The sequence below is a fragment of the Spea bombifrons genome, chromosome 6, assembly GCF_027358695.1.
Source record: "Spea bombifrons isolate aSpeBom1 chromosome 6, aSpeBom1.2.pri, whole genome shotgun sequence".
Lineage (NCBI taxonomy): Eukaryota > Metazoa > Chordata > Amphibia > Anura > Pelobatidae > Spea > Spea bombifrons.
In genome coordinates, this window is record NC_071092.1 from 37,004,747 (window position 1) to 37,148,925 (window position 144,179).

The window sequence follows — 144,179 nt, forward strand, 5'->3', positions numbered from 1 at the left end:
GAGATGTGGACATTGAATGTGGGCATCTTTCTCATGAACCATCTAAGCAGTACCAGCTACATCTGCTGATACGGACCATGGAGTTAGAATTATACACCTGTTTTCTGTTCATATTTATCTTGTATGTATGTATATATATATACAATGTAATTTTATTTTATCAACGTGATTTTCTTAGCACTTACTATTTTTTGCAGTATAATAAAAGGGGACACGATTGCAATCATTAAGTAAAGTATACAGCTATTTAGATTATGGTGCAATAGGTATGAACACATTAGGAACAAAGGTCCATGCCCTGTGGAGTTTACATTCTAAGTTATAGTATAGTAAGTTCTAATAGTGCATGTAAAATCAAGTTGTGTGAGCTACTGTAGTGTTACAGTTAGAATTTGTTCTTTTAGTGTGATCTTTGGAATGGAGCACTGTTAGCTTTTATAGGGGTTAGTGTGTGTGTATGATACTGTTTATAAGAATGTTAGAATTTTACTTGGAGAGTCTGTGTGACTTACTGTGTATATAAGTTAGTGTTAGTATGTAGGTATGTGTGTTACTGTGTGCTTGTAGGGGGGGGTCCAGTTACGCCACTGGTTGTCAGAGGTGAAATATAGGAATGGAGGTGGGCATTGAAGAAGCCTTATAGGTAAGGAGTAGGTGGTTTTTATCAACTTTATAGTCTCTATAATCTTATAGATTAAAATACCTGGATACATATTGCTGGCTTTTAACCTGGCTCCTTTGTTGGGGGGATGGTCTCTCAATGGTTGCAATCAAAGGTCTTTATTATCTTGCCTTGGAATATGATCATGTCTGCTCTTTAGCGTATTTGCGTATTTGGGGACGCCAAACCTAGGCAGCTGTGAGCTATGGCTCAAAATTGTGTCATCTGGAACATCTTGTTTTAGAAAAGCTACCCTCAATAGAAAAGTGATTCTACCAGCAGTACAAATGCAATTGTAATTTCATGTGTATGTATAACATGTCTCATAGAAGGCTATGAATACTTAATGATAGCTAATCAGTTGTGCACTCTAATTCCAAAAGGGAAATAATTCAAATTTAAAATAAAATACTCTGAGGTATAGCCCATTTTAGTGAGCCTGGGCCTCACTCCACTACATTAATAAATATTACATGGCTGCCTGCCTTATATACAAAATAAGTTATCTTATCCTTATATGCACTACTGTCCCTTAATTTAATCATTCACTATTGATGTGTCTGAACTCCCTAAAGAAAAGGAACATTCTGTATGCTAGATACACTGTGCTACTTTTGTGAGGACTGTAGAGCTGGTGGGTGACGTCAGAATATCCACGGCCTGCAATGACTGATTTGCAGATGTGCGGCTGGATCTGAGGTCTCACGGGAGTACAATATTGTCATTTCCAGTAGGCCAACTGCAGTGCCAGATCCAAACGGTAAATTGTTCTCACAGCAGAAGCTGAACTGTGCCAGACAACCCCTGAGAGATGATCCATTAACATGAGTGCACACTAAACGATGCTCCTTCAAATGCTAGGCTAAATCCAGCAGTATCTTATCAGTCTTTTCATCCCGAGCAGACATGTGCCACCCCCTAGCAGGGTGACCAAAAAAAGCAGGCAAGCTTCAAATGACTTAGGACAGGTACTGCTTAATAGGTCAACCAACACTATATTACTGTAAGATAAGTGATCACCAGAAATGTACACTAGTGAACTTACCTGTCACAAGTATGCAGTTACGTTCTATGCAGAACTTCAAGGTTGGTGCTCTTAGGGGGCAGGAGGGTGCATTCAAAACAATAAAGGGGTAGGCCTGGCCCAAAATCACCTTGAAAATGATGAAGAATATGTTGAACCTGAGCATACAGTAGGTATGGCCAAATGCTTCTCCCCAAAGTGTAAACACCCTAACCCAGACACCCAGTAATCATTTACTTTGATCTGCGCCAGGGGAAATCTAGAGCGTTCACGGGTAAGCTAGTAACTAGTTAAGCAGACCGTTAAAGTGCAGTGCTTTTATTTAAACATTCACTTTTTTTATTTAAACTTCTAGGAGTAAAAGGACAGCCTAAATGTGGACCCTTGCTCACAGTCAATGAGCTTGCTTATGATCTTTCCAGTGTAGGCTATCTGGTATACAACTCTAATTCTGTGCGGCCGGCTGCCTTCAACACGTGGGTTTGCTTAACAGTAGTGAACAAGTGACTCTTAAGTAGTGAATGTGGCTTCTACTTCCCACCACAAAAATATACACACTACCCTGGAGAGATCCCAGGTAGGGTGAGGGAAAAATTGATTAATTCATTAGTGTTTTAAAAATTCTCACGATAATTTTTTACCTCTGTAATCGTGCAAGTAAGTAAACAAATTGCGTCATTCCTTGGTGGGCATCATCCTGAGGGACACTATACTATCCTGTCCTACTATCCTGTCAGTACTGTCAGTTTTTTTGGTGAGCGTATCAGAATAATTTGTGAATTATTTATTCTTGGACTGACTGATATATAAAGATTGTGTATTTAAAATGAGATTGCCTCAAAGTTTTGTAATACGGTATTAAAGTTGCAGTTACCAGATGACAATACCCTCACGCTTGCATAGATACAAGTAAATGTGTAATTTGAATCTTATGCATGAAAGAACATGCACTCTGTAAGACTACTGCTTAAAATCCTGAGCACTAACATATACAATCAGTTTCAGTGTCTGTCTCTAATATATCAGGGAACCATGGAGCACTTAACCAATAAATACTCCTTTTAGAAGAAAATAATGGCAAACTAGCCATAATCATATCAGAGCAGAGCCACAATTGAATGGGAGTTCTCCCCCTTGCTAGACTATGGACAAAAACAAGACATTTTATATTATGTTTTGTCATAGATAGTCATGGAATGGATGTTTTCTTTCAGAGTGTAAGAGGTCTGATATTGGTGATTTTTTTATTTTCAGTAGTATTGGATTTAAAATGTTTTCAAAAATACCATTGTCGTTGTTTTCTAATGTAATGTTTTCCGGCCACTGCATGATGTGTTAGCTCAATCTACCAATCTGTGTTCCTCGTGGTAAAAAAAATAAAGAAAAGCGTAGTCTTACTCACCAACCTGGACACTTTATGGAAAAATAGGCCTCATTAGCTTTGCAATGGAGAATCAGCACAGTATAGCGTTTGGAAAACATGTTGCAACCATTTAATGAATAACAGATTTAGATTTTACATCATAATGAGATTCATTCGCTACATTTTTTAGTTTGGGTGTGATATTTAATCTCCCTGATTAAGCTATTCATTATACAGGATCAGTGCTGCAAGCACAATGAGCTTAATGACTGCTGTGCAAACTAGTCTCCCTCGGAGAACCTTTCCTTATCATAGTTATGATCGCTTAGGTCTGACCAGTAAGCACAGGCTTAATTTGATCTACACATTTGCTTGTAATTGCCGCAACACAACACTAAAGAGAGAGTTTGTAGGAGAGTTGTGGTTTCACCTCCCTCACTTTACTATTCATTATGAAGGGCAGAGCTGGCCCTGTATAATGCATAATTGAATGAGTAATGAGAACCCTCGCTGATGTAACTATACATTATAGAGGTCCAGCCAAGCTCTTTAAGTAGAGATAAGCTTGTCAGGGGGGGGGGACCTCTCTCTCTTTAGGAAATGGATCCCGATGTTAAGATCCCATTGTACCTTCCACACAATGAAGACAAGTTCTTTAGTGTGGGTGACACTTCTCGAAGTCCACTTTGATCTCCTTTTTAATAACATATCAGACCTGTGCACATATCCAAAATGTTCAAATAAATAACTTTAATGATTTTCATTGGAAATATATATATATTTCTATTAATATTTCATCCTGTTGAGAGTTTCACAATGTTTGACATATCAAAAGAAGATTATGAAAGGACACGAACATTCTTCTCTACATTGTAATTTAAAAGCATACATGTAAAGGCTTCAAATCCCTCCTACGACAACCGATTCTTTATGAACCATTCAATATATTCTATCTCTACAAAATAGGCAGATATTCATGTTAGCGGTTATGAGAAGAATATGTTCCACGATGCACCAATTATATGCTAACATCCTTTATGACGCCTGACGACCATATTTACTGCTCAGCAGTGGATTCCTCACGACCTCAGCGTCTCTTCTAACCCCCTCCTGCTGTCTCGCATTTTTTTAACTGGAGGGCATTCACATCCTTGCTCGGTTCCTTGACGACTAAAGAGTGTTTTAGCAGTGAGGTACTGAATTTAAACTGTTAGGTGTTGTCACGGCAACTCTGTGTTGCATCTTGCTGCCATGGAAACCAAAGTTAAGGAATCTGATGTATCTACAAAATCGCACAGACTGGCTTTGTTTCATAAGTTTGCAAAATTATAGAGACAATCTCAAATATCTAAGCAAATACATAGAGAAAAAAACCATATTTTTATGACAATCCCACTGATATTTAACACAAACAAAGAAACCTGAGGTAAACCAAGTTATTTTGCCAATAACAATGCAGTTGAGGTCACAATGATGATGATGCTTGTGATGCCATAATACAGCTTATTCGTTATAGCTAGATCTAAAATAGTTTTTTTCAATACTAGAACATTTCGAATTATAGGTATAACAATAATGCTAACTGTGTGATTATTTATGGAAGCTACTGGCACTCTATAAATAAATGCATTTGGTTTTTGTTGGTGGGCCTGATATGATGAAAATTATTTGAAACAAATTTAGAAAATAAATATTCACAATCTAATAAAATGTTATATTGCTTATAAATGACGACTGTCACACCCTCCATATTAGTTTTTAATCCCATATATCAATGCAAAAGTATTATTCACATTTGTAATGTCCATTCATTAAACAAACCTCAAAATCAGATCCACACAATTTAAACAAAAATGTTATAGGATTCAAAAGTTGCCTGGAATATACAAATAGCAATCCCTAAGATATATTATAATTGACCAAAAGCTGATTTTGTAAGAGAATTTACATTTGGCCTTTTTTGCAAAATATACTGCATTGTTAATCATGCTGCTTTTTCTTCTGTCCCATAATATTCCCTGTATCTTTGTTTTTAATGCCCCTTGGCCATATGTCTTCTGACTGTAACGGTTATGGGATTTAATCCAGAAACCTAAAGTTCAGTACTTTACTTCTTCAGTCAAGAAATGGTTCTTGAGATTTTCTTGTAGGGCTACAGAAGGACACCAGGTCCCCAACCTTATTCCAATGCCACACTCGCCAGGGGGATATGAAGCCCCTTCCTTCCCTACCAAAGCCAAGGTAGAGAAAGATCTTGTTGGGTGGTAGCCAAATATCTGAAGTGTATTAAAGATAAGGCATAATCCCCACATTTAACTACATTAATATGATGTTACATGCTGCTTGCATCTGGAATTACCAACAAGCTTGGTGGGCCAACATAGTTAACTAAAGGCTACACAATCATTCTACCTTAATCTATATGATAAGTAACAGTTTCCAGTAGTAATGTGTCCGTATATTTATGGAAATGTAACTTCTAATTTAAAACACTTTGCATATCGTGCTCAATCGTTCTGAAAAGGAGATCGTATTTCATCAAAGTAATTGAATCACTTGGGAATATTTAAATTAGTGCATTGATGAGGGATTTATGTATGTGATTTCACATATTTAAGACTAATATGGCCATTTTCTTCAAAGTACGTACGCAGAAGTGACTTACATATTAACAATTGGGAAAGTTTTAGTACTTTATTGGCTATTTCATCAGGCTGCAATCTGTCTGATTAACATCAGCTCCAATCTATAGTATTCCATTTTCAGAGTCCTCAAGCTCCATCACTGGCATCAGTTTATGGGTCACTCTAGGGAACCACAAATCTGATTAAATTCCCACCAGTTGGTGTTCACTCGCACGCTTATTATCATCTAAGATAAAAACCAGAGTATACACAAAGGAAGGCAACTTTGATTTTGCCATGTATGGGAAAAGACACCATATCCTGCAAATGTTTGGGTCGCTACCTGTTTAGTATTTGAACATCAGAGATTTCAAAGAAACAAAGTAATTTGAATACTGCTCAATGGAGAAAAGGCAAATACCGTATTGGCTCGAATATAGGCCGCACTTTTTCCCCCCACTTTAAGTCTTTAAAGTGGGGGTGCGGCCTATATTCGGGGTCTAGCGCCCGAGGCCCGGGACATGCAGTCCCGGGCGCCGGGCAGGCAGCGGGGTTAGGATACAGATCCCCCGCAGCGGTGCAGGGGACCTGCATCCTACTCCCCGATATGCTCAGACAGCCTCCCCTGCCAGCACTTCCCACGGGGGGGGGTGTTGCCGGCACGGGAGGTTGTCTAAGCGCATCGTGCGTTTTACCTCTGCCCCCCCCTCCCGGGTGTCTTGCGGGGCCGGCGGGGGACATCTACGCAATACAACTACGCAAGACACCCGGGAGTCTGCTCAGGTAAGTCGGGGGGGGGGCAGAGGAGGACAGTGGTAGCATTTCTCGGGGAGGGAGGACAGTGGTAGCATATCTCGGGGAGGGAGGACAGTGGTAGCATTTCTCGGGGAGGGAGGACAGTGGTAGCATATCTCGGGGAGGGAGGACAGTGGCAGCATATCTCGCGGAGGGAGGACAGTGGTAGCATATCTCGGGCGGGGGGGGACAGTGGTAGCATATCTCGGGGCGGGGGGGACGGTGGTAGCATATCTCGGGGAGGTAGGACAGTGGCAGCATATCTCGGGGAGGGAGGACAGTGGCAGCATATCTCGCGGAGGGAGGACAGTGGTAGCATATCTCGGGGAGGGAGGACAGTGGTAGCATATCTCGGGGAGGTAGGACAGTGGCAGCATATCTCGGGGAGGGAGGACAGTGGCAGCATATCTCGCGGAGGGAGGACAGTGGTAGCATATCTCGGGGAGGGAGGACAGTGGTAGCATATCTCGGGGAGGGAGGACAGTGGCAGCATATCTCGGGGGGGGCAGAGTGGCAGCATGTTTTTTTGGTGCTTTTTTAAAGAAAAAAACTTTTTCTTTAAAAAAGCACCAAACTTTTAGGGTGCGGCCTATATCCGAGCCAATACGGTATTAATATTGGTTCAACTCACCCGGAGTGTAAATTTGAATCCAAACATAAACCTCCTCCCTCACAGTTTGCTTTGGGACGGTCTTTATTTGTAGTTCGGTAGTTTGTATATAGTGTCCACTCGATTTATGATTGGGTTAGAGAGATTCATTGGCTCTTTATGTGTGCATGTTCGCAAGTTCTTTAAAATAATAAGTGAGTAGTAATTAAGCAACCCATTTTTACTTATGTGGGGATAATCAGATATGTTGATAGAGGACTAGTTCTATGTAATGACACAAGAGAATTAAAACTTGGGATGTCGTTTAGCAGGGATGCACTGTAGGGTAGGCTGTTTAGTTACTGCCTGTCCTCGGTTGAGTTCTTCTCATACCTCTTTGTATGCAAAAGCTACAGTATTAGCATTGCTTGTTCAGTCAAAGCACCATCAGCATATGCATATTCCCCTAAGACAAATATGGTTTGAGCTTCTATGAATGGCTTACAACAAATTCCCAGGTTGCATTATATGTATTAATTAAAAACAGTCTGGAAATGTTCTTTTTTTCTGCTGGTTCTAAACCAGGAAGGGATGTACAAAGACATAGCAATGGTTGACAGCTACACAATTTTACCTGAATTCAGGAGTAAATTATTTGCAGTAGTGCCAACCATTGTTAGTTTTATATAGCAACAAAGGAGTAGTATCAGCAACTTTTGTGATGTATGACCTTTTTCGGGTGAGCTAGTCCCAAAATACAGTGAATTCTCTTTGTTCTGTAGGTTATTCTAAAGAACACATTAAATATGTCGGCCAAAACACAGCGGTACTTCCCGAGTGGGCAACAGACTGTAACTCAGAGTATTTACCCTAGTATTGTGAACAAATATGGAATAATAAAGGTAAATAACCTGGTTTACCAGTTTATATATTCCAGGGTCAGCCCATTGTGTATATTTCAATGTAGACTGTTCAGGAGTCATTATATAAACTGCCTGTGTCTAGGAAAACACGTTTATACCATAATCTGCTTTCAGAGCACTAGGGGATAGGAACGGGACCTTTTACAAGTTTTTTTTTTGAAGTTTTATAAGAACCTTTCCTGACCCAAAGCCATGTTGAGGGTTTATATCTAATTATCCTTTTAATCAACATAGAGCGGAATATAATAATGTTGCCATAAGAACAACAGATCTATTGTCCTGTTTGTAAGGTTCAGACCACAATTAACACTTTCATTGTTAGAACTGTGTTCAGTATGTTGCTCCACCTTGAATTTATACACCGTATTACAAGTGTTAAAATGTTTAGAAATGAAGAACGGGGATAGGAAGTAGACAAGTGATGATTTAAGTGTTGACGTCATGTGCAGGTCCCTTTTGTTCCCGTATTTCTCATGAAAATATGTAACTAACTCACTTTTGAAAAGCATATGAAGGAGATTGTCAACATGCACCAGATTGGAGTTAATGTGTTCTTTTATGCTGTAGGAAAGCTAGAGATAATGACTCCATGAAAAGATAATTGATTCATTGTAAACATAGCGGGTACTGTCACTATATTGGCTGCAAGACTTTTGTATATTAAAAAGAAATATTATGTTGGGCAGGAATTAATAAGCTTTATGAAATTAAGAATGGTTTGCACTATTGCAAATACTATATTTCTGAATGCGGGTGTGCCAGGCAAAAGGCTGTAGCTGCAAACCATTGTTATATCTTTGTACAGCGAGGTCTCCTAGACAGGCTACTTTAATATAAATGGCCCATAACATTTCTGTAATTTTTTGGGGGGTTTTAACCTTTTAATATGTTAATTGATATGCAATCATGTCTGCTTCCTTAAAGCCAAAATAAACGCCTCATTAAATAGAGCAAACGAAAAAAACGCCTATATGTTGTGCTATGATTTTTAACACACCATATGGCACTTTTTGATATGTTCATAATAAAACGTTTCAGTCAACCTGCATGCGTTTTTAAATGTACAAGCAATTTTCTAGGAATCAGGGGGATGTCAGATAGTCAATTTTTTGGGCTAATATGTTCTAGTTTTTGATGATATTGTCCATTGAATCATACCTGTTTAACGCTGTAAGCTAAGAAGGTATAAGGTAGCCTCTTTCCCAGGGCCGGCCGAAGACTTAACGCCGCCTGGGGCGAAGTTTAAAATGATGCGTCATTTTAAACTTCGACGACGCCACTATTCCCCCCCGGTAGTTACCTTTAAACAGTCCTGCGGCGAGTCTCCCTGCTCTGCCAAGGTGCCGGCTTGTAATGCTGAGCGCCGGAAATTGACGCCACTTTCGGCGCCCAGCATTACAAGCCGGCACCGAGACCGAACAGGGAGACTCGCCGCAGAGGAGAGAGAGAGAGGGGCGCCGAGCGGGTAAGCGAAAACCACTCGGCGCCCCTCTCTCTCTCCTCCGCTTCAAAACGAACAACAAAAAAAAATGCTTGGGGTGGCAACGTGCCGCCCCTTCTAAAGTGCCGCCTGGGGCAATTGCCCCAGTCGGCTCCATTGTAGGGCCGGCCCTGCTCTTTCCCATAAATATATTCTATTGGTGAATGTTTCATTCTGAATTGCAGCTATCTTAGTCATTCTTGAAGAAGCTAACTTGGTTCCCTTGCTTAAACAGCCTGTAACTAATTAGTGTATGTAGATTTATTGGCAAATCCTGGTGGCGCGTAAAAAAAAGCGGATGTCTTCAAGTGACTGTGGGAGCCAACCGGTCAACCCACATCCTCGAACAATAAGGTCTTCAAGGACCTGGCACCACTGTGGCATTTCCAGCGTGTGCATCGAGTGAATAGACTCAATCAAGAAGGTAGTAGTGCACAAACAAAAAGCAAAAAAAGTGACATTACCACCCCAGCCTATGGGTGTAACAATCACCAGCCAGCCATAGACTGGATAGATCCAAGTGCTTTGGGTGTGCTTACCAGCCCAGAGGTGTGCTCAGCTATACCCTTGTCACAGAACACCGCAGTGGTGAGGACTCAGGGGGATCCAACCCCGGTACTCCAAAAACACCCTAGGCTTCATTCCATCCTATAAATTAAGGCCAGATGATCAAGCTTGCCCCTTGAACGGGTCCTCAGGGATTGAAAGAATATTAGCCCTGTTTGTGCACATCAGTATGTGAGGTTTAAAGAGACATGAACATTATACTAAGATCAGTTGGCATGTCGTAAATGTGTCATTCCCTCTATCTATATTCTTTGTCTGTGGAGGCAACTGGGATATTTATGTTGTTTTTGTTTTTAATGTTATTTTTGTGGGCGTAGTCATGTAGGGGGAAAGCAGCAGAAATTATAGATATGGCAAATCCCAAGCTTTTAGTGTTGATTAAACGGGTGACTGCTCACAGCAGAGTATGTGAAGTCCCAACAAGTTATCCGAGGGTAGTCCGTATGTGGTGAGGCATTTAGTATAGTGACTCGGTAACAGCCCTTAATGTTCTCAACGTCTGGTGTGCTGTCAGGAATATTTATTCTCTTAATAAAGAGTTACAGCTAATGTGATGTTCTATCCTTGCTGTCATTAAACAGAGCGGCAGCAGCAGTAGTCGATGCTGGGGATGTCTGATGGCACCAGGTTATTACTCTGCAGTCTTGGCTCGACTTTCAAATGATTTACCTCATTTTTTCTTAGATGTGACAGCGATGTGATGTAAGCATTTTCCATTGCTTGGGTGTAGACACTGCACTTGCTACTGCAGTTGTAATAATCTTTTTCTGTTTCACATTTAGTGGATTTAACATCCACTGCATTTCTGATCCAGTTGGTGTTATTTTAATGGTCACAATTTGTCTTTCTTTTAAAAACAAGTGTATATCATGAGTCGTTTTCATATTTGAGTAAACTCATCTTTTTATAGCTTTACATACAGTAATCAATTTTTAAGGAAGTCAGAAATGCTAATGCTATTTATGGGGAGAAAGGGGGCATTACTTTTATTCACTTTTTCAATCTCTACATGAGTGTCAGTGGCCTGGTGGGAGTCCATTGGGGTCTTCAAGTTTGGGATCCAAACCATTAACCTACATCCTCTACCAAAAAAACCAAAGTCTTCAGGGATCCAGCACCACCGTGGTATTTCCAGTGCAGATGTTCAGTAAATCTACTCAAACAAGCAGATGTCACACATATACAAGCAAAAGAGTGCAGCATGTGAATTGTGCATATAGGTGTACGAATAAGTATCAGGGATTGTCTAATATGTAACCAACGAAATTTAGATGGGACGCAGGTACATATAAAAGGGAAAAAATAATAATACAATATAGTGTAGATGATTTGTTCAATGTGAAACTTAAGTGATATAATGCACTCACAAATCAAAGAAGTGAATCCAACCCATCAATAGGACTGTATATAATCTTTAATGTTCTTCTTGAGAAAATCTAAAAAACAAACTTCAATGGTGCAGTATTCCAAAGTCAAATGTAGAAAAATGGAAAAAAAATGCACTCACAATTGTATATGCACTACAGGTGCATATATAGGCGTAGAAAGTCCACCAGAATGTGGGGTGTATCGAACTCCAATTGAAAATCGACGCGTTTCACCCGTAGGCTTCTTCAGGAAAATCAATTGAAGAATATGTCCGTAAAAATTCAATATAAAATCAGCAGTCCGTAAGTGTTTTCGTCTTCTTCATCTGTTCTTTTATATCCACTTCCGCATATCGCCGTTTGTTGACCTTTCCCCTTTGATGTCATCACGTTTTTTCAATGTTGTCATCACGTTTGTCTGTCTTCTCATTCGTTAATAAAGTTTATGCAAAGCAAAAACGGAAGACCCTTTCGCCTGTATCCGGGAAGATCTTTAAACTCCATTTATAGGTCGCGAGTGGACTTGGTCTCGAAAGAATAATGGATATGTTAAAAACGGACTAAAAAAATATATAAAAGGAAGAAACGAAGGCCGAAATAGAAGACAAACCGGAGAGAGAACGAAGAGAGAATGGAAAGAGAACAAGCGTGCCCGCCCTATATGTTAATTACGTATGTATTGTATCGTACAGTACGGTGGGAGTCCATTGGGGTCTTCAAGTTTGGGATCCAAACCATTAACCTACATCCTCTACCAAAAAAACCAAAGTCTTCAGGGACCCAGCACCACCGTGGTATTTCCAGTGCAGATGTTCAGTAAATCTACTCAAACAAGCAGATGTCACACATATACAAGCAAAAGAGTGCAGCATGTGTATTGTGCATATAGGTGTATGAATAAGTATCAGGGATTGTCTAATATGTAGCCATTTCCCTTTAAGGGCAGCAAAACACCAACGAGTATGTGAATCATAAAAAAGTTGCAATCTTCATAACTTGTCCATGTCTGTGCTATGGTGTATAACGCAGCTTATTTAAACTTCCAACAGGCTCAGATTGGTAGCTCAACATCCAACTGCCCTTTTACCTTCAACCAGAGGTCTCAATGGTATACTTACTATAGCCAGGGTCACCCAGTGAGAAATCATAAGCTAGAATAACTTCTCTCCCTTTAACCCCTGCTTTGACACTCCAGTTGTTGCTGCTTCTGGATTTGACTTTGGCTCGGTTTTTTATTATGGAGTTTCTTGCTCCTTTCGGCTTAGATGCTAATGTTTCTATATTGACAGGTGGATTTCAGTGTTATCAAAACTTTGGTCCGCAAATCCTAAGTAAAAGTGACATATGATTGCATGTGGCACTGCTGCTTTTGAGCTACAAGTAACATTATCCTAAACTAGCATGTGATGACATTTTCTCTCTCTCTTGTTTAATACACAAAAAGCAGCTTCTGAGAGGCCGAAGTTTGTGTCGCACAGTTTAATTATATGGTGTTTCCCTGCTGTATTTTCCCCCCAGATGTCAAACGATTTTCAAGAAAAATTGCCTGTCATGCGAGTCTGCTTTGGACTACAGCCAAGAGCAATGTTAAGATTATTTTGTTCACAATGGCAGACGATTCAGAAGTGACTTCAGGACTAAAGATGTTGAATTGTATTTATTGGGTTATATCTTGATCCGAGTACACAACCTTAGACTTTTCTTGGCTATAACAGAAAAAATACTGTATATAGGGAGGACGCAACCTCTCCATTTGTTGTTTAGCTGCAGATTCAATCCATAATAAACCTTTTATTAACCAAAGCTGACTAAAAATCATAAGAGTTACAACTACATGTGTATTCTATATCTGTAGCCAACTAGTAGATCTCCATGCTTTTCAAGGAAACATCTGAAAACTCAGATATAGTATGGTATAGAAAGTGATTCTCGTGAAAGGGAGTCTCACCGACATTACAACCAATGGAATTGTCCAGTCAGTAGTAAATTCCATTGATAGATATGACCATACCTGGGAACTGAGAAGTGCAGGTTCTCCGGGTCAACATCTGAATCCTCCGGGTCATGTGAGCGGGGTCTTGACACTCCCCCCTCCCGCCCATTTACCCTTTAAATGGAGGTGTTTCCTGCGATGTCGGCAGGAACGCCTTCTGATGTCAGTGGGAACGCCCCCAAAGTATCGAGACCACCCCCACATCAGGGTAGGCTCCAGACAGCCAAAGCCCAAATGTTCCCAGGTACGGATAAGGCAATAAGACCATGTTTTGTATCAAAGTCAAGTCTTACACATAACTTTCCATATCTATGATATTAGATCCAATATCCTAGCAGAGATAGTTGAACTAGCAGGTGAAACAAAAAACTAAGGTTTTTGTGATCTCTACTTTTTCAAGATTTTTAATTGTCCTCTAAGCAATAACCATTTCCCTGTTTCTGATTCATTCTGTTTATTCACATTTAACCCGGAAACACAAAAATATTAACGTCTGTTCCTCCCTTGTTTACCCTCAGTTTAAAACTAGGTATTCTAAATAAGAACTTGGCATTTGACAAACATATCTTATAACATACAAACACACCAACCAATACGAGGAGGCAAAAAGCGAATGGTTATTTCGGTTAGAGTCTATGGATGGAGAATAGAATTGAAACTGTGCTTTCATTAGACCGTGGTCTGCCACCTCTCCAAGACCTAAACCTCCTTTACTGACAGCATGGGGTTAAGGTCTTAAGAGAATAGGCTCTGTATATTTAACCAACTCTGGTTACAGAACTGTTCACACTGCCCCTACTAAATAAAGAAACTGTCATTTATGGTATATAGGTGTAAATGCATTTTTTTCACTTAATGAATTCTAATCTTTGATATATGTAGATTTTGTTTTTCTTCTATGCCATCTGTGTACTTAAAGTTTCACAGATGTAAGAAACATAAGAAACTGCATAGGTCTATCTTTACCAAATGGGAGGAAAATAGATTCTGTTGGGGGAAAACGTATGTTTTTACCTTAGATACTTGCTGTCATGGAAGTCTGTCTTTGGAAACAGAAAGATTATGTCTAGAAAAAAAAAAGGTCATGCTTCTGGATTTGACTTTGGCTTGGTTTTTGATTATGGGATTTCTTGGTCCTACTGAAGGACTTTTGTTATCAAAGCCAAACAGAAAGATTATGCCTAGAAACAAAATCAAGTATGGAAGTATGGATTATGATTAACTCTTGTACATGTGAATGTTTTAATAGATTATTAAAAGTGTAGCAGCCTATGTCTGTATTGGGCACCGGCGCCCAGCGTCTCACCGGACCAAGTTGGCCAGCCTGGGCTTGGTTGCGTAACACTCTCTTTTTTTGTTTTTGTTCATAATCACTTTTCCATTTTAATGTCTGCCTGTTCTTGATTCCTTAAATACATTTTAAGGGAAAAAAATGATGCAATGCAGCAGACTGCTGCCATCCAACAGTAAAACTACAGCCTGCCAAAAAAAAGGATTAAGTCTTCTATTCCTGATATACTTTGATTGAATATTTTTGTATTTCGTATTTATGTATCTATTAAGGCTTGGAGGCAATAAAGTATCTGAAAAATCTCACCAGTACCTCAGAATTAATATTTGATGTTTTACGTGTTGATTTTCTGCTATAGTGAATTCGATCTGTAGCCATATGTAGCTGCTTTGGTCTTTCGGTCAGCTAATCAACATGTTATCTGTCTTTGCTGCTGCTTCCACGGCCCTGAATTTATTGGATAACAATAAATTACCGGACCATGCGATTTCCAACTATATTTGTCATCTATTACTTATCGTGTTATTAAGGTGATCCCGACTTTTGTTTCTGCTCATGGAAAAATGTAAGCATACTTTGTTTAGAAATTAAAAGAAAATCGCTACTGTAAACTACGTCGCCGGCCACAGGTTCTGTATCGTTTAGATTATCTGACATTTGGAACAACCAAACATCTTTTGTAGCCTAAAGGGTTAATCGCGGTATAATGCCAGTAAAATTGCCTCCAGCGTGACACTGGTTATCCAGAAGATCCACCGTGATTGTATTATTTATAGGATTCTTCAACAGAACACTGAAAACTTATAGTGAATGCCTGTTTATAGCAGAAGGCACCGAGCTTGTAGGATGGCTGTTTGGCGAACACATTGTTGTGACGCTGTACGTTGGGACATATGGAACGACTTAATCCTTCTCCTCTGGGCTGAATAAACCTCACAGTACCAATTATCGACTTTTGCCCCTGGCTTCATTAGCATTTTCACAGCCTTTACATATATGACAATGTCTAGAACATGTACAGGGGAACATTACTGCTGGTTAGTCTTTCATTCACAAGTAACTAGATGTTCAGAATATTAAAGAAATGGCCTTCAGGATCCCATGCATAGCTTCACTTTTATAGAAAAAAAAACATTGTTATGAAATACAAAGTAACAATTGAATCGTCAAATTCATAAAAGAAGAAGAGAACAATGTTATGCACATGTAGCAAAAAGACTAATTTACTTTTCCTTGAAGAATAAATATTTAAACCAGCGATACATTTGAGGGCGGGTACTGTTATAGGAGGAGATAATATGGAGGAGAGTTGGCAGCTATGCTCCTATTTTTTATTATCTTCAAGGAGACAAACAGAAAAATAATATGTATTATTAATAACAAATAGAGTAAATGGCACCACGACGCATAGAGATGAAAAAAAGAAATTACGATTTACTGTAAGCAGCAGTGGAATTTTAAAAGGCTATGGTACTTTTTCCAACGCATCGTTTACTGCTTTGGCATTTATATTTGTGGATAGTTCAAAACCCGTAGAAATAGGCGATTTTAACACATAGGTTTTTCCCCTTATAAAATCATAAGAGGCCATTAGCATCTAAAGTATAATTTACTGGCTCACTCAGCGCTCTCTCTGATTCATGCTGTCCTGCTAAAACTAACCATTTCAGTTGGCCTGAGCCTCCCCCAACAGCAGTTGAATAAACCAAACACTTTAAATTATTTCCTACTTTAATGGGGATTTTAGCTCATATCCGTCATCGACAGCTTAGAGGTAAATCAGAAGCACCGACGACCATCGCTTACTCAAACACACAGCATGGAAAGAGAGTTGGGTGGTTATTAGCAGGGAGTGAATTGGCTGCCTCTTGTAGGTCTTGCTAACATAACCTATTAACCCTTTGCACATCTCTCAGCACTTCTCATTTAACATAAAAAGAAAGGGGGGGGGGAAAGACTTGCGCAGGTGCAGTCATTGAGACTCCACTGCAGAGACTTGTGTTGCTAAGGGAAACTAACGAGACAGATGCAGCTAGGGCTAGTGTGAGCGCACCTTTACTGGGAGAGAACAGATCAATGTGGGGGTCTCTTTATCATCACGCAAGCAACTCATAAATCTTTAAAACCACAAACAGGGAATTGCTTGGAATCTGTAAAGTCGTTTGGTTTGAATCTGAGGAACCACAGTTCTTCAGCTGCTTTTGAATTCCAACCACTATCTGCATCAGCTTAATGGCTGAGAGCTATGGGAGTTAATTAGAACATGAAGTAAAGTGAGGACATCCAGCTTAGGTCTGCAAAAAGTAATGTGAGGATTATCCACAAAGTAATTTAAGATATTACCCTAAAAAGTGGAGTAATGTACTATGGACCACTCTCAACATTTTAGGGCTATGCATTAAGATTGCAGCTGCAAGCGTGGATAGGCATGGGATAAGCATAACCCTATCCTGTGTGTAAGAGAAGACCAAGGACTAATTAAGGTCTTTACATTAAGAAAAAAGGGCAGGCTAGATCGGCCAAATGGTTCTTTTCTGCTGTCGTATTCTATGTTTCTATGAATTACAAGGGAATTTACAGACTAGATGAAGTCGCTGTTTTAATTCCGTGAGCCTATACATTCCACACACCACAAGGCAGCACTATAGGAGTAGGTCAGCAACCTGTGAAAATGAGATGTGTCCTGGATGAAATGGCCGATGAGTGGATAAATCCCATATCTGCATTAAATATCAGTTCTGTTAACAATAAGTGTAGCTCCTTTGTAATCACCAGAAGCCCCCTGCTACATTTATGGCTGTGAGTGCAGAATACAGTCTAAAATCATAGGGATACTCATCATCTATTCATCTATTATTGTGTGACTGCCCACTGAGTTTACACTGGAACTTATTTATAAAGTACCCTATCGGCAGAATGGATAATATGCAAGAAACTTGTTATTGAATCAATTAGAGTGTGAAATATCATATAGAACATTTTTATTGGCTCTGGTATCAGACCTCATAGGGGGTTTCCAAAAAGCAAACAAACAAAATCTTCAAGGAACTTGCACAATCCAGTTACACCGAGCGCCCATTCACCTATACAGACTACCAGTTCAACGAGTTAGCAACCTGTAATAAATTCTCTCATCAGCTGCTTGTAGACTTAATTCTGAGTGAGAAACAAGCTATTATTCAAACCCACTTAGGCTAGGTTTCCACTTGGGTTTTTTTTGCTAAAATCGCCCATAAAAACGCCAATTCAGCCACACGGCGTGTTTTTAGTGAAAAAACGCTGCAGCCAGATGTTAGCTGTTCTTCAATAGGAAATCGCACAATGCCATATCCACTTGGCGTTTTTCTGTTTGGCGTTTTTTCAGTCCTCTTTGGCGTTTTTCTGCTTTTTTGGGCTCTGTGGCAGTTTTTCAAAATCGCAGCATGTTGACACTCTGGCGTTTTTTGCAAGGAAATCTTGGCGTTTTTCTCCAATAGAAGTCTATGGTTTCCACTTGGGTTTTTGTCCGGCGTTTTTTTCTTGATGAAAAACGCCAGGAAAAACACCAAGAAAACTGCCACTGCATTCTCCTGCGTTTTGGCGTTTTTTTCTGGAGTTTTTTCTGCCGTTTTAGCCTTTCTGTGGAAATTGCTTTTTTGACCTTAGGCAGTTTTTCCAGCCTTTACACGTTAGAATTTTCACCCAGCTAAAAGGGATTAGGATAAATGGCAAGTATCTGCCCCCTCCTGATGTCATTTCCTTGGTAGAGTTCTACTTAAACGCCCCGGCGGACCCTTTTGTCTCTTTTCTGTGGTTTGTAAGGCCTGCTTTATTCCGAATGTCTGCTCCTCTAGGAAGATTGGCCCCAAATAATGGTGCAAATTGTTTGCTGTTGCTTTTGGCACGCAGGATCCAGTTGATGCGTCGCGTATGTTTGTTTGTAATGGCATGTTTGTTCCAAATGGTGTAAAATTCAATATGAACTTTGTTTTGTGTGAAACTGTTTGTTTCCAGCCTATTTCTCGTAGGACACACAGATACTGGGTCCATCCTCTGCATTGTAACTGTGGAAAAAAAGCCATAAAAACCCACATGGCTTTTTCATGGCGTTTTTTCTCTCCCATAGACTTCTATTGGAGAAAAACGCCAAGAGTTCCTTGCAAAAAACGCCAGAGTGTCAACATGCTGCGATTTTGAAAAACTGCCACAGAGCCCAAAAAAGCAGAAAAACGCCAAAGAGGACTGAAAAAACGCCAAACAGAAAAACGCCAAGTGGATATGGCATTGTGCGATTTCCTATTGAAGAACAGCTAACATCTGGCCGCAGCGTTTCTTAAAAAAAAAAACGCCGTGTGGCTGAATTGGCGTTTTTATGGGCGTTTTTAGCAAAAAAAAAAACAAGTGGAAACCTAGCCTGAAAAAGCCATGTGGGTTTTGCCTTGGCATTTTTTATGGCGTTTTTTATGGCGTTTTTTTCCACAGTTACAATGCAGAGGATGGACCCAGTATCTGTGTGTCCTATGAGAAATAGGCTGGAAACAAACAGTTTCACACAAAACAAAGTTCATATTGAATTTTACACCATTTGGAACAAACATGCCATTACAAACAAACATACCCGACGCATCAACTGGATCCTGCGTGCCAAAAGCAACAGCAAACAATTTGCACCATCATTTGGGGCCAATCTTCCTAGAGGAGCAGACATTCGGAATAAAGCATGCCTTACAAACCACAGAAAAGAGACAAAAGGGTCCGCCAGGGCGTTTAAGTAGAACTCTACCAAGGACATGAAATCAGGAGAGGGCAGATACTTGCCATTTATCCGAATCCCTTTTAGCTGGGTGACAATTCTAACGTGTAAAGGCTGGAAAAACTGCCTAAGGTCAAAAAAGCAATTTCCACAGAAAGGCTAAAACGGCAGAAAAAACTCCAGAAAAATAACACAGGACAAAAACCCAAGTGGAAACCTAGCCTTAGTCCTATTACAACCGCTGAGTGCACCTTTGTGAATAAGAACTCAGAGGAGAACCTGAACTTATCGGACAGATACCCACATAATTATTGTTTAAGTAATAAGGTATGGTGAAAAGTGGTTAAATTATGTCACATTCATATTTAATCCCTTTAACAGAGACCCATATAGTATGTCGGCCACACTGTCAGCACCCCTTTATTAGGAAGATGTATGATGGCTTTGGCAAACAGCTTAGAACACCTGGCCATATTAGCAGAAATACTTGCTTCCACGTGTATTCCAGCCATCTGCACAGAATACATTTTTTTAACTCAACACCTTGTTACTGAAAATAAAGCTAGTTTGTTTGACAGGTGAAATAAGAGCACTCTCATCACGTGTTTGTGGGAACCTAAAATCATGCAGAACACGGAAGGTTTTTAAAAAAAAAAAATACAATATAGAAGCTCAGGTTTACCTGGAACCGGTCATGGGTGCAGCCCTCATAAAATGACTAATGGGTGTTTTAAATATATGTGTGCTAAAAATGGCAACCATAAAAAGGGAGAGTACAAACAAACCAATAAATGAGTTGTGCAATTTTAAAAGTAACATTTTTTTTTATTATTAATGGAATCTAAGTGTATTGGATCTAAAGTATTTATAACACTGCTGCCTACATAGACACCTGCGTCACTCTGCGAACACAATGGTAGTTTTTCAGTGATACATATTACATAACGGACGGGAAAGGCAGTGTTTTGGCCTCAATATAATCCTTTATCAGTCTGTTATTAGTTGGCTAACAAAGGCCCAGACTAACAGTTGTCACTCAATTACATGTGTAATAAAAATATATTTATGACCACAGAGGTTGTGTGACCCTTTGTACTGTTAGTGTGATAATGGAACTTGGTAGACCTCTGCCTTTAAGCACCTATATGTGAGATTATACATCTTTACAATATGATAGTGGACTCTGTACCCCATTGACAGATTTGAGAACAATGGGACACCTCTGAATTGGGTAGGATCTTACATCTTTTGAGTATCAACCTGAGTTTCTGGCAATTTGAGGTTGTAACGTAAAATCCCTGCTGAAGCCACTGGTAACTCGGTTTAACTCTTGAAACTCTTGAATTTGTAACTATATTATATTTGTACTTGCAGAGTCTTATACATATTACTTATACATTGGGCTAAGTCAACAGCCCCCTAAATATACATGAAACTCACATCACACTTTTTGTAATTTGTGGGTTTCAAATGGGAATTTAATGTAGTTTTTTTTCTGCTACGATCTGGGTAAACGCTAAGTGAGATTCTGATTTAATAGGATTTGGCCAAAGCTTGCTGTTTAATGCAAATATCTGGGTAGTGACAGACAATGCATGAACTGGCTCGTCACTTAGAGATATTATACCACATCCTTGATAGTTGAAAGAAGCACCGTACCCACAATTGCATAGTTACTCTGTGTTGTATTTTTTTTGTTTGTCTGAATGAATTATTAATAAAGGTTTTATTTTCTATTTTTAATTGGTGAAATCATTATGAAAAAATAGGAAACCACAATGTGTGTTTGCAGAAAAATCACAATATCCTCATAATTCCAGTACCTAGAGTTGTGGTTTTTAGTCTTGGAATGGCAGGCTATATAGGTCAATTGGTTCTTATCTGCCATCTATATATATATATATATATATATATATATATAATATTTGTTTAGAATGACTTTACTGCTGCTCCTTTTTACTGCAATTAAAATGCCCTACCTGAATCCTGAGTAAGTTTCTGATCTCCGCATGTCATTCTTTGTTGGATATGTCCTCAGGCCTTTATTATGTGCAGGTTAGCTGGCCATATCTGGCTATGATTCCTTGTTAAGGTTCGGATGATATTTTTCTCATTAATATTTCCCAGAGTATAAGATGACCAGATTTCTGCAGAACCAGAAACAGGATTCGGGAATATTTTTATCCAGTGATACTTTACATACAGCAGTTGCCAACACTCTATGCTGTTTCGACAGACTGAATGTGAATGGAGGAAGCTTTTTTTGTCATGCTTTTCCTACAATACTGAACCTAGCCATGGTACACTACTGCTAAATATATGATTTTAAAATTCAGTATTATTTATATATTATTAAAGAGTGATATTTAGTGAAACTATCTAATAAGTGTTTTTATCATGCTGTAGATTAAGCTTGATAAGCATTTTTTTAGCATTTAAAATCAAAACTAGCCTATTTCCAAAATATGTGTCCTTTAGACTTAATAGCGTTCCAGGGACTTTTCTGGAGATACATTATATCCAGGATTGAAGCTTTAATTTGAGCACTGTCTCGTAAAAAAAACCTAATTCCCCTAACCCCAATGTCACTTCTACAATAAAAATCAGCATTCGATGAATGTCGTATGTAAGAAACCGTGTACAATATGGTGACAGGTCAGGAGTCAGAAGACTTTTGCAGCAGGCTCAAACTTGTTCCCTCTGCTTCTTTTTTACAAAGCCAAAGTATGTTCTTGATATAATGTTTCAAAATACAAACATACATGCAGTATATCATACATTCTGCCTCTGTTTCAAGTCACATTACACAAATGTGCAAACATGTTACATTCATGTATACACACCAGATTCTTTAGATATGAAACACTAGACTAAACACATACGGTGATGTCAAATGTGTATGTGATATGAATGTACTTTGAAATCAAATGCAATATATAATGGGGTTAATGCCACATGGGCGACAAGATGCTTACTTTGCCAAAGGGATTCAGGTACCTAGTATTGCATTGATTTTATGGGTCATAATTATATTAACAATAGTTTTTTTCTGACACACACTTCACATTATTCACTGGTGAGAGATGGTAAGGTGCTGCACACCCACAGCACACACATTAGCATACACCTGGTGGAGTGGACTATGTAGAACATGGAAGTGTGTTGCGCAATGATCAGATGTATTCCAGAAGTTTCCATGGTGGCCGTTGTACATTTAAAACTTTGCCCCAGACCTGTCTGTAATAATATGGCCCAATATGTTATGATGAAATGGCTGTAAAAAAAATATTTATAGACTCCGGTATAAAGTTTTGTTCTTACTGAAATAATATGCATAGCTTTCAAAAGAACTAGGAGTGAAGGTAAAATCTCATATTGGCAAAGTTGAAAAAAAGGACTTCTTGCCAAAAGGATTATGATTCTTCCCTGAGACTAAGGCAGACAGATTGGTCCATGGAGCAACCTCCATCTTACCCGGTGTTTACCTTTAAAAAATTAAGTTGACCTATCTTTGAAGATGCAGGATCAGTAATATGCTTAAGCTGAATGAACATTGTAAAAAAAAGTATAAAAAGAGCACCAAAGGTCAACCTGACAGTTTCCAATGTAGTTTATCTTTGTTATGGAATATACTTTACAAATATAGGAATATGTCCATGTAAAAGTATATTTCCAGATAAAGCGACACATATCTTCTGATAACCTAGTGGAAGTTCTGCTGTTTGAATGTTTACACATAGTAACATATTCTCTGGATCTTCCACAAAACATTAAAAATTAGAGCAGCTTAACCACGCTGTAGCATAAAGAATGGCTGCCCATATACTTCATTCAAGTGTCAGGGTTTGAGGGCTTGTTTAATTAACATACAATTAGTAAGCTAATTTGGGACTGTACTGCTAAGCAGTGATTGAATAATTACACGCTCCTCATTGGACTGCAAATCTCTGGCAGGGCAGGTCAATGTTAATGGTTGATTTAGGCTGGCCTGTTGTATCAATCCTTCTAAAGAGTCAGCGTGCAACCGTGCATGTTCAGACGCCAAGGTATGATTACTCGGCTTCCGTTTTTATTGATACTGTTGAATTACAGATGTTTATGTTCATTTAGAGACCAGCAGTCCACTGTGTGAAATTTGTCTTCATAGTTAAGCTTTCACCAGCTGATGTGACAGGCATGCCGGTCTATTTGAGAAATGTCTATCGTTACCTATTATGTATTTAAGGCCGTTGTGGTCTATTATTGCTTGGAGCCCAAAATAGCCCACTGGGTTTTTTCCCAATAGGTTTTTCTCATAGTATTAGATTATACTATATGTATCGAGGGGCTCAATTAAAGCAGTGAAAGGGAATGCAATGTAGAGAGCCAAGAGACAACATATCCACACATGGATTCCAGGACAGATCACAAAGGCCTGATAATCAGGAAACCCAGAAGGTTCTCAGGTATACAGGGCGAGCTGGTGGCAGTTGTATTCCAGAAGTTACAGTTTGGCCATGACTGAAATTTTAGTGGAACATCTGGCAGCGCTGCAGAAAAAAAGCATAACATGCCGCTGCCTGTAAGAGTATACGGTATGTGCCGCTGTGTGTATCCAGCAGACACCGCATTTACATCACTTTATCATACACTGGCCTTAAAGTGCTTATATCCTAGGGTCCAAGGAGCAGTAGTTTGGATGCCCACATTTTTTCACAACACAACAACAGCAACTCAAGTTTCTTCCATTAAAAGGACCATGTTGGATCATTGCATTGCATATTTAATGCTCTCAGAGATTTTTTCATTTTTTTAAGTACGGACATTTTATTTGGGGACTTCCTCCATTGTAAGCTGATAAAACTTTTTCTGCTGAAGAAGCCTACCAGGCGAAACGCGTAGAGAGACATCATTACCGCATTTGTTTTCTTTGGTTTGCCTATAGATTCTATAGAAGAAATAAAGATCTGCTTGCATAAAGTTTTCTGAAGAGTCTCTATTACTGCTATTGTTATCCATATTTTTATTATATTTATGTACCCATGGGATTACACTATTATACTTTGTTTTTCCCCTACATGCACATCCGCCCCTGTTCTTGTGGTACCAGATTTTTTTCATCTGGCAACTCTCCATCCCCCTCCTAGGGAATGAACGATAATGGTGGTGTAGGATTATGATTTATGTGTTGCATCTTTAGTTCATATCATCATACTCCCCTGAGGATCCTCTGGAGTCATAAGCAGCTATGTTTACCCATGTAACTGTTGAATTTAGTTGTAACAATGGCTTCTGTTTGGCGTATTCATGTAATTACAATCAGATCATATGTCCCAGATTATCCTTGTAGAAACTACATATTGCTGTATTTGACTTCTCATTACCAGGTGTCTAAATGATCTCCTGAAGTAAGGAGATCCAGCCCACTGAGGCTGAATCGCAATAAGGCTCATTCATGGATAGATACTTCATGATTAGAATGAAAGTTGGCATTAATCCAGCTTCTGCTGCTTGGTGCATTGCCATGGACTCAGGTCTGACATTATAAACCAGAGCCTGCGTCTCCAGCTAATTACACAACTACAGGGAGCAGAAGAAGTGAGATATATGCTAATTCAAAAGAGGTAAGAGGAGAAAAACATTAAACAGGCCCAGAACAGTTTAGACTATGTGACCCTCCTTGCCAGATACACGCTGCTCTGTAGGTAAAGGGGCACTCCAGCCATCATGTGCACTTTAAGGTGTCCCCTTTAAATTATCATTGTCTTCTCCTTGCAAATGCATGGAGAGATTCTGCAGAATGCCCCATTGCATTTGCCTTTTTCCTTACCCCCAGCTCATTCTTGCAGAAGATGTCTTTGACAGAACACATCTCCTGTTTGCCGGAGTCCAACCATACCAAATGCCAGTCAGTTCCAGTGCTGTCTCACGCAAGAGCCCGAGGCAAACTAACGAGACCAACCGTGTGTACGTGGAAGAAGCACTCTGGTTGCACGGGGAGTGCTTTTCTGCCACTGGTTGGCTCCTTCAAGCTGCCAAAATTACACAACAATTATACAGGGCTAAGAATGCATCTTAAAGGACTTACAATGTACTTTTTTGTGCACTCTTCATTGCTGGTGCTGTATGGGACCCTAGACTAGTATATGCTGCTTGTGATCAATCTCCACACTTATGGGTCTTCCAAAGATGCATGTGTTGTAGTTTTACTTAGTTAATGTTTGAGTTGTTCCGATATTATAGGATGTCTCATCCACATACCACTTATTTATGCCCCTTTTCAAAATGTGCAGTGCATATGCAATGCTGTATATGCAAAGAAGCCAGCAGTCCAATAAAGGAAAACTGGCCAATTGACAGCCATGACATAAGTCAGGCCTGTTAGCAGCTACGGTATGTCCCCATTATATGCATGTGATATATGTATATATAGTATGTGTATGTTCCTGGTTTGGGGGATGTGTCTGGATAGTGTTATATCCTGTTTCTGTACTAGCTCTTCTCCTTGCTTCTTTTTTAAATTTATGAAAGCTTCCAATTTGTTACCACAGCGTGTCTGTCTCCATTTCTGCATCTGTCAAGGGATATTGTCCTTGCCTCTGGATAGTAATGAAGTTATGCTGTTTTTGAATGATTCCAAGTTGCATGGGATTCGGAAATGGTTTTGACTGCATCCTGGCAGCACGGTAATTTTAAGCAAATTAAGAACTCAAAGGATACCTTAAATTGTTGCTATGCCTGATGCATTTAACTCCATCAATACAATGTGACTCGCTAATAACTAGAACCGCCCCATTGCATGGGAGAATTCACCTTTTGTTCATCCATGTAAATCTCTTATACCTTTGGTTATGATTAGTCTAAGGGTCTATTGAGTTAGGAAGCTGCTTGTAAACGGGGGAGAGTCCAGTTCGCACACTGCTCTATCCTCCCCGTAGATTCTTTAACAATTTATAGCCCAAAAAACACAAACCAATCAGCAAACACCTGGTGACGTGAAATACATCCAAACCCCCCCATACCCAGTCTATAGTTCCTTTATGTGCTATTTTAGTGAGGGAGAGGTGATAACTTCTTCTTTGGTGTTGGGAGCTTTCAATTCTTTCACAACGAGGCACTTAGAGCAAAATGTATATCACACATACACATTTAACTCACTAATTCCTGACAAAGACACAAGCGAGACAAGCCAGATCAAATGGTTGCTGTTTGATTCAGGCATATCTTCAACTCTTGAAATCAGAGGGAAAGTAACTCTGAGTAAGTCAAAGTCAAGCCCTATTGTCCACTTATGGTAGTTTGCTCTGCCTACCTCTCCATTCCCACTCTTACTCACCAACTCTCTTATTCCCCTCCCCCACTTGATGATGCCAATGCTCAGAATAATGCAGGTCCACAGAGACTCACCTTAAATATCGAATTATGAAAAAAGGGATAGGGACAGTTGGGTATTATGATGTTTATAGAAAAGGTCCAAAAAAAACAGGACTCTCTTTATTTGTGTGCATAAAAGACAGGGAATGAAAAGAAATAATAATAACTTTGCTCCCCTTTCAGTTTTCTCATTTCGACATTATGCAGCATATTGTTTCAAAAATGATAATATAATACAACATGTTTTGTGGTTTGTGCATCTTGAGTATAAACATAAAAATAAATATTGTCATATTTAAATATCTTAATATTCAACCTCCATACATTTTTAAGGATGTATGTATTTGTGTGTGTGTGTGTGTATGTGTGTGTGTATATTTATATATATATATATTATATATATTATATATCGAGAGAGAGACTCCGGTTGGGCGTTACATTTTGTGAAGGTTATCTGAATTTTTAAGGATGTATGTATTTGTGTGTGTGTGCGTGCGTGTGTGTGTATGTATGTATGTATATATATATAATCGAGAGAGAGACTCTGGTTGGGCATTGCATTTTGTGAAGGTTATCTGAATGACATCTTGCTGTTTATATGAGTGGTTTGAGTTCCAGTATTTGACATCAGAGCTTATTGTATTTCAGTTTTGTACTTTATTAAATTTGAGGTAAAGGTGAAGCATTTTTCACATTATTGTTCCTCTTGAATCTGGTATAAAATTACATTTGTGATGTGTAAGAGTAAATTTCTCGGCTGGATTTCTAAAGTGAGGAAGATGAACACCTGTTTTTCACCTGTTTTTCTAAAACCTATGTTTTCAAGGAAATGCAATGCTTTAGATTGGCAAGTATGGGTCCCAGGGTATAACAAGAGTTTGGACCTGGGCCCTGGTTGCACGTTCTTGCTTCCCAGCAGCAACATTCCCTGCTATACATGCAAGTACTTATCTTATAAGTATATCTTGGTCGAGACAGAAGCACTCAAAATGTACAAAAGTGCTTAAAATGGAAGTCTTGAAAAAAAAATATTTGGGTTTTAGTTACAGCGTTGAATAGAGTTATTTAATGTAACTCTAGAGAGAATAGGGTTTTGTTACATTCTGTGCCATTAAACTTTGTTTATCTTCAGGTTTGGAGGTTGCCATTCTTGTGATATTTTGGTTACATTTCACTCTGTCGCTCACTCTCACTCACACTCACTCACACTCTCACTCACACTCTCTCTCACACTCTCTTATACTCTCTCACACTGTCTGTCAATGTCTCCTTGCCTTTTCGGCCAACTGCTTCCGTGCTCCTGTCTCCTGTTCCGCAGCTCTGCTGCTTGTCTTACCTCTTCTTGTTCTTAGCTTCTTGTATCGTGGGGGTGCCTCGACGCAAACTTAATTGTTCTCCAGCTTTTGAAGCACATATATACCTTAGTAGATCTGGTATTGTACTGATGGCCGAACCACATGAAAATAATCTTTTAAGAATGTCTTTTAGTTTCTATGGAAACAACCTATCAATGCCTGCTTTTGTGCCACATGACAAATGTTCCTAGAAAAAATAATGAATGAAGCAAAGTTTCACATAGAAACATAGAATATGATGGCTGATAATACCTATTTAGCCCATCTATTTTGCTCATTTCTTCTGCCTGTAAAGACGTATGCTCTCTAATGATACATTAAGTTACAGAATGTCAGCAGAGTAGGTGAAACTGCACTTTTAATCAAGGATGTTTTTATCAGGCATATATGTATTGATTGTCTATGTTCCCATTAATTTGAGTATCTTCCTTTTCTGCCCTTTTAGTGAGTATAGCTTTAACCTGTGATTATCATGGACTTGCTGAAAATTCCTAACATTCAGATCATAGCCCTGTCCACGTGTATCTGGTACATATTTCAAGATTGCACCATGCCACACGCTCCGCAACATCTCCAATTATAAGATCTGTGCACTTACTAATTAGCATGGGAAATGTCACCACCTGGTGAGTCAGTGTTTCTTACTATAGGAAAGTAGCTTTTTTTCTTTTCACGGTTTCTGGGGAAGCCAAAATTAGCATTTGGTTTCTTAAGCCTTTGATATCCTATCTATTCAATTTATCAGTTAGGGTTCCCATGCCGCTGCCTTACTGATGCCTAAAGGATGCTATTCTTGATCTTATCATTAAAATCCTGAATGGCAAGCTGTGTTTGATCATATAATAATCAGGGGGCCCTCTTTAACCCTTGCCAATTTAGCAATGTTTTCACATCCATGGTGCCCTATTCTTAACAATGTCTTCTATATAACTGCATACATAAGCTAATATACAGTGAACTGCAACAGCAACATAAGTGTGTCAGGTTGTTTTGGATTTTCAGCACGTTGCACTGGAAAATGATATCTAGGTCAGCACGAAAAAGTCAACATTGGAGACTTTAAAAAACCTAAATGGATAATGTTACATTCTGGACATGGACATTTTAGATAATTTTTTGTCTTTGGCCTTTGGCACCTGCCAGTGTAATATGTTTTGGAAACACAAAGATTTAGACTGCACAAGAAATGTGTTTGAGGCATCTAAGGTGAACGCTGAGGTTTGTAAATACATGGCAGCAAAGTTTTCCCATGTGGGCAGGCAGGTGTCTTTTATGGTCATTGGCAGGCAAGATGCAAACTAAAATTCGGTAGAAGATATCCCTGCTTCCCCCGTTAAACGTACAGGTCCATGTGTCACATAGGACACAGAGGATCATTACTGTTACATTAAACTACGTTATTTGCAGACCTGGTAGTTGTCCAGATTCCCCATAAAGCAAAGTAGGCAGACTTGTTGGATGTAAAGGCAATGGCATGTACTGGCAATGCCAACTAGGCAACCAGGCTTGGTGTACAACTGGTTAATGGGCCACTGTAAACTATGATGGTCTGTGTCTAGAGGCATCCCTAGGGGGGCTACTGGGGCTGAGGCCCCAAATCTCATCTTCACAGCCCTGAGTACAGGATATCATCCCCAAACTAATGCCAAGTGCATGTGTAAGGACATGTGAACTTGTATGTATAAGTGTGTCTGACCACGGATGTGTATGTGTAAGTGCGTGTTAGTGAATATGTGTGTTGGCATGAGTGTAAGTCTGTGTAATTGTGAGAGTGTGTGTAAAAATATGTGCCACTGCATTACTGAATGAGAGGCAATGGAAAGATGGGGGTTGCCATATATACTAAATATATACAGTATATGTGCAGTGTGCACAGCGACCACTCCCAATCACTGCTATCAAATCTGCTGCGGGCTCTAGCGCCAGATCTTTTGGAGACTTCGCAACGCTCCTGTCTGTGCTTACCTGACATAGTATGTTGTGCCTGTGTTTGCGCATCATTCTAAGACGGAGTGCCAGAATATGACACCATACCAGCAGTAGTTAGGACAGCCAAGGAAACGTTAACGTGCATATGATGGCTGGAGCGTCCCTTTAACAGTAGTGACACCCAGTTTTGTCCAAACCATTCCCATTTGCTGCCATTGTTGTAAAACCTGGTGGCGTTCCCCTTTAAATATCGGGCCCATTATTCATGTAATTTTTGTTGCAATAATTAATGTTTCTTATCAGGCATTAAAGCAGGACACTATCAGATGGTCTTAAAAAACACTTACAATTACATGTTTAATTAACAGACAACTTTAAGGTATTTTAAGATGCGCTTATCAGGTACTTAAAAAAGCATCTTCCTATCTATTATGGTTTTCATTAATTAAGTCATTTTAATGCACTTATCACCCATTTAAATGACCAATATAAACACCCATGCATGAAAATATTTGACAAGTTCTTTAAATAAGAGCCTCAATTATATAAAGCAGATTAAAAAGTATCAAAAATAATTAGAAACTTATTGTAGTTACCATACTTCGAATATAACCACATTTAAACAAGTGTACAGAAAATAATACATTCCGACCATAAATTCTCAAAAAGTTCCAGGCAGGAATGGGTAGCTTATGAGGACCCCGCTCGGGAGCTTACAATCTAAGGGAGTTATAAAGCAGTTTTCAAACTATGATTAAAGGTTGTTTTGATGAAACATTGTCAGGCTATGGTACTTGACAGAGTATTATTGATTAAAATAATATTTTGCCTCGTTAGCATAATCTTGCAGATTCAGCAATCTCACCAGGATATTCATAAATTGAAATCCTAATTTTCTTTGCTTTTTATTATCCTGCATTTAAAATATATAATCTATTATATATATATATATAGAGAGAGAGTAAGCTATAAAATATACTGTGTCACATATTCAAAGTTTGCAAATTACACAAAATGTGCCAAATTCTTTTTTAGCAGGATGTCCCTGTTTGACCATGTATAGTTGAGGTTTTTTGTTTCTTAAATTAATATACCTTTAACCAATCTGATCAATTTTAATGGAATCTTTGCCCAATGTTATATAGCCTTATAATTTGGCAGATGTTCCGTTCCCCTGAGAGATCCTCACTTTTATTCATAGACCGCAGTACAATGTGGTGTGGTTACATACTTTACTAATCATTTTATTCCGCAACATCTCAGAATCGGCAGGAGCTTATCATATTCAAGAGCACATAATGTAAAAAAAAAAGTTTTAAAGAAGAAATTACACTTTAATAACTTTTAACATAATTAAATCCCCATATTAAAATTACCTAGAGATTGTGCTTTTGATAACATAATGGTGAGAGGTAGTCATGCAGATCCTTAGAACAGAAAGTTAAGATGTCTGTTTCCATGGTACACATAGAAGGCTGATTTTTAATACAGATCTTGCCCATTATAATCTGTAAATGCAATTACATGGATTTATTCAGTGTACTGATCTTAAAATGCAGAATTCAGGAAACATTGCAGACCTACCATAAATATGTAGGCTGTTAATGGTCTCCCCTGATTTTCTGTTGGTCTGTGAATGTCTATTAGCGCATGTTTGCTTTCTAGTTCCTTAAATCTGCCTGTCTCTTGTTGACTTCCTGTTTGTCAGTGACATCATTTTGTCAGTTTCACTCAATCTCTACATTGAAGGAGGCCTGCAGAGACTCGTCTGGGCTTCTTTGTATACCTCAACAGTGTATAATACTGTTAACCAAGAATAAAACCACAGGAAAACCTCAGTAACCTGCTACTTCCTATAAATCCTTCAAGAAACAACTAAAAACATTTGGTTAGAAATTATACCTCTGCTTTTTTTTTTAAATTGTAAATCATGTGAAAAAGTGAAGCGGTAAATTAACGGAAATTAAGTGGGTTATACATTGTTCTTTTAAAGGTACAAAACGCCATAAGGTCTTATGTGTGATGTTTATTGCTTTCTCAGTGTTGTTTGGATTTGCTTCACAGTAATTCAGAGCACAGATTAGGAGAAATAAAAGCGATAAATGTGTCTATTTGTAGATCTGGAGGTCAAACTTGATATCCTTTTCCTGAGTTTGAGAGACCTGCCCTTAAAGGAGAAGTCTCAGGGAAAAAAAGATAGTTTTCTCCTTACGCATGAAATCTCTGTAAAAAGAAAAGTAAGTTAGCATTGATGGAAAACTTGGCCTTATCTCATTTTGCTCATATAAACCTTCTTTGCTTGCAGATCTGGAGGCTGCCATTGTTGTCAGTCATGTAATATTTTTGTTTATCTTCTGTGCTCAAACACTACTCTGAGCTGATTATTTATGGGATTGCTAGTCTGTTCTTTAATGGACTTTGCCTGGGTGGGTAATTGAGACCGAACCAGTCAGGGTATTTGTCTAGGAGACTGGGCTAAGATAACAGAGCTAGAACACAAAAATGACCTGTATGCAACTGCCTGAAAACATTATAGTATACAAAAACTGTTTGGTTTTTTTTGTTTAAAGAGAAAACAGTACAGTATGGCTGAAAGCATAGTTTTGATCAGATACTGGTAAAAAAAAAAAGGTTAGTGGGAGTTCTGTTTGAAAATGGAACATTACATGAAAATAATTACACAAGGTTTATGGCAACATCCCAGCGCTCACCTCATCTTCCTTACACAAAACTATTCTTTTGCTTTCCTCTCTGTGAAGCCCTGAACTGGCTCCCTATTCTCCAAAGAATTACATTTAAAACACATAAGGCCCTCCATAACACTGCTCTTCTTCAGGAAAGCCTACCATCTGTGTAGTTAGAATTCACCTGCCTCTAACACAACCTCCATACTACCTCTCCCCTTTCTCCATAACATATATTTCTCCTAACCCCATTTCTTCCAGATTGCAGCTTCCAGGGCCCTCTTTACTTAATGTTTGTCTGTCAATTCTAGTTTTGTCATACCCCTGAATGTATGTATTGTAAGAAGCACTGCACAACTTGTTGGCACTATATAAATAAAATATAATAATAATAATAATAATAATTAGTATTTTATATTGTTTTCAGTTTGAGGTTCAATTCTGTTTTTCCCCCATTATGACCGTTCCTGTTTAAAACTATGCTGGCATGTATAGCCGCTATCTTATATATCCTATATGAAAATGTAGACAATGTAATAAAAGGTGAGCCAATGAAAACAAATCACCTGGGTTCGTTCACTAGCAGTAAATTGTTGACAAGTTGTGGTAAAATGAAGCATTTGAATTTAGTACGTTATCTTTACAAATTGAAGCACCAATACTGGTAAGTTTGTGGCGCAGGAAGGGCAGAAGTGGACGCAAAGTTAATGTGGTAAGTGGGCATGGACTGGTCATTGGGCAAGCCTAGAAAAGGTGCCTGATGGTGCTTCTCACGTACCTTCATTACCACTTGTGAGGCAGATCTAATCCTTTCAAGTATGGCTGCTGGCTGGATTCACATTGCCAGTCGCTGCAAAATTGTAAAAACGCAGCGTGGGGCAGCCTGTACATTATTTATCAGTCACTGGCCTTCAATTGTTATAGATGATTTTAATCTCCGGTCTGGCCCTGTGGTAAGGATAAGTTTTCCATCTCACCACAACTCACAGTTTAGTGAATAAACCTTAAAATCATGAACGCTTTTGGGTATTTACTCACATAATGAGCTGCCATTCTATGAACAGTTAAAAGTTAAACAACATAAGTACTATTCTGTATCGCATCCTATTTCACAATCTCCAAAAAGTGAGGGCACAAATAAAAACATTGCACTATGTTGTAAAATTCTTTTTATGTATTTTATTCCTTGACTCCTGGCTCCACTCCCTTTGAATACATGATTCTGGCCACAATTATTGCAAATTGTATTGTCCTGGCCTTGGAGCAACATCTACCTGGAGATGACAAGACTCCCATGTCTCGCAGATTGGTAAGTTACCATTTTTTCTTCACTTTTAACATTCTTTTTTTCCCAGGAATATTCCATAAGCCAAGTTTTCTGTGTGACATGTCCAATCGTGAATATAAATGCTTTCTTACATAATACTACAGTTCATTTCAGGAGAATACTAGATACTTTTTATTAGAGTGCTTCTCATGGAAATCTACGATCAATCTCTGAATAAAGAGGGCGAGCGTGTAAAATAGTTCTTTGACATTCATTTCTTTTCAAAATGTGGCTACCTGTAAATTTAGGGCAAACAGTTTTAAAATAAAAGCTTAAATTGGCTTGTTCCTCATGGGTGTCATTGGGACCAAGGACCTGACCTTTCATTGAGCATACTGCTGTTATATCGAAACAGATGACTCCACATACACTATTTTAATGTTTTTATGTACTGTAAGTCAAGTTATTTAATTTCTAACAGCAAAATTAAATAAAACTCTATCAATACCAGTAAGAAATAGCTCCACAATTTGAAACATTTTTTTTTTTCGTTGTTAATCGCAAGTAAAATTGACAGAGCATTTAAAGGGCACTATTCCAGGCCTACATCGGGTCGATAATGAGAAGCCTTTCTATCTTATTGAAACTAAAATATTGACTGGGTATTTTGGAAAAAGGTTTGCGGACCTTAATGAACGGTACATGTTATTGATTTCCGATGTGTGATCTAATCATCTTTGACTCTGGTCATCGTTATAATTGGTCTACAGAACAACCATATCTCCATGTTCTCATTTTTGCTTTTTGTATTCAGGATGGTACATACTTCATATCGTCTTCCTTATCCTAGACATTTAATTGTTAAATTGGGATGTTTTCACAAATTTAGTTTTGACACTGGACATTGGAAGCCGGAGATTCCCACTTGCGCTTTCTCATCTAAGGCTGGCAGAGCATTGGGAGTTCTAGTTCAATGACTTTAGGCTACCTACCCATTCCTACCAACTCCTGTTATTACATTTTCTCCAGTAATTCAAGCTGTTTCTTTCTCCTAATTGAAAGCATCTGCCCGGTCCCTTAATGGATTAATAACCATGACTGTTTCAAGTATGTTTGGATTTGGAAATGGCTTGAAAATACCATTTTCCATTTTCTGAACTGAGATATTATTTTAGAGTATTTGAATTTATTCCCCTGGCAAATATATAGATGCAGTCTCTTTTGCACTGAAGACATGGTGTGGGTAGCACAGAATACGTAGCTGAACAAGGGTTACCCAGCTTCCATGTGTTTAAACTGAAGTTAGAGACAGGGTGACCATGATAACCAATATTAGATTCGATGGTCCACCCCATCTGTGTTTCCCATATGTCTTGGCTACTAAGGTAGGAAACCTTATATTTGTCTAGAAATGAAAGGACATATTTTATGAAAAAAGTAGCATTGAATAGCTAAAATGACTTATCCGTAGCACTCCATATTTAAGAGAAGTGTTTTTATGCTACTATAATTATATTGTGTTTCAATGATTGCAAACAAGAAGGCCAAACATAACAGATATGGTGCTGATTACTACATCTGAGAATTACAATATAGAGGATATGGAAAATGACAGTACAAACCCCCCCCCCACGTTTTTAGGTACTATAGAGGGGGTAGGAACAATAACGAAGATTTTCATATAGTTAATATAAGGTAATGGTGGCAGAAAGGGGATCTACAGAGAGTGAAACATGAAGGACATCATAGAGTGACAGCCCAAGTATTGTTTCATTCTTGCATTATATTGGGAATCACTGCTTTTAGTGGCATAAAAAAATAGAAGAAAGATATTTTTCCATTTCGTAGCCACCTTATATTTCGTCATGTACAAACACATTATGTTCTGGATTCTATGTTCTCGCAATGTAGCACTTAACAAGTTTTTGTTATCATTCTGTTATGTGTTGTTACCATCTCTATTGTACGCACCAGTTGCATACGGTAGCATGGTGGAAGTCATTCTTTTTTTATTGGATATCTTACTTATACCATATTGTGTAGTCTGCATCACGTGTGTGCCGTAATACCCCCAGAACAGCTGAAGAACCAAGCGTTACCTACTGTTGTCACCTTTCAATGTGATTTCTGGTTATCCCTCCTGTTTAATTTCACTCATTTATCTTAATATTTTCTCTTTTACTTGCAGGAAAAAACTGAACCCTATTTTATTGGGATCTTTTGTTTTGAAGCTGGAATAAAAATTGTCGCACTGGGATTAGTCTTTCATAGAGGTTCTTACCTCCGGAATGGTTGGAACGTCATGGACTTTATCGTAGTACTCAGTGGGTGAGTGTTTCCCAGAAAGTTACTTTTACTATCATCCAGATGGATGCGTTAGTGGAACTTATTTACCCAATGAGAGATTAGCAGAACGGATGCCATTTCTTATTGGTTACATGTAGTTTCATTACTCTGATTCTGTATAAGATGCACAAACTATACCCATCACCAAGACATGTTAAATATGGGTTATTTGTATTAGTGTTAATAGAATTATTCTGGCATTTTAACAAGTTTACGGTAGGAACATTTGAAAATGTCATAACACTTTGCTGGTTTTATTGTCTGTTGAAAAGCCAAATATAACTACCATTCCAATAATGAACGGTGATGCAAATTATACACAATCAGGAGAAAATGTCACTTTTATTATACATGAAAGATAATTTCGTACCATTTCGTTCAAATCATCATTTATGGAGAACTACGTGCTAAAAACTACCCATGGGATCACATTAAGTTTTGATGTCATATTTGTGAGATCTGACTATAAACAAGTCAGACTGGTGATAAGAGAATAATTATAAATAAATAAATAGAAAAAACATTTGGAAATTCAGAGCTAGATTGATCTTAGACGTGGCTACATTTGAATAAGTGTTGTTTTTTTTTTGCTGTACTCTGTAAGGTGGAGGGCATTTGTCACTTTGTAGCTCACGAAAAGCATACCACATCTCATGCATGAGGGATTTCTCTTCTATTCTAATGAGGGCTGATAAGACCAAGTCGCTGTATACAACTCAGGCTCATGGAATTCCAACTCAGCCATGCTCAAAGCTATGTTAGAATATCATGGCATCAGAACTCAACGTTAACATCCATAACAGCATGTGCAAATAGGCAATCTATGTAACCGTGAGCATGGAATTATAAAGTTAATTAAACTTATTTACATGTCCCCACCTAGAATTTTTATAGTAGTAGTACTTATTTATCTCTTCTTTACCTGAAGTGGTACCTTGCGGCACCTCTCAAAAGCATGGCATGAACATGCTAGGTTTGCTTCCGCAAACAGTACATGCACTCAACAAGAACTTAAGATAACATTCGTGTGAGATGCTGAGAACTTCGGACTGCAGCCTGGTAGTGTCTGACCAAGTGCTTACGGCACTGGATAGAAGGTATTTTTTAGGATTTAAGGTAAGTTTTTCTTTATACCAGTGGTTGGGGAGACAGGGCAGAGGTGAATTGTTTCATAAGTTTAGACCCAGATGATGATTCAGAGGAAATAACCCAAAGTAATTCAAATATTGTCAAGTTGTTTAGGAAACCCTTTGTCTGACTTTTTTAAATACACAGTCATATCAAAATTGTAGCCCCAGGAGGACACATTAGAAACATGCAAATACCGGTTTGTCTTCTCAATGCCTTTGCACGCCTACAGAGAAGACCTGGCTCTGTGTGACTGGAGATAAAAAAAATAAATAAAAAAGAAGTGGCCTCGGGGATTAGCCGAAAAAAATAATAAATCAGAAATAATTGCCTCATACTATTCAGAAGCACAGGCTGAAGCCTGGACACTAATACACCAATTACATAGAATCCGTGGAATTTTCAGGCAGGTTGAGACCTGGGCCCTGGCTGGACACTAAATTGTGTTCGACACACTATCCAGAAATAGAAACCTGAGATATTGTTGTTTTTAATAAAAGGAGGAGATATTAATACATCCGACGTCTTCCATTTATTTAAAAATAGAGCTTAATCCTCTCCAATGAGGCTTAAAAATAGTCCATATTAAAAAAAAAAGCAAAAAACAAAACTAGAATCCCATTTTAAAGGCTTTTCTAAGTTAACTACTCAAAGCTCCCTGATTAAAATTTAGGCTTACTAGAGAGATCAAGTTGGTTAATAAGTATTGCTACTCACTTTGAGAAATACATTTATGTCAGCAAAGCATTAAGTAAGATTTTAATCTTAAGAAATATAAAGTTATGAACTAAACGGTAATCACTTTAATCTTAATAGTTGAATAATCATGTGTAATTGTTTGAAAAACATAGGATGGATGAATTAGTCTCACGTTGAGGCAATTTTCTCCCTGGTGAATTGCAATTATTTTTTTCTACTAATCAATAGTAATAAAAAAAAATGGAGAGAACTTTGTCGTTCTTCTTTCTGAGGCTTGTCACTAGGATACAGAGTTAAAGGAACACTATAAAGGTATCAAAATGGTTTCATTTCCACATGTGCATATTTTATTATACATCATTGAGCAGATTCATTGCATTTATTTATCTGTTTTTCCTATTGAATGTTTGACATCCCTCAACTTTCTGACTAGTGGAACTACAGCTTTATTTCCCTTTATGGCCTTGTTTCTGTAGGTCTTTCTATACAGAGGGGGCTCATAATTCTTGGAGAGACTCATTTCAATGTCTAGATTAAAAACCATATAACAACTTGGTCAGAGCTTAAAAGCAAAGCACCCTCTTAATTTATAGAGGATTTTTTGGTTGACCCAAGTTTTTCAGTTTCTGCTTGCATTGTACAGTATATATGAATGAAAGCAAGGTTAAAGCATTTGGGCGTATGTAGGCTATTTGTTGCTTAGTGCTAACATCTTATCAAGACATTGATAGCAGCTCTTCCACATAGAAGCTGGTGTGTTCCCGACGTGACTAACAATGTTTCACACCATTTAGCAGATAGTTATCTGATATGGCTCTTGCAGGTGTTGGAGTTCTTCCTGAACAAATCTTGTTACTGATCACAAATCTTATGGGAAAGTGCTGTGTAACCAAGTAAAAAAAAATATGTACACATCTATCTGTTCCTGGTTTGATTTAAGCGACATCTGACACCAACCCATCAGTCTCAGTCAATAGGGACAGCTATGGATGAGAACTGTGCTAGCTCAGAACAGCTGGTGTGCCAAGCTCATCAAAAGGGAGCAGCACACGCTAGAAGTGGATAAAATGCTCCCTCTCATTTGTTAATTGGGTTCTCACATGTAACTGTATGGCCGCAAGCAACGCTTTATGACACTTAGTTGGAGAGTCTTGCTTGGCTTGTACACAGTTGGCTGAGCCTTGGCTCAGTTTGTGTTGTGATAGGAACTGCCATCCATTACTATGTGAAATTAGTGTAAGGTTCATGGCTAAAAACCGTAACCAAGGCATACTATCCAGATTAAGCCAAAGAGAAGAAAAGCAAAACTGTTACTACTTTTTAAAAGAGAGAGATTTACTAGCATTGATGTGATCATTCAGTCATCCTTTATTGAGGTTCTTGGATCATCTTCATTGCACATACACCCGCAGTGATGCTTACTTAATTAATCAAAACCTATGATTCAGTCCCCTTGAAGGATCCTCACATTTCTGTTGAGTCCTTTATATCTAAGCCTAAGAAATGTATATGCTATTTAAAAAGGTATATTTGTTTTATCTTTGTATACAAAGAGACATAAAGCATTTGCCATACATAGGAAGAAGAGACCGTATATGTGCAGGGATCACAGAGATATAGATGGCACAGTGTTGTATTCTGCAGCCTGCACTGAGCTGTAGTGTGTCACATTGGGGACAAACAGCATGTCGGCTTGTGTAATACTTGGCTCCACTTTCAGTTATTACTCACTTTTAAGCACGTACCCTCTCCTTGTATAGTGTCCCCATTTCCAGGCAGGACGCCAGGGATTCAATTGTCCATGAAAAGCTGTTAGTCAAACACAATCAAGTCTACTGAAAAGTCTGGGGAGAAACCTCTCCTGATGTGCTTGTTTTATCATACTCACTGGAACCAACAGTAGCTGGTCTTAACACTTCATTAAAATGGATTATGCCTACAGAATCTGTAACAGAACAAACCCGATTTGAATGTGTAAACGAGGTTTCTCAGAGCGGAAGTGAAAACATTTATGCATGAAAAGGAATTCATGTTTGTGGAGAATCTCATGGTAAACATGGTTTTGTACTTTCAAATGTCCCGCTGTGGCAAATGATTTGGTTTTCTAGCCAATATCTGTTATACTTACCCTTACAAAGTTAATTGATCTAGAGTCTACTGCTTAAAGCCAAGATCCGTCTTTCTAGAGTCCTTCATGAAAGAAACTTACTTGTTCTACCAGACATAAGACGTTTTCTATACCAGGGGTCCCCATTTTGCATATGAGAACTAGTTTGGAAAGAAAAACCCAGTGATGTGATCTTGTGGAGTGCCATTATGTAGTTTGGCATATAATAGACCAGGAGTATAGTGAAGGATGTGGTTGTATTTTGTAATGGGCCAACACAGGACTCACAATTCAGGACATAGAGTATGAGTGCGAAACATTTAAATTATGAAGCTACTCCCTGCCCCGAAGTGGTGAAATGATAGTGGTACCTGATATGTTCATGGATTACAATCTCTGTGATGGTATTTATCTAAGAGTTACAGTGTTCACATATCTGCTTAATAGAATCCAGCTGTCAAAATGAAACCCCCAAGTCTGTTCAGAGAGAATAAGCTTGTGCTTTGTTAGAGTACTTCTCCGGCAGCTGAAAGGAACTATGAATACCTGAAATGCACACAATAAAGTTGTTGTTCTACCTGCTCCACCAGTCTTTAATGTGTGATACTTACACCCGTTTTAAGAAGAATAAACAATAGGAGGTGGGGTAATTCAACAAAAAATGTGTAGTGCTGAGCATCTTGGTTTTCGTAGAGGAATTAATGGGGCCGTATTAGTGTCAGGTTTCTAAACACTTTCACTCAGATGGCGTGACCCACTTATGGTGCACATCCTGGTTCATCTCCATAGAGGTACTAAGTGTCTACCAACTGACTGCAGCAGAGGGCGACGACATCGATAGATAGTAAGAGAGCCAAAAGCTGTGAATAACAGGGCATTGGGCATTGGGCATTGGGTATTTGACCAGTTTGCCAGCATGGCACTCCTGATGACCAAAGAGTGAGCACAAGCATGATATCAGCCTAAAAAAAAATAGCGGGGCCTGTGGACATTTTTATGGATATATAGTAAAATGTGTTCTCTGTGACCAAAAGCTTCACAAGGCTGAAAGGTCACTGAGAGGATGTGTGAGGTTACCTGAATTTACCTATTATTTTTTTACGTTGTCTTTACTCTCCCACAGTGTGCTTATCTCCGTATTTGTGCTTCCCTTCAATAGCTTTTATCTTCTTCACTTATTTGGTTAAAATACTTTAAAACCATTTCTGTCACCTCCCATGTCAGATAAATTGCTGCAATGCAAATGCATCTAGTGAAAGGAAAAGGGACGTTCCAGGCCTCCCCTGCTACTTTCTGATTTCCTCGTATTCTATTGTGAGGATTCACTGGAATTTAAAAAAAGGGAACGGAGGGCCACTTTATTATTGGTACGGCAGGATTGGTGAATGATGAGGGAGAAAAGAAAACTGTTTAATGTACAGCTTTAAGGTGCAACATAATTATGGCTTTACACACTTCAAACACATTGTTCCTATATTTTGACTATATCTCACTTATTTTGTCTTGGCTCAATAGACAATCTACCTTTGCCCCACCTACAAAGCCTTTTATTATATTTTTTTTCAGGTGATCATTGGGGTATCAGTAGTATTTTAGCATGGAGTATCTGGTTTGTAAATCCAGTCCGTCTGCTCCGTCTGTGTATGGAGTTCCCAATACCAGCTGCTAAGTTCAATGGAACAGAAGATAATTAGGGCATAGCTGAAAAAAAAAAGAACCCATCTACACAGGGAGGCACGAGGAACATTTGGACAAAAATGATACTTTCAATCACCATCATCATTAATAGCTACCGTCATGGCCATGTGACACTAGCCTCAGCAGCACAGTGAAGTGGGACATCATATATTGATGTATGCACAATTATTCTACCGTGTACCATAATATCTGCATGACTGCTGCAATTGTTTTCCATTGGTAATGAACACATGTTGGTGCTATATGAAAAATGTTGAAACATACATACACACACTATATGGTATTTGCATGCACATTAATCAATAATTGCGCAGAAAACTTATTGGACTTCTATCTGGATGGAATTGTATGCAGTGCTCCCTTCTCCTTTCCATAAGAGGATCCACCACATTTATAAATATCCAACGTTACTGGCTTGAGACAGTAACTATAGTAGAAAGTTTTGTTTGGAAACATATTGTTACTACCAGTTGTAACGACCTGGTTGTGTCCAAGGCACCAAGTATGACCCACCTAAATGGTTATTAGTGGGAGAAAATATTTATATGTTGACGATATGCAGCTGCTGAGCAAAGATACAATAAAATGTATCAATGAAGGCTTTGGCAGTTGAAGAGAATCGGGAGAGAAATCAAATCTTTAGAGTCTTCTGTACAGTATGTTGTTTTTTGAAGACTTTGTTCTTACTGTGAGTAATAAGTACCACAATATGTCAGAATGAATCATTTCAAAGAGAAGCTAATCATTTTCATAAAAAAGTATATGAAAAAAACAAGTCACAATCTGTTATGCTCTAACTAACTCTATTTGAAGGAACGCGACTATGCGGGATAACAGCATATTACAGATTGCCAAAATAAGGGGAAGTAATGCTGATATTCCAGAATGATGTTCCCATTTGGATAGTTATCAGGCATAGTGCAGTGAAGTCCTCCAAAAAAAGCTGAACTTTCATTTAGCATCAAGAGATTCATATTGTAATAAATAGAAGCAAGAATAAAATGTCATCATATGGCCTACATTTTAGAAGCTGAAACAAATGTTATGCTGTGAAAAATCTCTATCCTGTCTTAATCCTAGGATTTAATTATTCTGAGGATTTTACATCATTTATCATATCTGCGACCAGGCGTTTTTCTCTTGAGAATAGAATGGCCCAGTCGGCAACTCCGGAATGCGTACTATGGGTCTCCTGAGGCTGAATGGGAGCTCAATTGACACCTGGATAGCTAAAATGTTGCTTTTCATTACAAAATTCCCACTTACCAGAGGGTGGGGGTAGGACAGGGAACAGAAACTATTTACGCAATTCCTGCTACAAACACGTTTATAACCAATGGAGCACTATATGCTAAAGTGAGGGATATTTTGGATAATGATTCCCCAAGCTCCAGCCCTCAAAGCACATCATCAGTTCAGGACCTCGGCTTCATCAGGTGGTTTTGTCATTGAGTCAGATACCTGCCCTTAAGTAAAGATGGATTTGGTAGAATATTTTGAAAACATGCAGTATTTGGTTTAAGGATTAGATGTTCGATGTAATCCCTGATATAGGACAGAGACAGCGTGGGTTAGCGCAGAGAACCCAAACCTTTTTCTTATCTCAGTTAAAGGTTGTAGTCATCTTGCTACATGCAGGATAACTGGCACTGCTGCAAGGCTATTTAGGCTTTATTATCAAATCATACTTTTTTTGCTTATAAATCTATCAATTATCTATCGTATATAAATGTTCACTAGCGAGGTGACTCATTGCCTGCATTAGCAAACTGTGGAGTACTAAATTAGGCATTTTTTCCTTTCTTAAACCATGTGAATGTTCTAAATGTGCACATTTCACAATCACACCTTAACTTTTACTAAGGGAGGCTGGCATCATCTGGCCCAGAGGGGGGGGCAGCAAGTTGACCCATGTTAACACAGCAGAGTGGAATATATTCGGTAATACACTATAGATCTATCAAATGGGGCTATCAAGACTCCACATTAACATAGACACTCTTGAACCAGGAATGTTTAAATGAGAGCAGCCCAGGGGGCAATTGCCCCTCATGACCCAGCCCTCCTCTGGTTTTCACATACTTGGAATACTATTAGATGGATAAAACTAGCAACATATGAAGCACATTGATTTGCGAACTGATTTGCGATTCAGGAGTTTACATAGCGATATTATGTGGGTTTTTCATAGTCCATTTCAGCTTAATTTCCCTCCTGATTTAAGAGATGCCCTAGTTTCTTTAGAGGACTGTAGTCCAAGTCTCATTTAGTGATTATGTATGGTCCTCAAACTACCATCTACTGGACTGCAGGCTTTGGAACACAATATCATGTAGGCCTCCACCTAATTGCCGTTGGACAGCACCAGTCTAATTGAAAGATGGCAGAGGGCTATGAACAGCCCCACTAATATTTAAATAGTGGAACAGAAGCCCACCTATTTCATACTTTATAGCATTTATGCCCGGGGGCCCCGTCATATGAAACACTGACATTTAAAATATATACTTCCTGCACATGATGCTACATCAGATGGCGCTCAGGGAGGAATTAAATGTACTTAACTCATTTACTGTCCATAACTAGTATCTCTGTTCCCTTTTAGAAGACAAAATACAATACGGGGCTTGGATCAATTAATGTGTGATATAGTCATGAATATTCATATTCATTTGGCATCTGCTTGCAGCTATGTAACAATTGAGACAATTCTTTTATTCCCAAAGTGTTTTGAAGGACAGAATTTTTAAATAGAATTACAATTATTCAAATACGTATTCAAATTCAAAAACAGATGTGTACCATGGGGATGTTTATCTATTATTTCAAGTTTAATGCGTGGTGGAAAAAAATGTATGAAGAAAAAACATGTAGAAGAAAAACTATTTGCCTAAATAAATTCTATAGCTGTACAATTTCATATTTTTTCTTAACTGATATACAGTAAACCATAAACAACTCGACTGCCCAGATCTTGCCAGCAGACCTAGGCCAAAACCCTTCCCCTGCCTTTAAAAAATGAGCACATGACACGGATTGTGGGTAATAGCGCTGTGCACAGCTTTATTAATTCCCCAGCAGCTTAACAATAACACAACACATTGCGACCCAACAGCTTTTGGGTAAAGCCCAGCAGGGGGTTCCAAACATCAAAAAACCAAGAGCCCTAGTGCCATAAGTCGTCCCCTGGGTCTGTCTCCCAAACCTGTCCAGGCACATTTACACCACCGAGCTATCCGCTACACGCTGGCCAGGGGGAAATAACCAACATGGTATTCATTCTACTGTAAACAGCGTCGCCAGACACAGGTTCTGTATCATTTAGTTTACCTGACAATTGCAACCATGCATGGCATTTACTTACAACCCACCTTTTTCAACCTAATCAGCAGTTTTGGGTGTTGTCCAGGTGCGGGGTCAGTTGAGGAAATCATGGATCTCCCTCTAACAGGCCCAAAATAAAGGAAGTGCCATGTCTGTTTCTTCAGACCTCTGCATCATCGCTCCCTAGCACTGTGGGGTGGCAGTTGTTGCAGAGCTCTGGGATATGCCATCATATGCCGGCACTCACCACGGAAGGGTCATGAGATTGCTGAAGAGGTCTTGCTCTCCCATTACAGAAGAAGAAAGCAGAGGGATAAAGGAAAGAGATGGGGAGAAGGGTAGGCAGAGGGAGAATGTGTATACGGGCAGACATGTGTAAGGGCAGTATGCAGTATATGGGTGGTATGTATATGTGTGGATTGTGACAGTCTAACCATTCCTATTACTGTGTTTTATCCTAACTTAATGGTATCTTTAAAGCATTAACTAGTGATATACTGATAACCTTCAGGTCATTAGTTGGATCTGCCCTCCATGTCAACTTATTTTATATGATTCATTTATTGCCAATTTTAGTTGTAATGTTTAGTTAGAATGTATATAAAAATGTAACATGCATAGGTTTTTTTCTGGCTTATTAGAAAGTATTTTTTTTTTTTTTTTTTTTTTTATTTGTAGTTATTGTGCACTATATATAATTACACAGACACCCAGGATTTGGGTATAAAGCAAAAATCTATTTTTTATTTTATTTATTTTTTACAAAGCTGTAAAATAAAAAAATAAAAAGTTGTTTTTATTGCTAGCTACTCCCCTAACACTAAAGTGTCCAGTGCAGCAGCAAGTTGGTCTGTGAACTTGGTGATATAAGCTGCACCATAATAACTAGGCATAGCTAAATTATGCCTATGGTGGGTTGGGCAGAGTGGGTGGAGCTTCGGTGCAGTGGGTGTGGTAAATTTTTAAAGTAACTTATTGATAGCTCTTCTGCAAAGCGTCCCTTGAATATTTTTCTTTGTATGAAACGTTAGCCGCTCTGCATATTCAGGAACACAGTTCACATTTTGAAGCAATTTTATTATTCCAAATGACAGTACTTCAAATCAAGTATATAACAATCACAGTTCAAATAAAAATTAAACAGCAGCAAATTATCTCTCTACAGATCAAACAAAATTTGTAAAGATGCTAAGAGGGCCGCAAACCTGCCCTAACACAACCCCTGTGAAACCAGATTTATAGTTTACTGAGCCAATGGGCTGGCCCCACCCAAGCGTGTTAACTACATTTAAACTGGGAGCAGCAATCTGTCACCCTCCTAAATTTTATATTTTAGAATAAGTGTTTATACAATGATCAACACATAACCAACATACATGTACTAGAGGCACCTCTTATTCACTAAAGTGGGAGTCTGGAGGGGCGTTTCAGTTCCAGCTCGCTGTCATTATGCATTATGAAGGGCTAACCCTGGTGGGTTCCTTCCGCAACATGAGGCTGACCCTGTTTAATGCATAGCTAAAGAGGTATTACAAACTAACTTTCTCTTGCAGTGAAAGCTTATTGGAGTTAGCCCCATAACGTGCAGCGACATCAGGGAGCTGGTATGAAACCCCCTTGCAAACTTCCACATTCTATTGGAAGATTATGTCACACAATTGCATTTATTTATTCCTTCCCATTAAGGAAAGCCATTTCTGCCATTAGGAGCAGGGATAAGGGAGACACATTCAGTCTGGGAGGTAATTACACAGAGTTTCCACCACTTGCCACAAAAGTGCTAAAACAACAAAACAAATAATTATTAGTTATTGACTTCTCGTCCCTTCAAGTTTTTTGGACATGGACAAGAATAAATATCCGGTACCCCTGATTATTATACACCAGCTGTGTTAACATTGTGTTAATAAAGAGTGCCCCTTTGCTTTCTTACTGTGCATTTTCAGTTAATTTTACATTAATATACTAGAATTCAACATCAGGGCCAGACTGGTAACCACGAGGCGGCCCTGGCACTTTAAGACCAAAGGCCTCTTGATGACGTAGATGTTGCTGAAGGCTAGATATGCACAGCCACACTTTACGTTTTTAAGTCTATGTAGCCTGCGGCTGGGCATATCCAGCTGGCAGATCAGGGCATTTGCCCGGCCTGCCAGATTGACAGTCCCGGCCTGTTCCACATCCCTATTTTGTTAGCCATTATGTTTCATTAGTTTGTACCTAATATAAACCACATTTAAAAGTTTACAGCTGAGTAATGGCAGTATATTAAAAACTGGAATCAATTAGGAAGGAGTTGGTAAGTATATGAAATTATTTTGTATCATAAAAATAATCCAACATAAAAGACATGTTAAATGCTATACTGCACTGTTGTTCCAGCCCTTCATATTTGTTTTAAATAAATCCCAATTTGGAGAGAAAAAAAAAAATCTATTTTTTGTTACATAACTGATCTATTGAATTAAGCATTTTTTTTTAAAACAAATTTTAATACCCATGTATTGAACTAGAATTTGTGTCAGCATAGTGATGTAATAGCAAACAATGAGCAATAGAAATCTGTGTGTGTTAAGACTTGTGTAGTTTTGCATTGAACAAACATACACCTTTTTTTTTTTTTAACTCTTCCTATTCACATCACAATTTATGAAACTAGCAATCTATGTGAAATGGACATTGGGTCTATATGCAGCCATGCCCCAAAATTAAGCTTAATCACACCATTTGCATACAACCCAATTAATGTGCCTTTAACATCAGTGCGTGCTATGTAATGGAAGACTAATCTTGACTCTCCCATTCATCTGTTGCCTGGTTCTTCATTTTTTGTTCATTTTTTTATGTTCATGGAATTCCTGAATTTTCCTGTGAAAATAACCATCTTGCACTTCAGTGGTCTTTTCGGCTGCTTGAATAAGAATTGAGAACATTTGCGTCCTTACAAAAAGCTTGAGAAATCTCCGTATGCTTTTGGAAGGCATGGCTTTCAAGAAGGACTTCTCCTGGAATGCACGCACTCCCCCTTTCCCGGTTTTAAAGTGGGAGGAATAGTGTCCTATGACTTTAATGAAGAACTCCATGAACATCTCTGAAATTCCCTTGTTGAGCTCTTCTGATGACTGTGGCACCTGCTGTTGGCCTAAAAGTGAAGTGATCATGTGGTCTTCTAGTTTTCTTGGCAAGAGTTCTTCCTCGTCTCCAACTGTCCTTAGCAGTTTTCCATCACATAAATCCACTACCAGAACCTCTTCCATGGGCAAATCCCAGATTAGATCAATGAATTGTTTCTGCACCCCAACAATAAAAGGTGTTGGGCAGCACACAGTGTCTATTAAAGCTGGTGGGAGAACTGGGATGAATGTGTGCTCCCATGTGAAAGGGTACAGCAGAGCTGCAACAGCATGAATGCACTGAGATAACACACTAAGATCTTTTGCAACAAATATAATCCGCCTCTCTAGCACAACAGAAGCAAAAATGTGCAATATCTTCTTGGCACTTAAACATTGCAAAAGGGTTTTGAAATCAACATGTTCCAGTCTAGAATCTAAAGGTCTTGTGAGTTCTATCATCTCAGTCCCAGATCCTGGTATAAAGCTCTTAATCTTGACGGTTTTACCTGGTTCAGGGAAGGTAGCCTCTCTCAGGCCCTGCATGAAAGGATATATAACTGCTGTGGCAATCTGTCTTCTTTTTTCCACCTCATCAAGTATTTTTGCAAAAAGTCCAAAGCAGCCCAAACAACTAATAATGCAGTAGACTTCAGGAAGTCTAGGACCTTTCCCGGAGGGCAGGAGTCTTCTGCAGTACCCAAACTTTCTACTGCTGTCAACATTTGTCAGGACAAACGAGAAGGTCTCGCTGGTATATTCCGTAAGAGGAGTCCAATTATTCCCTTCTGGGAAGCAGAAGACTGGGATGGCCTTCAGTAATCTCTCCTCTTCTTCTCTTTGGAAGCTTAGGAGGCTCTCTCTCTTTGGGAACTGGTAGGTTATCTGGGGCGCATAACCCCCTGCTGATGTCTTCTTAAGAGATACGACCACGAGGTACTCAAAGAAGTTCTGGCCGCCGCTCAGCACAGCAGTCCGTTGGTCGGTGGCAGCGTGGTGGGGATGCGCCGCTTTTGCCCCGTTAGAGATCTCCTGGTTGGAATCTTTGGAGGATTTCCTTCGGAAGCTCCTGCGGATGATTCCGGGCAGCTGAGCCATGGCAAGTGTACGGAGCAGAGCCGCTTACCGAGTCCGCATTATCCCGCACCGCGTCTCTTCCGCACTCTGCCACCTGGGCCACTTCCTGGAGGTTGTCTCTCGCCTTCTCGGTGAACTTTGCTCTGCCCCGGTTCGGTGACCTCTGCCTGGCTGCAGACGCACCTTGCTGGCTGTTTCCTTTCTCTTTTACTTTCTATCGCAGCGCGGTTTAAATGTCCGTAAAGTGGCGGGCTGCTGCTATGCAAACGGACAGCGTTATTAATATCGCTTTGATCGGGATATTCCAGCATGCTAGACGTGTCCTGGCTGCCGCGGTTGATCACATCGAGCAGGCTACGGCTGGCTGAGCATGCTGTGAGCAGTAATTAACATTCCTGCAGTTGCACGAGTTGGACGGGTGATTCCCGATAGGATAGTCCCACTCGCGGTCACGTGACACGCACCTTCCATGGGTTCAGTGGGAGGAATGCAAGGTGTATCGCACGTTACTAATTAACCCGATCCGTGTACAGACCGGTCTGACTACTAATCAATTAAAGACTTTATTTTCTCTGGACACCATTCCTACTAATGTCTCAGGCTTCAGATGTAAAGTATACATTAAAGTGTGTTTGTGTGTGTATATATATATAAATTTATATTTATACGCGTTTTATTTTTTTTATTTTATAATTATTTTACCCATGATTTTGTATGATCACACAATTTAATAAAGGGAATATTTTGGGGGTTTTCTTCTTTAGAAAATTGCTTCTATTAAATGTAAACTATTTGTTCAAGGGTAGTTTTGTGTTTATAAGCAAATATAACCCAGGTAATGGCCCTGAGACTCTTTTATCTGAAAGGTTTCTATTGTCTCTTTTTGTGCAATATAAAAAATTCCCTTTTTAAGGAAGAAAGGGTTTTGTGTATTCAGCAGGGATGATGTACTTTTGAAATTATTTCCTTTTTTTGTATTTTAAGCCTTGCTGATCACATGACCTGCTTCCACACCCACTGTGCTGACATCACCTGCTCTCATGTTATGTCAGACTTTTTTTCAAAGATTTTTCATGAAGCTTAATTTCCCCCAGGCGTCTCATATATCAATGCTGTATAGGTATTTGTGGATATACCTAGACTGATCTGTCACCTCCTACAGGCAGATAAGCGATAAATGCATATGCTAAACAGGATTAAAGAGATAATAGTTTTTTGTGTGTCATTGTTGCAAACAATAGCTTCATCACATTCTATTGAGACTTACAGAATACATTGTATCTCTACAGAGATGGTAATGTTGTTCATGACAATGTTGTGTAACGAGCAATGCAAAAGTTCTATTAAAAGTTTATTAAATGTGTCTCTTACCAACTAAAAAAAGTGTCCCACTAAACTTAGGCTGTGTGTATATCTCAGATAATTGACAGTACCGGCCCTTTAAAAGAGCATAGAAAGCAAAAAAAAACAAAAAACAAATACACATGGCGAGGGAAGCCCAGCTGTAGATCAGTTGGAGAACTTGCCCCTTTATCAAACAACGCCAGGAATTTCTATTAACCAGCAAATGTTTGATAAGCATACTGGGCTGCCCCGTACTGAGGATAGGCCTGGTCTACGGCATGTGTCTCGCACATGGCTTTTGCGTATAGAGCAGGGGTTCTCAAACTGCGGCCCTCCAGCTGCTGCAGGACTACATCTCCCATAATGCTCCTTCAGCTAAGGGGCTGGCTGAGGAGTATGGGAGATGTAGTCCTGCAGCAGCTGGAGGGCAGCAGTTTGAGAACCCCTGGTGTAGAGGGTTAAAACCAGAATTACCGAATGTCCATACAGCATGACAATTACTAGCAATAAACAAGAAAAAATATATGAGCATCGGATGTGCGAGGAAATTTAACTGAAAGCCATGGCGGTTTCTCATTGCAAAATCTACTGAGCACACACTTAGACAACGGTTTGTGCGTAGATGATGCAACAGGAACACAGCGAGGTTTATTTATTAAAGGGATTGCTGCCAGGAGAGTTGTGTTTCAGCTCCCTGACTTCTCTATACATTATGAAGGTCCAGCTCCAGTGAGATTTCTTTAAAAGTCCCCTCACTCATTGAATTATGCATTATACAGGGCCAATGAATAGCGATCGCAATAAAAAAAACATATATGGCTAGCACTCAAAAGAATACAGAGAAATCTAATATATAAAGCAAATATACATTTTACTTAAAATAGTCATGAAATAGTATAAATACAGATAACATACCAAATATAATAAGTATGGACAGGACAGGCTGACACCCATGAGATTCCCCCAATGAATAGCGATGCCAGGGAGTTAAAACCACAACTTTTTAATTTAAGGTGCCAAAAAAGGAGGAAAACATTTTGGTAGAACAGCAGGCTATACGGTAGACAATTAGCGGTAAGGTAATGTCATTCATAGAATGGAAGGCAGAGCTAAACATTTGGCGCAGGGCAGCCGGAAGGGAAGACAAGTAACATATTCTGAAATGTGTTGAAAGTGAAGGTAAAACTGTTCTTTCAGGTATCTCCGGAGGTGAAGCACCAGAAGGTATTGTGCTTGTGTTATAAAAAGGTGTCCGTTTTGTGAAATGAAGACCGGTCTATTGTACAAGGTAACAAAAAGCCAGCAACTTTTGAAATAAAAATGATAAATAAATTATCATCCTTCATTAAGATGAACTGGTTAACAGAAATACACCAGCTTCAAAAGGCTGCAGAAGATGAGAACATGTACCATATATTGAGTAAAACAAGCATAACAGAGAGAGAGAGAGAGAGAAAGAAAGAAGATATCCCTGCATGAAAGGACATTTTGTATGAGATCCACATTATTTATTTCAACAGAAGCATGAAACTGCATAAAGAGTATATATTCACATGTCAAAAATACATAAAAAAGGCGATAAACCAGTTTCCTGCAGAAGGCGTTATCTGGTTCATGCACTTCCTCCCTGCACTAGAACTGTCTAAGCAGTCTATATATATATATATATATATATACACACACACACACACACTATATGGACAAAAGTATTGGGACACCTGACCATTTTATGACATCACATTCTAAACACATAGATATTAATATGTAGTTGGTTCCCCCTTTACAGCTATAACGGCTTCCACTCTTCTGGGAAGGCTTTCTACAAGATTTTGCAATGTTTCTGTGGGGATTTTTGCCCATTTATCCAGTAAAGCATTTGTGCGCTCTTTAGTGACCTTGCTTTGTGCACCACTATATACTGGGGTGCAGCCCCAATCCTTAAAGCCAGTATTAAAACCTCATGCTGACGAGTCCCTTAAAGGATGAAACCGCCGTCCATGAGTGGTGATCTGGCTACTGCACCTCTTTCCTGGGCTTTGTTTAATGGCTGTAGTACAGCAGCCATTTGCTCTAAAGGGATCCGTGTATAAAGAGGATATAGAGGCAATAAAGGTGATCATTATTAACCTACCCAGAATCCCTTGCACTGGTGGTAGAACCATGAGATTTCTGTGAGAAAAGCATGTCTTCTGGCTCGTTTTCCCCACTATGCCTAATTATATAGATATATATATATATATATTCAGTTTTTCCATTGCACCTGAAAAGTTGCTTGTTTATTGAGCTCGGGAAGGAATGCGTTTTCAGCTTTATGTAGGAACATGTGCATTAGGAAATCTGCATGTGGGTGCTGAAGCTGCCAGGACTTAGTTAATCTGCAAGATGGTGTTTCCCATCAGGGCACTGCTGGCACGGAAAACATGTTATATTTTTTATAAATAAAATAAGTATTTAATTCTTGCAATAGTATCAGTTGTGCTTGGGGGATATAGGCAGCATGTGTGGGTTTATTATTACCAATGAATGATCCTTTGAAGGAAATAAACCTTAGCAGATGTGTAGTTTGTTCCTTTCTTTCTGATGGTTCAATAATGGTTTAGTAACATGAAAGCCACTTGAGGCACTTATTTCAATTTCTATGGCAACAGTATCTTTTTTGTGTAACGTGACAAGCATCCCCTGAAAAACTATGAATGAGGCAATGTCATGAAAAGAGGCTCCAGGGAAACCGGGTATAAAGATGCCTCCGGTACCCGGCCCTGGGGTAAGCAACGGTCGAGAAGAGCGGTCAGCCTTTGTAGGGCAGACCTACAGGTACAGCTGTACTTCGCTGTGGCTAAGAGTGCAGCACACTTGAGTGGCGTATCTGGTGCTTAAGTGTGTGGCCACCGGAAGAATACACGTGGCCACATGCTGAGTGAGTATTAAAGAGTATTAAAGCATTTGGCTGCTTGTATCCAACCAGTGGCTAATCGTCATAGGGAAAGGGATACTTTTCATTAGACTTGGGCGCCGGCCAACTCTTCGTGTTCGTCTTCGTGGGGGAAAAAAAATATTCACCTGTTCCTGTGTTCGGTTCGGGCGAATATTCGTGTACATTCTTTGTGTTTGTTTTTTTGTAGAAAGGGTTAATGCGGGGTTAACGCGGTATGCACTACGCAGCAGCTTTGGCGCCAGGATTTTAAAGGTCCATATGAGCAACTCTATTGGTCACCAGCAGGGGGCTCTTCTGCCATCAACCAATGAAGTGCAAGGGCTTGTCTTCATTTACTAATCTCCCTGATCCCTTCCCCATCTAGCCTACCTTATCTACGCAGCATCACAGGGGTTAACGGGAGTGGAAATCCGTAGGTTCGCCGTCAGGAGTTAAAGGGTCGTGCGAGCTGCATACAAGAAAATATATCAGGTTTTAAAAGTCATGGTAATTAAAATCAAAGTCTTTTAATATCTATCATTCACCTAAATTCTAAATTAGAGACCAGCCCCCACTCCATCTTTCTTTCTCTTTCCAGGACAATTAGAAAAAGTGTTTGGTCTTTGGTTTTGATGAATAATTCATTAATATTCTATGTTAATGATTTATGTACCATATGCCGCTAGCACAGGAGATATGTGTAACATTGAATAGCTTATATTAACCCTTCATGTGTGCTACCATTTATTTAATCACCCCATTTCTGCTAGATCTCAGTTATACTTTCTTTATGTTTTTTGTTGTTGTTTATTTTGTTCTGTATGTAGCCTTAATCACACCCTGAAAACCATAAGCACAGCTTAGTAAGCAAGGGCCTACGTGTATAGTCTACGTTCAGTCACAGATAATGGACTTGGAAGATCTGAGATGATAACAAGCAAAATACATCTGTGATGATCATCCATTAGAGCGTATTACCTTCGTGCAAAACAATTTAGATAAACAAGAAAATGGCTACAATAATCTTTAAAAATAACATAATTGAACGAATTGTAGCTGCCGGAGAAATAAGTAGTGTCGTACCGAACACAATGCAACCTTTTTTGGACCTTTGTTTTTGGCGTTGCACACTTTTTCTGTGAAAAATAAAAAGATCACTTGTAATTTGTGAATATTTTAAGGAAAAAAAGCAGAAACACTTTGCCAGTGAATAGTCACATTGCTGCATGCCACAAGGTAGCTATAAGTAGCAAGGGGCCAATGGAACCCGACAGAACAGATATAGAGAAGTGTTTTGGGTTTAAAAGCTAGAATTTATTTGGATTGGGACGTTTGCAGTTACATTGCTACCAAGTTGGATGTTCAATGCATTAGCCAGTCCAAGTTCTTCCCACTAGCTCAACAAAGGTCACGATTCCTCTAAGCCAGGCATGTCCAAAGTCCGATCCGAGGGCCAATTGCGGCCCGCGTTCCGGACTGATAAGGCCCCACAGATAAGTTGCCCAAATATACGGTAGATCTGTTTTTTTATATTAAAGGCAGAGTGATTTAACATCTGTTTAGATTTGTCATCCAAGTCACAAAATGAAAAGTATGCCGTTTTCAATAAACTTCTTATGAACAGCTTTTTACAAAAGCTACCGTACTAGTAGAATGTTTCAGCTGGGCCCTTTCTTTGGTTGCTATGGCGATTAAAAGCACTTTGTACCGGGCCATTTTTTAAGTATAACACCCATTGAGTCTTTCCATTGAATATATTCAGAGCAATATAAGGCTGGCCTTAGGTGTTCAGGCACTCTGATTCCACCCCAGTGGCACAGCCACTCTTACCCTAGAATCCCTTTGTCCCCTCCTTCACTGTGCTACACCTTTTTTTTCCTCCCCCATGTAGTTCAGGTATAGAGTAAATAAATAATGCATGGAAACATATCAGTTTAGATATAGATCAACTGAAAAATCACATGCATTGAAGGTACAGATCTAATAAATAATGCATGGATGCCCTAAATTGCAGACATAGATCGCAGGTTGCACACTGTAAAGGTCAGCCTTGGCACCCGGATTGCACACATAGGACTTGCCCATCACCCAGATCGCATGCACATACTTGCTTGCCCCTAGACATACTTGCCCTGACATACAAACACTTTCAAAACACAAACACACACTATGTCTCTCTTCCCTTTCTCATTATCTCTCCTCTTTGTCATTATCTCTGCCCTTTCTGCCCATCTATCCACTTTCTCATTACTCCTCTTTAATCCTCCTCTTTCTTAGTATCTGTCCCGTTTCTCTTTAACTCATCTCTCCTATTTCTCTCCTCCTGTGTCTCTTTTTCGCACCCTTTTATCCCCATCTCTCTCATCGTTATCTCTTCCCTTTCTCTTTATTTCTCCCTTTTTCCTATTGCTTTCCATTCTCTTTCTCTCTCCTCTTCTCTTTACCTATCCATTTTCATTATCTCTCCCTTCTCGCTGTATCTTCCCTCTCTCCCTCTCTCCTCTTTCTAATTATCTCTCCCCCATATGTTGTTCTTTATCTATCCATTGCTCCATTTTTCACTTTCTTTCTCTTTCCTTTCTCCCCGTCTCTTACCTTTCTCCCTATCCTTTTCTAATTTCTTAGTTTCTGTGATGGCAGTAAGAAGTCTGGTCACACAGACCTCTGCTTTAGTGCTAATGTGATATTCCGGCACTCAGCAGCAGTTGCTGGCACGTTTCCCAAGGAGCAGTGAAAAAGAGGTCTTTATTAGCAGAGCTCGCGTTTCCTTTCTTTTGGCCCAGTTTGAGGGCAATGCTGGCAACTGACAATGCTCCTCCAGCAGCAGGCAGTCCATTACATTACATTTATTTATATAGCACTAGCAAATTCCGTAGCTGTTACAATAGAGTCAGTAAAATAGCTTAAAATCACACACAATAACAAACTGGCACAAAAGGAGAAGAGGGCCCTGCTCCTGCAAGCTTACAATCTAGTCGGTGGTAGTCGGGAAGTGAAACAGTTGGAGAGAACTGCTTGGATAGGGATGCGTTGTTCAGGATGATCTGGAGAGGTTGTTGGTCGTTCAGATGGCTTGATTAGGATCCTAGTTGAGTGTTAGGATAAAAGGTTGTACATTTCTTGAAAGCTTTTGAAATTGCAGTGCAAGGGAGCTAGTCTGGTGGAATGAGGCAGGGAATTACAGAGAAGGGGGTACAGCATGTGTGAGATCCTGAATGTGGGAGCGGGAAAAGGTAATGACGGTAGAATTACCTCTACTATAAGTAGTGAGTGGCCTTTTGTCTTAGCAGTGAGGTGGATGTTTTAGTGAGTGTGGTCTTGGTGGAATGCTATGGACAGAAACCAGATTGTAGCATCTTTTTGTTACATGTGCTTTCTGAATTTTTTTTTAAGGTTACCTAATATCACCTTTTAAGTATTTCCATTTTCGTTGCTGAAACTTGAAAGGGTGAACAAATCTTACACTTTAAAGTGTGAACTGGGAACACTGTTTTAGAGCCAAAAAAATAATTAGCAAATTCACAGCCAGGGCTAAGCTGTTAAAATAAAATAATAAGCCTTATTTCTGCAAGTGCATTTTGCAGAGGAGCAGAATGAAGAACTGTGGTGAAGTGAAGCAGGGTAGGAACTCAAAATAAGACAAAACATGAGAACAGAAGCAGGCACCACGTGACAGACCACTGTCTAACCCCTCAGTAGATCAATGGAGGTGGAACTCCAACATCACAGAGGCCAGGGAAATAGCTGCACTCTTTCAATCTCCGCCAAGCATTCGCTGATGGATTTAAAACAAGTTCTAATTAATTGATCTGTTATACAAGGTAGAAGAATGTAAAAGAACTCCAGGAACAGGGACCATCAAACTCGCTTCGTGCCAAACACTAGCTCTTAATCTTAGTCAATACACGTTATTTATTGGGCTCTTTGCTGGGTAATAAGGGCCCGTATTTATGGTGGGTTTTTAGACAAGTGGCAGCCTTTCAATACATTAACTCTTTATCAGACCTAACCTTCACTTAACCTTTTAGGGTCAAAGGGCATCTCTCGCTTTACATATTCATCTATGGTAGTTCTAGCTACAAAGCAGCAGCTCACAGGGGTCTACACACTGCAGTTGCGAATGCCAAGTGCTTATGTCTCTGGTGCTACATCTGGAAGTAACATTCCTACAAATATAGGAGAGAACCTGAACGCAGAATGCCCTCCTTGCCCTGAATTTTGAGTACCTTGGGGATTATCCAATATCTATTTCTGAAAGTATTAATAAATAATCAAAAATGTGGCCTGCCACAGCTAAAAAAAAAACCCAAAACATTTATTTACTTAAAAAGTGAACTTTGACTTAATTTGTTGAAACTGAAATGGTCATTTGAAAGTATTTTTATGTTGTCACTTACTGGAATATTGGCCCTGAGAATTGAGCAGCTTGAAACTGCAGCTTGTGCAGGCTGTAACGGACATTAGTCACCGACTAAGTGTCAAGATTAAAGGTTACACAAGGGTAAAAAGAGGGTTTGTCTGTTAAAGTACAGCACTCTTTACAGGAAGTAAAGAGCATCATTCCATTAATGATTCAACTAATTAAAACGACCTATAGCATTTATCGGCATTGCGTATTTTAGGGTTGTTTGGTTTAAAAGTAAGTGATAGAGGATAAACCATTAATGTTTAGAAGGCCGTGATCTGGACGGCAATATTCTAAACCCGAAATCTGAAGTCATAGATTTTTAGGTAGACGAGCCGAAGTCAGGGCAGGCAGCAATGCTAAATTAATGTATTAATGTATGTTCATTAAAGACGCAACAGTACTCTTCTTACTATGTCAATTATTTTATTTCTGACTCACTTTTTTTGTCAAGTTGCTGCACAAATTGGTAATAGTGATATTTACAGTTCCTACCAAATCCTTATGGCTCTCCTTTCTTTCCTTTCTTGGTTTATATATATTTTCCAGCAGCTTATGGCTATTTCCATACAATAAGAAAATTGATTCAGTTGCCCATTCACATGATGAGTGTGGTGGTGTGGGAAGGTCCATGTGTGTGGTACTAGGTTGACCAGTGGGCTGGTTATGAAAAAGAGTGGACAAAACTGGTTAGAGGCTCACTGGCCCTAATAGAACAAGACATTGACATAGAGGTCCACCAAATACAATGTATGCTCATAACACATGTCTTTAATTACTGTGCATGTGCATGTGTAAGGTTGTGTAAACATGAATGAAAGGTTCTAAAAGATTAAATAGCTATGGGCAACCCTTGAGATCATATGAGTAATATTTTGAGAAGCCATTCCCCAACTTTTTTCCTAAAATCAAAGTTCCTGATCAGTTGTGACCCAACCATCAAAGCTGCACTTAAAACGTTACTTAAAAACTCTACAGCATATGATCATGCTTATATTAACCATGATAACAGGTACTGGTAATTCTGTTACAGTAGTATACGTAACAAACGAATCCATGGTTGACATCTTATAAACTGTTCATGTTGTGCTGGCAAATTTTTTTAACAGTCATCATACAATTTAATCCTTACATTTATATAAACTATGGTGCACACATCACATCCAATGCTGAATTGAAATAACTTACTGTTACTAATGGGCCTTGTCAGTAAAGAGATGGAGTGGTTGTAAGGGCTGGCTTTCGGGAGGGAATTGGATTGCTAATTACAGAGCTTGCTTCAGTCACAGCATGGAGAGCAACTGTGGCCTGTAATTAAAGAAATTAGTCAAACAATGCCCCAATTTAAGATTTATTGACGGCTAGGATCACTCCGGCAATTTCTTACCCCTAAATTGTGTCAGATGCACTAAATCTACTGTTTGTCATGTAGATACACATTGTCCTTTTTGGATTTCTATATATTGAAGTTCATAACCAGTCCAATTGACAAATTTCACTGGATATATGTATGGAGTGTTAAATGTTTTTTTTGTAGCACTTACATACTCATTTATACAGCTTCCAGTAGCTATTGCCTGTGGCCCCTGGCTAAACAGTGGGTCCTGCCATGGTCCACAATAAGTATTATATTGTTGAGCATGGTGGTTGCAGCACCATGTTGCGAACTAAGCCTAACAGTGTAATCATGGGTGGCATCTTAGTCCATATACAACAACACAAAGCAAAGATCAATATCCCATAGAATAAACAAATGATTGCGGCAAGATATGAAAAACATGTTGTCTGTGATTGTAATGAACTCGATAATCTTTATATTTTTCTTTATTGATTTATAGAATCTTGGCTACGGCTGGAACTCACTTTAATACTCATGTGGACCTGCGTACCCTGCGAGCTGTCCGGGTTCTCAGGCCGCTGAAGCTGGTCTCTGGGATTCCTAGTAAGTTTTCTCATCGTCATATTTATTCCTTAGCTTCCTGTTCTCAGAATTTGCATCATTATTATTATTAAGATATTATACTCTTTGGAATTTGCTTGTCTCAGGATGAGGAGAAAGGAGCGAGCTAAAATAATTTGTTTTTGGAATATCATATCTGTACTTCACTCATTTTTAAATCAAATATCCCCAAAACAATTATAGTATCCTGTTGTGCATCTATGTATGTTAGTGGGTATGGGTCTTGTAAATTTGTCCCTGGATTGGGGAGTCATCAGATTGGGTTTGGCCTTTGACTGTTCACTGTATTTCATTTCTTTTGTGCAGGTTTACAGATTGTGTTGAAATCGATAATGAAGGCAATGGTCCCCTTGTTACAGATTGGATTGCTGCTCTTTTTTGCCATCCTCATGTTTGCAATCATCGGCCTTGAGTTTTACAGTGGAAAGTTGCACAAGGCCTGTTACAGGAACATCTCTGGTATAATTACTTTAGAGATATTGTTTTCTCTTATCTGGGAACGTTTCTCCGTCGGTCTACATATACAAGCTGCAACTGACTAGGGATAGACTGGGGGGCTTTTTGTGATGGCAATAGACAAACCAGCATGGAGTAGGCAAATCTAAGCACTGAGGGGAGATTCAACACTAAGGGATATGAGACAGACATGACAATCAGTTTATACACCAAAAACCTCAGGGGAGAATCCAGAGAGCTCCAATGTGTAAATAAGCTTGAGACTAAGCTTTTAAGGATCCCCTCAGCATTATTTGTTCCTATTGCCAGATGTCATGTGGCTTCATGTGTGCTATGAGCTAGGATACAGTTGTCCAAGTGGACCTTCATGGCATTGAAGTGGCACTCAAAATTCAGGTTTTCTTTTTGTTCCACTCCAGGATGGGAGTTGGAACCTATGGACCCACCTCATCCGTGTGGAGTGCCTCGCTGCCCATCTGGGTATGAGTGCAGGGAATGGATTGGACCCAATGATGGAATTACTCAGTTTGACAACATCCTATTTGCGGTGCTGACCGTCTTCCAATGTATCACCATGGAGGGTTGGACCACAGTGCTGTACAATGTAAGTAGCTTCATTCATAGTTCCTTATCATGCTTAGGGTCAAAATGAAGAAATCCACCTTGTTCATCCACCACTGGCCTTTTTATGCGTCCTAGTATTTCCCACCTAAATGTTGCTACTCTTAGAAAGGAACAGGGTAAATGTTTCCAATTTGAGTTAGATTATATCAAAAAAATCCCTTAGCCCTTCATGCCAAAATGTTGTTGTAAGCATACCCCAGAACATCCCAGGACAGGAAAGGTGTGCATCTACTTAAAAAAGGATTTAAGTGTTACAAGGCTCAGCGATGGTATGGGACTGTATTAACTTTGTAAGATGTATTTGACAGAGGAAATATGATTTAGGTCTGTTTTTAAATGTATTGGGGTCATAAAATACCTTAACATGTATCGATTTAACAAAATTGTTTTATATCAGTATCATCAGTATCAGTATTGTTCCACCTTTAGAAGTTGTTATTTCAACATGGTGACTTAACAATGTATGCAAGCTGCTTAAACACCCCATGTATGCTGCTTCCACATGTGGTGTAGCTTACAATTGGCAAGGTTTTGTGGATAATCGGATATGAAACGTTATGGACAGATCAAAGTATGTTACATAATAATATGTATATTCTTCCTAATAACGCAGAATGTGAACTCTTTATTCACAATATGTGAAGATTGAAATCCACATTAAACAACGCTGTGTTTCACGTGGTAAGGACTGTTAACAGTAAAATAGTGAGGGGTTGTGTAGGCTTCTATCCGCACCTACAGAGATTGCTCTCATCCAGCTGCACTTCCATGAGCAGGTGTACTCTGTGGCATATGACTACTACAAGGTAATTCTTTTGTGTGTCAGAGTAACAAGTAGTTTAATGTGCCACATTTTGCTTGTCATCACAGACTTATTTCTATGCATTCTAATGATATACATGATATAATGTTATATAACTAATCCCATGAGACAAAAGGGTGTGGGGCCCAGAGAAGATGATAAAGCAGAATTAGAACAGTTTGTGTGATGTTTAAAGAAGGAGGGCAATAAGGTCACCTATAGTGACCCATGGCATGATAGTAAAGGTCACAAGAGTATGCAGGTAGGAATGGTCCTCATGTCACAAGAGACTCAGCAACTCTTTCCCAGTTGTAAGGCCCTGTTTTCCTACTGGGCCATTACAAAGACCAATCCTCTCTACCTGTGTTCTCTCTGGTAGCACTGCAGAAGTATTTTATACAGGGGAAATCTAACTGGTCCCTTGTGCTCGACATCAACAGATGGACCCTCTCAAGAACACGCTTCCTTACACAGATAACAAGGAGCATATGAAATGAGAAGGTTAGATATAGCACCCCTGATAACCTCCTGGCATAGAGCCCATCACCACCAGGTCCAACCACTGGCCAATAGCTCGTTGGAGAGACTTGTTTGATAAATGACTACACCAACAGGTCTGATAACCAGCAGATGACCACTAGGTTCCATGGTAGGCTACAGGGTTTGAAGGCTTAAATTAAGATTTATGGCCTTATAACTGAAGAGTTGAGTTTAGTACGCACGAGATGTTCAAATTCGTAAGTATCATCATCAAAGTTATAAGTTTATGTCTATCAAAAACATAACTTGACTTTATTTACCTGCTGCTACAAGATTCCTTGTTATTTGGACTTGCAGAATCCAGAGCCAAATTCTAAAATAATGGGAAAAACTCAGCTCAATCTCTTAGTATATTTTTTCTTCCCACCACATACAGCTCTAGACCAACCATGTATTGCAATTCAGCAGTGCTACAAATACCTAGAAAAATAGGATAAATATTAATTACATAGGATAGTCTATGCAAACTGAAACTCAAATGTTAGTGAAGAGAGTCTATTGTATATTATATGGTTTATGATCATAAACATGGCTGTGCTGCTCTAGATATTCTAGCTTCTTTGTTCCATAGTCATTAATTTAGTTTTCCTTTATTTATCTCAAGAGTGTAAATCCTTTTGTTGTGAGATCTCAGGCGTAGGCAGAGCCTGGTCTTGTTCAGATTTTTCCTCACAATGCAGCCCACAATTTGAGAAAAAAATATTCACTCAAGAACTCCCAAGAGATATATATGAAATTCACAATCTGAATAAGATGCACATCAGCACAGAATATGCTACCCAGGAAGATTCTTCCCAATCACAGAGCGGTAAAGCAATATCAGCCATTTGGGAGATTATTTTCACTTACAATTGTTTGCTGTTGAACCCATAGCTACAGGGAATAGACCCTGTTGGCAGCACAACAATGAATCCATACTTTCTGTTACTCCAAGGTTTAATACAAAGACACGTTTCAATAAGCTGAACCTCTTTGTCAGACCTGAAAAAGAAACAAAATAGCTCTGTGAAATGGAAAGTGAGTTCCTAATTTTCTCAGGTTCAAAATATTGTAGAAATACTGCAAAATATAGTGTTGCAATATTTAATAATGCCTTAGTTGTGCTAATATTCAATTTAACTTCCTTAACACAGAAAGAGTGTGCATTTGGGAAAACTTAATTAGTAATGCAATCATCCATCTGTATTTTAAAGAAATGTCAAAAATGGTCCTTCATAACCCCTAGTGGAATATGTGAGGACAAGGGCCTTCCCTAGAAGGGAACAGAATGACTTCACTTTTGTGAGACCACCAGGGCTCTTCATCTGTGTCTTTCTACAATCACATAAGGAAAAGACACTGAGGGTTGTACATGATGCGGATCATTATATAGTGAGACAGAAACAGATGATGCTAAAGCATAACTCCCATCATTGCCGTATATACTGAGCCAAACTACCATCATTATACAGTGATCCAGACACAGATGGTGGTACAGCATAACTCTCATCAAAATATACTGTGACAGGCACTTATGGTGCTACACCATAACTCTCATCATTCATAACAAACATTCTGAGCTCCTAAAAAGGGGGACATGGGGGAGGAAAGTGGGATTTGAGTTCCTGAGATTGATAGTATGGACTACTAGTGGTAATGTATAACTACAAATTCTGACAAACATGATTTTCAGGATATTTAATCCTAGCACTTGCAGAGCTGGGAGCTGGAAATGATTGTTGGGAGTGCATCCCTAACTTGCAAGATGGTATTTCTGATGTGGATATTTTTATAGTTTAGCATGTACCATGTGCTCCATAAGTACTAACTATGGCTGAACATCGCTATCTTTAAAGCAACTATAGCAAGAGATTGCACTCCATGGTGTTAAAATCATGACATTTCCATGACACAGGCATGTTCAACTGTACAAAAAATTGGCAAAAAATATATTCTTTATCCAATGACTTAAAAAAATAATATAAACATCCCTATTATACCAATTTGGAAGAGGATTGAATAAGAGGATTCTTCTTTTTGGATGTAATATTTATGCTGCTCCATAATGTAGTAATGTATCTATGGCGGGTGGGTTGTAGTTCAGTGCTTTTACCTTCCTGATCATTAGAATGCTGGGAATTTATAGGCTAGATTTGTGCTTATCTAGTTCAAAGTGTACAGAAAATGCAGGCATATTTTAAAAAGCATCACTGCCTAATAATAAATTCATCTTATATAGAACAACATGTATAGAGATTTTAAAATTGCAATTTAAAGGTTCTCCAAACATTCTGTTTACCTAAGTCATTTTCTTTGGACACTTAAACAAAGCCATTATGTTTGTTTCTCTTCATATGTATATTCAATTGAAGTACATCAAAGCGTATTCCTCTGTATTTAACATCTCCCTATTCTTTCTATTGTCAATCTTGCTCATCTGTGTCACTTGATACTTAATCCATTGTTATCCTTGATTGTGATATTTGTGAGAAGAGCACTGGTGCCATATTACGCAGCATGATCTTCCATTATAAAGAAGACGTTCTTGCTGCCTTTATTGTCACAAATAATGTACCACCCTGCCCAAGTCTTCTCCTCCCCCTCTCCTTTCCTCGTTAATTAATGTAATTGGCCACTGAACGTGTTGTTGGCATAGGCCGCTGAGTGTCAGATATGCTGTGAGCAGCTGTGCCTCCATGCTGCTTACCATCAGGAGCCTCCTTGCTCTATGGTAGCACTTGGGGAAGGGAAAGAAGAGTGAAAGGGCTCAGTGCCCAGACATTGACATGATCTCTCCGCATTCTGCAATAACATTGTACACTGGAGGTCTGTGCGCCCACTCTTTCTGCTTTTCTTTCACTAAAATTGCTTTTGAAATAACACAGCAAATTGGCTCAAAGTTAATGTCATTGGTCTTTTTAACCCATAAACTTTTTGTTAACATTAGAAGAATGGTCAAACGAGTAGAGAATTTAAACATACATGCGGTATGCATATGGCTAAGGTTTGAAACTTTACAGCAGGTAAAAAATGGACAGGCTGGATGTTTTACATGGAATGAAGAAGAGACCTCTGAGCCCCTGAACCCTTATGAGATTTTACCAATAAAATGTATCAACTTTGACTCCAGCTACAAACCAAGTCAAACATTATTATTCATCCTACACAGCGCATGTGTTATGTCATTGTTTATGACTGCAGTTAAGAGCATGACCTCGCTTATTGTATGCATTGTAACTGCATGATGTTATCACATTGCTATCTAATTAAACAGCCTCACCCTCGAGTCTCATTGCTTTATGGTGCAAACATGTTCCAGTTTAGATATATGACATTGCAAGTTGTCTTTATTTCATAAATCCACACGGAACATCTGTAAAGTCCCTTGGCACTTAATTATAGTTCCCAGACTTTGCCATAGGTTCCTTTTACAATATTTCTCTTACATAATGGTTGTTATATCTGATTAAATTACCATCAGGTATGACTGGATCTGATTGGATTTAAATGTTCCAATACATTTGGGAGTACATTTATTTCGCTCTTCTATCTCATGAAGAATAAACAAGTTATTTGCCTTCCTCTTTTTTGCTGAAAAGGCTTAATGTGGTTCAACACAACACAGGAAAATTAATAAATCTTTCATAAAACGACTATTACTGTACTACTGAAATATTTTATCTATTAGGCACATTGCAGTTAGGATCTGTCTCCAGTGCATATGTTATGTATTTCAAATGGCCATATTTTCTATAACTTTTTGATGTATGTTTGAGAAACAAAGCAGGTTAATATATGACCTCCACGTAAATTCAGCACATTCCACCTATTTATCACGAAAAATTCTAGAAGGGTGGAATAGAGAGCAATATTCACATGGGAATACTGAGCTAGGAATCAAAATTAGCATCAACTAACTTGGTAATTTTACTCTGTTCGTCTGTTCATAAACGTATGAACTCAAATATGTTATACGGATAATGTTGATCTTTACCTGTTTTTAATCTATTTTAGACCAACGATGCCTTAGGAGCCACCTGGAACTGGCTTTACTTCATTCCACTCATCATCATTGGATCATTCTTTGTCCTGAACCTCGTTCTGGGAGTTCTGTCTGGGTAAGGACAATTTTTAGTGTAAACACTTTCTATTTAACTCTGTGGTTATCACAATATCTACACAATGATCGGCATATTACTGCCTACATTACAATATGTACATTAATTGACCACATCATAGTGAAAAAGACTTCATTTTCACTGATATGGGAGTTAAAAATATGTCTACTCATCATCTCGAATGGACTTGTGTGGTTATATGTAATTTGTGAATTTCCATTCTGGTTCTGGTCACCCTGTTCCTCTCGCTTTATATCATATGGAACCACAACACTTTGACATCACTGTTAACAGAAAGTGTTTAAGAAAGGGCAAAGACAACATCAGCCTTACCCACAATAAAATGGCTCCTACAAGCCAATATGACTTTAGAACCATTGATTCTGGAGGTGTTATGGGTCTCAAAAAAAAATCAGTGATATTTTCAAGTGTATCAATCTTAAGTAGCCTGGCTGAAGTACAATTCTAGCCATGGAAAAAGAGAACCCCAATTCTTTCTCATTTTAATTCTCAACACACTTCTTTAGTCGACAGTCGACATCGCAACACGACCTAGTGATTTACCATTTTAAAACCTCAGCGTGTAACCCCGTTGTACATATACTGTGAAAATTCAGCACTTCTTACGAGAATTTTCAATGGTATATAATAGCATCAGGTTTATAAATAATGTAACTACATAAAAAAAATCACTTCAATCACTAATATATATTAGTCTTAGCAATCATGCATAATGTGAACAAAACAAATGAATTTCCCTGTGAGCCATATATTTTTATTCTGTGATATTGTGTTGTGTTTTGTAAGCCTAGACATGTGTCTGTATGTGTGTAGGTTGCACTATGGGTCTGTGCCTGTGTGTGACCCTTTATCACTGTGTGTGTCGGAAAGAAGCTGTGTGTTTCTGAATAGCAGTGTGTGATGCTGAATACCGTTAGATGTGTTAGAAATGTTTAAGTGAAGTCAGATCCTGGCCTATATATTTTTTCGTAAAACTCTTTTTTTTATTGAAAGAGGAAATCCACTCTAATTGACAGAAGATACATAGGCAATGCATATAACAGGTTACATAAGGATATACATAAATTAACCCCTTAATGGCAAAGCCCTTACATGTACGGGCTTACAAAATGCATTGTTTTCAATGGGTTTAGGGCCCGCCCATTGTCCTTAAAGGGTTAAACATTCAGCATCTTCTTCTTTTGGTGGATCTGGTGTGACAGATTTAGATGTGTGTTAACCAGTTCCTATGGTATTCCTCCAAAAACAAATTTCAACAGCCTTTGGATTGGATGGTGCTAAAATAAAATGGTTCGCATTGTGCTCCATGTTAAATCATTGGAATCATGTTTTGAGGGAATCCAGCTGCGAGAGTTGCTTGGGATCACAAAAAGCTTTATAGAAGGATTAAATTTAATTCTGGAGGGTGTGGAGAGCCGGTGGAGGTATTGTCACAGTGGGCAGCAGGGGAAAAGTGATAGGATAAGAACATTAGTCCGACAGGCTGTTCAGGATGCATTGGAGCGGTGTATGGGATGAAAGAAGAGGAGGCCGATTAGTAGAAAGTTGCAACAATCCAGGCAGGATATCACAAGGGAATGGATAAGTGTTTTATAAGATGCTTGTGTGAGGAAAGGACACATTTGTGAAATATTACACAAGAGAAAATCGTAGGATTTGGTAAGTGACTGGACATGAAGGATGAAGGAGAGAATGAGTCAAGTGTGACACCACGGCAGCAAACTTGGTCTGTTAGGTAGATTGAGGAATTCTCAACAGTAATGGACTTGCCTCTTCATGTTCTTCACTTCTTCTGTGCTCTTTCTCGATCCCCGCTATCTCCTGCATTACCCCAGCTTCCTGGAGTGCTTTTGCAAAAGGGCGGAGTCTTCGCGCACACCCTCTTCCCTTATTGGAGGAATGGACAGAGGCTGTCCCTGTGGGCGCACCATGGCACTGTCCTTTTGCAGAAGTACTCCAAGAAGCAAGAATAACGCACACGGATATGCAGAGGAAGAGAGGAGTTTCTGAACCTCTCTTTCTCAGTGATTCCGTCTGCATTATTCTGGCGTCTTGGAGTACTTCCGCAAAACGGTGGAGTCACAGGGACAGCCTCTTCCCTGTTCCTTCAATCGGAGAGAGGGTGTGCATGGAAATTCTGCCCCTTTTGCAGGAAGAAGCAAACCAAGAAAGAAGACAGAATACTGTAGAACAAGAAGAGGCAAGACGATGCGGAAAAGGAGACGGGGATATGGAAGGGGTTTCATAGAAAGTAGGAAAATATGTCTGAGATTCAGAGCTTTAATTAAGAGCTTTGAGGACTTCAAGGTATATGAGACATTTCATTGTTTGAATACACTGACCAATAAAATTCGTCATGAATTTCTGCAGACTCTGTATGTTACCAAAGAGTGCAAAGAGAGAACATATTGGGTCAGTACAAACAGTAGCATTGCTAGCGCATGCATGACCTGGCTCCGTTCCCAATTCTTGGGTCGTGCCGTTTCTTTTGTGCACAGCTGGCCCGCAGAATATGTGTAAGCCGGCAGGAAGAGAGTCATTGTTCCTGTGAAAGTCTGACTTATATGTTTGCTACATTTACACTGTTGTTCCTGCCCCTTTAATTAATGCAAGTTCTTGTCTTTCATTAGCTAAATTATATTTCACAATATGGCATCCCAGTGTATAGGCACTAATTAAAATTGTACAACATCCCTGATTTAAATGCCGTTTTCAGATAATTTTTACAATATGTCTGATTTGACTCCTGTGGTTTTATGGACAGGGTTGGATGTGCACTCCAGGTGTTCAGACCCTACAATATGGGGTCTTCTGTGCGGTTCAGCAATAAATAGGCTTTAAAGGCCCTTTAGTGTCATTTTCTTACTATACCTTTGTCAAAAAAAATCATATTACATCGTTATACTTACTACATAGAATCGCCACAATGGGGTATATAAGGGTTTTCAATAATGGATATATAATACATTTCTTACATATCCAACTGCGTGCATCATTTTATATTTATTTATCTAGATGTTAAGGATTCTGGGAGGATAGTATTTTAACTCTTGCACCCCATTTCCAAACTATTGAATATAATTATTGGTGTCTTCTACTTTCCTATATTATCCAGGTGCTCCGCCGCACACCTCTGTAGCCCCATGTGTATTAAATAAAAAATGAAGCAACTTAGATGGGTGTTAAGCGGATAATAGATAGGAAGCAGGCAGATATTACATGAAGGGCACACCACTTGGGCATGAGTGAGTGAGGATACTATTAACCCTTCAACGTCACCTCCTTCACTTACTCTAATGGTGCTGTGAGGACATCTAGGCTTCCTGCTGGGAAACTGTATGGATGAGTGCGGTTGTGTGGTTATACAGCTGTATTTGGTTGGTTTTTAGTTATTTTCTTTTGTGTTGCAGTGCACCATTGGGATTATAACATTTTTTGTATGGATGTGTATTTGGAAAAGCGTGTTTGTTTTATGCAGCTTTGTGTGCGTTTTGTGTTTGTGAAAGTGTCTGGTTGTGATACAAAATGAAGCTGTTAGCACTCGTATAATAAACTTGCTCATCCCAGTAGGATGCATCTGACTGGGTTTCCATGGCAACAGCAAAAGCTCCAGAATGTGTAAACAGCTCTGTGTTTGTACTGCAATGTGAGTTTTTTGCTGGGGGGGGGGGGTTAGGGTTTGTGTTTGATGTGTGAGGAAGTGCGAGGGTTAATGCAGCACCGGTTAGGATCAGTATATAAGCACAAACTGGAAATATGCAGTGTCCATAGGGAGCAGGGTACAATGCTGCGAGAACCCCTCATGGAGCTGGGTTCGAAATAAAAAGAGAGAAAATATTCTGCTCATTCCTGGCTAGTGGTGCTTTACAACCCATTGTCTAAATGCAGGTTTACTTACTATCAACAGAGTTATGCAATGCAGTATTTTATTTGTATCCGTGGCATTTTTCTGTTTAATTAAAGATATGGTGTTATTATTATTATTATTATTATTATTATTCTTTATGGAGCTATCCACATAACAATACATTTTCTTTAACAATACATTTTATTCTCAGCAATATACCATTTTTAGGAGAATGCTTGTGAAAACTGCATACTGCAGAATGCTTTCCAGCTCCACGCTTAAGAAATGCAGAGCCGCATTGAACTGTACAATTTGTCATAAACGATATGAAAACTTTGCCAGCACCATCTCTAATAAAAAAAATTACAAAATATCGTCAGCTTTTCAAATAAGTAATGGTGGTTTCTTAATCAGCAAAAAAAAAAAAAGAAAGAAAACAGTACAAAAGTTCTAATTTTAAGAATGCTGCCCTTTTCCATTAACTCTTACCCACAAAGTCATTCATTCACAAAAGACATATTTCCATTTGTATGCATCTAATGTACATTTGTACAGTGCTGCGGAATCTGTAGGCGCTTTATAAATAAAGTATAATAATAATCTAATCAGCTATTTTCTGTTCTGTGCACTTTTTCTTATTTACTACATGTGAAAGTTGTGTCTCTCCCAATTCACAGTGAATTTGCCAAAGAGAGGGAGCGTGTGGAGAATCGCCGGGCCTTCATGAAGTTGCGCAGGCAGCAGCAGATTGAGAGGGAGTTGAATGGTTATCGAGCATGGATAGATAAAGCTGGTGAGTTTTTTAACTCATGAAGACGAATGTGACAACCAGTTCTCCATTTGCAAAGCGTTCCTTGGAGACGAACTGGATACCGTTTTGTGGTCCTAAAATAGAAAAAGATGTAAAGTTAAATAAGCTTTCGGGACCCTTGAGGTTGTTTCAATCCAAAAAAGCAACCTCTAAGGTCCAGAAAGCTTATCTTTACATCTATTTCTATGTTCCATAATTCTCAGAATTCTCAAAATATAAACTAATACCACCTTTTGTAGAAACTATAAACCTAGAATGTTGCTTTCTATTTGCATACAGAGGAAGTGATGCTTGCTGAAGAAAATAAAAACTCTGGAACCTCTGCCTTAGAAGGTAAGACACGTGTCCACATTCTACAGGAATGGTGTATAGCAAATAATGACTTCTCAATCTGTTTCCCCAATGTGTTTTAGTTCTTAGGAGAGCCACCATTAAACGAAGCAGAACAGAAGCCATGAATCGAGACTCAACTGAGGACCACTGTGCTGACATATCTTCTGTTGGTGAGCGGTGCTGAACCAGGCTAATAACAACAAAGGGCTAACGATTAAGGAACTAACACATGTAATAACCAATGTCTCCTCTGTTATTTCCTTAGGCACACCCCTTGCTAGAGCCAGCATTAAGAGTGCCAAAATAGATGGTGCTTCTTATTTTCGTCACAAAGAACGGCTACTGCGCATTTCTATCCGTCACATGATCAAATCACAAGTTTTCTACTGGATGGTTCTGGCAGTGGTTGCTCTCAACACAGCTTGCGTGGCTATCGTTCACCATGACCAGGCTCCCTGGCTGTCAAACATCCTTTGTAAGCCTGCTGTTCCATTGTTTTTTCAATGTTTCTCAGTTGTTGATGGAAATGTCAGTGAGGGTGATAGACATGGAGCGATGGTAGATATGCAATTAGAGGTGCATTTAAAATTGTATTAATAAACTTTAGCATACAGCCCAGCATTTGCATGTAAATGTTTGTTTTCTTGTAGACTATGCAGAATTTCTGTTTCTTGGATTATTTTTGGTGGAGATGTCTTTTAAAATGTACGGAATGGGTCCCCGCCTTTACTTCCACTCCTCCTTCAACTGTTTTGATTGTGGGGTAAGTCTTTTTGTTCTCTTCCCAGTCACTGAGCTCTTCAATACCACTCCTTCTACTGCCAATGTTCGTCTATGAAGATGGCTCCCTATGTGTTTGAATTCATACACCTGTTAGCAATGGGTTTGACTGAAACACCAAAACTCAATAATTCGGAGGGGTGTCCACATACTTTTGGTCATTTTGTGAAGCTGATGCTAGTTTAATTTCACGCTCAGAAATATTATTTCCAGCACATGTACCCATCACAATCAAATTAATCTTTCAGGTGACAATTGGAAGTATATTTGAAGTGATCTGGGCCTTATTTAGACCTGGGACTTCTTTTGGGATTAGTGTCCTTAGAGCTCTCCGGCTTCTGAGAATCTTCAAAATTACGAAGTAAGTAAAGTTCTGTTTTCAGATTTGCGGTACTATTAGGCACTACCACCAAACTACTGACTACCTGTGTAATGTCATTAAGCCATCTGTTCAATATTCAGCTTTATTATGAACTAACAACCCATATTCAGCCTAGCTGTGTTCATGGAATAATAATGGATTAATAATGTTTTACCATATTTTCCAGATATTGGGCCTCGTTGAGGAACCTAGTGGTTTCATTGATGAACTCTATGAAGTCAATCATCAGCCTGCTCTTTCTTCTGTTTCTCTTCATTGTGGTTTTTGCCCTGCTGGGAATGCAACTGTATGGTGGCAGGTAAACAATAATACCCGCCAGTTATAATTCTTCTTGCATAATGTGCTAGGATCATCAAGGACAGTCATGCCTTAATAAAGATTGACGTAAGCATGCGATCAAACCTATAATAAAAACTTATGGAATCTAGATTTGTCTGTCCATATGTCTATGTACCTACCTACCTTGCAACAATTAATTGTACACTCCTCTTACATTTAATGGATTAACATGGGTAACGGTGATAAAGTAGACTAAATAGAGGTTGACCTATGAATACTAAACAAGTTGTTTTACTAGTGATAAGATAAGTGAAACAGTGAGGACATTTGAACTTGCATAGGACAGTCAAGACAAAGGTCTGAGTCTTTACATCATGAGAAACGGTGGGACTAGATGGGCTAAATGGTTTTTATCCACAGTAAAATCATGTATTCTCCCTCTGTGAGGGATATTGGCTCTGGGATTAAATATAATGATAGATTACATTAGAGCTTTATTTAAAAAAATATATTATAATATGTCTCTCTTTACTGGCAGGTTTAACTTTAATGATGGTACCCCATCTGCAAATTTTGATACATTCCCTGCAGCCATCATGACAGTGTTTCAGGTAAGATGCAAATCAAAGGTTTTAATATTAAATTTAAGATTTATGTCAGCTGTATGTCAGAGAGACATATCTCTGATAAATCGGTTTAATGTCAAGTAAAAGATGATTAAGCAAACTAATTACACATTGGACTGAATTGTCAGAGAGCCAACATATGAAAGTCAAGATGTATGCCAGAGAGTCAACATACTGCATTTCTCTCTGACATACATCCTATATCAATCTTACATTTTTGACAGGCTGCTGAGCAATAGTGCCCCATACTTACCCGATCTGCTGGGTCAGCGGCAGATCAGATCCAGCAATGTACGGCCAATGGCTGCCAGTGGCCGAGCGTACCCAGCCAGTGGCCACACGTATGTCATTTGTAGGCCGCTGGCTTTAATGTGCCAGGGCCACTTAGTCATCCCCAGTGCAGCCCTGAGTAGAAATGCCATGTAGTGCTGTGTATTTAATGATAAAGTCACTCTAAAGGACAATAGTCCCTGTGGCAGACCTCCCAACCTAACTGTACTTACGTAATATTTTTGTTACTTTTGCTCAGATTCTGACTGGAGAAGACTGGAATGAAGTCATGTACAATGGAATTAGGTCCCAGGGTGGCGTCCGATCTGGAATGTGGTCTTCCATTTATTTCATTGTTCTCACCCTCTTTGGAAATTGTATCCTTGTTTTTGTGAATACATATTTTATTTGTCACAGACACTGGTTATTATTATTGTTATTACTACCAGTAAATTTGAATGTGCCCACAAGTTCCTCAATATGAAAACAAAATGCAAATCAACATACCTGGAAGTCTTGTTGTTTCGTTACCCAGAGTCATTCTCTTCCCTTATACTGCAAGGCTGGACACAGGTGGTTAGAAGCCCCCTTCCCATATGTTATCACACTTATAGCCATTGGAGCAAATCTGAAGTTATCCAAGTAAATAGATGAAAGAGGATATTATCTAAAAGTGCCTAATAGTGCCTTGTGAAAAACCATGACCATCATATTCTAGTCCAATACAATTGCTAAATACTATACTTATACATTGTGCATACTAACCCAGTGTTCCGGTTCCGATAGCAGTACTTAAAAAAAGATCAATTCATGTCTTTCTTTTTAAAACGTTTTTAATTAAAGCGTTTGGTAGATGCGTTTTACCGCATTTGTCCTTTAATCCTCCCATCTAATTATCACCAGCAGAGAAAAAAATAATAAGCACATTTTCTTTTTTACTGCTTTGCACATTATTATGTAAAACAACCTACAAAAATGTGTGAAACTGAAAGTGGGCTGTAAAGAAGAAAAATAAGCTTCAGTGTCAATGATAACATATTTTTTTCCCCTCCTTTTCTGCAGCTCCACGCTATAGTTTAGGGTTTAGGTAACTCTCAGGTTCTGTGCACACAGTTATCCATAGTTTTTCACTTGCCCAAATGCACTTTATTCCTTCCTCTGTCTCTAAATAAATTAAATCATACTATGCTAATAACAGTAATAGATAACATTCCACAACACTCTACTGTGATCAGCTACACTCTTTCTGCTGATAAAACCTTACACCAGGTCACAAATAAACTCCAATCCAACCATAAAATGAGTGGAGGTTGAGTAGTTAATATAAGATAAGCCCCCCACCTGCCTACAGAAATCTACATCCAGACTAAGATCTTCTAAAACTTCATCCAAATACTAGCTACCCTATGCATGCATGCAGGCAACCCATAGAAAACCTGAAGAAGACCTCATGTTCATCATGGTCTTGCTGCAGTTCAGCCACTAGCAAGGGTTTCATATTCCTAATGATTTTACAAAACCCTGTTTAGTCAGTTGAATATATGATCGTGCCATAAAGGTAAGAAAATTTCGGAACAAAAAAAATATTGTCGCATAAAAATGAGATTTTATTCAAAAGAATGTTTCAATCTTCATTAAATCATAAAGTACTTGACTCAATTATCCTTTGAATAAACACCAATACCACTTCAATGTGAAATCGTGAGAGAAACTCCCTTTTGAGGACATTTATAAATATGTAATGGTGTTTTCGTAAGCTTCTAGCGCATTTACTACATTATGTTTAGAAGGAACAGAGCCCCCCCCAATATACAAAGCAAATCACTGTGTATCCCAATGTTGTGTTTCATAATTCTTCATCTGTTCCCAGTGCATTCTAACTTCTCATGATGTTTTCATCATCCGGATTATAATGTTGTTCCTTAACTGTATCAGATACACTGTTAAATGTATTTCTTGCCATTGCTGTGGATAACTTGGCCAACGCACAGGAGCTGACCAAGGTACGTCCGCTATGTAACCACTGGACTATAGCCATCTTTTTTCTTCATCTGCCTTGACACAAGGAACAAGCCTGGTTAATATAACAATAGGCTCTGGCAGTGAAGAAAAATAAATCTCATTGTGTAATGATATCTTCTCTGTGAGTAACTACCCGCTTTGGGGGAATAAAAAATATGATGCATTGTTAAGATTTGGCTGACAGTTTGAAGAGTGAGCAGTACTGCAGATTGCTGAGCGTGCGATGTGGCATGTCTGCTTAGATTAGAAATGGGATTTAACACCGGGTCTAGCCTGTGAATGCATGCCGAGAATGTGAAAAGTGTCTAAAATGCGCAGGTATTTCTTTGTAATTCTAGAATTAAACGGATATTATGTCACTCAAATTATTTAGCAACCTGCTCTTAAAACCGCTATTTTAAAACAGAAATCAGCAGACAAAGTAAGAGCTTTGCTTGCAAATCAGGAAGAGTCGTTAAATGAACCACTTTGGGGTTTTTTTTTTACAAATCTGTCAATTACAAGAATTACACTTACTGTTTAAAGATGTTACCGTGTTGTTGAGGTCTGTAATGATGCCTTTATTACAAATATTTTTTATATAGGATGAGCAAGAGGAAGAGGAGGCATTTAATCAGAAGCATGCCCTTCAAAAGGCCAAAGAGGTCAGCCCAATGTCTGCACCAAATGCATCATCCATGGAGTAAGTCATTTATTTATTTCTTTGCAATATGCTTCTGCTTACTTACATTACATGCAATAATACTAAAAATTAGCAATATGTCCTTCAAATCATGTTTTCACTGTTTTCAGGTAGAACAGTGCCAAGCATATTTACATTTAAATACAGTATATTGATGAATTAGGTAATCAGGTAGTAGGCTATTTGTACACATTATCAGTTCAAATTATAATTACATTTTTAAATCAAATTAAACATTCAAAGTTGTAATCACTGCTAACTTACAGAAATGACTATATTTTAAAGTGATAGATCTTCTCAAACCATGACCATATTCCTAAGGCCTGTTAACATTTATAATGCAGCATAGTAGATATGCACGTTCTATAATGTTTCATGTGCATTGTTGTAACGCTTGGTCTATCCTTTACTAACTTTTTGGTCCTAAGAAGTTATATACCTGATCCTCATGATACAATACCATAGGCATCATCGGTGTCCATGCCATTGTCAAGAAGTTGACTTAAGGATAATGCTCTCTTGTTTTCATCGGTCTATCATAAAATCAACATTAGAGTATTAAAAGGTACAGAGTACTATTTTTTGTCTTTGGTGAAGAAAAATGTATCAATTGTGTCAGATATTTTGTGGTGTTGTGTAAGGTGCACTACCAGAGACCTTACACATGCTTATTAAAATGCAGATCTGGCCCATCCAAGGAACATCCATGAATCTATGAAACCCCGACTTGTTTGAAGATTTTATGTTTTTTTTTTTTTTAATCTAGGAAAGAACGTAGAAAACGGCACACCATGTCTATCTGGGAACAGCGCACAAGCCAGCTAAGGAGACATATACAGATATCCAGTCAAGAGGCTATTCAAAGTGAAGAACTAACAGCATTGAACCCCCACTCCAGCATCTACCGCAAGAATAAAGCAGCCAATGAAACAACAGAAAATGTAGAATCTAATCAGGAAGACAAGACGGCAGTAAATTCTGTAGATGGTCAGAAGGAAGGAGAAGAAAGCCCCTCTCACAAAAATCTCAGGGAACATTGGCGCCAGAAGTCCAGACATGGCAATGCTGAGCACAGTGAGCCAAATGGAACGACACCAGAAGATGCAATGCGGCGTAGACATAGCCAACGGCGGAGCCGTCACAGGAAAGCGCGTATGGAAGGTCGAGAGGTTTCTAGTGTTCCGAACAGCAACTCAGTCAGCCGTGAAGGGGGACTTGACAAAGTTTGTACAGAGGATGGAAAAACACCTACAGACGAGAAGGGCAATGGAGAAATTAAGGAGGTGCAAGGGACAGAAGAAGAACCCCTTAAGAGTTGCTTATCCTCAAGGTATTGTGATGAAAGGTTGGAGAAAGTACAATGCATTTCAGTGGGTCTGTAGGAATTTTGTGTTCTTCTCTTTTTCTTTTGATTTATAATCACAATGTGAACTTGTAAATGCTGCATTGTTGTCTTGGACTCCAAATTATTAGACAAAAATGAAAGTGGAAAAGGATTGGGGGGGTGCTTGGAGCCCTGTATTTATCTATGTTCCATACTTTCCATACTTGGGACTCACAACCTGTTTATATCTTTGGGCCACCTTCTCCAACTTTGTGTGTTGCCTTATCTTCCCCCTATTGATTTGTATTCATAGTGCAAACTACCAGAGAAGACTGTGTTAAGATGAAGGGACTGGTTTTGAAAAGTTATTACAGGATACTTACTTATAATATTTCTCTTTAAAGAGACTGGATCGTGTTTTCACCCAAGATCAAGGCTGTGCCAAGTGAATGACAAGGGGTCACAGAAAAAGAGAGAAACTTCTTTTTCAAACTCTTTTTTTCTTCACGTAGCAGCCTGGCACACAGTTATTTTATGCCCTAAACTTCCACCAATTATGTGTCTAAACCACCGTACATCTTAGATCTCCAATGTATAAGATGTAATAATGTATTGTTATATAATATAATATATACATCACTGTGAAGAGTGATGGATGATAATGCAGGTCAGAAACTTGCATGCGTTGCCATTGCCTTCTTTTAAATTAAATCTTTTTTTTTAAAAAAAAAGCAACAGCCATTTGTCAGTAGAAGCAATGATCTCACAAGTAATGCTAAAAATCAGCGAGTTGCACATGTTATTTACCATTCCTCCCTTCATCAGATTAATTACCATCCTAACTAGCTCTTTACTACTTCTTAACTCAAATATGAAAATAATTTAATTGGTAGAAATGCTTTTGCACCAGCAAAGTCCTTCCATTCCTATCATGCCATGGTCAAGGTGCCTGAGCCCAGTAGAGCTGGCTGTGAATAGTGGTCACAATAAAAGTATTCTTCTATTTATGTTGTATGTGATCATTTCTATTCACTGCTTGATATCTTTTTCATCTTCTTGTTCCTTTGCTCTTTTCTGCTATACACATTTGCTTGTAGAAGAAATGAGCGGTCATCTGGATGTGACAGAACATCTACGAACACCGCACCACCGCAGGAGCTTAGCCGAGGGAAGAATGGCAGCCACCCTGATTTGGATTGCAGTGAGCAGGCCTTGCTGGGCAGCCCGCGGAGCCAGACAGAAAGTCCCAATCCCACCAGCTGCAGTCTAGCTGATGTGTCCAGCAGTACAGAGCGTGTTACGGAAAGCACCGTCATCACTATACCAGATGCCGGAGGGGCTGCCGACTGCACGGTGGTACAGAGTGAGGACTCATCTCACCCTATGTGTAGTTTCTGTGTGTCATCATTAATATGGCTACCCCTCTTCTCTATACACCTGAAGTAGGCCACTTAAATTGATCATATGATGGGTAATCACATCTCTCCAGGTGCTCATGAACTATAGCCACATCATCTGCCGTACATTCATGGGAGTTGTAGTTTAAAGGTGCAAGAGAACTGCCAATTACCTACAACTGCTATTAATATAGCCACCCATAGTTTGATTGTTGTGCAGCAATTTAGCTCACATTGTATTTTGACTAGTGATTCACACAATATTCCTAGAGGTATGCCAAGGTACCCAGGGGCACACAAATGATCTGGTATTACGAGAAATACCTGAGATCTTGATGAATCTCAACATTCTAGATATACTTATCAACAATTGATTGCAAGTTATGCATTTCTCTATGTTATATGTTACTTTTTACAGTCTCAGAAGGGAGAGACGGAGAAGTGAGTCTTGTGTCTCAAGAACAGGAAAAAGAAGAGGAGGAGGGAGATGATGGAGAAGAGAGGACAGTGAAGCGAAAGGAAAAGGTGTTGGAATCCCCCAAGGCAATTGTGCCCTACAGTTCAATGCTTATCTTCAGCTCGACCAATCCGTACGTTTCTATCTTATGGGAATCCCTATTTTTTTCTTTACATTATCTCTTTTTCTACTTAATAGTCTCTTGTTGTATAAGAATCTTCTGTATTTAGGTCTCAGTTTAATGTGTCACTTCATATGTTAAATCTTCTTCTGTGCAGGATAAGACACAGTTTTGCATTTTCCACCAGATTCATTTTCATACTTAAGTAAACTTGAACATCTAGTTTCATATAAAATAAAACCCATTCTTTTTTTGTTAGGTTAGAGTAGCACTGAGGTAAAAAATAGCCATCTTGTCTCTAGATATTTTCTTTGTTTTTTAGGGTAAGAAAAGTGTGTCATTACATTGTCAATCTGCGATACTTTGAGATGAGCATTCTGTTGGTAATTGCAGCTAGTAGCATTGCATTAGCTGCAGAGGACCCGGTGTTGACCAACTCAGACCACAACAAAGTGAGTACAAAAGGACCATACATTGGCTTACAAGAACCATTATACATATTAGCTTAACATACATACCTTTATATTCTCAATATAGAGCACTGTACTACCTCATGTCATAACGCTACTCCTAATTACTCTAAGACCTTTCCATAATTGGCCTACATATTTCTATGTAATTGATATAGTTGCTAACCTCTGTAATGTTCTTATGGTTACTTGTCTTTTTTATTTTTGGTAGTCCATACACTTTTAATTTCTTGTAGCCTACTTTGATTATTTTCTGGTTTGTTCTGATTGTATTTATTTATTGATTTTTTGTGCAGGTCCTTCGCTACTTTGATTATGTTTTTACTGGTGTCTTCACCTTTGAGATGGTGATAAAGGTAAGATGCAAGCTCACATAACATCTGATAAGCGATATTATACAAGCAAGTTGCCTAAGTTCTTTTTCCAATTACTGGTGCACACCTAGAGGTAAAGTATCCAGTTTGGCCAAAAATGTAGACTCTTGGCCTTGAATATAACATATCTTAAACCGGAGTGGTAACCCTAACAAAATTAAGTTATCATCTTTATGATCATTAACTAAAATATCTGTTCAAATATCTAGTGTAATACATATACTTGTGCTGTGCTGTTGGCTGTAAAAAATAGTTTTTAATACGTAATCTGTACACAACCGTCTCTTATTTTTAACACAGATGATTGACCAGGGCTTGGTCTTGCATGACGGTTCCTACTTCCGTGACCTCTGGAACATCTTGGATTTTGTGGTTGTGGTGGGAGCTCTCGTTGCCTTTGCTTTGGCGTAAGCAATTTCATTTTTGCTTTTTCCACAGTAATAACATTCAAGGAAAACAGGAGTGGTATTTATTTTTGTTTGGTGTTCTGGAGATAACTTTGGGGAGAAAAAAAGCATTTTAAGCATAATGCCCAGTTGAAGAAAAGCTTGAGATATTTTAAGGTCTTCTCTTGAAAACCTTTTAGCCATATGTTGAATTACTAGAAAACCAAATTATTTACATCAGAGCAGTGTATAGGACAATATCGTCACCCCTTACCCAGATTTCCTCTAGGCGACACTAGAAAAGGAATTAGGGAGAAACAATAATTTAAAATAAAAGTTTCAATATGCAAATTTTTTCTACTTTCCAGCAAGATGCATTTTCTGCTCTGCTGTTTCCTTAATCATATTTAACTGCTAAATATTACATTATTTCCTGTGCATCTTACACTCTAATGTTCCATTAAGTATGTTTAAGATCTAAATGCCGCGGTATTTCATTTTTTAACCCATTCTTACCCGTGTATTTTCTTAATTTTTGTCCCTACCACTCACTAATTGCTGCTCATTTCTTGGAACACAAACAGGAATGTGTTGGGGTAAATATGAACATATATGTTGTAGGAAACCATTGAGAATCCTTCTATGTCACCATTTTACATAATTCACACACATAAACGTGCATTTTTGTTTTTGCTGAGCTGTTGCATATCAGGGAAGTACACGTGTGTCCACTTTGTCTGGCGATGGGTCATCAGGGATATGCAAAACAAAACAAATTCAGCGCATACCCAGCAAACATATCGAAGGCATAAATAAAACCCTGCAAACCCTGACACTTTCATTATCAACAGTTTTAATTCATTTCACGAAACATAGTAGCAATTTTATTCATTCTCTTCTCTTGCTGTCACGGGGGGGGGAATGCAGGCTTTAAACCTCTCTATGTCAGTCATTGATACATCTAGCAGCGATTTGTTTAGACCCATCATGCATCATTTGTTTCTTTTTATTGTTTGTAATTTGATTGTACTTTGTCTCTTAGGACTAACAAAGGCCGGGACATCAAAACTATTAAGTCTCTACGTGTGTTGAGAGTTTTGCGCCCACTGAAAACAATCAAGCGTCTTCCAAAGCTGAAGGTACTAAACGTATGAGAAAGTCCACAAAGAGATTTATAAAGCTCTCACATCTTCAAAGCTAGCACATAAAGTATGCCTTAGGATGCATTGCTTTAGGTGATATATCTGTTTCAGTAACTGTGCTTCTGTTAAACAAACTTGAGTCTTTGTTCACTGGGTCTGCAGTAGTCTGGTTTCTTCTACTATTGAACTGATATTTAGACCATAGTGACCTGTAGCAGCGTGTTAGTTTCATTATTAGTTGTAAATGAATAAAGGTTCCTTTGTTGGAGCAGAAGAATGCAAGACATTACAAAAGGGAATTTTTTGAGAGAATGACATTAGTGTTGAGGACATGATGGTAGACACTCCAGCTGCGTATGACTAAAACGGCATTCATGGTTCTGGTGGCATATTCTGACAGCACTGGTGTTATGTGTGTTGCCTGTTGTGGAAAGCGCTTGTGGGCGGCTGGTATAAGGGCAGATTGAGAAACTTTCAGATGAACCCCAGTGATACAGTAGCTGAAATAGCCACATACCACCTACATATATCCAAAACTCATTGACCCTGCTTGACCAAAAAGCAAAAGCAATCACCAAAGTGAACATCATTTTAATTCTTTATAGGGAGGAAAAACAGGAACCATCCAGTCTGGTTACACGTTTTATATTGTCTAAAGAATTGGCCAAAAGTTAATCTTGAAGGTCCTGGTAAAATAATGCATGTTAAAAAGGTATTTGACCAAATTCTTCTGAATAACCTCCACCCACCCCCTTCCCGGTCAGTCCATGCTGTCAAGCAGAAGATTAAGCAGCAACTAAGATTTGTCACTTATCTATCTCTGAAAATGTGATGTTGATTGGGAGATATCTAAATACGGAAGCGTTTTTTGACACAATCTCATTCCATACCCCAGAGCACAAAAAAACAACAAATAGATTCCTGACTCTAAATGGATAGAGAGAAACCAAAGACATACAGTACGTGAGAACAGAGGGATAATGCAAGTTACTAGCACTGCCTAAGAATATGAAATGATTTTTGATCAGACATGGGAGCATGAAACAATGTTACAGACACACAGAATTTGACGGCAGATAAAAACCTTATCAAATTGACAATATCTGCATTCGCCTAGGACCCTCTGTGATAACCCACTTCAAAACTAAGTTCTCAAGATAAAAACTGGGTAGCTGCCATAGGATGTTGGGGCAAATGTGCAGTATTTTGTGTATTCTCAGAATAATAATAAGAGTTGCTTAACAATTTGAGCCCTGATAAAAACTGGGTGAAAAGAAATCATATTGTTGAAAATAGACTCAAAGTATCGCTTTTCTTTGAAAACCTTGCTGGAAAACCTCCTGTTTTTAATTGATTTAAGTACTTCAAGGTTGAACTCAAGTACACATTGCGATACACATCACGTCATTCATTGAGAAACATCATACAAGGGGATCTCCAGTGAAAGCTGTAGGTACGGCCCACCACCTGCTCGCCTTACCTTTTGTCTAATGATCAGAGGTCTGATGGTCTTCACCAATGTATAGTCTCATAACGTTGTGTGACTAAATTAACACACAAGTGGAGAGCACTAGAATATGACCTGTGCCTGTAAAACACAATGTACACTTGACCTGTATGTACAATTTGCTTTGTTTCATTATTGATCAAACATTGATCCTCTCCCCAGGCAGTCTTTGATTGTGTGGTTACGTCTCTGAAGAACGTCTTTAATATACTCATCGTGTACAAACTCTTCATGTTCATATTCGCTGTCATCGCTGTTCAGCTCTTCAAGGGCAAGTTCTTCTACTGCACAGACAGCTCAAAGGAAACAGAAAAAGAATGCATGTACGTCTTGGGAATTAATGTGTCTTTGGGGATAAGCTGATGCTGTAAATTGCAATTAGAAACGTACAGAGAACTTTGCATGCCTCAACCGATCCCAGCGAATCCTTCTTGTAATGCGTACGGTGCCACTCTTGTGACAAGGGCAGAACTGGCAGGCTGTTCATATTTTAAAGTGATGCATGGGATCAAAGCCAAGTACCACAGCTAAAGTGATAGTGAATACATTTCTTCTTGATTATGTGGCTTTTGAAATGCAGAGCTCATCTAACACAGCATGATGTGATGGATACGATGTTCTGGTTCAAACTCTCCTTCCATTTCCAGAAACAAAAGATGATGATATTAGTATATGTAAGGAGTCATTTTGGATATTTTGGGCTGCATGGGTATATTTACATTTATTATAGTGTTATGGGCACATCTGTGTGTGGCACTCATCAGGGTCTGATTATAGAGCACTACATGAAGAATATAAAATGGAAGGTAACATTGAAGCGGTTCACTGGTATTGATGTTAATTTTATTTAAAGACTACTCTTCATCCTCAGAAACGATATTTATGCAAGTATTATGTGAGTCAGAGTTTATTTCTTGAACCTCAGTTTTGTTCTTTAATCTCTTTAGAGGGAGTTACATAGATCATGAGAAGAACAAGATGGAGGTCAAACGAAGAGAATGGAAGAGACATGAGTTCCATTATGATAACATTATATGGGCTTTACTTACACTTTTCACAGTTTCAACTGGAGAAGGATGGCCTCAGTGAGTATTTTGAGTATTTTGACTCCAGTGCTTTGACTTTTTAATGCTACAGATTATATATATATATATATATATATATCCCTCTCAATATAACCCTTGATTGTGTTTCTCACACCTAGGGTCTTGCAACACTCTGTAGATGTGACTGAAGAAGATCGGGGCCCAAGCCGAAGCAACCGCATGGAGATGTCCATCTTCTATGTTGTCTACTTTGTGGTTTTTCCATTCTTTTTTGTCAATATCTTTGTGGCTTTGATCATCATCACCTTCCAAGAGCAAGGAGACAAGATGATGGAGGAGTGCAGACTGGAGAAAAATGAGGTGAGTTTGAGGTTTGAATGAGTTCAGACAGGTAATCTGGGTCCATCATGGGAAGGGATTTGCACCTAAACAAGGTAGGATACCTTACAGTCATCAGCTGCGGAATCTGACCGGTCTTCACTCATTTTGTAGGCAAAACTCATAGTTTACTGAGCACCCCCACCATTATATCAATGGAAACACATGTACCAGACATTAAATTATTGCAACTTTTTCTGGTAAAACAGAATATTCATATTTCCTGTTCAATTTGGAATGGTGTTAATGCAGTGTCCAAAATAGTTTAACGAACACCATTGGTACAAGCTGAATTAACAGCCCTCAGTCCAATTTAAGGACCATGGAAAGATGATTATTCACTCAAGACAATTAAACTAAAAGTCATTCATAATGATAATCCTTAGTCCTGATTATAACTAATTATATCATTCAAGAAACCCTGTCACCGCTCATGGTTTTCAACTTTTTTTTTTATTATTCGGTTCTTCGACAACTAACATCAAAAACATAACTTACTCTCTAACAGTTAGACAACCGCTTGGCCTTTCATATATAATATGCATGCAAATACCGAAATCAAAACCCATTCTGAAGCTGCATAATTTAATTGGGGTTTATAATTTAATGAGAATAATTATACTCGTGCTCTTTACAGTATCATAGGAGTAGAGGAGATTATTTTGTTCCTGATTCTACAACCATATTTGAATACTCTTATATTCGTTAAACACAAATTCAACACTAGTTTTTTTGCATTGTCCTGTTTGGTAAGGGGATTATAATGGTCTAATTTTATGCTAAGTGACACATTTCTTCTTTCCCTAGAGGGCCTGCATAGACTTTGCTATCAGCGCAAAGCCGCTCACGCGATACATGCCACAGAACCGCCACACGTTTCAGTACCGTGTCTGGCACTTCGTGGTCTCGCCATCTTTTGAGTACACCATCATGGCTATGATTGCTCTGAACACCGTGGTACTAATGATGAAGGTGAGAGAGTGGTGTTTAATGCAATGATTGAAACTTATTGCTAATATAATTTCCCTTTATGCAGACGTCAGGAGATAAATATTTTAATATGGTAAGCTTGTAGGATCACAGCTCAAATGGCCATGTGTAATAGTTCATGTGTCTTAATATTGACCAAATGTACAGGAATTTAGGTACTTGCTGAACACCACTGTTCATCCAAAAGACCGCGGGTAGATTCGCCATAAACCTCCAACTTTTACCTCTAACCGTTACAACATAACTTGCCAACTCCTCCACTGATGCCTATTCCCCAGCACGGGGAGGGAAAACGAGGGCGGGTGGGTGGACGACCCTATTATGTGGGGTCATGAAGTTGTGTTTATCTATTTATTATCCTCACCCCTACCCCCTAGTCACTGTCCTCACCCCTATCACTGATTCTGTACGTCCCCTGAGTTAACCCTTTGTCACCAAACACCTGGAGGGGAAGAACAGGTGACCGTCCTTTAATGCTGGTAGAGTCATGCCCCCCCTTACTCCCATGACTCCGGGGATTTTCTTTATGGTTTAGATATAATATTTAACTCTTACTGTAGGTATCCAAACTGGACTTTGTGAATGGCTGTATAAATTACTGATTAGAATTCCTAAGTCAATAAATAAAGTATTGTTTACATTTAGGAATCCATAAGATCTTTCAAAATATTTATCCTTCTATCCCCAGCAGACCAAAGAGATCATATGCATAATTTGTTCCTCAGATGTTTCTCAGTCATCGTTGATCTTGACTTCGGGCTTTGCTTCGGTGCATGCGTGTTTATCTTCTAGTTGTTTGCTTGCAGGTTGTAGATTGGCTCATACTTCATATAGGTGCTTAATGGATGCATTTCACACTTGAAGGACTTAATCTGTTGTCTGACTTTACAAGAGCAAAACATATGCGACTTCTATACATATTCTAACTAGGTTTTAATTTCTTCCAGTATTATTCCGCTCCATACACATATGAGCTGGCCCTGAAATATCTGAATATTGCGTTCACTATCCTTTTTTCCTTGGAGTGTATTCTTAAAATCATTGCATTTGGATTTTTGGTGAGTAATTATTAGCGCCTGTCTCGGCTACTAGTTCTGCTTTATGGCTCATGTATTCCTGACTGACATAGAGCTTCTTCTTCATTTGGATAATTTAAGGAAGTGTATGTGCAAGGAAACACTTTTTAAAGTTTTAACACCTACTCTGTTTCACACAGAACTATTTCCGTGATACTTGGAACATTTTTGACTTCATTACTGTAATTGGTAGCATCACAGAGATAATTCTTACAGACAGTAAGGTAAGATGTTACCGTTGTAAATTGTGTGTAGGTTTATATTTTGTTGTTTAAAATGCATAATGTGACATACACACATACGCAATATGGAATAAATGAATATTAGAGATCAGAATTTCCTCCTGGGGTACAAACTCTCGGTGGAGACGAGTATAACACAATCAGCTTAAAAGAGAACTTCCCCCACTTTTTTATTAGTGGTATCAAATTTAAAAAAGTTTTCAAAAATAGTGTGCTGTTTTTGTTTTCAGGCAGCTACACACTTGCTATTTTGTATTTGTTGTATTTTGTAGACAGACACTGTGCCATATGATAAACCATAGAATGGGTCATTATTAATCAACCAGCTGGACACTCTGACTCATAAATATCTATGGAGAAATAGACTTCATTGGCATTGCCACAAAGAAAGAGCCCAGTGTGGTGTTTGAGCAGGGGAAGTCACATGACTGACAAACATGGCAGCCTCCATGTCTGCAGATAAAGCAAGTTTATTGGAACACAAAGCCAGGTTTTTGCCAATTCCATCCTACATAACCGTAGTTATGCATTGTCCATGGGACTTCCACAGAGGTTCAGGAACATGTATTTTTAGATGGTGATGTTACCAACGTCTGTTCCCAACTTACTCTCAAGATTAGCAGTCTATTCAGAATGCCTTCTTTTACAGTATCATATTAAGGGTGTTCCTTTACCTGTTCCTTTCATCTTGTTTGAAGTTATTCATAGGAAAATGGCGAACTTGCATATATCCCAGAAGACATAGCTGTATGTAAATATTTTGTGAGATGCATCATATATCTGAGAGGAAGATGTTAACAATAGGAAGCAAATATATTGGTTATTTAAGATTAAATGGGCTCTTTTACCTATTGGTTGTTCACAGTGTAAATGTATACCAAATGCATATTCAGAAGTGCAAAATTAATAATTTAAAATGGATTTTTTTATTGTTAGCTTGTTTGTCTTGCTTGACATGCATGGGAGTCTCTCGATCTTCTTTACTCTTGTTCTTTAGCTGGTGAATACAAGCAGCTTTAACATGAGTTTTCTGAAGCTGTTCCGAGCTGCTCGACTCATTAAACTTCTCCGGCAGGGATACACCATCCGTATCTTACTATGGACCTTCGTCCAGTCTTTTAAGGTATAGAATAATTGAGCCAAAATTCTTTCCTACAATGATGAGAACGTATGATCCAAACAAATGTTTGTACAAAGTTCTTTGCAGTCTGTACAATATCCTTGATATTTTTGTCACACCTCCCTTAATTTTAATTACAGGCTCTGCCATATGTCTGTCTTCTCATCGCAATGCTGTTTTTCATCTATGCTATCATTGGGATGCAGGTGAGTTAAGAAGCCTAGAACTTTGTTTTAGATAATGCTTACAGGTCCAGGATGAATGGAAATAAAAAATACAGCCTTAACAAATTATAAACTATTTTTTTACATTTTCTGTTAAGTAATATTATTAAAATATTAAGTGATATAATAGAACTATAACCCTAAGCCAATTACCAAGTTCTTCAAAATGTTGTGTAAGAGACACAGTGTGCTCCATACTATAGGGTATTATTAAAAACACTAGACTAGAAGCAATGCTAAATATCTTCTAAAAACATTTCAAAAGAGGCTGTGCGCCCCAAAACATTTGTGTTGTCCAGAATCACCATTGTATACATCTTGGGGGCACAAGTCTGCCGTTGAACGGTACTTTCAACAATCCAGTCACCCTACAGACCAACTTTGCTGTAGAACCTGTTTCTTATACTTAAAACGCACCAATGGACTTTCACAATTTTCATTTCTTGATTTAGGTGTTTGGAAACATTCGCCTGGAAGAGGATAGCCACATTAACAGACATAACAACTTCAGAAGCTTCTTCAGTTCTCTCATGCTTCTATTCCGGTGTGTGGCAAAGCATTATACTGCATATATATATATATATATATATATATACAGTGCATATAGTGAAATACTAATATATGCTTCCCACTGTGGGGCTCCTAATTTGCATCGCTCATCCACTGTGGAACAATGCTATCATAGGTGACATTCAATGAGAATATCTGCCTAGCTACTTAAAATGTTATACCGATTGTAGCTTTCCAAAATGTAATAACTGTACTTAGATGCAATATTTATTAGGAATGATCTCAATGATCAAATAATTGTGCCAAATATTCGTCTCCTTCATAGACCTGTCAGCAAAAATGGTAAGATTGAAAATGACAATGAGATGGAATCATTGGAAGAAAGTTTTGCATTTTTCTCTTTTAGTTAAAATCTGAATGAATCTGATGCTATATTGTGCTCTGATTCAAGTTGCTGGACAGCAACTTAAATAGTACGGAGGATATTCACTTTGTTTCTTTTTTATTATTTTCTTTATATTTCAGTATATAATTTTCTAATGGAACAATTGAAACAATAAACGTGAATTATAACAACATCTATTCAGCAGATCTGAACTGATTAAATATTAAAAATATTAAATAAGCAAGATCCTGCACTTTTAAATTACTTGACCTTGGAGATCGTATAATCTACAATAATGCATTTCTCAAGATGACCCCACGGGCGCTCCTTTAAAGGACTGAGTTGAGTGTATTTTCTATCGCTAGGAGTGCCACTGGTGAGGCTTGGCAAGAGATTATGCTGTCATGTCTTGGTGATAAAGGTTGTGAGCCAGATACCACAGCACCCTCCGGGCACAGTGAAAATGAACGATGTGGGACTGACCTAGCTTACGTCTATTTTGTTTCATTTATCTTCCTCTGTTCCTTCTTGGTAAGTCCCCTTGAGTAAAACGAGCTTTATGAAAAACATAGACTTGCCCGCTGCAGCTTGATTGCATTTAAGAACAATGATAGATATGTGTGTATAGGTCAGCTGTATATAAAACGCTAACATTGGGTAATTGGTGCCATAATATTAGTTTTATAACGGAGGAGATTGGAATTTATCATAATTTTTCATATTGTCCTAAACATTCTCCAATGGGGAGACTAGATGAGCCGAATCATTATCTGCCATCAAACTCTTTCTGTTTCTAGAAATATGTGTGTTTGTGTGGTGTTTTCAGATGCTGAACCTCTTCGTTGCTGTCATCATGGATAATTTTGAGTACTTGACGAGAGACTCTTCCATCCTGGGGCCTCATCATCTGGATGAGTTTGTGCGGATTTGGGCTGAATATGACAGAGCAGCATGGTAAATCCCAATGTTTGCCTCAAACCTACACATAGGCTACAAATTTCAGAAAACGTTTGGTACCACGCACAGGTTTTTCCATCAAACTGGGAAAATGTATGAAATAACCGTAGACTTACATAGAAAATGTATACTTTGAAAATATTTTTCTCACTGTAGTATTCTTTTTGTAGGAAATCTAATTGCTGGTGAAATGTTCCGAGGTTATTTTCAGTTTATTCCCCCACTCTGGCCTTACCAGTATTACCTCTGCACCTGTTTGAGGTGGTTGGGGGTTTTGTGCTGCCCCAGGAGCTCTCATGGTGCAGTGACTGAAGTTGTGGGGGACTTTCCTCAACCCGTGGAGATATCTCCATCTTTCCGGTTCTGAGCTTTGCTCTGATTAACACACATGTGCTTCTCTTCCAGTGGCAGGATCCCCTATAAGGATATGTACAAATTAGTCCGAGTCATCTCGCCTCCGCTCGGCCTAGGAGAGAACTGCCCCTACAGGGTGGCATGCAAGGTTTGGTGCCCGGTCTCTCAACCCCTTCCACTCAGCAAGGGCACAGCTTACCCTCCTGCCTTCCCGCCTTACCCTTCACCAAACTTTCCTTTCCCTCCACCGCTCCACTACTGCACCATGCAAGGGACCTCGGGCTGCTACCTCCCGGTCTAAAGTTTGACAGTCACTCCCTGACTTTCCCACTGAATCAGCAGCTGCACCCAAACTAGTCCCTGGGCCTCACTAATTATTATATGATGAAGATGGTAGCCAGTGTGCAACAGGAGAGTAACAGGAAGAGAAGCCGTAGCTTCTGAAATGTAGAGAACAAGTTGTTTAGGTTAACAGGATATGCTGAAATCATGTAGTAATACTCACCTCACCTATGAGGGTAAGTCTGTCAGTCCTCCCATGTAGGGCTCTGCTATCCAACCCTAGTCCTTTCCATCCCCCGAAGGCTTAACTGAACTGGTTAATCTTGGGGTTTGTGGATGGAAGTTTGGTTCATTATTCTGAATATCCTTGAGTGCCCAAGGGATGTGCCATGCATAGACCACCCCTATGGCGCAAAAGGGGCTTAATGCAGCATCCACACACTCCAGAGATCCAGGTTGGCTGGTGTTGGGAGGCAGCTGGTTGACATTTTTAAACTTCAACTTGGCATGATGGTGATGAGACGTGTGGGGAGAATGCATGTAAACTTTCCTTGTATGCAGTCCACAGCATGTTTTGCACTGGTGCATGCTGGGAGCTACATAACACAGCCAGGAGGAAGCAACTGTGGGATCCCGTACCCTACAGCCACTACTCACAGCCTCTCTGCAAAAACATGTAGAAGGGATACACAGCTTCCATTTAAAAGCCCCAACTCAGAAAGCGCACCATGGGTATGACCCACATGGAGCTGCATTCATAAGTCTGGGTCTGGAGAGGGGTATCTGGGTTGTATACTAACCCAAGCTGTCACTAGGAAGACAGAAATTCCCGAAACAGAAGAGAGGAATTGGGTGTGGATGGAAAAAGGTCTAATTGCGGGCATGAGTGAGGTATAATCCTTATTCTGCTCTGGTGAGGGGGGTAAAAGCATTTATTAACCCCTCCCTCTTCTCTTCTGTTTTCCCTCTTTTTCTCCTGTTTCCTCTGTGTTTTATTTGTCTGTTTGTTTTTTCCTTGGCTTGATTTTTTGTTCGCTTGGATATGCTGCTTTTCCTCAATTTCCTACTTCTCTGCTCGTTCCATCTTTCTCACCTCACTCCCACCCTCCCTCCCTGCCTTTCTTCTCTGGCTCCCCCCTGTCCATAACCAGTGGCCGTATCCATTACACAGAGATGTATGACATGCTGACCCTCATGTCACCACCTCTTGGTCTTGGAAAGAGATGTCCTAACAAAGTCGCTTACAAGGTACAGGTCACCCCTTTATATATCTTGGGGTCATTGTTTCAGAAAGTGGAGAAAGAACATCATAAAAAGACAGATCTAGGTGATGTGATTTATGTGTGGTAGTCTTCAGAGCAAGAAGAACGAAGGATGTATATATATATATATATATATATATATATATATATATATTACTGAATTTAGCCCTTATGTATGCAGTGACTATATTAGATTAAATGACATATAGAACACACTATTTGCAGTATTGGGTAAAACACATCCCAGGTCATATTACAAATTGCAATGTAAAATGAAACATTGCGGAGGAACATTCTATTTGTTTCTCTGGTAATTGTTCCATATCAAGACTTTGTAAATGTTTATTAGAATTATGGCTCATAGTTTTCCATTTAGTTGTCTCGAATTTAGCAGAGCAGTGGAAAAAGAGATTTAGTTCAGCATTAATTCTGCCACCGAAGTTCTAATGAAATGTATCTTGCAGCACCCGTTGCTGCTTCAGATTGTAGTTCCCTGATCAGTCATCGTTCTCTGTATGAACCGGGGGGACACCAAGTTCCCAGACCTCCTCCCGCATGCGCCCTTTGTGGTGATACATCAGTTATATAAGATGGAGCTGGGGATGTGGAGGGCAGTTTGGGAGTGATGCTTCCATCCTTGTTTTGTGTATGGCGTAGTGATTTTGTGCATACATGTGATTGTTTGCTTTGAGTCCCCTTGTCGATATGTCTTCCCATATATTGGGCACCCAATGTTTTTGTGCAGAGACTGGTCCTGATGAATATGCCAGTAACAGAAGACATGACAGTACATTTCACATCCACTCTCATGGCTCTTATCCGGACTGCATTGGATGTCAAAATAGCGAAAGGTATGTTTTCTGCGTTAATATGTTGCATGTTTGTATGATAGGAGTTGTATGGGCACAATATGCTGTATGAATAAAATATAAGCTATGGAATGCCAATGAGGTGAAAAATAATTTTATGTATGACGTTACCGTACGGTTGTGTGGCTGACATTTGTATAAACCTTTGAATAATATCAGGGACTATTTGTCATTTTTTTGCTCCAGATCATTATGTATTTTTAGGGACCTGTCTTTACTTAGATAATATTGCATGAATCACAGATGGGCGATACCGCCACCCATCAGCCCTCTTATGGTTCATCTAACTGATTTGATAACTGAACAGTCTACAACTAAGCATTCAGAGAAAATGCAGCAATGTCCCTATGTCCTGAGCGATGGTGTATCCCAAAAAACAAAGATTAAGCTAACATCTGCAATGGAACCATGGCGAGCATTGGTATATTTGGATTATCTGTAACTAGCGTAATATACATTACATATCATGCCGCCTGTTCATATATTTCAGAGCGTTGTGCGTTTTGTAAACATTCATCTCAAGTTGTTGCCATTTCTAGATATTTATTAAGTTCTGGTTCATTGCAGGGGGTGCAGACCGACAGCAACTGGACGCCGAGCTGCAGAAAGAAATACTGGCCATTTGGCCAAATCTCTCCCAGAAGATGCTGGATCTACTTGTGCCAATGCCAAAAGGTATCTGTTTGCAATCGGTCTGTAATAATCAGTTTGTAATATGTCATTAATCATTTCTTCTGCCAGCTCTATGGAAAAAGTGGTAAATAAAACTGTGTGCATAGATCTTGCAGGGGTTGAAAAATATGACTGATTTCCTTTAACCGATCAATTTTCCATATCCGGAAAGGGTCCCCTAAAACACAGACCTATTTCTCAGTGTTAATTCTGAATACTAACAAGCAGTCCCAACAAAGTACTCTAGTATTATTAATAGTGCTCTTAGCATTGGCATTTTACGTCATACTGGGGCTAATTGCCATAGTAGTATCCGTGTGCTCGGTTTCAGTACATGCGCCGTTACAGTGCATTCTGATCTGCCCGCTTCTTGTAATTCATTCACGGTGATTTGAAGTACAGCTTGTTTTAACTCCGTGTGAAATTAGCCGAAGCTCTGTGCACCTTCACTTCTTTACGAGTCGAAGCGAAAGATACGCGAGAAATCACTTAAGGTGCATGAGACCTCATAAATTAGCTTTATACACAGTTATACAGCTTTTGTTATTATTCATTATAATGGCAATTAACAGAACAATCAAAGTTTTGTGTATAAATCACACAAGACAAGGAACATATTATTGAGCGAATCAAAGCAAGTGCTTAATATATTATTATTATTTTAATGGACTACACTTGTGACCATTTCCCCCCAAAATTATTGGTCATAATACTAGTATGGGGCTAATAACTGGGACTTCACCGAGGTTACTGTAAATCAGGTTTATATTTTCGCATGTAAGTAAGCATGAGGATCTATAATATATAACATCTTTTATTCAGGTCATATTATTTAAATATGTTGGGCCATTTAACCAGGCCTTGGGGGGTCTTATGATCAGGGGAGGTTACGTGGAGCCTTAGCCAGCCAAATGCATCAGACCTAAATGATAAAATAGCTGTGGGTGATCTTAGGGACCTCCAAGAGCCCTTGGTTGGGAATCAAATGACCGTGAAACCCTACTGGAAAGGACTGCACGTCTGCGCAACTGCCGCTATTTTACAGTCACCAGAGTAACAAGCAAACTGACTGAATCTTTTCGGTGTTTATATGTTTTTATGCATCCAATTTCTGATAATGTGTTTTGGACTAGACAGAATAAGTAGAACTACTTACTTTTCTTCCAAATGGCAGTTGGGCTACTTACTTAAAGGGCCATCTGGTTGGAATTGACTCCCCTCAGCATCATCTACTCCCAAATGCAAAATGTATGCCACTGTGGACTTTACTTGTGTTTCGAGTTGGACTGTTACTTTAACACACCGGGAGATTAGTGGCCTACATTTTTTAGTTTAAAACTCCATCAACAAACACCCGGCACCTCTATATGATTGATATGGAAACCTGGGAATACATAAGTCTAACTTTTCCTGGGTTCCCATAGGAAAACTGGCTTTCCCAGGATGGTTGCCAATCCTCCCAGACACCCCACTGATTCAGGCAACACCATTACCCACCGTATGCCTCTATGAACTCTATGAACCACAAATCCACAGTATATACTTCTGGGAGACATTATGTGCATAAGAATTCCATATTCAGAATAAGAATCACGTCAAGCTTTAAAATCTTTGGTTACTTAGGGTGAGATCCTGCCGAGAGTGACATAACTGCTGTTAATTCACAAGAGCAATAACATTGAGTGTCTTAATCCAGGCTACTCACTCCATTTAAAAGAAGAAATGTTGTTTTCAGAGGTTTTTTTAGTATACATTTTAGTATAAATTGGTTTAAATTTCTAACCTGGTATCTGCATTCTCTGCAGCCTCCGACCTGACAGTGGGAAAGATTTACGCAGCTATGATGATCATGGACTATTATAAGCAGAGCAAAGCCAAGAAGCAGAGACAACAGCTGGAAGAACAGGTGAGGAATGGTTCATCGCAGCAACGCCTAGACATATGCCTTCTTCTGGAAGAAAAGAATGAACAGAAGCATAACTGCTCAATGCTGCTTTAATACACAGAAGTTATTGTTTAATCACGTGGAACTTGTGGCTAGTGATAACTATCATGTCTTCATTTTACTTTAATAACTGAAAAGAAAGCTTACCACAATAGATGTATGGCGGGAGGTCTATTCACTAATGAGTTCTGCCATCAAGTGGATTGTGAGAGACAAACTCTTGCCTGGTGCCTTTTGCCAGTCTAATGATACATTGAACCCAGACATACCCACTCCCACTCATCCATTCATCACGCTTCCATTCCTTTTATTAGTCTAAAGTGATTTGTTCCATTTTCTCTACTTTACCCTGCAGAAAAATGCACCAATGTTCCAGAGGATGGAAGCATCATCACTGCCAGAGGAGATCTTATCCAATGCCAAAGCCTTACCATATCTACAGCAAGACACCCTGTCAGGACTGTGAGTTCCAATTTAACCATTTATGCGCATTCACCTACAGTCCTCCTGTGTATATTCCAAGTTTGGCCATCACTTCAGTTGGGCTGCGGTCCCCATCACCCTCAGTCAGCTTGCAGTTGTACTTTTGGAACTTGGCCCCCATGCATCTGTTCCCACAGGAGCCCCTGTGACATTATCACCAGGCGTATACAATTATTTGACATCGCACATTTAGGAATTATATTTGTATAAATTGACACATTATGTTTGCAGTGTCTGTTAAACAATTAACTGTGCATCTTCAAGTGTTGGATTCACACATATATAGCCGCACGTTCTTTACTTCTGGTGGGTCTTTGCTGTACATTGAAAAGCAACTAAAAGGTAACGGCTACATCTAGAAAATAATCTGCCGCAGGCTTGCCGTACATCCTTATGCTAAATGTTTTTTCAGGGGTGGTTTTCCTTCACTCAGCCCCTTGTCTCCTGAAGAGATATTCCAGCCGCCGTGTCTGGACAGAGAGGACGAGGACTTTGAAGAACAGCTGTCTCTGGTAAATACTGAGAAAGCCCTGTTAAGGCTGAGGTTTTGCATTGCATCTGGCTGTAATGTGTGTATGTGTGTCTGTGTGCTAAACCTCTCAGCTTTGTGAGTAACATCTGACAACCAGGGATTTGCAAAAAAAAAATAAAAAAAAAAATTGATGTTTGCCAACAAAGTCAACAATTCCATGAAGCTCTTGACTTCTGTAATGATTGAATTAGATGCCTGAATTTTGAAGTGCTACTATGTCACAACTTGGAGAACTTTTACTTCTGTGTTGAGGCATTAAACTCTATGATACCTAATTTCTGTAGAATAACCTGCCACAATAAAACTCACTCCAGCTTCAGTGCATCACACCAATGGACCTGGAGATATATTTGTCCCTGGGATAAAATATGTCCATTTATATTAACTATCCAAGAGTATGCATTTTATAACCATCATGTCGGCAAAAAAAAAAAAAAAACAATATATCCTGAGCTGAAGAGACTAGTCAACTTAAAATTAACTTGGCCAGGGTACCGCATCTCTTTAGGGTTCCCTAGCTTTGGATAACCCATGGTGTCTATCCACTAAACCAAATGTTGGCCTGTGATGGAGGGAATGATTAAATGAATTGCCAGAAATTCTCATCTGCAGCATTCGCTAATGTAAACTCCAGAGCACTCTTCCATTTAACCTGTCAGCACATAGAATATAGAACTGTGTAATCTCCACAAAGAGCTGATGGACATTGTACTTGATGGGTACTTTTACCTATTTGCTACCTAGACCTTACTATAGTTAGCTGCACATCTGGATCCCACATAAAGTCAGTTGAGGACAGGACATTAAAGTTCATAAAGTTTAATTAACCTGGCCATGACAGATAGGCGCTTATGTATAAATCGGATTCTGCAAAGTTTAAAAAAATATAAATATCCCTCACGTAATCAAGAAATGTGAGTGACCCAATGACACCATCAAATGGAAGGAGTCTCATTAATTTCCCTACTGTGTAACATTGGAGAATGCGCATGATGTGAAAATGCTATGTTATACCCGAATGTTCTTAAAATACTGTAAATTACTTTTCTGCCGTATACATGCCTCTCATTTTGTTGTATGTGTATATAACACTGTTTTAACTATGTCTGAGATGTGTATATGTATGCTGTGGCTGCATTTGTCTACATGAATTGTGTATGTGTCCAGAGTGACTAACACGGGGATGAGTGACAACATGGTGCTTGTATATACTGATGGGCATTTAACAAAATGCACTCACTGGGCAAGTGGCAGGCTGATAATAATTCATGACGTTTGTGTCCTAAATATGTTATCACCTGACAGCAAAAAAGGGAGAGCTGAAAACTCCCTGAATGTGCAATCTGTTTTCATCTCGTTGATTCTGCCTGGTCACTGCAGTGTTACAGCTGTTGTCCCCCCAGGGTAGTAGCGCTGATGTTTGTCCCTGTTGCAGTGTCATGCACTGTGTGTGTCTACAAGCTCTATCTACTTCAGTAACTCCATGCGCACACAGAACAATGTTCTCAGAAATATGGGTTACTGATAATCCTCTAAACACTGAAGAAAACTACAGCGCCCACACAAATATGGGCACCCTTGGTAAATATGAGCAAAGGAGGCTGTGGAAATTGTCTTTATTGTTTAAACTCTTGATCTTGTCTTCAAACAATACGCAAAAATACTTCACAAAATGGAAAGTGGCTATAGGAAAATAGCAAAAGCATTGGAAACGCTCGTTTCCACCTTCAGGGCAATAATTAAGCAGTTTCGGTCAACTGGAAAAGTTAAGAATCAATCTGGAAGAGGATGTGTGTCTATATTGTCTCAACGCACTGTGAAGAGGATGGTTCAGGTGGCCAAAAAATCTTCAAGGATCACAGCTGAAGAAATGCATAAATTAGTTGGGTCCTGGGGTCAGAAAGTCTCCAAAACTACAATCTGACATCACCTACATCACCACAAGTTGTTTGGAATGACTTCAAGAAAAAAACAAACTCAGCCGTCTTCAGTTTGCCAGACACTACTGGAACTTCAAATGGGATTGGGTTCGATGGTCAGATGAAACCAAAATAGAGCTTTTTGGCAATAAACAGCAGAGGTGGGGTTGGCGCACACAGAGAGGTAGCCGTATGAGAAAGAACCTTGTGCCCACTGTTAAATATGGTAGTGGCTCTCCCAGGCCATTTAGTTACAATACATGGTATCATGGACTCTATCAACTATCAGGACAGTGATCCAAAACATAAATCAAAATCAACACAAAAATGGTTTACCGCCCATAAAATCAAGGTCCTACCATAGCCATCCCAGTCCCCTAACTTGAACCCCAAATAAAGCCTGTGGGGTGAACTGAAGAGGAGAGTCCACCAGCATCGAAATTTGAAGGATCTGGAGAGATTATGGATGGAGGAATGGTCAATAATTATGTCACATATATATTTAACAATTTTTTTTTTTTTGGATAAACCTGTGTTTTGTTTGCTATCCATAAGAGCAGAGTATTACTGTGTATTGTTTGAAGAAAAGATCAAAGGGTAAGACAATTTTCCACAGCCTTCTTTTCTCATTATTATCATGGGTGCCAATATTTGTGGAGGGCGCTCTATAAAATTAAACCCACAAGGACACAAAATGAAATGTAGTGTCGAAAAGCGCAATTAGCAATCTTTTTAGCTTTCTGTGGTGCCATGTAATGGGCACCGATAAACAAATGTGCCGGATCTCCTGTGATTACATATAATTCAGTAGATCAGATGTTCTTCTGTTTTTTCGTTGCGTCCGGTCATTTAAAGCCAGTTCTGGTTTTAAGCAGGGTCACACTAGGTCGATGACCTGGTTGTTTTTTTTTGTTTTGTTTTTTAGAACATCACTACTGCTTAATAGACACAAGCTAAGTGCCACATTAGATACTGCACCCCATGCTTCCAGATGCCGAGCCAATATATTGGCCAGCCTGTAGCATAACTTTTTGAACCCAATTTTTTATTATACAGTGTCAATTGAAAATGAATAGATTATATAATTCAATCTATGCAAAGGGATAAGTATTCAGGAATTTGCAACTTCCTAAATTCTGAATTAAAGCTGGACCATTAAGTTTAAGTTTTTTTCTACTCACTGCAGTGAGCATTTAGAATTCCAAAATTACTTTCCCTAAACTGCAGCATGTTCTGAAACCCTGCCGCAGTAACGTGCCACAGCCTACATTAGCCAGTGATTTGTATATAGTTCAATCTGCGTGAATTGGGTGGGTGGCTGTCTGCCACAGGGGATACCGCAATGCTGGCTGGTGACAGATTTACATGTGAGATGGAAAGCTGGTCCCATGAGCTGGCTGTGTCTTTGTTTCCAGGAGCCCGAGGTTAGAGAGTTTAGCAGGGAGCAGCTCCCTAACCAAGGCAGCTACATCCCAGTGGAGATGCTGGAACGCCCAGCGTCTGTGAGAGCTTCTTCCATGCCACGTCTGGCTGTGCACCCCCAGGTAACAAGGCCACCCAGCAAAGTGTCCCTACTATTATACAAAGCTATTACAGTTCTTTAATGCAATTAAATTGTTTAGGGATTAAGAAAAACATATTTAATTGCTGTACACTTTGAAACCGACTAGCTTTCTATCCCCCATTCCTGGTGTGGGTGGTCTCTAGCTGTTTAGTTGCTCTCCGAGGGCAACTCCCAGCAATCTAAACCATAAGTTAACTAGCAGCAAGGGTGCATCCCCTATCCTCACCCCCCATTACCCTCTTTTTGCAGTTGTCATGGTAACATGCCCACCCAGTTCCAATAGATGAGCAAATTGCTCTGTTGCTTTTACTGTGTCCGCTTTTTTGTTAGTTTTATCTCTACCATATCATTTGTTGCGTAGGTTTCTGGGGGACTGTTTTGTTTGTTTTTGTTGGCATTATGGGTTGTTGCTTTGTTATTTAGTCATTTTGTTTGTTTTCCCTCTATATACTCGTGATGTTTTATTTCTGCAGTTTTTATTTCTATGGGAGGTCAATCTGTTGTTTATAATTGGAATGATCGTCATCATAATTATTATTTTGAAGATATAAATACCATAGAGTATTTGTATGAAATTGTTGCAAAATCAAAGTCCTTTGGGTTCTCTTTCGGCTGCTCTGCTTCAACACACATTTCCCCATAATATCAGAATCTATTTGTTCACAAAGGAAGAGCGTGTTAATGTGGACATGAGATTTGTTGGCATGGTAATGTAAAATATACTTCTAGCACTTACAATTCAATCCTCAACAATACACTGTGTATACAAACCTGGTATCTTTTTGTTAGTTTGGCAAACAGATCCAGCCATAGGCAAAAGCCATGGGCACATACAAACTGAGTTAAATGATGTGTGTCTAAACCATTTTTAATACAACTTGTTTGGCCGGGCCAACTACAACCTTGGAGATCTAGCTGGACTTAACATCATAATATCGTTTGCTTCAATTTCATACATTTACATAATAAAGAATGCAGCTAGTGCTGTTCTGTCCACCGACTCATTTGAACCACATCCGATATAGGCTCTATAATATAGAAGCCCAGCATAATACACAGCCAAGGCTAAGTAGGTGCAAGAGGCCAAGTTCAGATGAATCCACTGTTTGAGCAACTCATACCTAAAGTGTCATATTTTGAGCAATTACTATAGAAACCAACAGGATGCTTCATATTGAGCACTAGAAGCAGAATTATACCAGTTTTAGTGTTATGCCCTGTTATTCTCACTGATCTATAGTAAGCAGCTTATGATATTTTACTTTCCAGTTACCCTAGATTAGGCTTCGTTTGTACCTGACCACATCTAAGAGTAGGTTAAAAAGTTTGTGCGGATATTTTTCTCTGTTTTTGGCTTTCTTTGACCTTACAGGTTCTAGCAGATGTCAGCTCCATGCGTCGTTCCTTCTCCACAACCGCAGACAAACGTGCCCGCAGCTCCTGGTTAGATGACTTCACGCTGGACCGAAGCGGAACAGACAGTGGGTACAAGCAGCAAAGACGCAGCTACCATGCATCTTTGCGGATGTCTGCAAAACATCTGAATTCTGATACAGGTTGGTTCGGTGGACATCCAGTAAGTGTCCAATAGACGATGATTATACTTTATTTAGAGATGGGCATCTTTCTTTAGATTTTGCACAGGGCACCTGATATCCTAAGGACACATTAGCTGATGCAGCACTATCTCCCTTGGATGTGGAACTGCTCCCCCCTGGCACGTACTGGACTATGACTCTATAAAAAATCAAATCTCTCTCTATTATCTCTAATGTCTTGCAGGCCACCGCTCAGATGCCCATCGCTCTGGGGGAAGAGAAAGAGGGCGCTCTAAGGAGAGAAAGCACCTTTTGTCCCCTGACCCTTCACGTTGTAACTCTGAAGAGAGAAACCCACAGGCTGCTTGTGAGCTCAGGGAGCACCAGATGTCTCCTGGGCACACTCACAGCAACATACAGGTAAAAAAGTGAGAATTTACATCACAGTCTATAATGAAAGAGGATAGAGATCAGATCTGGATCAGCAGAACAGACAGGTGATCCAAATAGGCACAACGGGGAACCGATATGCCCAGTGGAAAGGAAGCAGTTTACAATTTACCTATCACTTCTTACAATAAGTATATTCAAGGGCTATGACAAAATGATAATTGACAGACTAAGACGATCTAATACATTAGGAAAAGAGGGCCCTGCTTACAATGTAGAGCATGCTAGAAATTAATATTATTAACAAATAATTAAAACCCATTAACATTGAGTCTAACCTGACATTTTTTCCGTTAGGTACAAAGAGAAATGTATTTGATCACAAGAAAGAGCCGTCCATTTCTCTTACCTCCATGAGTCTAAGATAAAAGTACCTAAAGGAAAACAATTAAGGAAGCTGGGTAAAAGCGAGAGCTCTAAGTAAAATAGTGTTTTGTTATCCAGCATTAACATGTTATCTAGCTTAGAACAAGCTTAACAGTTTCTTCGTAAGTTGACCCTATAAACCTGTTGTTAACCACCCCAATTGTATCAGGATAGAATAACTAACAAAACTGTTTCCCCCCTGTAGATTCTTGATTCCCTAAGTGAAAGCTGCACCCCCTCTGACACCAGCACGCCAAGACGTGGCCGACGACAGCTACCTTCTGTACCTGTAACACCAAGACCCCTCATCTCCTTTTCTTCTTTAATACGGCGGCAGAAACACAGCTCCCCACCACAGAATGGCAATGGTACCCCACCTCCCTTATGTGACCCAGGCCTGAGTGAGTCTTCCTGCTCCCTCCAGGGACGTCAGAGTTCCCAATCCACTCCCCAACACTACATCTCAGAGCCTTACCTGGCACTACATGAAGAGATGCAAAGCTCAGACTGCCCCACTGAGGACACACTCACATTTGAAGTGGCAGTGGCTACCAGTTTGGGTCGATCCAACACTATCGGGTCTGCCCCAGCATTACGCCATGGCTGGCAAATGCCAAATGGTCACTACCGGCGCCGAAGGAAGGGAGGCGTGCCGTCTGTGATAGCCTCTCGTGAGTTAAGTGACACAGAAGAGGATGACAGATGTTGAAGGAGATGGAGCTTGCATGCTGTACCACAGCAGGTGTTCTTCAAATGGCCCCTCCATCATATTACTAAGCTTCTTCCAGAGGAGCCACACAGCACTTACTGCCAACTCCCTAACCAAAATCACAAGATGTGAGGCAAAACCAGGCAATTCCTAAAGATCCATAAAACCTTGTGCCAAAAAACATAATGAAATTTACCCTAGAGGACATCATTTTGTGCAAGATATTACTAGGGACACATAACTGGAGAACATGGTGATATGTCTTATGCTAAACTTGTTTAGAAGAAACTGTTGGGACCACCACATGGGCAGAAAACTGACTGATGGCCTATAATCGCCTGCCATCAACGAGACTCCTGTCTTGAGGCTGATGACTGCTTCGTACAGTCTAATCAATCAAATTGATCATCCAGTATAAAAGCAAGTGTTTAAAATGACATTTAGATTGGTGATGAAAACTCCTTTCGTTAATAGCTTGATTAGCTCATTTGTTGGACAGCTGTCAGGATGTTTGTTTATTAATGAACACACAACTGATTGAACGAGTTTGTGTGCTGTTATGTGATATTTATATAACAATGAAATGCAACAATGTAGACCTAATGGTTATAAAGAATCTGTAGCTTCATGTTAAGTGCTATCCCCGAGGCCCTGACACTTTGAGTACATGTAAGGAATCAAGGGACTTTGTTATATTCACTCCAAAAAAAACCTTGAGCGAGTCACGTCCTGCTTGGTGTCGTTTACAACTTGTCTACTATAACAAATGCCATAACATAGAAGGGACAAACTGTACTTTATGTAGTGCCATACGGAGGGCCATTTTGGTAAAATAAGGTAACGTATGTGGATGTGTAGCCAAACACTGGAGACATGCAATGTAAGGTACAATTGATGCGCTAGATAAAGCATTAACATTAATCATTCATCTGCTGCTCTACAACTCATGAGAGTTTCACCTTAACAGTCAAAGGTGTGAGAAAGTGAAGGCTGTATCCTTTTGTATCCTTCCAAAAAAGATTGTTTTAAAAATACAGTATATGTGACACACTAAAGTCTTTCCTGTCAACAATTATTAAAAAGAAGCCTTGCTGTAACAGGGCAAATCTCAGATTTCAACAATTGTGTGTCGCATTATGGACCCCAGCTCAGAAGATTATGGATTATGTGGAATCCCAAATCACCCCAAGCTATTTCTTCCCGATAGAATTTGAACATTTAGATGGTGCTTCTTACTATAGTGCAGGGTGTATTCTTTATAAGGTTTATGTTGTGTTTTGCTACCATTTTACCGATTCTTCTAAAAGACCCTTGAGCTGTCATAATGTGTGCCCAGCTTACAGGGGTTGGTCAACCATACAGGGGTTATTGTGCGTATAGTAAACATTATTGCTTTAAATAACCTTGTTCGTTAGAGACTAACTGATGATGTACTTATTTTAAGAAAAAAAAAATGTCATCTCCATACTCTCATTTAGGGAAGGCAACACTTAAATAAATGCTGGTGCTATATTCATCTGCTTTTCACTATAAATATGTAGACTATTATTTCAAACAAAAAAATTATACAGACATATAACACAAAAAGGACACAAGCAGAAGATATATGCACATATATAGATGTAGGTACACAAGCATTTATGTGTGTGTGTGTGTATGAATATATATATATATATATATATATATTCAAAAAGGAGTAAATCACAAAAGTGACGGGAAACTCAGAGAATACCAAACCTTTGATTATCATGCTCCACTGTCTTTAGCTTTCATCAGCTCGTTTCTTTTATTGATGTTTCATTATATTCCCAGAGCATAGTACCAATACATGCTGTACCTGTGTGCCTATGTAGGTTGATGTTAAAGTCACTTGTTTCTTCCACTCTTCTAAATGCAAAACAATCTAAAAAAAAAAGCCATGAGATGTTATCAACAACCTAAAGTCTGATATAATGATGCTGTACACCATGATCACAGAATGACTTGAAATTGGCCCTCAAAAGGCAAATAAAATGTATTGACAGATCCTAATGTTTCTCTGCACATTGGTGCCGAGCTGTTGGAATATTGGCATAAAACCACAATTTAGAGACTAAAGGGAGATCCTTTAATATTGTGTTATAATAGAGTGCAGACTGTGACCATTATGGATGTGTTTATTCACTAAGCTATAAGTTGACGTTGCTTGAGTTGAAGATCAAACAAAAACTTTCACAACAAGTCAATGAATTATTATAGACAGCCAGGCCTTTTTGTGGTGGGGCTCAAAATGATTACACCTCATAACGCATAGTAGCGTTAAAATCATTGACAAGCACATGTAGGGTATGCAGCTTACACTGTTGCTACTTGACACATATTTGAAATAAGTAGTCAGGCACGGGATGTCTTTGCATAGGTACCTTTATGAATAAAATGTGTTCAATATCATTTCAAAAGTAATAAGGACTCGATAGGGATAAGGTCTCACACAATTACTTTATAATGTCCTGGATTGCAGCATCGAGTCTGTATGGGTCGAAACACTATTGATTGCAGCTGGCTTTACTGTCTACTGGGTAATCTAAGTCCATTTGTGTTTAATGTTAAAGAAGTCCATGCTTTCGTATGATAACAGCTCTAGCCTGTAAGTAAATGAACTCATAAAAGTGCTACTGCCCTGGGCCACCCCACACAGCTCAAGTACACTGCCAGTTACTGCATTCAGCATAAAGGATAACAGAAAATGTAATTCAACTGTATTCAGAGCTGCTGCAATGACAGATGGCATATTGGAAACTGCAGTGGCAACACAAAGTCTATGGGGGAGAAGAATTGCCAGAACTCATCCAGTTCTATCTATTTGTGTATCATCTTACTTTGTTATCACTAGAGGGCTACTATTTTTGTCTAATGATTCACAAGAGCAATCCGCGTGTGTTATTTGGCTTGAGCAGAATCAGCGCTGGTAGAACAAACTCTTATAGGAACGAGGCCAGGAAGGTGAACAGACAGAATGGTATATTAGGAAATCTGAGGATAATGAATGTGTGGAGCATCCTACATAGTGAAGGAGTTTCCCAATGGTATAGACATGCAGTAAATGGTATGAATAATAGAATTTAGACTGGTAAATGTGTCCTTTATGAGTATGAGCTTTAATAAAGGAACATATTAAAAATCACCAGCAGTGGAAGTATAGTACATTAGAAGATTATATATATATATATATATATATATATATATATATATATATATATATATATACACACACACACATACATTTATTTTATTTTACAGATGGCAGGGGAGGGCACACTCCAGCCAAATGGCCCAGTAATAAGTCGCCAAAACTGTACACAACATACCGCTTTGCTGAAAGGGATTGTATGCAATACCCACAATTGAGGCACAGGAAGGATCCAGTCATATACAGTCTGTATAACTGCAATAAAACACACACAAAAAAACCTTCAGGCCGAGGCCCAAAATATTGAAACACTATTACATCTGCTTATTAACTGCACTGAACTTTAAATGATTTGCATTAATCTGGCAAAGTTCAGTGTACTGCAAATGTTTGCAGAAACGGTCCTACTCCATAGTACAATAGCATTTATTCTGGCTGCAGATCAAAGACAACTGATTTGTTTAAATAAACCGTGTGTATGATACACCTAGTTTCTCATCAGCAGTGTAACAAACAATTCATATTAACTCAATACCTCCATTAATGCCCAGTCCAAGGGACTGAACATAATAAACGCCTCCTCTATAAAACTAAAGGAAACTACTAAACGCAGAGGTAACAATTATGTGCAAATCATCTTTTGCAGATGGAGCGATGTTACATTTGATTTCTTGGATAAACTAATTACCCATCTGGTGGGTTAAACTGGTTAGTTCTCTGGTTGATCTGATGGACTTTGTTGAGACAAAAGAGAACAATGAAAGATGAGAAAACCAGAGCTGGAGAATCTTAATGAAACTCACACGTACCCCCGCATAATGGGGATTCGTGCATATTGTTGTTTTTTTTTACATGATGGACACTTTACACGAGTGCTGTAATAATCATGCAAATACCTTACTTCACAAGAGAAGATCAGGAGAGAGGTGGGAGATTGTAAAATAAATACCTTTTGGTCCAAATTTAACAATAAAAAAATCAAAATATGTGGGGTTTTGAAAAGGGACTTTTTTTGTGAAAGAAAATATATATAAAAAAAATTGTATAGAATTGATTCCCAATATTTCTTGTCACTTTCTGACTTTTTCAGTCCAGAAATAAAATTTGATAAATGCATTATTTGTGTGAATATTTTTGATAGACATAGTCACATATTCTACCCCTTTTAACGTGATACCTCCGCTATCCAACCAAAAGACCAATTCCGCTGCTTCGGTGTCACACGTTACTCTACTCTCTCTCCTTCATCTCTCACATCCAGTCCCTCACCAAATGCTGCCGCCTTCACCTGAGTAACATCTCCCGAATTCGCCCATTCATCACAGATTCAAACGTCTGACCCTGATCTACGGAGGACTTAACTCTGCACCCCCTGATATCTCTACCCTCCTATCCAAATAACATGCCATTACCTCTTCTCACTCCCGCATCCAGGAATTCCCCCGTACTGCACCCATTCAAAAGCTCTCTGAAAACCCACCTCTTTTAAAAAGCGTAACTTTCCTCATAACCCTCTCAGCAACATTCACGTCTAAACCATCTGAATGACCAACAACCTCTACAGCTCATCCTGACTCGACCAACTCATCCAAGAATGTATTAGACCTTTGTAAATGTATTTTTGTTGAGATTAGGGCGATTGTCATTCTTTTATATTATATTATTCTCCTTTATGTAGAAAACAATTTCTAGGCTTCCCATGACAAAGGCACATTAGAATAGAATCCTTACGTGTCATTCACCTGTCTAAACAAACATGTTTTTTTCTTAAATCTGAATCCCATCTGGCTCTAGCACACAAGGTCATCAAACAGCTGTCTTATCAAGCTCTTGCATGTCACCTGTGATAACTCAAACATAAAATAAGTTAAGGGTAAGGTGATGTTACTTGAAGGATGAACTGTATCAGGCAACTGTCACTGCTGCGTATCCACCCAACCAAAGGGCACTTTAGCAACCTTTTCAACACAAACAATCATGCCAAGGATATAGAGGGTCCATTCACCAAAGAGTTGTGATTTCAAAACTCCCTCCCTATTATTCATTAGGAAGGACCAACTGGTTTCCCCAGCAAGAACGACTGAGTTGGCCCTGCGTAACTTAATGGACAAGGAGAAGAAATCTCACTGAGTTAACTTTACATTACACAGCAAGGCTCTTCCTGAAGCAGAGGCTCACTGGGGTTGGACCCTCATTATGTCTAGCAAAATAAAGGAGCTGAAACCACAGATTCTCTGCAGACTCTCCCGACAACCCTCCCCTTAGCGAGATTGTGTTTTCCGGTTTCAAATTATATGTCTCCATATATGATGAGAGGCTTGTTTCATAAATACAGTATCTCACATAAGTGAGTACACCCCCCACATTTTTGTAAATATTTTATTATATCTGTTCATGTGACAACACTGAAGAAATGACACTCTGCTACAATGTGAAGTAGTGAGTGTACAGCCTGCATAACAGTGTACAAATGCTGTCCCCTCACAATAACTCAACACACAGCCATTAATGTCTAAACCTTGTTAAGTGAGTACACCCCTAAGTGGAAATGTCCAAATTGGGCCCAAAGTGTCAATATTTTGTGTGACCACCATTATTTTCCAACACTGCCTTAACCCTCTTGTGCACGGAATTCACCAGAGTTTCACAGGTTGCCACTGGAGTTCTCTTCCACTCCTCCATGACGGCATCAGGGAGCTGGTGGATGTTAGAGACCTTGCGCTCCCCCACCTTCCGTTTCAGGATACCCCACAGATGCTCAATAGGGTTTAGGTCTGGAGACATGCTTGGCCAGTCATCACCTTCAGTATGTCATGTTTGGCATTCATGGTTCCCTCAATGAACTGTAGCTCCCCAGTACCGGCAGCACTCATGCAGGCCCAGACCATGATGCTCCCGCCACCACACTTGTCTCTGTACTCCTCACCTGGTTGCCGCCACACACTTGACACCTGATATGATGGAGATTTTTTTTCTGTAAATAGAACTAAACTTGAGATGCTCTTAAGAGGGGATGCACAGTCTATGAAGGAACTGTTTTTTCTTGGTTAAGCTTCTCATTTCAACTAATCACATATATTTATTTTATGTCAATAATCTGTATTTTAATACAGCGATGCTGATAGACGTGTTAAAATATATACTCCAAGAAGAGAGATATTATTGACAGGTCACTGGCAGGCATAATATCTGCAATATGAGAATCCAGTGTTTCCAATGTACATGATGGAGGATTTATGCACTCTGCAACATGCCAGCATGTGCAATTTGTGTTTGTACTTCCAAGAAATTTAACATTTTCCACTTAGAAAGTTGAAATTGATTTAGGCAAAATACACTTCATGTCACACTGGCAAACAAACAGCTGGTATCTCTACAAGGATTAATCACTGGGCAACTTCGGATTCAATGAATGTAGAGGCTGCAGTGACACCCAGTGGCTAGTAAAGGGAAGTGCCTATATTCTGTTCATACTCAAAATATGTTATGGTGGAGAGAAGAAAGGTGAAAACCCCTCCACTTAAAGTTAAGAAATATGTTTAGATTTTTGGAGTATGCTTATCAACCAGACTTATTTAATGGGGACTGTGAAGCAGAAAATATGTGGCTGGAGTTGGTGGTTCTCTTACACAGAGGAAATGTCGTGTTTTGGTTCTTAGCAGTTTAGGTTCTTGTGGTAGGATCAGCCTGATATGTTAATAGATTTTTTTTTCTGTGATGGTTTAATACAGTTAACATTTGAGATGCCTCTAGAGGGGTATGATATTTCCCATTAGCCATAGTTCTACCCAGTTATTCAATGAAGATAATACCTTCGCTCTACTTGTTTCCAGAACTTTCAAGGTGCTGTCACATAAAAACATGAGGGATGCAAAAATCATAAACTGCGACACATTACTGCTTGATACATTCACAGTATAGTTAATGTTTAGCTCTATGTAAATATGTTACCAAGTCCGCTGGTAAGACACCCCCTTATATCTCTAGCCTCCTATCCAAACACACCTTTAACCACCCTATTTGTCATTCCCTCTTCTCACTCCCGCATCCAGGAATTCCCCCCGTGCTGCACTCATTCTCTGGAATTTCATTCCCGTTCTGTCGGATTTTCTCTCTCGTATGCAAATCTTAAAAGCTCTCTGAAAACCCACCTCTTTTAAAAAGCGTACAACCTTTCCTCATAACCCTCTCAGCCACATTCCTAATAAAGTGGCCAGTGAGCATAGGTACCAATAGGTTGTTGCCACACCAAATGTGAACAATTTCTGTTTGTGTAGTTTTTTGTGATTGAACCATAAGAAGAAACAACACAATGGCAAATCTGCTAAGGCTTTTTTTGTAACATACTATATAGACCAATAAATGGAACAACAGAAGTACCTTATAAGTCAGACACACAGCATATTTAGTGTTTCGGGTAACGCCGTTTGCTTACTTCTTCCAGTAATTAATTTAGAGAGTAAACATACCTGCTCCTCAAGCAGACTACAATTGAAAACATACATTATAGCAATAAACTATAATAAGAATTAATCAAAATAAAAAAGTGCATCACATTTTATATTTCTGACACAGATTTTATGGATGATATGGTTTGATCAAAGAGTTATGGTAGCCTCTTCAGCTACATTAAATTACCTGCCTCCATGAACACTTCCCCTCCCCCATTTAAACCTTACACTGTTGATCGTCCCGTTGAGTTACACAACAGCAAATAAAGTGCACCGACAAAATGTGGAAAATCGGATGAACCCTTTATTTATTTTTTTAAATACTGTTCTTCCAAGTGAAGACAGCCCCCCCCCCCCAGTTTTCACCACCAGCCTTCATTTTGTGTTAATGACTAACCACCAAAGTTCTTCCTCAGAATATCACCTTCATTAGTTTTCTTTCCTCTCCATCAGCCTATTCTTCCCGTACAAACGCTTTTGGTCAGGCATTCCACGCTGCAACAGTTTATTCTCTGCTTTGGTCAAAAACCTAACAAAAAAGTGAACACAAGAAATGCCTAAATATGTAAGTCTTACTTAAGAGCAGAGAAGAATGAAGCGATAGTGAGTAAACGAGGGTAATATGCCGTTTATGAACCACCAATGTCATAAGATTCACCTTCACTGAGCAGCTACTTCAGGGAAGCAGATGAAGTGGTGCCATTAACTGTGCAGATTAATTTGTGTAAGTACTTTGTTTAGAGCAAGATTAATTAGGAGAAGCATGAACAATGTCTGATTTCAACAGAAGCGCAAGTCAGGCTGAATGGAGGGGAGGAAAAAAAGATGGCATAAGGAATTGAAAAAAAAATTACAAAGAGCATTAAAAACAAACGCATAAAAAACAGACACTAGCAACAGTAAAAAGATGAAAGAAATGGGCTCACTTAGTGAGGTAATTGGTAACAAGAGGGGGCAGTAGGAATCAGATGCCTGATTTTTAGTACGTCCATAAATCTGGTAAGTAGCAACCAAACTGCGATTTTACACAGCGGTAGAACTAGAGAGTTATAGAAAACGAAACAATATAAAGGCGAACAGTTACTTTGCATCCAAGTTAACTGTGCATCTTCCACAATTTCTCCATAACAATATGGGTTTTGCCGCTGGGAAAAGACCCTCGGGGCTGACTGCAGTTTGATGCATCTGTGGTTACTGGGGTGGGTGCAGGACTAGCCTTGACATCTCCTCATCTAGTGGCTGCTAACAAAATAGGTGAACAAACCCATTCCATGAAAAAACTCACTAAAGGTTCAGTCCTCAAAATTAGGTGTAGCCTGTCCACAGGGGCACGCAGAACAGCACCCCGATCTTATTAAAGTGAAATATGCCATGATTCCCCCTAATCCCTCTTCCAAACCTTAACACATCCAAATCAATTAATATATTGTTTAGTATTCATCATAACAATTTATAGCCTCACAGCATCTTAAAACACTCCATATTCCCAGCCTGTTTCATTTCTAATAAAGGAAAAAAGAAAAAAAAATTAACCAGATACGCCTGTAAATATGGTAGTTTTTTAATTCCCGCACACACTGGCAAAGAACACTCAAACTGTTATGCCTGGTTGGCAATCCCAGTCAAAACACATTTAACAGAAAAAAAAATATGCATTATCTGTTCTAACAAATACATTCATCAAGAGGTTTTGGAAGTTTTGCTTCCAGTTATTATCTTACGTATACATGCATCATGCTAAAAGTATTAGTTATTTAACAAAAAGATGATAATAATAATAATAATAATAATAAATATCAAAACATACCTGCTTCCTCTACATCAAAGAAACAGACCTGGCTTGCTCTTCTTTGCTGAGGGCATCTTATCATCTTCTCTTTTATCTCTCAACACCCTGAACAATGAAAAAACACACATAAGAGAATTAAGCCAAAAGCCATCTGATTAAAATGACACAAAGGATGTACACAACATAACATATTAAATGCTGTCCCTCATTAATGTTTATGTGCACTAGACTGCTGCACCATTTCAGCCTCCTTTTTAACTGGAGAAATGTGGAATCTTCACAATGAACGTTATCTATAGCCTCGGACTGGCAAGAAATAGCATTATCACCAAGAGAAAACACACATATTAAATGGCCTAATTAAATACCGTATTTGCTTGATTATAAGACGACCCCCCAAAATCAAAATATTAATTTAGGAAAAAAACAAAAAGCCTGAATATAAGACTACCCTATAGGAAAAAAGTTTTACTAGTAAATATTAATTCATGTAAACTAATTTTCATATTTAATAAAAGCTATGATTGAGAAAAATATATTTTTTATTTCCTTTTATTTGCCAACCTGCCCCCCCCAGTTATGCACATCTGCCCCCAGGCTTGCCACTCTGCCCCCAGAAATGCCTTATACCCCCCCATTTGCCACTCTGCCCCATGATGTCCTTTTAACCCTCTATATGCCACTCTGCCTCCAGAAATGTCTTATACCCTCCTATATGCCACTGTGCCCCATGATATGCCTTTTAACCCCCTATATGCCCCTCTGCCCCATGATATGCCTTATACCCCTATATGCCACTCTGGCATATAGGGGGTTAAAAGGCATATCATGTGGCTGAGTGGCATATAGGGGGTTAAAATGCATTTCTGGAGATTATATATATATATATACTGCTAACAGCAATCACACTCCTATCAAGCCAAGGCAGCCAGTACATGCTGGAACCTGGGGATGTTAGAAGTGTGATTACAGCCTCCCTATGCCATGCTACCACCCCCACCCCCCTTACACATCCATGCTATCACACACACACTCATTCACAAACATTTAAATACTCATTCATTCCATTAATCACACATACACACACACACGCTCAAACCCCCCACCCCCTTACCTGAACTGCAGATCTCCCACTTGCAGACTTCTGCAGGAGCCCGGCTGTGCGAGCAACTTCTCTGGCCCCGCCCCCAGAGGAAGGAGGGGGGAGGTAGAGTTATGTGAGGACTGTGCTAGCTTCCTGTTTCCTGCTGTTAATCGCAGAGACGCTGCTCGCGATCAAAGCCCGGTAAGCAGCACAGCCGAAGCAGAATGAGGTCTGATTAGAAGACGACCTCGATTATAAGACGAGGGGTATTTTTCAGAGCATTTGCTCTGGAAAAAACCTTGTCTTATAATCGAGCAAATACGGTAATATCCCGTCAGAAAAGATGCCCGGTCTTCATTTCATCCAAAACTTTAAAACACATTAACTGACAAGTGGAATTACCTCTTTTGCAGCGTTCGCCATGCAAGCTGTGCCCTGGTCTGATCAGCCTGAGCTTGTTTAAGCAGACAGAGAAGAGCAGCTTGGTGATTTGAATACAGCTCTCCTTTCTGATGGTACTGATGAACCAGTTCATTGGTAAAATGGGTAAAGCTGTACGCCCTGCCTGAAAATAGGCCTCTAGACTCCTATGAAGAAACCGTAAATGCAAGTCACGCACGGAGTAAATATAAATGGTAATGTCCAACGTAACATTCGATGTTACCATGCCATAAACAACCTTATTAGATTCACTGACACGGCTGCGTCTGCGATGAGCCTCAGAAGGCAGTATAGCATAGAAAGCTTGTTTTGCTTTGTCCTTTTCACTTATAATGTATGTTAGGCTGTGACCTAAAAGAGCATACCATCAGTTGTAGATAAATACTCATTTCTGCTATACACCAATCAACAATTATATTCCACCATAGTCCTTACCCATTGTTTAGTCTGATGACTTGTCAATTGCTGCTTTCTGTAGTATAGCGTTTTATTTCATCATTCTCCCATCTTCCAAAATATTACGACAAAACAAATCTTGTAAGTATCATAAAATATATACAGGTAAGGACAGGTCTTTGCTTCAACGCTATACATTTGAGAAATCACTATGACTCTGTGACACCCAACAGATTTGTCCAACATGCCGTTCCTTACACTGGGCAGAACAAATTTCAAAAAATAAATGGCAGACATTTAAAGCACTCAAAATACAAGAGAGTTTGCTGGAAAGTTGTATATTCAACTTCTTCAATTCACTATTCATTATTATGGGTACTCAAAGCAGATTTCTTCAGCATGAATGGTTAAGCTGACCCTGTACAATGCATACTTTGTAAGGAGGCTCTCTTTAGTGAATTGTAGAGGCTGAAACACAGCTCTGTTGCACTCTTCTCTTAACTCTGTATTTAGTGAATAGACCCCCTGACTTCTTGCAGCTTTGAATAAACTCACAAGAAGAAAATCACAGCCTAATGATGGGTGTCAAACAGGACACCCGCCTAATTACTATTGTATATTTTATATGGTTAACACTTCATGTCGGTGACTCCAAAATACGGTTAAACACTCGAGCAAAATGTAACTCCAGTGTTTACTCTCCGGTTCCCTGCAGTTTGGTGGCTGGTACCCCTTATCACTAAACTCAAACAGCCCAGGAATCCTCACACATTATCAGGCCCGGACTGGGGTACCGGACGGGGACGCTGACGGTTATTCGGACCTACGGCCGACTAATGCGGGCCCCAATGGCGTAGCAACTACAGCCTAAGGAGCCCGGGTATCCCCAGCGACCGCTTATCCACGCGCGCGCCTGTAACTGACTCCGCCCAGGGGAAGCAGGAACACGGCGGGATCACGTTACGTCAGTATTAAGGCAATGTGCGAGCGCCAAAGAGAAAGCTGCGGGAGAGGTAAGGGATGCTGGAGCAAGTGTGAATAAACGAGTGAATAAACGCATTAGCACGGATGTATTGTGTTTGGTGGCGTACACGTTTGCTCCAAAGGTCATACTAGAGCACTGCTGTTGAACACCCCCTTTAATACATTCTGGCTAATGCGAAAACAAAAATTCCCATGGGAAAAACAAGCGTTACTTACTCTCTGCAGCAATGTAGTTTATCATTTTGTTTCCTTCCAATAAACCCCCCTTATCTGCTAATTTGCAGCTGTCGCTATGTAAAATATATAAAAAACTAGGGCTGTTTCCAAGAAAATAAAGCAATATTTATGGAAACACTGTTATTTGCTACCAATAATTATTAAAAATGGTAGAAATCCCCTTTTAATGGCTGTAGAATTTAGGGATCAGAAAGACTCATGGAACCGAATATCTTTATTTTTTTTAAATGTATCTGAAAATGTCACCCCTGTGACAGATAACTGTTGCAGCAGGGTCCCAGTGGTCTCCCCGCTGTGTCAGTTAAATGTCTGTGCCAGCGACCAACAAAGTAGCTGGTACGGACATTTAACTTAGCATAATAACTTATTATAGCTTCGGACAGAAAGCTGCCCTCTGTTAGCAAGCTACATTGAGTAGCTTAATAAGTTATTATGCTACTCAATGTAACACCAACAGAGGGCAACATTCTGTCCGATTTTTTTTTCTATTTTCTGCATAGCAACTAGTGGTAAGGGGCCGTGCGAGTGAGCCTATTGGTCGCTTGCACGGCCCTTTACCCTACGGATTTCTGCTCCCGTTATCCAACGCAGCATCGCAGGGGTTAACGGGAGCGGAAATCAGGAGTTGGTCACCAATAGGCTCACTCGCATGGCCCTGTAACCCCTGACGACGAACCTGCGGATTTCCGCTTCAGTCAACTCCTGCGATGCCGTGAAGATAAGGTAGGCTAGATGGGGAAGGGACCGGGGAGATTAGTAGACGAAGACAATCACGAAGATTCTTCGCGTGTGTCTTCGTCTACGTTTTACCTGCACTGTCTTCTCTTCTACGTGTCTTCGTGTTCGTTTTCATGTTCGTCCGAAGACGAATGCACAAGTCTATTATTAACGCTAGGATCACTCTTGCATTACAACACTCAATTTAAAACAGTGCCTAGATGGGAGTGTTAAATGATCATCCCTGGGTGTCAAATGTGCTAGGTACCCCATTGGGAGTCAAGAAGGGTTTTTGACAATGTTGCAATTGCATGTTGCGTGATGATTCGTTTGTAACAACAAAATGTTACACAGGGCAGAGGCTGCTTGTGCTTTGGGCTATTCCTGATAATACTTTTAATCATTGTCTGTTGTTTTGAAAGGGGATCTGTCACATTCTAGTTAATCTCTGATATTTTACATATGTTCGCTTGTATATTGAGTGCTCAAACACATTCACAAAACCACCCAAGATTGTGGTAAATTATCCAGACAGCTTGCCTGGGATTAACCCATACATAATAGAACATACTGTAAAATGTGACCTCAACAAAGTGAATCCCCCCCCCCCCCAAATGAATAAACAAACATAGAAACCAAAATTCAACCGACAGATTAGTGGAGAAAGAGAGGTGCATAAAGGTTTCTCTTTCTTTGTGAATTTGTCTGGAATATTCTGGCTTCTTCAGAGTATTTCCACAAAAGAGCAGAGTCACGGCAACAGTTTTTCCCAACGTTCCTCCAGTCTGGGCAGCAGGTGTGCCGGGAATCTCTGCCCTTTTGTGGAAGTGAAGAAAGAAGACAGAAGAACAAAAAGATGCAAGAGAAGCAGATCTAAACCCTAATTATAGCCCGCACACCTAATTTAAAAATTTAAATTTGGGGGGAAAAGATGGTAATGTATTTCTAATTTCTTCACAACGTGTATATTCAGTGAGTTGTAACCTTTTTATTGTGTACTCAACACTGCTATTGTTGCTTATGTGCTTTTAAACATAGACTCAATGGAAAAAGAACAGATTGAGTGTTTAAAACAAATTTCAGAAACCAATATGTTCATAAGCGAGAAGGGGGCCACCATACTGTATCGTTTCTATGGCAACAAATGGATTATTCTGTGGGTGCAGGTGATTCTTTCTTATGTCTGGCTTCATGCCTCGTAAGGTGAGTTGCTCGAGAGAAGGTTTTGCCACAATCCTGGCACTGGAAAGGTCTCTCCCCCGTGTGGACCCGTGAATGCTGAGCCAGCTGAGCTGCGTGTCGGAAAGCAGTCCCACAGTCAGGACATAGGTAAGGTTTGTCTCCTGTATGCACCCGCTGATGCCTCTTCAGCGTGGAGCAACGTGTAAATGCTTGCCCGCAATGGTCACAAGCATATGGACGGTCCCCGCTGTGGATCCTCTGGTGGCGGGCAAGCCTGGAAGACTGAGCAAAGGTCATTCCACATTCTCCACATTGGAACGGTTTTTGGCCAGCGTGTAGTGTCTGGTGCTCAAACAGGTTAGATGACTTAGTGAAACGTTTGCCACAGATGGAGCAGGAGAACGGGCGCTCTCCTGTGTGTACCCGCTGGTGTTCCACCATCCTGCTGGCCACAGCAAACTCCTTCCCACAGTCTGGACACTGGAATGGTTTTTCCCCTAAATGTGAACGCTGGTGCCTAAGCAAGGATAGAGGTTTGTTAAAGGTCTTCCCGCACTCCCCGCAGGGAAAGGGCTTATCGTTGTTGTGCATGTTGCGCTGGTGCTTGTGGAGATCGGATGAACGCACAAAGGCTTTGTCACACTCACTACACTGGTACGGCTTCTCACCAGTGTGTGTGCGAATGTGCTTTCTGTAATCAGAGGACCATGTGTAAGACTTGGCACAAAGGGGGCATTTATAAGGTCTTTCGCCTGTATGCAGCCTGCGATGTTGCTGTAAGGTACCCTGGTGAGAGTAAGCCTTACCACAAAGCTCGCACACATGAGGTTTTGCCCCACTGTGCGTATCAATGTGGCTCAGCAGATTGCTGGACTTCTTAAATGAACGGCCACACTGTTCACACTTGTAGGGTCGATCCTCTCCATCCTCATTTTTTGCAAATTCTGTATTAGTAGATGGGCTATTTGTCATGCTTGAAGACTGTATTTTGTTCCTACGAATCCCAGATGGTTCCTTTTTTTCTGTTGGAGTTTGGTCACTGACACTAGTGTCTGGATCAATCGGGTCATTGGGAGACAACCTACTGGGCTTCGTTCCAACATTCTTTTCCACTTCCTTAGTTTCATCCTTCACATCCCTGTCCTCATCTATAAGGTTCTCACTCACACTTACTAGCATATTGAGCTTTTCTGCAATTCCAATGGAATTTATGAGCGTGAGCCTTTTACACAGACCCTGCTGGACGTTTTGCTGAAATCCCTTTGAGACGCAGTCATCAGTTACACAAACACTTTGAGATCCCTCTGTTAACTGCCTCCTGTTCTCGCAATCTCTGTCCTCTGATTCCTCATCGTCTTCACACTGCATATTCTTAACTCCTTAGACCAGGACTGCCTTATACTGACATCCGCTCCAAGAAGGCACCTTGGAAAATGAAAAAGATGTACAGTGAAATATGTGCAGTGCCCATTTACACATATCATAATGAGACCGGATCATATTATTTCTATAAGAATTACGTCATGGTGAAAATGGTATGATGAGACGGTTTATCTGAAAACTGTACTAGAACACAAACAGTTTTTTTCCCCCACAGCAGTTGTACTGTGTTGTATAAAATATTATTTTATATGTCTGCAAGATTGTCATTAAACCATTAGGATAAATAACATATTTATGAGGCATAGATATTTTACTACCAAGCAGTTTTAGCATATTAATAACTGCTGGTGTAGCACGACATAGAGTTGTGACATGATTAATCACTGTGCACGTTGGCACCGGGTACAATGCATGCTAGCACGGGCTTTATACGGGGATGTGACACAAGAGAACCGGATGGGAGGTATCTATTCCAAAAATACACATGGTGTGCTTATTTACCCAAAAATAAAGTAAATAAAAAACACACTTTTTAAAGGCAACGTAACACTTTTACACTAATAGGCTATCTCTGGAGTAGCCAACAGGTAGAAGTTTACATTTTCTATTAATTGGCGCTCCCAAGATCCTCAGGCAGGCACAGTGCTGTTGGAGAGATACCTAGTGTACCAGGTTTTTATTCTCATTCCACTATGCAAAAGAAAAACACTAATCGCTAATGTCTGTGAGGACCAGATGTGTATGGGCGTTACAGCTCCAACGTGAAAGGATTTAAAATCTATATGGATCCAGCTGTTTATGAATGGATTGGCATAATAACTCCCCAAAATCACATAGCCTCTCTACATTTCACTTCCACCCCAATTCATAACATATACATTTTCACAATAAAGAAATTATGTTATGGTACAAACATATAGAATATATGAAGTGGATAACAGACGGCACACATTAGCACTAGAAATATGTCCTTCGCTTTATTGTTTCGGATTTATTAATCAAGGCGCTTCTATGCACGTGGCAGCCGTTAAATGCCCAAACGCATCCAGCTCACCTGACACCTTCACAAAGGAGCACCAGGATCTGCCACACGGAGACGGCTGCCCAGGTCACGTGTTCAGACGCATCCACCCACCTGTTACTGTACTGATTATTACACCAGAACGCCCACACCTCACTTTAACCATTTCTGTGCCACACACATACCGTACAGTTCGTTTCAGGCTGCTTCACATCAGCTCTCCGCAGACCGGTCTTCACACTAACCTTGTAGCAGACAGAGCTTCACATCATCGCTGCATGGCCACCCCCCATTCCCTGTCTGCTGCCCTCTTCTACTGCATCCTGGCAGTGCCACTGGTGCCATGCCTAGGAGAAGGCTGACACTGAGGAGACAGTATGCGGGGGGCTACATAAAACCAGGCTTTATTCAGAATCAGGGTCATCATTTGCCGCTTCCTCAGGCATACTTACCCCTGCTGTGCCAGATCCTGCAGCTCAATAGTGCATTAGGGGCAGCGCTGGAGTGGAAGGAGCTGCCTGGTCCTTATTGCGCTGTGTGTTGCTGCAATGCTGCCGGGGAGGGGCCAGCGCCGGCACATCGCCCCTTCTTACTGTTTACATCACAGCAGCACCGAGCAGCTTCAGCTGTTTATATAAAATCATACCTAGTAGTCACCCCTTGGTCACTGACTGGATCTACAGTCTGATGTCTTGGAACTCACAAGAGAAACCCAGAGCTTGATACAAATAGGATTTCCCTTACACGTTAATATTTTAGACCATGTAAAAATGCGCTCAACATTTATAGTGAAGGAGGGAAATATTAAATAAGATTTAAAGGGGTAATTTCCCCCAAACAAAAGCCAACCATAAGTATTAGGTGCTCAGGTCTTATGCATGCCTGATAAGCTCCTGTGGGTCGCTGTCTGGGCCCCTGGCTTGCAGGGATAAGGCAGTGAGCGATTTCCACTGCAACCCTTGCCTGGTAGAACTTAAAAGAAAACAGGTTGTTGTCCTGGGAAAGCCCCATTCAAAATCAGAACGTATGATTAAGATGATGTATGTTAGATTATCGTATGAATGATTATTACATGAAAAGAAATTGAGACATCAGAAAGCGGATCTCGTTTGGCTGCAGGGCAAGGTTGGGGGTCTGGCCGAGCTCATGCCCTGGTTCTGATGGCTCATCCACCTGCAGCAGTATGAATCCTTTGGTGATTTGTCAGGTCAACGCTAGATTACAGATACTGTTATTAATAATAGTCTTAGTCACCAAATGGGACAAGCTGGGGCTGGAAGTCCTGGAACCTCCTGGTATCCTAGTTAAATATTACAAATAAACCGTGGCATAGGTAGGAAAACAGCAGTTTTATCCTGGGATATCTGGACTCGCATGTAAAGTAACCAGACAACATTATGTCAAAATATTGATAAGAATCGGGCAGCTCATTCAGTCAGACACAAGCTATTTACCGCTACTATTTAATATGATAACCTTGCACTGTTTTGTATACCTTTTTTTGGGCAAACAGAGAAAAATATGTAGAAGATAAAAGCTTTCGGGACTCTGGGATCAATACAAGGCATCAACTTTGGCAAATAACGCCAATGTACAGACTTTTATTCTAGGGCTAGTACATTATTCCCCAAAATCTGGGTTTATTTATTAAACTGTGAGTTGTATTTGTGTTGAGTTGCTACAGCCCATGGCATTAAATGGGTTACACCTCTAGCTAATTGCTGCTCTAAAATACATCCATTTAGGTCAAATTAATAATCTTCACACTTAGACATTTTGGATTACTTTTAGCATAGAAGATGGTTTAACTTGGAATTTTGTGTTACTAAAAACTGTGCTTTATAGTCTCATGTAAAATGTAAATGTATTTGTAGAAAGGCTGTGTGAGATCATAAATAAACTCTTTATTTTCTGAACAGAATGTGGAAGCAATGTAATATGAGTAGTAGACTGTGATGTCATGTTCTTCCCCTTATTGTGATAACATACCTTGCCCTTGAAGTGCCTCATTCCTGGCCACTTTGTGTACGTCCACTGCTCTTTTTGGCATGCATAGCTTCAAAACAATAACCTAAGAGTAATAAACATCTAAAATATATTTTTATGGTTTTATATTTAAATCATGTATTCAGAACAAGGAATCTGTGTTCTGTTTTAGTTGGTACCCATTATTGTCTATTAAACTTGTAAAATAAATGTGAAAATGTGCACATAACCAAAAAAGTTTATAGGAAACCATAAACCTTTGCCTCGCTATAGTTTGCCTGATGGCTCTGTCCCTGTTTTATATAAGTCTCTTAGTTTTGCAACAGACACAAAAATCGAGGGTAATTATTCAAAAACATGCGAGGCTTTGTGCTTTTTTAACATACATCAATCTTTTTGCAAGCTGATGGCGTCGCTCCTTGGTTCCTCCGGTGATGCTGTGCAAAAGTAAATAGGTCTCAAAGTGTCTTTTTGCCAAGTAGACGTCCATTAGGAAGATTTCCAGTATATGTATTCTAAATTTATATTTGCGGCACTAAGTGCATACGATGAGTGTCATCTCATGACGTCTTAACATTGAGGCCTGATGGCATCTGTTGTTCGCACAGAGCACAGAGCAGAGGAGCGGCTTAATGGTTTGCCACAATCTAAACTGATGGAGGAACAGTCTACAGAAACGTTACTGTAATCTATATAGATGGAGCTGTTTTAATTCTAGCTGCTTCTTAGAAGGTTGATGCTTTTATATGGTCTTACACAGTACTCTACAGACCTAACCGTGAAGTGGGTACATTTATGCGCTATATCGTGTATAGTGTGGCAAAGTGTGGCGAGTATAAGTGAGCTTCATGGCAGCATGATGGGGGCTGGTGTGTTAGGGAACTTTCTGGCTCCGGAGCCCCCTTGCAGGAAGCCCTGCTGATGTCGCTGTTTAAGTCCTAGTTTTAATCTACAGTTCATTGTAAGATAAAAAACATATATACATAAATTTAGACAGTTTAACCAAGGAACCAGTTTTCTTGGTGCAATATATTCTAGATGCCAGCCAGGGATTATGCTATAGCTCTAGGTCTGTCAGAGTTAATGTCAATGTTTGCCCTAAAATCACAAATTCAAATTAAAATGTCACCTGGAATAGGCAGATACAGAAAAGGCTGCTTCAGAATATGCTGGAATGTCACAAACAACTACAGTTATGTGCTGTAGTTGTTTGTGACACTGAAGTCTTCAAGGGGGGCCAAAAGGCACGATATCCCTTCCCCCACCAAAACGTTGAGTCTGCAAAACCAGTGCGCAAAAAACAAGTATGAAGTGCGTGATTCAATCATAGATAATATATATTTTTAAATGTCACAATATTAAGGATGCTGGTCTCATGCTGGGGTCTGTTAAGCTATTATTTATTTTCAGATTACTTCCCTGTTTTACCACTAGGTGGGGCTATTGACTGTGTAATAACACAATTACTTTGTTGTTTGGCATAGATGTTTGTATTCTTGATGTGCCAGATATTACTAGGAGCTGATACTATAAGGGCATTAAATTACAATATATCCAGTCACAGCCCCTGTTACAGGCTATAGAAACCAGGGTGGGGAGAGAGGAGCAAATCATCCCACTTACTCATTTTCTTGCCTTAAAATCTAAAATAGAAAAAAAAAATTGTGTGCCTTGTGCAATATAATCTACACCCAGCAGATGTCAGCAAACTATATTGTTTACATGCAGCTAGTCTGTCACCTGCCATAATATTTTGTAAATAATGACTAGGAAAATTACTTTTTATTACTGGAGAGAAATAGATCCATGAGGGAAGTATAGAAGGGATAATGACATAATTCTGGAAATGGAGAACGTAATAATGGGAAGCAAGACATTAAAGTATAAGGCATGGTAAAAAGTGATCTAATTTAAACAGAGGAGGTAGGTAAGGAAGGGGGTCGCTCGTTAAACAACATTCAATAGCAGATTTTCAGATATATACACTCTGACATCTAAAAAAAGATCAACAGGACTTAAAAAGTGGTGCTGGGTGAAATACGTTATCTTTAAAGGACCCTGTTTAACACTATTGGGTTAAACCCTAACCCTGGAACTCTACTGCCCTTTATATGACAATAAAAATTGCTGAAATGTTAAGGATTTATGTTCCTAGGACACATTGTCTTATATTATATATGCGCTGTTTGAATATACTTTTAATTATATGGATGCCTTGTACTTAGAACTGGTGGGGAGTATAGGTAGATGGATGTGGTATGAGCTGGGCCAGAGCACCAGATCTGAGGTTGGTGATGGGTTCTTTCACCTGCGTTAATGGTTTTTTGTGGGTACAGGGCATTTCTGAAAGTGTCCAGGACCTCCTCTAGACAAGACCATCTCTTCGTGGCCATTCTCCTCTTGGAAACTGAATGATTTTAAAGTCCAGGCCAAGCAATTTGATGAATCCTTAGCAAGGATTTTGGCCAGGTAAAAACAGGGGTTCTTTGAATAATCTAGTAGAAGTTGAATATCAAAGAATAGTCCAGTAGTTGTCTGAAGAGGAGTAAAAGGAAGTATGTCCACAGTGATGCCATAGTTATGAAGATATTATTCACAGAGAGCTTTTGAATGAGGAATAGACTAGGGAATAATAATTGGGAAACACTATTTGTCTCTATGGCAAACCATAATGTAAATACTTTTTAAATACATAAGGAAAGTGAGAAGAACATGGATAGGAATGAGTGTGATGCTATGTAATAACATTTTATTGGTGGTGGTGGTTGATGTTTTGAACCTTGTCGTTTTCTATGTAATGGAAATGCTACCAGTACAAAGAACCCCTTTTGAAATTATAATAGAAATAATAGCATTATTGTAGCGTTATCACTTTTCAACCGAGTATTTTAGAGAGAACTGATTATGTGCCTGTTTCCCTGTAGTTATTTTGTTGCGCCAGCGTGGACGGACCCAGCTGGCAGAGCACATGGGGCAGAGATCTGGACGTCTGAACACGCTGGCACTGATTCCCTACATGCTAAGGTTAGGTTAATGAGGGAAAGAACATTCTGCCAGAAAATCTGTTTGTGTGAAGTCAGCGTAAATGCGATTAGTGGGCATCTAGAAGTGCATGTCTATATCTTATTATAATTATGTGTGCACATTATCTCATTTATTATGAATGTATGCACATGTGCCCGACATTTACCGGACAGACCCCTTCAGTACCCAAATCCCCTTCTTCATGTATACAAATTTAACACAATATTTTATAGACCTGGAACTCACAAAAGCACCTGTGTATATATTCTAATGCTGTATACAAGCAGGCCGTCTAATCTAGACCCTAAAGCCCGGCCCTGTAGGGAGTTTATTAGACAAGGTTGATCGGAGCCGGCCCTTGCATGGTTCCCAACAGGTCCACGGGATCTCTTTAATTTCTTGTGCAAATCGTTCAACTGCAATGTTATTTTATAAAGTGAGCTTTCATTCTTTCTCTTATTTTGTTATAGGTATGTTTGTAGTGTATATTTATAATTGTGTACAAAATGTTGTTTACTTTTGAATTTTACAGAGTGTTTTTCTTGTACAGTTAATGTTAAAATATTTATTTTTTTCTATATATTCTATAATTAACTCACTAATTACTTTGTCTATTCAATCAGAATCTGGAAAGTTATTCTGTATGTTGCCTCTTCCCTTGGCATGCATTAACAATATGTAATCAACGCCATTTTCATCTTTGTTCAGTGTGTGTTTTTACAGCTTCATGACATCAGCTGGATTTTTAGAATAACGTCTAAGTTTGTTCAGCATTTTTAGCTGCTGTTATTAGCATGAAGCAACAACAACGTCTTTAATTTCTAGGTCTGTTTCATAAAATGATGAGATTCCATTATCTCTGTGCAAAGAAAAATACCCTGTGTGTAGTCAAATAAAATAAAGAATTAATGGCAATTTAACTGATCGGATCAACCTGCGCAGCTCGTGGTGAGGTTCTTTGGGAAGGTTCCCTCTTGTCTGTTTTATTTTAGAGGAGACAAATTCATTAAATATACTTTCACAGATGGTCATCCAGCACAGCTTAGAGTACAGTTTATTTAAAGGACTCTCATCCGTGCCTTGGGAAATGTTTACAAACAGATGTTGTCTTCTGTCTGGGACATATCTTATGAGAACAAATTTAGTCCTTTAGATTTGGTAAATAAAATAGAAACAAAATAGCCTGTAACCTTATTTCAAATAAGAATTCGATTTTTACAGTCCAGCAAAGATCCTTGCCTGAAAAACCTAAAATAAAGCAGTGTTAGATGAACGTAGAACGATCACATATGGTCCTTATTTATAGATAAACATTGCTTTGCAGAACAGAACATGTAATACCCGCCCTGACATTTCACATGCAGGCACTACTAGGTTTTGGAATGGTTTATAGCAGAGAAGGATTTCCAGTAGAAGACCCCGTGTTTCTTAATCTGCCCCTCCCTGGCATGTGTGTGTTGACAAGGGAAACTCATTCTTATAATGGTACAATAAATTAAGTTCATATGGTGTTTATTTATTGTTTAGTGTACTGGATAAACCACAAGATTTAAGATACGCGTGGGTTTTAACTATTCCCATTCAACGCTTATGACTTTTGCCATGTTGATGTTTCCAGGGTAAATGTCAGGAGATTAAGTTACTGATATATCAAGCGGCTTCTATATATTAAAGGAACGGTTTAATGTCCATGACACCCCCCACTATAAACAAATACATATTAAGGTACGCTGTGAGTAACCCTAACCCTGAAACTGAGGATGCAGCCCTGCTGCAGCAGCTGCCCTCCTCCTCCATGTGGCAGAAAGCTGATCCTATGAGTCTAAACAGACCCCAGCTAGCAGTGTTTTTAAAGAGAGTTCTGAAACGGACTGGAGGTGATTATATAACATGCGCAGAAATGTCTTCTCCTGGATGGTATTAAGCTGGGGGTTGGGAAAAGGGCAAATGTCTATCTTAGTGCACATGGTCATTAGGTAGAATCCCTCGGTTTATACCTTAATGACAACTTCTGGGCCAACTAAAAATATATTTTGGAATGACTCAGTGTATTAAGTTTAACCATGAAGATTATTGAACAATTTGATTTGCTCAACTTTTTGTACAGGTTTAAAAAACATGGCCTTATCCTTTTGAGCATATAAACCATAAGACCAAGTACTCTCGTCTCTACCCCTATAAAATCAGACAAATCAAGTATCAAGCCATTCCTGTAATACATCTACCAACTGGTTATATTACTCATCTGTATAACAATGTCTGTGTGAAAATAGGTAAATATGGTATTGGAACCTGTTGCATCCAATTCTTGGGTGTTTTCAGGTCAGTATGTATATACATGCAAATGTGGGGTTAATTGCTCAGAATGAGGGTGTGAATAGAGCAGAGTATGACGTTCAATAACTCTTTGGAACATGTTACCTCAATGTTCTGCCAACACCTGTTAAATAATATTTACACAATTAACTCTCTGATATAATGACGAAAATCTGGTCCCATCGAGCAACAGAACATCTCAATTACCCAGTCATCCTTTAAAGGTACTCTTCTTAAAACCACGAATTTCACTGTCTGGTATTAGCAGATCAATTATTTTGTTAATTTACATGAAGGTTTAATGACATAAAAGCTACATTGATGCTTTTAAGAGATCTTGTCAGTTTTTGTGTCTCATGACCATGTTTTACGTGATTACAAATTATTTCTGGAAGTATAAAAAAAAATAAAGAAAAATATTATAAAAGTGGTATTTAGTTATAAATGTGTGATGTTCAGATCAAAACCACCCCTTAATCTTTATTTTTTTCATTTTTTTTATTTTCTTTAGGCTTAACAAAGGGAGTTTGCTTATCTTGTACGTAGGGTATGACTAACTGTTTCATAAACGAAGGTACCGCTTGTCCTGTTTATACACACAAGCAGCAAGAGGTTACATTACAATGGGTGAACCCGATATTTTGTTGCATCTCGGGCTGAGTGCATGCAGTTTTTAACCCCTTAATGACAAAGCCTGTACATGTACGGGCTCAAAATGCATTGTTTTCAATGGGTTTAGGGACCGCCCATTGTCCTTAAGGGGTTCATGTATTACATGTTATCGCTGGGCGATGTTGCTTTTTTAACCTTCTTATTATTATTATTGAACCTTCCAGATGCCAGATTATTCATAGTCTACCGTTTGTGAGCATGCAATCCCCAATATGTAGAATAATCCAAGAAAGGTACAGGCAGATGTCGCAATGTTACTCACACACTGAATTCTGTATAGCTATAAATCCTACCATTCCTTTAGCCAGCAGTTGAACAAAATAACAATTCCTTTTTTCTTAATGTGAAGAGTTAAAAAAAAAACACTAAACAATATATTAATTACATTAGTTTGGTAAGCAGGTACCAGTTTAATATAAATGTATGTTGTAGGTCATTTCCTGTCAGCCATTTCCTGTCAGTGGGTCATTTTTTTTGCTCCATTTATTTTTATTTTTCAATTATACTACTAAAATATCTATTTCCTATGAATCATTTCAAAGAAAAGATAACCTGTTTTGTATTTTCCTTGGTTTCAACCAGATGAATAAACCTAAGGGTTTTAGTTAAAAATCGCTGCTAGAAGCCTTATTCAGGTGAAATGCGTTGTGTGCTATCTCCAGAACATTGGCTTGTGAGGGCAACTATTAAAGATACATTTGGATTGAAATACTATACTATATTATTTGTTTTTTAATTTACATATATGAATAATTATTAAGACACAGAAGTTCTACCTGCAAATTGACATTTGATCTTTTTCCAGGTTATTATATTTTTGTATTTGAGGGCCGCACTAGGCGCATGTAGCTCTTTGTTGTTTCATGGAGGTTAACTAAACCGGCATTTGATGCTTTCGTTTTTCCAGATCCTATTAGGGCCTCTGAACCCCACACCTCACTGGAAAGAGTTTGACAAGTAAACAATGTAGCATTAGCGAGTGCTGTGAGAACGCTAGGAGGATCTGAGAAGCCTCTGTTCTGACTTGGCTCTGGTATCCATAGTGGTTCAAAGTGACACAATGAAGGAGAGTCGAGGGGAGATGCCGTTTAAACACTCTGCATTTTCCCACACTAGATATCCTCCGAAACTCAGATATAAAAGGAAGTTATATGCTCATTCATGTATTGCTGGGAGTGCCAACCCGTGGTCGTAGCTCATTAGCAAAAGAGCTAGATGGGGGCTCGAAGTGCTTCCAAGATCCTATCCTGTGATTTTCAGGTCTCCATGCCAACTGCACATTTCACCCTTTCTGTCTGGGTAGGACAACACACACATTTATTTGAAAGCTGCCTTCGCATGTAAAGAGTTAAGCTGTATATTTTTTAATATAGATTAAGGCTGCTGTTAGCATTAAACTATGATCATATCCCTGTTTCCAGAGTAACTGCAGGAAGACTATGTGTATGTCTGTGATGGCTGGAGCTAAGTTTGAAAGTTGGTCTGGTTGTATGAATATTGAGAACTTGGGGGCCTTGTTTGTATTTATGTAAATGCATGTTTGCAACCACATCTTAGTGCCTTAACACGCTTTAGACCTGTGCAAGATGGTATCAGGGTGTAGTCAAGGTACCCAGAGACATGCGTGTAGTACCAGCACAGAACACTAGATGGCCGTACTTGGCATTATTGCGATGTGTTATGTGTGCTGTAATTTGGAATGCTAAGATCTACAATGTGCTTCCTTGTGAATGTTGTTTTGTATCTTGCTGTATCATGGTGTGATATTTTCCAAGAAATATTGTTGCAGCAGTAGCTACTTCCTAGAGTGTTGTGTTCTGTTGCACTTGGCACTTGGCATCCAGTTGCTGACCTCATAAAATAGGGAATAACATTGTGATGTTATGAATGAATTATAAATTTTTCTATGACCGGTATCGCAAAGTGTTTTGTTTATAATGTATTTGGTTGAATCCTCTACGTAGCTAATAACGAAGATGGTTTAGAGTCTGAGTGCATATTTACTGTAAGGCTGCCACCCTGTCTGTAATTAACTGCCAGGAAGGTGAAACCATGGCTTCAGGCCAATCCTAATTATATACAGGGAACAGGATTACAGGTATTTTTCAATGCATGGTGCATCTAGTCTACACATGTTGCAATCCAATCCATGGTTTTATTAGTTTATGGCGTTTATATTTTAGGTTATATTTCTTGCAAATCACTGACTCAGTCTTTTGTCTATAATTTCAGATTCTGTGTTTTTTCGGTAAAGTAATGCTTCTGTTCGATAGTCTCTTTGGAAGTGTTTCTCCGGGCCTCCCTCATTGTCATGGTTGTCATCAAGCTCCTTCCCTTTACTTCATATGGTACCACTAAAAGGTGGCTCTGTAGCCACATGCTTCATCTGCCTTAATAAGAATCTGGAACTGCATATTAATTTCTACATTTAGTTTATTTATTGGAGACTTTAAATGATAATGTGTAAGTGTTTTCTTTGGGTAAAGATGTCAGGCCACCGTTGTGGGGAAACTAAGTGTGTTTTAAGAATTAAAACAGAAGTGCCGCCCTTTGACGTTTTGAAATGTTGGGCATCATTCATACTAAAGGGATTAGGTGAGTCTACGTTTATTTGCACTCTGAGAACTGGTGCTTTACTTTAATCTGTTTGTTGCTGTAGGGAAAACACAAAAATGACCAAGCTACATTTTATTGCGTTGTATAGTTTCCTTTTCACTCCTACATATATGAAACCAGAGGTGGACAAATTTGGTTTAGATCTAGGAGTAAGCCCAAAAAAATTAGGAGCCAGTCAAAGGATGTTTTTTAGGGCAATAAGACATTAAATCCACATTCCTTCAGTGCTGTGCCACTTTGTACAGTACTGTAGTTAACTCCTTCATGACAAGGGGTATTTTACACCATAAAGACTCATGCTTGTATATTTCACTATTATTCTTACACACACGAACACCATACAGTAACAGACACATGCTAATATTCTGCACATATGCACACACACATGCTAACACCATACACTAATATACACACTCATGCTATTGTCATACTGTAACATTCACAACACCATGCATGCTAACACCACATTCACACACTTACCAACAACACACACTGGCTAACAAATATACATCTATAAAAATACACACTCTAACACTATGCACACATACACACTGAATCTGGCACTTCAATACAGTAGGCATACTAACTCTATCACTATACATATACACACATACACACTGACTCTGACACATTATACACTCCAATACCCCACTCCCGCTGTCACATTCTTCTGCCATCATGAATATTGCACCCTACACTTTCCTGCTTAAAGCGTAGAGTGCTGGATTTACGATTGTGAAATGCCAAATGTCTCTAATATGCCGTCAAGTTCTATGTAACAATTTATGCTGGAGGAGTCTGGCTTAAATCTTCTGTGAGCTCATTGTGAACACGGGCAAGGCCATTTAATCTGTGTTACAAAACCCCAGGGAAGGTGGTGAGTAAAAAATAGACACATTTAGGTTTTTTTTAATTATATGGTCAGGGCTTTACTCACATAAAATTCTAGGTGTTATATACACCCCTTTTCATCCTCGGCATGAGACCTACCGAAAAACATTTCATATTTTAAGTGGTTCATTAAATAACATGATGGTGACAGAACCCACTACAGGTATCAGTATCACCAGTTATATAAATATTACGCTAGTGACATTTATAAAAACCATAATTTGTGTCCGTGGTGAGTACATAAATGATCTGTAAAAGTCCACAATGCGTGCCTACAATCATTTCACAGAATGCTGTGTCTTACACAAACACAAAGCATTCTGCAACTTATTTGTAGTTTACATTCTCTATATTGTTTCAGGTAAAATAACATTTCACCTATGCATCTGCTAGTAAAATGGCTACCTCAAGGAATTAATGATTTTCCATGCCCTGTGTAATGGTGATTGCCATTTTCTATAACACATAAATTGTTATAGCTTGGATTCATGTTGTTTGTACAGAAATTACAAGGCTGCTTATGTGTTTAAATGACCTTGTCCAATCTGATAATCGTGTGATTTGGTTCTCATGTGCTTTGGAATAACGCAGTCCCCATTATTTTTTACACTTTAAATTGTAACCTATCAGCATTCCAGATTTCGTATCACTCCTCTTTCTTATCTACCCAGAATTTGCTTATGTATGAGTAGTAGGGGTGTTTTGCTTGTAGTGATAAAGCTTGACAAATAACGCTTAGGTCACTGTAGGGAATTTTCAACCAGAATGAAGAACAACAGCTTTCTAGTTCTGTATTAAACTATTGTATCGTTATTATTTTTTTATATAATTCCACGGTATTCCACGGTACTGTGCAATGGGATATCATACAGATGTCATTTTACATCAAAGTACAGATTCTGTTTATGGTAATGTCAATCAAATCATCGTAATAAAAAGCTTTTATAGACTGTGGACATGACCCTCTATAATTTTTCTCCCTGCTTTCTTTCCTTCCCTGATCTGTATAGCAGAGTAAAAGAGATTGTATCAACCTTCCTTTTCGTCTCCCAGTCTGGCATGATACACGTTTTGCCCTTTCTGTCCTTAGAGAGACGGAGGGCATATAATGGTTCCCCTGTGATATAGAAGTGACTCGGAAAGCAAATGGGTTTAGTTTACTACGTAATACAGTCAAACTGTAAGGTCCATTTAATGTAATCTGTGCACTAGACATTTGCTTGCGTTCTTTTATGGAAATAGTTAAATAAAAAGTATGTTGTATTATATTTTGTTCTGATTTGTTTAAGCCAATAGTCCTTGGATATAATTCCTGTATCCCCATGGCTAGTTATTTGTACCACCTTAGAAATAACAATGCCCTCCAAAAAGCAGTATATACAGATATTTGTATTGTGTGAAAGGCTAAAAACACACAGCACTTAGCCATTAGGGCCGCAGTCTTACCCATACTGCCACACACTTGCTCATATGTCTATTCAGCCAGTGGCTACACGTACATCATTTGCTGTCATCTGTCCAGGTTTCACCTTGACGGTCCTAGAATGGAGTGGCAAGTCTCTGATTCCAGCTTTACCTCTTTATGTCCAAGAAAATGTATAGAACACATGTAGATGGGGACAACATTCAGCGTGGATGCAGAAGGGAGTTGACATTTCTGTGGGCTACAGTATCAAGGTGTGCTTTTATAGACTGTGGACATGACCCTCTATAATTTTTCTCCCTGCTTTCTTTCCTTCCCTGATCTGTATAGCAGAGTAAAAGAGATTGTATCAACCTTCCTTTTCGTCTCCCAGTCTGGCATGATACACTTTTTGCCCTTTCTGTCCCTTGAGAGACGGAGGGCATATAATGGTTCCCCTGTGATATAGAAGTGACTCGGAAAGCAAATGGGTTTAGTTTACTACGTAATACAGTCAAACTGTAAGGTCCATTTAATGTAATCTGTGCACTAGACATTTGCTTGCGTTCTTTTATGGAAATAGTTAAATAAAAAGTATGTTGTATTATATTTTGTTCTGATTTGTTTAAGCCAATAGTCCCTGGATATAATTCCTGTATCCCCATGGCTAGTTATTTTTACCACCTTAGAAATAGCAATGTCTGGGAGATTTCAATGACTTCTTGGTGGCTCTGTTACTGTTTAACAGCAATGCAGCTACATTCTACTTTACATTATGCAAGAACTGAAATCTCATTTTAAATCTTACTCATTAAATAGGTGTTTTATTCTAAAGTAATGCAATGGTTCTTATCACTGCCTATTATCATGAATACTCTTCTTTCTATAAAGTACAACTAGTCTGTCTAAAACCTATTATTCTTTTTTATGGATTCTAGTGAAAACTTGTGCCATCACCTTTAGTGCCTGGGGACCAAAATGATTGACAGTGCTGACAGTGCAGCCAGTGCTGAGTCAGTAGTCATGCTCAGAACACGTTACTGATGTTGATGGGGATTTATTTTCCCTTAAAGAGACTTCTGACATCCTATAAACTTATGTAACTTTATATTGAGTTCTATGTAAGTCCAATGAAAGGTCTTCAACTAAAGACTTTTCTCAGCAATATCCATTTTTTATTTTTCTTAATAAATATGAACAACATGCATTTTGCATGTGATCTGTTAAAATGTAACATTTAACATGTTAAACATACACATTTAGCCCTCTGCTTTAAATAAAGTTAACTGATTTATTTATAATTACTGCATATTTCGTAGACTCATGGGCAAGTTTATCAGATCATATAAAATCGCTGAAAATGAATGAAGTTCTATCTTATTGTAAATCAGAAACTACCATGCTTATGTACCATGCGTGAAGCGACCTACTTTCATGTTCACTGGATTTGCATGATTCTTCCTTCCAAGTTACTCTTGAAGAAACTGATTTTGGTTCAGGAAGCCTTAGAAAAGGGAGTAGAGGAGTAACTTGGCAGGAATGAGAACCGAAAAAGTTTAATCTCCAGAAGAAATATCTTTAGGGTCCCAATAGTACCACTTCCCCCTTTTCTGGAGGGTAAGTCAGGCTTGGCAAGCTTTGGTAGGTTGTAAACTAAAGAAGGGAAAATGTCTCACAACGCCCAAGTTTCCCATACAGGGCTTTTGGTAACTTGAGGCAATGTACCCTTCAAAAATCAGGAGTCAGACAGAAAGCACAGGTCCTGGACAAACAGGAAAAAGCGAGATTAGCTTAATCAGAGAACAGAGTTTCCAGGTGTGACTAGAAGCTTTAAGAGAATGGTAGAAACCAAATGAATAAGTGACACCTGAAAACAAATTCAGATCCTGGAAGTGCCTGCCCATGGCCCTTGTCTGGGGCCCTGAACCAGTGTGTGTGTGGGGGAGCCACCTATGGTCTTCTCTCCTGTGTTTACAAGCAAAATGCAAGCAATGTAAGGTGCCAGAGGTATCATTGGGTTAGAAACAAAAAATGGTTAAAGTAGAACAAGTACTAAAAAAAACAGACAACAGTGCAAAATATACCATAAAACCTAGCCAGATTTGGCAATATTGTTGTGTACTCTATTTACAAACTTATAGTGAGAACACTCCGTAACGCGTAAAGCATCTTATTGCAAGTTTACTGCGGATAACACTTTCAAAACTCCTTGCGCAAGGGCACACTTGTTGAGTCAGACATGTGGGTTTGGGCCTGATTTACACAACTTGTAAGAATATAAATTACTGCTCATGCTGTCACTTCACAGACAAGGTATTGAAATCAAAAGCATGTTGGTTAATCCATCACAACCTCATTTGTTTTTTATATATATATGAGTATGCAAATATAAAAAAGGAAACAGTGTGGAGAAAGCAGACACGGCTGTTTTGCCTACATTTTGTGTAAGACGTCACACCCAAGCATGACTAAATGAATTTGTAGTTCATTAACATTCAGTTATGTCTTTTTAATTATAGAGTGTAGAAACTTATTTTCGCACAGTATTTTCCACAGGAAATATACTATGCTGATACAGCTAGTTTACTCCTATTCTTTAGTCATCAAAAAATAAAACGGATGGCCAGGGCCAAATGGGGATGGCCATTATGCTGGTTGAGCTGCACTCTTCCACTAGATGCTTTAGCAAGGGTAGTGATGGTCCCCTCCCCCATACAGCCATATTTAACTCTGTGAGACGTCATTGGCCCAGACCTAATTGAGCTGGATGAGGAGGGAGTGACAGAAGGCAAGATGCCTCCTGCACTGAGAAGGAGTATGATCACCATCTTGTACAAACAGAAAGTTGAGATATATGACTCAAAGAACTGGCTTCCCATCTACTTCCTTAATGTAGACCACAAGATTTTAGCTAAGGTACTTGCTTACAGATTGCAGTTGAACATCGGACAGATTGTCCACCCTGACAAGACCTGCAGCATTCCTGGCCATAAACAGCAGACACAATCCATTACATAGTGGACCGCAAGGTCCCGCTGAAACTGAAAACCTTGGAGTCTGGTTTGATGAATATAAATTGGCCAGAAGAGTTGGGAGAGAAGAATAGTAAAGTCAAACAGCTGATTGGACTATGGAACCTCAGAGACCTTACAATCAATGGAAAAGTTCTGGTTCTTCACAATGTCCTGTGCTGCTTTAAGTGTCTCAGGCTTGCCCCCCATTGGCTACAGTCAGTCTAGCCATTACCAGGATAGTTTTGTGCTTCATCTGGGGCTCCAAATGGACAGAGTAAAACACACAGTCATGTACATGACCCTTCCAGAGTGCCAGACATAACAACTTTGTTGGACACCATTAATGAAGGACCTGTGTGGCAGGTGGGGCTGCTCAATTCTAAGGTTTGGTCAGGACCTACAATTATACACCTGCACAAGATATACAGAAAGGGGAGTGTACAACTTCAAAATGCATAATAGCCTTACAGTAAAGACAATAAAGGTATTAATTCACTGCCAAGAGAGGTGGTGCTCCCCAATACAATAGATGTCTTCAAAAAGGGTCTGGATATTTTGGTTAGAAAAACAGAACACATGGGGCTATCAGATGGAATAAAAATGTATAGTTTAGAGTTTCTCCAAGGAGAAATCTGATTGCCTTTTGGAGTCAAGAAGGGATTCCCCTCAATAGCTTATTCGGGATTTTTTGTCATGTTTTGGATCCAAAGCAGAAGGACAGGTAGAAGGGTTGAACTTGATGGACTTTAGGTCTTCAACCTAAATCACTATGTTACTATGCTTAATGGTTAGCTCACTCACAGTCCTTATTACCCACTCAAACTCAATATTCTTTGCCCTTAAAATTTGTGCTGCCTTGTACTATGGAAATGGAATTAATACTTTAAATCGACCCTTCGCTTTCATTACATCTTACACTAGCTAAAACAATTCTCGCTGTACATAAAAATGTTGGTACAGCATATATCGCAGATGGGAAATCTATGATATCTTAATTGCAACACAGTTTTTTAATAGAAGGTTAAACATTAAAAAATGAACAAACAAACTTTTACAATGTTTTATGATTTGCTTTAGATCTTACAATGTTATGCAACACAGGAGTGCTAAAATTACCCTACAATTATTTCATGTTGACTTTGTGTTTTTTTCTGTGGAAAAATTGATCAGTCACGCAGAATGCACTGCAACAAAGAAGATTTTTGTGACCGTGTATCCTCACATTATTGCAGATAAAATTGGTGATTGCCACCTAAATTATTGTAACAAAGAAATAAAACCACTTAAGAATTCAAATCTCTCTTTGACACGAATAGCCCTTCGATTCCACCTATATGGCAGGGCTGCTTGTTATATATATGTTTACATTGGTTTTCAAATGAGATACATTTGTATGTAGGGCCATACTGAGAAAGGTGCATAGGGTGCATTTCGCCCAGGCGGCAGGGAGCCTGGGCGTTCATGAAAAAGATTTCAGCAAAAACTGGGCACTCCTCTGTCTCCTCGCTTCATGCTGAGCGCCGGAGAATGAAGTTATATGCCGGTGCTCTGCAGTGAAGCCGAGGGCACTGCGAAAGAATAGTGACACAGAGGCCTCCCACTGCAGCACCACAGCAGGGTAAGTGAATTACAAAGGAGGGAGGTGGTAGCTAGTGAGAAGGGGTGGGGGTAGCTAGTGAGAAGGGGAGGGTAGATAGTGAGAAATAAATATTGAAATAAATAAAGAAAAACATATAGGGGAGGGATAATGAGGAGGAGAAAGAAATGTGGCAGCTCCTGTGTGTGCCATCTGGGTGCTGGTACAAGTTCTTTGAGTGCAATGTGTGTGCTGGGGCAAGTCTTATGTGTGCAAACTGGGTGCTGCAGTGTGTCCTATATGTGCAAACTGGATGCTGAGCAAGTCTTTTAGATGTAACTTGTGTGCTGGGGCAAGTGCGGTGGATGCAAAGTGGTTGTAAGTGGTTTTCACTTGATTTCATATACTTAAACTGGCCCTTAATAATGTATCATTTGCTACTTGGTGTAAAAACTAGGACAGCTGGAAACAATGGGCTAGAGAATAAAATAAAAAAGTGATACTAACATACTGATGTGATATTGTACCACTGTCAGTGTCTGGCTCAGTATATAGTGATGGTAGGGTGTATCACCGTCAATGTCTGGCACAGTATATAATAATGAGAGATATGGTGTACCACCTTCTGTATCTAGCTTGCTATAATGATAAAAGATACACTGTACCTCCATCAGTGTCTGGATTACAATATAATGATAGGAGTTATACTGTTGTGGTGATGGAAGTTGTGGTATACCAGTGTCAGTCTCAGTATATGTAATGATGGGAGTTATACTGTACCACCGTCAGGCTCAGTATATAATGATGGGAGTTATGCTGTTCCAAAAACAGCTAGCTTAGGCTTTGCCCCTCTCGCACATCTGACACATTTAGTGTATTGCTGTTTCGAAGGCAAGGGTATCACTGACAACCTGTTTGGGCCCACAATGGCACTAACAAGCTATTTGGGGACAAAGCTGGCACTATGGGAAGTGAGCGACATGTTACGTGGTGGAGTAGAAAATGGGTGTGGTTAGAGGGGTTATGTTTGTTTAGAGGAGAAGTTAGCAATATTGCACCAAAAAAGTCAGTGACCCTGTTTGTATGCCACTGTATGAAAAGTCATTGCACAGGATCTTCTCTCTGTAGGCCCAGAATAACTTAATCATCCCCTAAGTGATGAAGGACATGCTATTACATTTCGTACCCACTGACTATGTACTAACTAACCACAGCTACTTTAACACAGTGCCAAAAATATGTAAAAAAAGTAACTTGTAGGCAGAGGGCCTTAATAGTAGAACAAACTGTACATGCATTCTTAAAAACATTTTTTTGGTCCTCATTTTTTAAAGGAATTTCTTGAGAAAAATAATTATGATTGGTTTCCTCTTTAACATGTAGTAATTCAAAGAAAGCCAAAATGTATGGGGACTTAAAAAAGGATCTGCAGTCTTGTAAGTTTAGGGATAATATGGTCCACTTAAAGTAGTACTTTAATATGCATTTTAAATAAATAGAACATTTATCTGAGCTAGAACCTGACACCCTGCTCAGAAAATAATATGGACCTGGGTGGCTAATATAGCCACCATAATTGCAGGACAGTCACAGGCAAAATAGGACACTTTGCAGCTCTGAATTTTAATTTTAGCTAGGCTACTAGATACTGGATGCCATTTAGCCATCCTTTTTTTATTATTATTATTACTGTATTTTTATATCATGACAGATGATTGTGCGGCACTGTACAATGTGACTGTTAAGTTGTAACTAAAAGCTGCCTGGAACTGTTAAAGATTAGACCATGAACTTCACAAGTGCCCTTTCCCTCCTCAATTCTTTAGGACATTTCCAAGTAGACTTTTTCTAGGAACAGATTTTTTCCCAGCTGTGTTCTTCAGTCTACAAAACAAACTGTTTTGGTCTCCCTTCTCGTAATCCACCCCCTTTCCCTAAAGCTAAATACGCAGCTTCTCCTGCCTCAAGTCTGCCTGGTAACAAGAAGCTGCCCAATCCTGTGCACTATTAAGAATGTACAGCTCAGGTTCCCAACAAAACATGTTTTCTTTTCTCTCCCTGTTCTTTAAACAAAGTCAGGTTATATAAATCTGGTCATTATTAACCTCTGTCAGCCCATACAGTATGATAGTACAGCAGTGAAAAGAGTTAACGTCATCGTTTGTCCTGTAATATGTTTCCGTGAAAGCAAAGTGTGTGCAAAAATGTAAAAACATCTAATGCCTTCTCTGTTTTCGAAAATCTGCAAGCTCGCGAGCAGACCCCCCTTTACCTAATGTATCGGTTTGTTTTTGTGTTTTAATTCTAGCTTTGTCATACCCCTTCAATATATGTTTGTAAGAAGCTCTGCAGAAATTGTTGGTGCTCTATAAATAAAAAGATAATAATTTGTTAGACTCTATTAATTCTATTAATGCTTTGATATTAGGTCAGTGACAGTTCTTCATAGGGCACGCCAGTTACTTAAAGAGACCACATATTTACAAAACATTGTTTATAACATTTGTTTCTTTGCCTAAGAACTAAATATGCTATTGTGAGTGTGTGTAGGTATGTTACTGTGTGTGTGTGGGTATGTTAGTGAGGGTGTGTGGGAATGTTAGCATGGGTGTCTGTGTGTGTCGGTGTATGCTTGTGTCTGAGTATGTGTCCAGTTGTGTTAGTGTTGTCAATATAAAATTTTGTTTAGTGTTTGGTCCATATGTTTTCGGACAACTCATTTTGTTTCCTGTCCTTTCAGTTTGGATGGAATTCTGAGAGCTTTTTCAATTCTGAAACGGAATTTCTTGTTACTCACCGTCACTCACACTCTCTCACACTCTCACTCCCAGAAAATGCAGAGTTGCAGAAGAGGAGACAGGGACAAGGAAGCAGTAGGCAGTGAGACAGTGTGAATGAGAGCGTGAGCGAGGATGATGTGTTACATCTTAGACTCTACAGGCCTCAGCATGTTAAATGTTAAAAGTTCATGACAGTACAATTAGAAAAAGACTGAACAAGTATAGTTTGTTATGAAGGGTTGCCAGGAGAAATGACTTTTCTCTCTAAAAAGAACATGGCAGCACGGCTTAGGTCTGCAAAGTTGCATCTCAAAAAATCACAAGACTTCTGGAACAATGTCCTTTGCAGCCACAGGACCTGAGAACCTTGCAGTCATTGTGTCCACCATGAACTCCTCTGTATACCAAAGTATTCTAGAGTCAAACGTGAGGCCATACGGCTGAAATGGGGTCATGCAACAGGACAATGATCCCAAGCACACCAGCAACTCTACAACAGAACAGCTAAAAAAGAAAATAATCAAGGTTACAATGGTCCAGTCAAAGTTCAAACCTCAACCTGATTGAAATGCTGCGGGAGGACCTTAAGAGAGCTGTGCATAAACAAATGCCTGCAACCCTCTATGAACTGAAGCAACATCTTAAAGAAGACTGGGCCAAAATTCTGAAAGTTATTCTGGAAGTCATTGCTGCTAAAAGGTGGTTCTAAAAGCTATTGAATCAAATTGTTTTACACATGGCTTCTCCATTTTGGCTTTATTTTTGTTGAACAAATCATGACACGGTGTTATATTTTATGTGTTGTTCATTTGAACTTGTATTTACCTAATTTTAAGACTTGCTAAGGAACAGATAATTGTTATTATGTCCTGATATGTAAAGCCGTAGAATGGGGTTTTAATAAATGTATACATTTTAAGGGACACGACAATGTGTTTGTGGTTATCTTTTCTTTTTTAGGTGACGTTGCAAAATCTGTATGTACGTTGTGTATTGCTTCTATATTTGTTTTCTAACTTGTGGACCCATCTAGGACAGATGTTTTTAAACTGCAACTGTCTTTTATCTTCGAATTGTGCTTTACCGCAATAACATGTATATCCCCTTGTACAGTGCTGGGGAATATTATGGTGCTTTATAAATCAATAGGTAAAACTAATAGCGATATAAATGTTTTATATTTAACTGAAAATATGTTGGTTGAAGAGTTAATAGGGAATCCTCTGAAAAACGCATTGGTTCAAGAAATCAAAGAGCCAGCAGTAAGTATGAGGGGAGGTGGAGGGAGGCTCAAGAAACTCATGGAACAAGAACAGGCTGCAGGGAGCATGAAGGAACATCATAAAGAGGGCTACGGGAACATCTCATGTGATTTTGGGAAGGAGGGGTATTTTTCATGTTGCTTCAGCCCTGACCAGTTCTGGCCAGTTGCTGAAAACATAAGAAAGTTGTTTTTGCACTGAGGGAGCACCCTGCTGGTGTGTTCTAGCTGATTGCCTTATCTTGGGGAGGGGAAAAAGACCTTTCACCCATTTTCTGTGTACATATAGAACACGAAGAGACAGAGGCCCCTCTAGATACTTGGTGTTCAGTTCTTCAAAATAATACCAAGAGGCTTTAAATAATAGGAAGACCATATGACGCCTATAAATGGGGGGAAAATGCTTCACGCAGAGCAACAAGGACCAATATATGATTTCAATATACAGTTCCCATAAGCTTATGACTCCACTGCAACAATTGTCTCCTGCAGATGGCCGGCTGTGTAGCAGAACAGGTTGCCAAACTGTATATGTTGGAAAAGCTCTGCACTTATTTTTTGTGTATGTGTGTGAATGCTAATTTTAACCTTTTCACAACCAGCCCAAAACATGCACTGCATTATAATAATTTACATTGCAACATTATTATTGCTTCTACAAAGACATATGGTGTCAGTTACACTTATCAGCATTTCATTTTCTTTTCCTTGTACATTATGCTATTTCCATGTCTCTGCTTGTGCGTCATTTTCTACGTTTGGGAGAGGCGGTAGGAAAGGTTTGAGTTGAGCAAGTTAGTCCTTGAAGTGCCAAAATGAACTCAAGGAGTTAAAACAGTTTATCCTGGGGTAATTTCACTCTTTGTGCTTACGTCACAACATTTTCTTTTCCTTATTGTCAATAAACCACACCAACTTTGTTTTGGCGCATCGTCAACACTTGATTAGCAAGATCCTTTTATTTCATGCTGTTTAAGCCAAGTGGCTAATGTTTCAGGGCAGGGGTACACAGATACTTTGAAACTACTGCTGAGATTCTGGCAGTCCTGGGAATTAGACTACAAATTACAAGCAGGTTTACCACTGTTGGGACACTGCCAAGGTTGTGCTTGGGGTGTTTTAAAGGCTAAGAACATTGGTAAGGGAATTAAGACAAAGTCATTCACATTTACAGGATTCTTTGTGATCCATGAGAAATGCTGCCTTCTACTGGGTCTGCCCAAAGTCCAGAATGCTATGTGCCGTTGACAAAGTCGCCAGCTGTCACAAAACATAGTGTTTCTCAACATTACACTTTTATATGGCAATGGCCTATCAATCCCTGTTTTTGTGTCACAACTAACTATTCCCTGAATAAATACAAATGAGGCAAATATTTACATAATTATTTTTCATATGTGTTTTATGTTTCTAATGCAAGACATTAAGAAGTCGATAAAGATGCTGTGTCAGCTATTTAGCAGAATTTACGATTTTTTATAATTGTTAAATTCTGCTGAATAGGTGGGACAGCATCTTTAGCAACTTACCATGTTCTTGCATTATTAAGTAGAAGAAATATGTATTTAATATGTCTGTTGCAATCTGGACCTTACTTTTGCTTTCGGCAGCAGGATTGCAGCAATTGGACTGTGTGGGAAGTCATGCACGTGGGAAATGGCATGATGATCGGCATCTTGCTAACACTTGACTGTAAATAAGATCAGAAAACGAGGTCAAGCATTTCACCTGGAGTGATGTTTTGAATAAGGAAATAGGAAGCGGAACATCAATGCAAATGGTTATTGTGGAGGCCGTAGCTTAGAGTCAGCAGTACACCAACCCGAGTTTTGACCCAAATCCCTTCTTCTGCAAAAGCCTTTCTTTTAACAAAAATATATCAGTAGTTTTCCTGATAGGTCTTCTATTTGGTTAATGGTAGTAGTAGGCAGTTTTAAAGTTGTTCACGGCCTTTAGTTGATTGATCAGACTTTGTCAGCCAACTGTGATACAAGTATAGTTTCATTTTGAAGGCCAATAAAGAAGATATGTATTATACCACAAAAAAATGTT

At 39.2% G+C, this 144,179-nt stretch overlaps 3 protein-coding genes across 3 annotated transcripts; 1 reads left to right on the forward strand and 2 right to left on the reverse strand.

Moving 5' to 3' along the window:
- Positions 1 to 33,938: 33,938 nt before the first annotated feature.
- On the forward strand, positions 33,939 to 104,857 carry CACNA1E (calcium voltage-gated channel subunit alpha1 E). The gene is made up of 45 exons (XM_053470275.1): positions 33,939 to 34,039; positions 36,186 to 36,325; positions 59,991 to 60,094; positions 60,419 to 60,571; positions 60,988 to 61,172; positions 66,528 to 66,631; positions 71,177 to 71,292; positions 71,590 to 71,643; positions 71,724 to 71,813; positions 71,909 to 72,118; positions 72,294 to 72,406; positions 72,672 to 72,784; positions 72,972 to 73,103; positions 73,623 to 73,695; positions 74,240 to 74,357; positions 75,916 to 75,983; positions 76,587 to 76,684; positions 77,451 to 78,014; positions 79,106 to 79,371; positions 79,824 to 79,995; positions 80,306 to 80,435; positions 80,750 to 80,809; positions 81,128 to 81,234; positions 82,256 to 82,352; positions 84,025 to 84,185; positions 84,810 to 84,947; positions 85,067 to 85,268; positions 86,094 to 86,258; positions 87,224 to 87,334; positions 87,493 to 87,576; positions 88,592 to 88,717; positions 88,855 to 88,920; positions 89,391 to 89,482; positions 90,199 to 90,364; positions 90,660 to 90,787; positions 92,578 to 92,674; positions 93,434 to 93,539; positions 94,125 to 94,232; positions 96,035 to 96,135; positions 96,530 to 96,636; positions 97,070 to 97,169; positions 100,524 to 100,652; positions 102,045 to 102,228; positions 102,455 to 102,630; positions 103,232 to 104,857. The coding sequence occupies exons 1-45, from the start codon at positions 33,947 to 33,949 to the stop codon at positions 103,733 to 103,735; spliced, it is 6,411 nt and encodes a 2,136-aa protein (XP_053326250.1). The 5' UTR covers positions 33,939 to 33,946; the 3' UTR covers positions 103,736 to 104,857.
- On the reverse strand, positions 47,928 to 49,951 carry DENND2D (DENN domain containing 2D). Its single transcript, XM_053470272.1, has one exon. The coding sequence runs from the start codon at positions 49,508 to 49,510 to the stop codon at positions 48,122 to 48,124; it is 1,389 nt and encodes a 462-aa protein (XP_053326247.1). The 5' UTR covers positions 49,511 to 49,951; the 3' UTR covers positions 47,928 to 48,121.
- A 12,942-nt stretch (positions 104,858 to 117,799) lies between the features above and the next one.
- Positions 117,800 to 119,707, reverse strand: ZNF648 (zinc finger protein 648). The gene has a single exon (XM_053469736.1). The coding sequence runs from the start codon at positions 119,551 to 119,553 to the stop codon at positions 118,153 to 118,155; it is 1,401 nt and encodes a 466-aa protein (XP_053325711.1). The 5' UTR covers positions 119,554 to 119,707; the 3' UTR covers positions 117,800 to 118,152.
- Between the last annotated feature and the right edge of the window lie 24,472 nt (positions 119,708 to 144,179).

Coding starts and splice junctions, on each gene's coding strand:
- CACNA1E (XM_053470275.1), top strand. CDS start 33,947: ATGATTCTGGCCACAATTATTGCAAATTGTATTGTCCTGGCCTTGGAG. Junction 60,572..60,987: donor CTGTTACAGGAACATCTCTG/GTATAATTACTT, acceptor GTTCCACTCCAG/GATGGGAGTTGGAACCTATG. Junction 90,788..92,577: donor GAATATGACAGAGCAGCATG/GTAAATCCCAAT, acceptor GTCCATAACCAG/TGGCCGTATCCATTACACAG.
- DENND2D (XM_053470272.1), bottom strand. CDS start 49,510: ATGGCTCAGCTGCCCGGAATCATCCGCAGGAGCTTCCGAAGGAAATCC.
- ZNF648 (XM_053469736.1), bottom strand. CDS start 119,553: ATGCAGTGTGAAGACGATGAGGAATCAGAGGACAGAGATTGCGAGAAC.